This window comes from Juglans regia, chromosome 10 (assembly GCF_001411555.2).
Source record: "Juglans regia cultivar Chandler chromosome 10, Walnut 2.0, whole genome shotgun sequence".
NCBI lineage: Eukaryota > Viridiplantae > Streptophyta > Magnoliopsida > Fagales > Juglandaceae > Juglans > Juglans regia.
In genome coordinates, this window is record NC_049910.1 from 4,133,617 (window position 1) to 4,253,907 (window position 120,291).

Sequence of the window (120,291 nt, forward strand, 5' to 3'; positions counted from 1 at the left end):
TCACAAACTAACGAGTAACGTGACTTCATATGATATATTAATTTATCTTTATAATAAAAATAATTTTACAATCTAACATATCATATAAACTCGTATTAATTTATAATATAAATATAAATAACATTACTTTTTTTAGCTTAGTCGTCCAGGGTGGCAATATAAGAGCATTCCCGGTGCAAGCTGTAAAATGCAATTTTCTTTAAAATATGTAAAAAAAAAAAAATTGTTCAAAAGTGACCTCCAATGGATCTTGTATTTCGTCTTTACTTTACATTTTGCTACAGTACTCCCGCTACATGGGAAGGATAAATGTTCATAACTGCAAACATTTTAAATTAATTTATCTCTCATCTGTTGCCGATTTTTTCCATTTTTTCGAAAGTCCCTATTTTCATTGCAGACCCTCTCTCTCGTTCCCACCCTTTCCTCTGTGTTTGGCGCCAAAGACAAAGTTGTGGCTGAAGGCGCCATCTTTCTTTGACTTCATTGTTGCTCATTGACTCCATCACAGATCAAGGTCGTTCGCGTGCTTCAAGCTCTCCTCTCTACGGTTAAGCATTCCTAGAAACCCACGGCCAAGGTAAACATGGGAAATTTTTTCGGGGAAGTGCTCTCTCCCTCTATCTCTCTCCAAAATGCATGAAATCATTGGCTTTATTCTTCTTCTTTGTTTTTCCTTTGCTCTGCTTCTGGTTTGAAGAAGATAAAATTTTAGAAATTTTTTTCTTCTCAAAATATGGGTCAGGAGTTTGCGTGCCATTTCATTCATCGAATTCTCTATTTCTTCTTTGATTTCCTTAACTTGTATATACATATATACATACAACATAAGCTGCATTCAATTTAGTTACTACAATTGCTTGTATCATGCCAATACGTTTTATGGATTTTTTATGTTTCTTTTCTCTTGTACTTGGATTTTGGACCACTAATTTCAGATTTCCATGTATCAATGATTTGAGTTTTTGGCGATCTATGTTCTGTTGGTTGTGGAAAGTGTCTTGGAGGGGTCGTGTGTAGATTTAAATTAGACTGAAAGTGTTTGTGAATATGTCAAAAAGAATAAGTGGAGAAGAAAAAGTAATTCCAATTTGTGTCTCTGCTATATCTATTTTCGGATAGTGAGGATTTGATGAATATTATGGATGTATGAATATTAAGTGCCATTTATGAATGTTGTGGAATTACTTATATTTTAACATGATTGTGGAAGTATCATATTGTTAATGCTCACACATGCATATTGAAGTGTTTCTTCCCCCTCGAGGATGATCTATTGTTGTGCCCTTTTTTCCTCTTTTATGGCAATAGAAGTGGTTGGTTCAAAACCAAATTTAGCATTCCTCAAAACTCATGGCTCCCTTTAATCAAATTGATACTATTATTTCTTTGCAAAGCCTAGATTACTTTTTTATTTTTTCTGTTATTTATGGATTACTTTGTTGGTTCTAGACTCATATGGTGGAATATATCCTAATTCTACATTTTTAGAGCCTCAACCAAGAAAAATTGCTTTAGGTCTAATGGCTGCTAAAACTTGCTTCTAAGTTCAATATTGTATGAAGGAAAATGATAGCATGTTCATCTATTCTGAAATTTGCTTTTAGTGTATTGGTATTTTTTTTTAGTTTAGCATGTTCATCTATTTTGAAATTTGTTAGTTTAACCTGCTATATGTTTTAGTTTAGCATGTTCATTTATTCTGAAATGTCTCTAAACTAAAGCCTAAGTTTTTCTTGAAACAAGGTTTATATATCCAAGTACTAACACCATTCGTGTAATCAACTTCTTTTTTTTTTTTTTTTTTGTCCACCACTAACTTGCCATGTTACTATCCTCATTTGATAAGATGGGTAACAAAGAATGTTTGATTTTGTTTGAGTTTTTATCAAAACAAGTGATACTTATCAAAATTTAGAATTTCACAAATTTTTTAATTGAGTTTGATTGAGTTCCATGAATGATGGATTCACAACTGCATGGAGTTCATTCCTTCACTACCCTCTTACAAGAGGGAGAAGAAAGTTACAATGACTATCTTCTCACATCTTTGAGTGATTTAGAATCCTAAGTTACTCCTCACAACCCAAAACAAGCGATTGCTAGAAAAATAAAATCTAGACAATGAAACTTTAGTCCAGAAGATGACAACTTACTAGTGTCAGTTTGGCTTAATATTAGTTTGGACCCCATCAATAGAATTGATCAATCTAAACATTCATTTTGGGCTAGAGTACATGAATATTATGAAAAAAATAAAAAATTTATATCTTGTGAACGTAGTTCCAGCTCTCTCACAAATAGATGGTCAACCATCCAACATGCTACAAATAAGTTTTGTGGGGCCTTACCTGAAATCGAATGAAGGTTTCCAAGTGGGATTATTGAGCAAGATAAAGTGCACAAACAATATCTTTTAATTTCATCATTTAAATGAAATTGTATTAGATATATTTCACATCTCATTTACTGATTTTTCAAATTGAGCAAGCAAATGAGCTCTATCGAAGTAATCAGTCTGCAACATTCAACTTTCTTTATTGTTGGACTATTCTAAGGCACCATCCAAAATGGAAACAGACTATGGTTGAGGACACAATAAAAACTAAGAGAAGATCAGTAACCCCAGATGCTCATGTGCCAGAGTTTACATGTCTAAATAAAGACATCCTATCTCCATCTATAGATATGGATCAGGAGAAACCCATTAGAAAAAAAGCTGAAAAGAAGCAAAAGAGGCAAGATAGTATATCTTCCAATCTTACTGATTTGGTGACTAAGATGAGAGATGAGAAGAAGATAGCAAATGTTGAGAATGGAGAATATAGGAAAGAGATTATCCACCTTACAAAAGAGAGGCTTGATTTGGATCAACGGAAAGAAAATAAGTAAATTATGAGGATGGGCACCTCAAGTTTGCCTCTAATGTAGCAAGAGTATTTCCATAGCCTCCAATTAGAAATACTTGAAAAGCAAAGGTCTACAAAACCATGACTATGATTGGTATGGGCTGCAAGTGAAATTTTTTTGAAATGTAACAATGCAACCACTTTTTAAAATGCTCCTTTGATATTTTTTTTTTATAGAACACAGCACAAACCTGAAGCCACAATTGCAGCCACATTTGGAAGTTCTACTTTGATAGTTTTTTGTATAGAATGCAACACAAAATTGAAGCAACAATGCAGCCACATTTGAGAGTTCTACTTTGATAGTTTTTTGTATAGAGCGTAGCACAAACCTGAAGCCACAATGTAGCCAATGGATAGTTATATTTTGATTTTTCTTTTATATAGAACACGGCACAATTCGCACACTAAACTGTCTTAATGGTCTAATGGTTCTCTGTTGGGGAAATTATGATGGTGACACACTAAACTATGAGTTCTTATGGGAACTAAAGCGTTGTTGTGAATGATTTGAGAGTATTATGTGAATGAATGAATTGTTTCGTGTGTTATGTGGATCACAGAATGAATATTATTTGGATGAATGAGTCGCTTTGTGAGTTTCTTAATGGTTGCTTCACTCTGTTCGTGCAGATGTCACTTTAACTTTGATATAATATGGATAGGGTCTATGGAGTCAACTTGCATGCTTATTCTTTGTCTTAATTTACTTAGTTCTTCATATACTCAAGTGTTGGAGTATATGTCATGCTTCTACTCAATTAGAAATGTCATAATGTATAGCATTTTTACAGGATAATGCAAGCTTCTCATTTCTCAGATTTATGGAATAATGTCCTAATGTATAACATTTTTTTGTTTCTACTCGTCTAGACAAATGTCATGGAATGAATACAATCCTCCTATTTTGAAACTTGTGATTTAGTAGATGGAAAAAATAGGATTAGTTGTATGTGATCCACCCAAGTGCTTTAAATAACAAGTTTAAATGTATCCAAAGTGTCTGTTGAATGAGTTCAGCGTTGGTGTTTGTTGAATGAATTCAACGTTGGTTAAATACAAAATGTCTGTTGAATGTATCCAAAGTATTATATATATACCATTTGATATTTTATTGATAAGGATTAGATATTCATCAGGATTGATAAAGATTATTTTAATGGCCAAACTTTTAGTATCTACTGTCTTAGTAGTCTAGATGCAAGTTGGTGCAGGAAGTACCATGTAATAAACAGTGCAAAATTGAAATTGAGTCTCACATATCACTTATTTAAGAAAATGACAAGTGGGCCATAGTTGAAATTAAATAACACAATCATACATGTATATATAGTATTTTGAAGTTAAGGTTACATCTTGTACAAAACAAGAATATAACATTAGGCTAAATATAGTGAAATGTAAAATACAAGTACTTAAGATTGACTATATATTTGCCATAAATGTTTGATAAGATCCGATTGGAGTTGAGAATGAAGTCCTCGATCTTGAATGTGATGATGACGTTGAATGAAGTTTACAAATTCATCTTTATGCTCATGGGACACTGGCTCTTTGGGATATTTCATCGTTTTGTTCATAAACGAAGTCTTCTACTCGAAGAAGAATGCCGCTCATCTTCTACGATCATATTATGCAAAATTAAACATGTCATCATAATTTATTTTAGCGTTTGTCGATTAAAAATTCGTCACGAAATATACCAAAAAATATCTTTAAAATACTATTTTACAATTATCAAGAATGAATATTTTCATAATATACTTTAATTATATTTTCATTATATAATCTATTCTTTTTATTTTTTGAATTAATTTATATTTTAGTTTAGCTTATAAATTTAGATTAATTTAAAATAGAATATAATTATATGACATTGTATATGAGGAGATGTTGCAAATATTAAAAAATATGAGAATATTATTGATAGTTAAAAAAAATATTTGAAATGAATAAAAAATATTTAAAAAATATAATATTTAAATAAAATAAAATAAATAGATAAATTGATATATAGTATGTTATAAAAGTTAATATTTAAAATAAAAAAATATATTTTAAAAGATTAGACGAAAAAGAGGAGCTGCAGCCAATGAGATCCGTTGGCACACATGGCAAATGACGGTTGGACATGCTGAAAGATGCGGTGTTCTTCGATGGGGAAAGTTATTGGATTCTCGCGTATTCCAATGTCGAGTAGAAACTTGCACATACACTTGGCATTCCCAACCAAGTTAATAGTCTAAAGGCCCAATCCAAAATGTGGTCGAATTTTTTTTGCCCTTTTATGTTTTATAAAAATTATTTATTATTTTGGAATGGTCCAAAAGCATCCATATCCCTTTGATCTCAAAATCTCAATTGCATTGACGAAGCGCACGTGGAGGTGGGCGAGTGTCGATGACGTGGCGAAAAAAGCGCAAAGGGGAAAAAGTCCACCTACAACCTTAGCTCACTGTTGATTCCACAAGTCATGGTTTTAGAGGTTGTTGTAGATATTTTTATTTTTATATTTTCAGAAAAAGGGAAATCCTGTGATCACAAAATATCGTTGTCGAAATTATTCGGCTGTCGCTTAGATCCGTTCGTTTCGGATATCTCTGTCGCTGTTAAAATCCAAAATAATTATGGACGGACAAGTCAGCTCCCCCACCTCCGCTTGCTTGCTGCGAGTACTCGCGGATTTATTCGATAGATGTTTGGCCATTATATTTTAAGTTTTATTATTTTTATATTAATATGTCAATATATTATTTATTGTAGAATATGTTATAATTATAAAAATATATATATATATATCAATACTTTCTTATTATTATGAGGCAAACCATTTCAGTCAAAAAAATATATTTATAAACAAATTATTTCTTTATGGTTACCAAAGTCTATATAAGGACTGCTCTCATTTAGGGGTGTAAATTCAAACTGGAAAATCGGTCCGGACTAGATCGAACCGGACCGGTTTTACCGGTTTTGAAGTGGTCCGGTCCGGGACCGGTTTTTAAAATGTAAAACCGGCTGGTTCCGATTCTGGAATTTTTTAGACAGGACCGGATCGGTTGATTAAAAAAATAAAAAATAATATTTTTATATATAAGTTTTATACAAAATATTTTATATATATTAAATATTAATATATATAAGTTTTATATATAATGTATAATTATAAATTTTTATATGAAATTTTATATATAATATATATATTCATATATGAAATAATTTCTTATTATAATTTATAAATTACAACATAAAATATTAATACTAAATCACTAAAAGTTTATAACTAATACTAATACATAACTTATAACTATACTAATAGTCTAATATTAATACTATTATATAGTTTAATATATTAATAAAAGTATAAAACATTTTTTTTAAATCAACTTTTTTTTTATAAACAAATTTTTAATGACAAATTGTGAAACTTACATTTTAAAAAAATCGGAAAACCGGACCGGACATGACCGGAAACCGGTAAAACCGGAAGTACTGGTTTAGGAGGGTAATCGGTGCGTAATCGGTTTTGAAAAATACAAAACCGGTACATATCGGTTCGGTCCTAAATTTTATTCAAAACCGGACCGAACCGGACCGGTTACACCCCTACTCTCATTCATAATTCAATTAGAGAATATTGTGAATACAAGGAGGATAGTCCTCTACAAGAATTTTCTCCTCAAAGAGACCCAAGGCCTTATTTGCCACTACAACGATATTCCTTGAGATATGACATACAGACCAACTTAGAAGACAAGTTAAAATTTTCTTAATATCTCTAACTAGTAGACCCATCAAACTTTAGTTGCCCTCCACTCCTTTGATGGTCTGGACCACACTTAGAGCGTCACCTTCTAGCACGATGTTGGGTAGCTTCAATCCAATGCATAGGATTATAGCTTTCAAAGCTGCAAAGGCTTCACCCAGGAGAGAGTCAGGAAACGGATCACGGGAAGACATCAAGGTAGCAGCTACTTTGTCATTTCAGTCTCTGATTACCATGCCAATGTCCACTTTAGAGCCCTTTAGCTTCCAAATACTATGTCACAGATCAGATTTTGAGGTAGCCCTTGAGGATTGACCAAACTTGCTTTATGAGAGTGATCCTTGAACGTGATAAGCAGATTTCATTGAAAACTTACCATTAGATTAGAAGTGCATCTCCAGGTCAACATATATGGACTTCTACATTGAGATTCTAATTATGGTTTCTGCTTCAGATTCACTAAAGATTCCCTGGACCAAGTTTGAGTTCCACTACAGTGTGTTTTGGTCGTAATATATTAGTTGTATGAAAATGTTGATTAGGGATTTTACTCCTATTTTAACTAAGAAATATTTTCTTTGTACACTGGCTTCCAAAAGAACATTTTTTATGATTTCTATAACTTTATTTTAAATATATCATGATATTGGGGTTTTCACTTTTTAGTCACACTTTGTTACTACCAAAGTTTCTGCTCCATCTTCAAATATTATATATTGACTCGAAAAACTTCAACCAAATTTAATTTTAGGAACAAAGTTTTCCACCTAACTTGCTCAATGATACTAAAGAAAACTATGTTCTGATATTTATATTTCTTCTAGTTTGGATTCAAACTAATATAATACTCTTATAACTGTTTGATATTGTCTTCAAAGTAATGTTCTAGATACAGTTTAAGAGTATGCAAATTTCTCCCAATCTTTTAAATTTTTTTAATCAAAACTGAACCATATTTTTTTTTAGATAAACTACACAAAATTTTCACATTTTGAAACTATGCAAGTTATTTTTCATTATCTCCATTCGTGTCTATAAATGATATTTACCATTCTTTTAATTAATACTCAAGAAAATACTAGAAATTGTGAAATAAGCTAATACATAATTCACTTGTGATATAAAGTAATGCTAGGTACAAGTTTTAAATAAACAAGTTTCATATAAGTCATTTGTAAAAAAAGTCTCGCTAATAAAAAATAATTTTTTTATATTTTTTTAAAATGTGATCCACTTGTTTATAATAACTTGTATGAGATTAGTCTACTTAGATTTTGTACATATGGTCTCATTTGGATTCAGAGATGAGTTGAGATGATTTTAAATAAGTTGAATAAAATATTATTAGAATATTATTTTTTAATATTATTATTTTTTTAAAATATTAAAATATTTATTATATTTTATATAAAAATATAAAATAATTATAATAATAAAATAAAATAAATTTTCAATCCAAATCGGGTCATAATTTCTATGCGGTATATAAGACACGACGCGTGGCCCGCTCAATCAAGAGCGAGTAGAAGGCTCAACTCCACGTCCTGCGAGCATGGAATGTTGTCTCAATTATCCTTTAGCTTTTAAAATTTCCACACGCGAACGAATTAGAAATAGGCAGCGCAATAAAAAGCGGTAGACATGACAAGAAATCGCCACGTGTCGGGACCTTCATGCGACGTGAGCCACAAGATTCCATCGACTTCTCGAGCGTTCTTCTTGAAGAGAAAAATTAGCTTCTGACGTGGCGACCTCTTATTTCTTCTTATCACGATCACAGCCCAAAGTCCCCAAACTGTTCATTCACTTACCCATCTCTCTCTCTCTCTCCATCCATTTTTTTTCATCGAGTGGTTTTCCGGGGACGATTGCACCGAGGAAATGAGGATATTTGGGAGCTCGGGTGATCGGAATACCCTCCTTTTTCTTCTCTAAGACCATTTCGAAAGACAGTTTCTTGGTGTGGTCTTTTTTTTTTTCTTTTTTAATTTTGTGCTAAATTTTCTTCTTTGTCCGTGGCACCGTTTATTCTTGGGTGACCATGTCAGAGGCGATTTTTTTTTTCGCTATCTAGTTTTCTTTCTATAGAACTGTAAATTTCGCGAACTTTGTTTGCTCTCGCTTTGAATTTGTGTTGTTACCAATTCGAATCGGGGTTATTTTGTTTGTAACTAATGGGGCTTGAATGCTTTTGGAATGTGCAATTCTGGGTTTGAGAGCTCCGAGCTCGGAACCAGCTTGAAACTGAAGAGAGAAAGTAGGATTTGGGGTTAATTTATTTGGAGTCTTAAATTTATGAATTTTTTTTGTTCTGCGGGCAAAAGGAGTTAGATAAATCTGTTTTGTGGAGAAGCAAGGCAAAGAGAGTGCTCCGCTCTGTTAAGCCAAGGTAACTTTGGAGGTTGCTGCTGCTATGGCTATTCAGGTATCTATATTGTTTTCAATGAAAAATTCTATTATGAATCTATGATCTTACTGTATTGATATGTGGCGTCAGCAAGTAGAAAGTACATTATTTCTGCAATTTCACTTCTTAGTCTTCAATTACCAATTATACTTAAATTCTGATCATTTAAGTATAACTGCAGTTTCCTTGTCAAGACTTTCTGACTATGATTATTCATTTGGGCTATAAACAAAGACGCTTTGCCTTTTTTTGGAGCTATAACATTATGATCTGAAGAAGTTAATTTAAAAGGAGTCTAATATGTGATGGATGAAAGTTTTTGCTCTCCCTAAAAGTGAACTATCATTGGACGAATTGAGCAGTTTATGTTTGAAATTACTCTCTCTCTCTCTCTCTCTGTTATTTTAAGTGATGAAATGATGTCATTTTCTCATCAATTTATCCATTATGGCTAATGGCAGCTCTCGTGTTTTCAGTTCGGCATTTTTGTTGGGTTCTTCCCTATTTCTTTGTCATGCAGTCTTTCCAATAAAATTTCCTATTTACTGATCAAAAAACTTTTATCAGGGAAAAGTAAAATAAAATAATTATCAATTAAAGTTTCCTACCAATAAAGTAAGTCAGCTCCTTGAACAGTGAAAACATAACTTTTATTTATTTATTTTTGCTTTAATTGTTGGCTTGGGGTAGTAATTGCAAACTGCAGCAGGATCTTCTAGTTTGTTGAATCACTTTTGGGCTTGTTGTCTATTCTGAAATATTCTGCTTTCCTCAAACAGAATTATTTGATTCATTACTCATTAAAAAATTATTAGATTCATTAGCAGTTTATATAATCTTGCTATTAGAATGTGTGTGATTTGGCAGTTCAAAATTTCCAATTGCCATCAGATGGTGGTGTGGGAAGAAGGGATTTTCTTCCCGCCTTTTAAAAATTTGCAAATATTTGTTTATCTGCTGGAAGGAAACAAAGGGAATTCGTTTTGATGCCATTTGTTCCCTCCTTTGGCTATAGGATCAAAGTGTGGGTATTCTATCACATTCTCTTCTTCGGGCAAGCAATGGAATGCCTTTGAGTTCTGGCCTACATTCTGTAACTGGCACCAAACTAAGAGATCAGTTTTCTTGCGGGAATAGTTGTGCTCCCAAGGTTTGTATCTTTTCTACATTCTTCATGCACTTCTTCTGTCCAGGGAATCAATTGATTCGATGACTTTGAGTGCTCACTTTTCTACCTATCCTTTGTTACTTTCTCATAGGTAAGGAAACAATACACAATCACAAAACAAAGAGAAAGATGGTCGGAGGAAGAGCATAAAAAGTTTCTTGATGCTTTAAAGCTGTATGGTCGATCTTGGCCACGGATAGAGGGTATAGTTTGATGCAAATTTCTTATATCTCAATCAAAAAATTTTTACTGTTATTATTTGCTTATATTGTTCAGTTTCTGTAACAGAACATGTGGGCACAAAGACTGCAGTTCAGATTCGAAGTCATGCTCAGAAGTTTTTCTCTAAGGTTTACTGCTCTTATTCCAGTACCCATTCTCTACCATAGTATCTACTTCCTACCTATTAAAGTAAGTTAAATTTTTATGGAGCCCAAGGTTTGCTACCTTTCTAGATGGGTTCACACATTCATCCTTGGTGCCGTTCTGACTCCGTTTTTTTTTCTCGATCTATACAATAGGTTGTTCGTGACTCTAATGGTGGCAACATTAGCTCCGAGCCCATTGAAATTCCTCCTCCTAGACCAAAACGAAAGCCCAAACATCCTTACCCAAGGAAACTTGGAATTAGGCCCAAGAAAGAAACCTCCACCCTGAAACAGCCAATAAGGTCCGCATCTCCAAATATATCAGTTTCAGAAGAAGAAAACCAATCTCCAACCTCTGTATTATCTGCAATCGGTTCATATGTAGCAGGTTCAGATACCCCTAATGACAGCTTCTCCCCTCTTTCATCTGCAGCCAGTGTCCAATCTGGTGGCTTAGTACTACTACCAGAACCTAACCAATCGACTGAGAGAAGTGCATCTCCATCACCAGCTCTAATGACACTCAGTTCAGTTTCTGATGCGCAACTTCCTACGGTACTTGCCTTGTCCAAATCAATAAATTTCAATGAAACCTTGTATATCACTTTTATATTGTTATGATGTTGGTCTCAAATCCCAGAAACGCGAGTTACTTCCAAAAGGAAATGCCTGTGCTAATGAAGGTACGTTGGAGGAATTGTCACCCCAGTATCTGAAGATTTTTGGAAGGACTGTATTAGTTACAAATTCTGGGTCATCTTCTCATGGCATGGGGACTGGCAATTCCATACCAGCCGATATGCAAGACAAAAAATTTGTGCAAGCATTACCAGTGAACAGTCTGCCCGTGGAATCATTAACGGGGAATACGGAATGTGTTTGGAGTCAATTTCCCCATGTCACACATGGTGCCCCCTCTTTCATGCAATGCCAGAAAGAAAGCTCGAATCGTGTAGAAGATAGTACAGCTGCTCATATGCCATGGTGGACCTTTTATGGGGGTTTACCATTTCCTTTTCTACCATTCCATAAGGAGGGCCCATCGAAAGCATATGTGGACTCTGATTTAGGAGAAGTCCAAGATAAAGTTCAGAAGGAAGGGTCCTGTACTGGTTCAAACACTGGATCAGTAAATGATGAGGAAAATGGTGATAAATGTTCAGAAGCTGAGACCCAGAGTCGGCCGATTTTCCTTGGAAATGAGAATCAAGGAGGAGGCCTAGTTTTCCAATTAAGACCAAGTGAAAAATCAGCTTTCTCTAAGCCAAGAAAGAGCCCTGAAAAGTGTGTGAAAGGGTTTGTACCATACAAAAGATGTACGACAGAGAGGGACATCCAGTCCTCAAAAATAACAGGTCAAGAGGGGGACGAGAAACGTATCCGGCTTTGCTTGTAGTGTCCCTCGACGTAGTTTCCCTCTAGCAATTTCCTTCTGCTTGCTGACGGTTTTAACAGGCCGAGGGGCTGATCTGGGTACAGTTTAGTGGGCTAGAGAGAGAGAGAGAGAGAGAGAGAGTAAGTGGTTGGAGCAAATTATCATCGAGTTGTTCTGTTTTTACCTCCAATTGTTAAAAGATATACGGCCATTTCTTGGTGTATGCATGCATGATAGTCTCTCGCCTTACCCTCATTATTAGCTTTTGTTTTCTTTCTAATTCTTCTCCGCTGAAATATGAGTCACTTGGTCGCTCGATCTGTTGTGCATACAAAACGAGTTTCTTATTTAAGAGTTCATTTCTCAGCATGTGCAAACTTTTGAGTATGGTTTCTTAAAGGGATTAATGCAAGTAAGCACAAAAACCAGTAACCAAAGTGGCTGATCAGCGGACAGGGATAGAGTTGTGTCAAAGAGCAAGGGTGGCTCCATCAAAATCACCAATTAGATTTTTTTTTTCTTTTTCTAGAAAAACAAAATGGAAAAGGAATCGTATTTCACGTGTATCGCTTCTGGCAATGGTAGAACAACTGAAGCCTCTGTGGATTCTGCTTGAAATACTCTTGTCAATTCTGGCTGGGGCCGAAGCGGTAATAGATCACGAGAATGGGCGAAGGCGGAAAGAAAGATTTTCGGCGATGGGATATAATCTGTGCATTACATCTACATACATTACTGGAGTGGGGTGGGACTCTGAACGGTTTGATTTACATGCATGGCTGGAGTGGAACGGGACTCCTAATTCCATTGTTTTATTAGAATCATTGTGCCATTGTGGTCCATTATCCGGCCTTTGAACTATACATATGTATATTCTTTAATCAAAATGAAGTTAGATATGAAGAAAATTGCATTTATGTATTGCTGACATGTCTTGATTTGATTTATACTATTAGAAGTAAAAATTTAGATGCGATTTGAACAGTGAGATGAGATGAGATGAAATAATTTTAGATGAAAGTGAAATAAAATATTATTAGAATATTATTTTTTAAAAGTTATGTAAAAATTTAAAAAAGTTATAATGATGAAATGAGATAAAACACTTTCACTTATCCAAACGGGGCATTAACTATCATTCTTTCAATATCCCTATATGTGCCATTAAATTTTGGGTAGAAGTAAAATATAACAAATTATTTTCTAATTATTTAATGCAACATCATTAAATAATAAAAAGATAAATAGAGGATAATAAATAGCATTACAAGTCATTTGGATAGTCAAATGAAATGAGATGATCCATAAATAGTAATAAAATAACTTTAGTTAAAATGTTTTATAACATTTTGAGAAATATGAAAAAAAATTGAATAAAAATATTATAAAGTTAAAATATTGTTAGAATATAATTTTTTAATATATTTTTTGTTTTAAGATTCAAAAAAGTTTTAACTTTTTTTATTTTTATTTGAAAGTTTGAAAAAATTTTAATGATTAGATCAAAAAGTTGAAGATTTGAAACTAAATTTGTATTTGTAATATTTTGATATTGAGATAAGATAAAATGAGATAAAATAAAAATATCTTGTAACACAAACGGGGAAGGCTCATCTCGATGTGACAGCCTACTCCCAACACATGTACTGCTAAGATTATGTCGGGCAATGAACAATATTACAATACAAATCTTGTCACCCCTCCTAGTTTTTCTGCCTAATAATTATTAAAAGAAAAAACTGTTTTTGATATGGGTTTGGGACTTCGGTATTAAACGCTTACATGGAAATACCGCAACCATAAGGCCCAACCTAGGTCCATGTCAAGAGGATTACTTTCCAACCAGCAATGTCGCTTTTCAAGTGGTCAACAGCGCACGCTAGCAAGAAGAATAAAATTTCAGAGCTTTGAAATATATTTTAGAATTTCGCAACCGCTGGAAAGCGAGTTTGTACAAGATAAAAATGAGTCGGACGACTCTTTAACCACTACTGCATGACCAAAACGCCTATCCCCACCATGCACACCACAATTTCTAACCAATTTGAAAGCTCTGCCACGTCTCCCTTTCGCATGGTTTTTGTGTCGGCTCCTTGCAATCCATAAGCAGCTTCAATTGCGGCATATCCAGCTACGACATGTCTCGAAACCTGGCAAGCGCCTTCTTATGTATTAAGGTTTTGTAACTATCCCCAGCCTGCACCTCAAGGCTAGGATCAAGCTTCTTCTGCTGGCTCCCAAGTCCTGCTCTACGTTCTACGGCTTGTGCCTGGACTGGCTCTACCATTCCACTCCCGTCCTTCCCTAATCCCTGCGTACCACACACCAGATCAATACCAACACAAGAAAAGAAGTCCCCAGTATGTATGTGTCAGAATCTGCACCAATTTAATGCTTCAAAGACCAAGTGGCCACTGGTACTATCAGATTTGAGGTGCCTAAAGTTATAAACAAGTACAAGACGCCACTTCTTATAGAAAGCTTGCTGCTTCAAACATAAGGAAAGAGGAAAAAAAAAGATAGTAACCATAATAAAAGATGTTTGAATACACCAAAGAAAAGATGCATCAAACCGCTCACAAATAATAAATGAATCCCTTTTCTAAAAAAGTTACATAAAATCTGTGTTTTACCAAAAACAAGTAAAAGGTTACCGTTCAGAACCATTTCAATCAAATATGAAAGGCACATTTTAGTTGTATATAGCCAATTCTTCAATGGTTCGTAATTATTACAAGTGAAAAGAAGGAATCGATACCAAGCCTTCATGCCAGCCCATGTTGCGGAGCATCCGGTTACCCACATTGCTTTCATCAATTGCTTTGTCTGGAGTAATAACCTCGTAACTATTAACATTACCATCTCCGAATACACGTCCTCCACCAACACCAGGGGGGAAAGGCATTGAATCCATAGAGCCCTTCCTTGATGAAAAATCTCGGTCTTGGATGTTCATCAACAGTAAAGAGACCGGATTTATCAGAAATCAAAACAAATATTACAAGATAAGAAACAATGGATCGTAAACTTTGATAACCAATGTGGGAAACAAAATAATATTTGGCAGACGTCCCAGGGCCAGGGCCAATTGCAAAGACAAATGTCAAAAGGGACGAAGTGTAACATTTCCAAACATATTGGAGCATTTTTCCATGTACTACATTAGCAACCATTTGCAACAACAAACATTTATAACATGAACCATAAGACAGGATCAAAGGCATGCCACTAAAAGATAAATTTCAGAGCAAAGCTTACTTGAATCGCTAAATCCCAGGTCAGGCAGATCCTCCCCAACAGAAGATGAACCATACAAAGTCCTTCGCTCAGCTGCACGATCCCTGTAGGTCGTTTGAGGTTGCTCCTTGTACGTGGAAGCTGCATTAAGTGGCATTTCAGAAAACCTCCTCTTGCCACCCCCAGCAGCTGCAGGTGACGTGTAGGTACCCAATGCAGATGCATCTGTTTTAAATGGAGTAAGACCCGTAGATACATCCACATTTGTTGATAAAGGTAAACCAGCAACATTTGCAGGGACAGTTGAAGTGGAAACTCCAGCAGATGATCCAGAATACAACGTTTCGGATCTCACTGTAGCTCTTCCAGAACCCCTAATAACCCCCATCAGAGTCCCCCCTAAGCTGTTACTCACAGGTCTAGGCTTCACTGGAGAGTCCAAACCAACAGCCTGAGCCACGGAGGAGGTGGTGGTGGTTCCTGAACTGGGCATAGAATTATCTTTTGTAGACAGTACATTGGTTTTAAACTTGCTCTTTGTAGATTGTCCAACAGAAAAGGATCTATCATCAGCTGACCCAGATAGTTGATTATCATCAAGAGCTGCACGAGGTGCTTGCCCTTCATGACTCCTCTGCTTCCAGATAGACAATACATTATTCATTTTCTTTTTATTAGCCAGAAGGCTGCTCTTTGAAGTGAGTTTAATCTCTTTTAGTTTCTCCTTCTCTTTCTTCTCTGCAGCTATTGCTGCTGTTGCTGCAGCCTGTACTGCATCTGGCAATGAGGCAGTCTTCTCAACTGATGTTGTAGCTGGTGCAGAGATGATCACTTTTCTATTACTAGACCCATATGATGCCTTGGGGGGCTCAGATTGGTTACCAGAAATTTTGTTGTCGTTCTGATCAGCACAAGGGATGTACTGATGAGTTTGTTGGTCATATGTATACCAAATTCCATTGTTACCATCATAATAGAGCCCTACATAGAATAAAAAAGGCCGGATTCCAAAAAACAATTTTAGAGAGTGATTAAAACTAAAATTCATACTATTAGCATACACATCAAAACATATTAAAATTCTGCAGATAACAATGATCCAGTGTATCAACAAATTATAAACTACAGGTACTGCAGTTTGCATACATATGCACTCCAAGCAGTAAAACATTGCCTCACTGCATAGCATGGACACTACTAAATTGATTGGCTTGCTGTCAAACCCTAAGTCAAGCAAGATATTCCATCTTGTAAGTTGTGTCGTAGACAGGCCAAAAACTTCTAAATGAAGTCTAATATACAAGACATCTGGTTTGCACCTTGCGGCATCTACACATTTCAGCATGCTCAGCCACAACTTTGATAAAATTGGGCAAACGTACAGATACATCCAAGGATATGATGTAAATATAATTATGTTTGCAACACCAAACGCTTGCATTAAATTGCAGCATGTCAACATGTGCTGGACTTGTAAAGCCCTTTGATATGCACAATATATCGCATCAATGTCCACGCAACCCCTCCCCGCGAACCGACCGAAAAAAAAAAAAAAAACAGAGCTCTCTCTCTCTCTCTCTATATCTATATATATTAACAAGCAATTCCATTATAGAAAGCACTTGAGGGGCCACATTTTAGGTGCAGTTTGGATAGTTCAGATGAAAGTTGAATAAAATATTATTAAAATATTATTATTGTTTTGGGATTTGAAAATGTTGAATTGTATATTATATTTTGTGTGGGAATTAAGAAAAGTTGTAATGATAAGATGAGATGAGATGAAAATTTTAATTTTTAAAAATCTGGACGGCAAACATATAGACATATGCATATACATGCACACAAATATAAGGGGAGAGTAAGGGACCATTCCAGCACACAAGTATAAAAGAGGGAAGTACTTGTATGCTAGAGAGACACTCATATCTTAAGGAAGTAAATGATCATTCTACAGCTTCTCGGTCAGGGGCACCATATTACGCACGCAAAAATAAAATAAAATAAAATAAAATAAAAACAACAAACTACACAACTCTAGCAAGAAGAAAGAAAGAACCGTCGGAAAGTAAGGAATCTAGAGGCCATAGATCTATAGGGCAAAAGGTCACTTTATTTAAGTTAATCCACTAATAACCCTTGAAAATCTAAAGAATAAGGCAGTAACTATGCAGAAAAATAGTGAAGCACCCTCAAAAATGGTTCTTGGAATGCTGTATTATGCGAGCATATCACTGAATGCATGTCCATACAGTGTTTGTGTATGTGCGCGCACAGAGAGAGAGAGAGAGAGAGAGAGTAATTACACTACGATATCAACCCGACATTAGACTGACTTGAAAAATGCATGTAACAGCCATGTAGACCAAATCTATTCAGAGAGAGAATGATACCCAAAAAACAAGAAAGGGAAAGGTCCATCTAAGCATAATCATCTTTTTCCCATTTTTGCCATAATAAGTGCAAAAGGATTCAGATTACTGCTTCAAATTAGAAAATGTATAAACCTGAATTTCCATCATAGTAAAATCCAGAAGCAGCATCATAGTAATATCCAGATGCCTCATCCCACACAAATCCAGATTGTGGAGCCGAACCATTATTTTGATCTGGAAGCTCCCCACCAATTTGTTCCTGCCTGCTGGTTGATTGTTTGTCATCTGGGTTATATTCTTTTGGTGCCCATCCAACAGCATCATACTGAAAGGTCAAAAAGAAAGTAGCATAAGAATGCAATCATATCAAAGCAATTCTATAAGATTACAGAACCAGCACAAGTATTAAGTCCATATGCTACAATATGTCTCAGCCTAATGCTTTAGAAAGATTATGCTAGTTTGCAGGGAAGGGTAGATGACTCCCTTGGTGATTCCTACAGTCTATTAATGATACAAGGGGGAGACTGATGGTGAGCCCCTTCAAGAATGAGTTTTCTCCGTTAACATAGTGGCATTTTGAAAGACTATAATAACATGTGTCACGTCAAACATCATTTGGGAGGGGCAAGGGCAAAATAAACTCAACCCTTAACCTAGGTCTGATTTTATAACTCATTACTATTTCTGAACAGGGCTTTGAGGCAGACAGATACCTCTGCTAAAACTTATATGGAGCTAGCCGAGAATAAATTATTCTCGTATGAAATAAACATAACAGTCAAAACAACAATTAATTTTGATCGAACTGCTTTCGTTTCACTTGTTTGTTGTGGCACATTTATCATATAAAGACTAAAGTTGCATTTGGGTAGTGAGTGGTGATCTCAGATATTCTGTGAATAGTAGTAAAAAAGTAATGATAGAATATTGAATGGTAGTAAATAGTAGTGAAAAGTATGTGAAAAGTAATAATAAAATAATGAATAGTAGTGGACAGAATACTCTACTACCCAAATTAGCCCTAAGAGTTCTTTACTCCTTACTTGTCAAAAAAAAAAAAAAAAGACTAAGAGTTCTAACACAATGAAAAAACGAGATTAAATACCAAAAGATTGTATATGATGGCATAGTTTCACGGTGAGGCCTACTTGGCGCTGTTTTGTAGTATCCTTTAGTTTTAGTAATCAGTGAAAAAAGAAAAGATCAGGGGCAATCTTAAATTTTCCAACTTTTTCCGGAATGAGTTGTAGTTTTCAACTCAGTTTAGGAGTTCTTTTAGATGACTTTTATGTTTCAGTTAGGAATCTTAGTCCATACTGGAAAAATGTTTAGCAATTGCCAAATCTGTCAAAATTCAATGAACAAGTTCCAAAAATTCCATCAGTTTTCTAAAAGCTTGAGGCTGTTATTGCCTTATCCTTCCTAGGTATGATTGCTTAAGAAACCTAGATGTGATTGTCTATACTTTCTCTATTCTTTTTTCTCCTTCAATAATCTGTTTTAATACCAAACAACAATTAAATTCCTAAACATATAACCGTCTCCAACAAGTCTTCAGGAACCATCATGAAACCTAATCTAGTGCTGAATTTCTAGAGATACAAGATAAAAACAAAACAGGAGAAATCAAGTGACAGATTAATGTATGGGTAAATAAATAGATACTGTCAAAGTAAAAGTACAAGTGCGTGCACACTTGTATATAAGCACCTGTTGAGAAAATGTTGCTGCCTCAATTGCGGCAGCAGCGAGGCTACTTGACTGGGAACGTCCGGATGAGCCTGATCCCGGAGCAAGGATGCTTTTTGCATATGCAACCCTCAAGATCTGCCCATTTTTTTCAAGAGTTGTTCCATTTGTTGCTTCAAGAGCTCTGGTCGCATCCTCCACCTACAACAAGTCAAAGCAATGATTCTACCTGAAATTGGTAACCAACCTTCTTTCTTCCCTAAAATCTTTTTTCTTTTTTTCTTTTTTTGGGGGAGGAGGGGGGGGGGGATTGTGAGCACTTCTACAGGCCTTCGAGAAGAAACATTCAGCTAGAGTGCCCATCTGACTTGTCATAGATTTTGGATGAAAAATTCCTATTTCATCCTCCTTCCTATCCAACAAAAAGTTTGCCTTCTTTTTTTGTACAATTTGTAGTCTGATTAACACCTGCCTTGCAAGCAGTACTCATGTTAACTACATGGTTGCATAGAACAATTGCATATTCCATGTACCAAAAGTACTAACATTAGAGGAAAATAAAGGAGAAAAAAAAAAAGCAATTACCAGTCAATCTGAACCACAAACCAAATTAAACAGTGGTTCCATCATTCAATTTAAGGATTTGCAAGGTTCCTTTCCTTTTCCTCCTTTACAACCAAACATCTAAGGCCACCAAGGGTGGTGGCTCAATGGTCCTTGGGCTACTCCCATGTGATTTGGCATGCACTAAATCCTGGGTTCAAATCTGAATAGATTCGCCCTAGACTGTTAGTATTATCTACCTAAAAATTCATTGAATTCTCTAGTTGGGCTAGGGTCTAAGCTATGGCTCAAACCTGACTTGAGGAAGTGCCTGCGGCTTCCCGCCATCTAGGCCCCCCTTGTCCGGTTGCCAACGGGTACAGTACTGCTATGGTCACATCCACGTAAGGAGGCCACCTCTAGTTACCCCCTCTTACTCTTTCTATTCAGCAAAAAAAAAAACTAATATCTAAATAACCATGCGCACCGTCCTAAATTAGAATAAACTCCATCTGACTTGTCATAGATTTTTTTCTCCACCTTAAAATAGGTTCAAAGCCCCTAGTAGATTTAAGAATATATAATCTTATCAAACATTTATTTGAGTTCTCTACTTTTAACAGCACGTGTATGCCATCCCTCATAATATGTTTTAGAAGACCAAAACATCAATCACACTTGGAACATCAATTAAGGGAAAGCACAACATAATTAACCAGATAAGCATACCGAATGAAAATGTACAAATGCAAATCCCCTTGATACATGAGTAAATTTGTCTCTGACAAGACGAAGGTCCTGCAAGTTAAGATAAATAAAACTTATTTGCAAATGCTTAAGAGGACTGAGTTGAGGGGATGGGTGATGCAGCCTTCTAGTTAAAAACTATACAGTAAACAGATATTTTTAGTTATTTGCTCAGCACATGGGCACCTTAATTGGAGAATGTTTGGAAAATTCATAACGGAGCATTTCTTCATCAGCATTTTCATCCAATCCTCGGACAACCAAAACATGAGTAGGACCTGAACACAATTACATCAAGTTATAAATTGAAGTGCCCAAAAAAAAAAAAAAAAAAGTGCCAGCTTAAAGCAGCACAAATACTAACCTGCCTCCAATCCTTTCTTCCCTAAGGGTGCCGGAATTGATAAAGCACCATCCGTCGGGAGAGCATCATCAGTACGAGGCTCATTACACTGCAGCAAACACAAGAAAATGTAACAACCAATATGATCAAAATAAAATTTTAGATATCAAAGATATCTATTACAAGCCTATATTCTACATGTTTTATAATTAATTCATGCCTCACGTATTGGCTCTGAGCACCAGAACTTAAAAGCACCAACTAGGTTTAGTGAACCACCAGGTAGAAGACACGTGAACAGCATCATGATAAAACCGACAAAGTAGTCCTCAACATCCATTTGGGGCATTCGTAAAATAAAACAAAATTAAAATGACATAAAACACCCAAAAGAACGTATCATCGGAGCATAAGAGATTCCTGACTGTCTACTGAAAAATGGTCCCCACATCAATTTAAGTGTGCTCGCCACCTTAATATAGCTAGCATTGGACTGTCACGCTACATAGGCAGATTGTTATAGAACTACAGAATGTAGATTCACAACTGCCATGTGAGTTGACTTTTATATAAAAATGTTCTTTCATCACCCTGAAACAAGAAAAGAAACAGATTGATAAAAACCAATAAAGTGTAAAAACCTGGAAGCAAGACGTTCGCCGAGCAAAATTGACACAGCCACAAAAGTTGCACATCCAATCAGATGGTACTGTAATGCTTCTATGGTTAAAGTGTCCTGATTTCACAGCATTGTCTTGATCAAATGGTCCACCTACCCCACCAGTTGGCTTACTACTGCAACAAAACATGGTTCACCAAGTATAATAGCAACAAAAGATGAACCATAAAATTGGCATGCATTTAAGATGTGCAGTATTACTTTCACCACAACAAAAGTAACACTAGTGGAAAATACATTCAACTGTAACCAAAATCACCACAGTAAAATTAAACTTCATCCAGACTTCTCCCGGCCTGAGCTCCGGACTGAATTTTTGATATGCAATTAAGCATAAACATTTTGTCATAAATAACATCAGATAGAATAATAAGAACCACAAAAACAATACCTATACTCAAAAAAAAGCTTCCTTCCATCCACAACAAGACCATCATCTCCGATCTTGTCCATCATTGCACGTGCTGCTTCCTGTTCCAGAACAATAACTTCCCATGAAAACTATCATTTTGTATGAAAACATTAAAAATTAAAAAGATTACATATTAGAGTACCAAAGAAGGAAAATCAATAAAAGCGAATCCACGGGAGATCCCAGAGTTTCTCTCTTTGATCACACGGACATGACGAAGTGGTCCCCATTCAGCCTGATAGTCACACAAAAGGAGTTTTGATCAGAGAATAGATTGAAAGAAAAATAAAATAATTCAGGACGAAAAATGTCAAACTATTACAAGGATCTGGTACAAATCTTCCTCAGTTGTCTTCTGTGAGAGGCCCTTCACAACAACAGTGGCAGATGGGGCCTACATGACAACAGGATTCTCACTTAAGCGTTCTAGCAGGAAAAAAATCAGAGGTACGCTACATAAAATACAAAATACATGTTGAACAGTTAAAGCATACCGGAGAATATTGCTCACGATAACGCTTCTCTGGACGCTCCCTTTGTCTATCTGACCTTTGATGTCGATCATCATCATAGCTGTCCTCACGATGAGTTTGACCATGGCTTCGTCCTCGAGGGGACCTCGATCTAGGACGGTCATCACGCCCCCTAGACCGGGAGCGCTCATGCCTTCTATGTGGACTTGGATCTCTATCCCGACTCATACATCTCTTATCATGGGATTCACGCCGCCTCCAATTACCATCTCTCCTGCTACCTCTGTCATAATCGGAATCATAACTATGTCGACCATATTCATAGTCCCTCTCATGGCTATCCTCCCTACTTTGATGGGACAAGCGGGACCTACAATCATAGTCATCATAATCATCACGGTCACGTCCCCCAAACCTTGCAAGCCTGTCAGTTGTGTGATCCCGAAAGTTGTCAACACCGCGATACCCATCCCCAAACTTCTCAAATCTCTGAGTGGTATTGATCTCATGATCACGAAAGGTATCCATCTCATGGTATGAATTGTACAGTTTCTCGTGACGCCTAGATTCCTTGTCAAGAGGATATTCTTCTTCATAACTTCTCCGCCTTGATGGTGGCCAAATACCAGTACCAAGAGGTGGTGATGGATAGCTCTCTCTATCCAAAATGTCATGATGGAAGACACTTCTCTGGTTAACATTTTCTCTAGAATATCTTTCTTCTAAAAACCTCCTCTCATCATGGGAAACCCCAACCCTGAAAAACAAAAAATGTAAAATGGGAGGCAGGAGAACAGAAAATGTGATATGATATAATGCGAACAAAAGGAACACAAAAAATGGTAAATATAAGAAACAATGGTAATAAAAATAAAAGTTTGGTTGTAAAATCACACATTAAATACACACCACTAAAAGCATACAATGAACTTCTCATTCACATATTTTAAAGTGAAAACTCCTACCCACGAGTACTAAATTACTTTTGTGAAGATGATAAGAAACAGTCGGCACTCACCGGTAGTTTGGATCATGTACCGCACCATAACCCTCCAAAGCCTGTGAATTCAAGAGAATAACCTATGTCAGCCTATGTCAGCCACAAATAATCAATCATGATACGAGCTTAGGCAAATCCATTCCATATCCTCACTGCCCCCACGACTTTCTCTCATATTTAGGGATGAGATGCCGGAAAAAATGGACAACCACATGTGCCCTTAAAAATTTCTTGTTTTATCATCCCACATAGGTGATTATTAAGGAGGAAACCACAATTACGCTGTTATTATCCCATCCTTGCTGCAGACTATAGCGACCAGGATCCATTTCTCGCATGCAATATCCTTCAGCGTTACGGCCCTGCAAGGCTCTTGAAGGTCGTTCAGAAGATTCGGGAGTAGAATGTATGAAAACCTCTCCTGTAATATACGCACAAACAGAAACAGTTATGCCATGATGAACCAAGTACCAATTAGTCCCATGACTTCACCTCCGCCCCTCCTTCACAACCGAAATCCTCAAAATCAAACCCTTTCGACAAATTCAGTAACACCCATCTTCCAATTCTCTTAAACACAAAACAGGGGAGGATCTTGATTGTAGAAACCATCAGCTAATAAATCTAGAATATTATCCGGAGTGATGCACAGAAGGATACCACTCAAGTTCTAATCCAAATGTTACAGAAACATGCATGACAATCAGAAATCAACATCTGTACCAGAAAGTGGAGAATTCTCTTTCCATCTTTTTTTTTCAACAAAAGATGGGCCATACCAAAAAAACTTGATAACTCCACCGAGCCACTCATTTCTTATTTGACAATGCATCTGCCAATAGCTACAGAACTTTTGATTCGTTATGTTAAGAGACCTTTTCTTTTCAGCAAAGATAACTTTCTCATGCTGCTTTTTCATTCTTTTGGGAGCAAAAATTAAGGCTTATTTCGTTCCTTTTCATTTTTCAAAAATTTCGCATAGAGGTTAAGCTCGCATCTGAATTCATGCGTATTATTACCATGTGTTATTGTCCGTACAAATCAGATCAGAAGGAATTATAATTTGCAAGATAACAAACTATAAGAATGTTACAAAAATTTTCTCATTTGGAAGCAGTTATATATAGACACACAAAACTTAAATGCCTGTGTTTATCTTCTCTTCGAGGAAATCAACTAAAAAGTGCGAAACAGCAACTGCAGGGAAAATAAATAGTAAACCGTGTGAAATCGAATGCCAATCAATTCGAATGAAAGTTGAGCGTTTCAAATGAAGAAACCATTTAAATATTTGATAAAGATTGGGGTATCGGTGGATCTATGGAAAACGGCCAAAAAAATATTAATCTATGATGAATCCCCACGTACATACCAGGAGGAGATGCGGATGTGGGTCGGTTCCGATCCGGTCTTGTCTATCTTATTATCTTCCCTCCATGTTCTTCTTTTTCCCCCTTCCTGATTTCGCAGTTCCTCTAGGGTTTTATTTTCTCAGCCACAGAACTTCGCTGACACGACCGAATATACACAAATTTATCATTTATGTATACGATTCGGGTTTGAGACTTTGGGCAGAAAAACTTTTCGGTGGCTCAGCGGTATATTAGATTATTTTCCCCTTTTTTTAATTTCTTTTTCATAAATTAGAGACGGTTTGGATGATAAGATGAGGTGAGATAAAATAATTTTAAATAAATTAAATAAAGTTATAATAATGAGATGAGATAAATTAATTTAAAAGTATTTCTGTATACAAATGGAACCTCATATTTAAGCGAGATTATTATATATTGCGTTCCCAATTAATTTATAATTACAAAAATCGCTAAGGTTTATATCTTCTCTTTATAAAAATAAAAATAGTCATGTTCCAACAAAATAAAAAGATATTGTCTAATCCTAATAAATCTACACGATATTTTAAGATGAATAAATATAGATAGAAGTCATTATTGGGAACATTCATTTTGTACACATGACGTGACATCATGTAGATCACATATCTCTCAAAATGAGCATTGGAAACAATCAACTAGAAGCAGTCACACAATGAGTGAAAAATATGTACTGTCATAATAGATTCTCTCTAACATTACCCATATGCACGATAGTTTAATGATAGAAGAAATTCATTAAAGTTAATGACATTAAAACTAATTACAACGAATCAATGGAGTAAAGGAAAAAAATTATAAATTCATTCATTGATCGAACTTCTTTCATTCTCCTAGGTCAAGATATACCATCATAGGTATGTTGGAGTCATTTTTTATATTGTTGCAGTAAGGATTAAGGAAATTTCCCTAAAAGCCTGTCCAATAAGTTAGGAGATTTACCACATTTTTGGACATCACCTAACCTAGCCCCCTAGGCCCAAAACAAATAATTCACTATATAAGGTCATAGGCTCACAACAATCTGCCAATCTTACATATTTTAAAATATATCTCTTACATATTCAAAAGAATGCAATACATATTTAACACGGTTAATTTATCTAATTTTGTGAGATTTCTAGAATGTTTGTTCATAATTGAGAGAATATCAACTACAGTATCGAAGAATTAAGAGCTTGTTTGGAGAAAAATATCATTTTAAAATTCACATCTCATTCTCAAATATCAGTCAAATATAAATACTATCAAACAAAAATTAAAAAATAATTGAAAAATTAAACTCATCATCTACACACCATATATCACACATAATTTTTTATTTTTTCTCTTACCAAATACGTGGTGTATGAATGCTGAGTAAAAGAATTCAATTAGTTTAAAAAGAATAAAATCAAAATAAATAAAAATAATTATAGTGTGTGGTGTGTGGATGATGAGTATCAAAACTTAAAACAATTCAATTTTTCAAATCTAAAAAAAATATATATATTATAAAAATATTTTAACTTTATAATATTTTTTTATTCAATTTTATTCTCTCTCCTTTATCAAAACTCCATAAAACAATAATTCTAGATAGAATATTCAACTAAACTCGTGTCAAAAGCTTTGATATAAACTATGGTCACAGTTGTGATGAAGACTGAGGAAGTAAATATTTACTTTAAAAAATGATAAATGCTTATGTGTAGGGGTGTAACCGGTCCGGTCCGGTCCGGTTTTGGATAAAATCTAGGACCGAACCGGTATGTACCGGTTTTATATTTTTCAAAACCGATTACGCACCGGTTACCCTCCTAAACCGGTACTTCCGGTTTTACCGGTTTCCGGTCCGGTTTTCCGGATTTTTAAAAATATAAATTTCACAATTTGTCATTAAAAATTTGTTTATAAAAAAAAAATTGATTTAAAAAAAACTGTTTTATACTTTTATTAATATATTAGACTTTATAATAGTATTAATATTAGACTATTGGTATAGTTATAAGTTATATATTAGTATTAGTTATAAACTTTTAGTGATTTAGTATTAACATTTTATGTAATAATTTATAAATTATAATAAGAAATTATTTCATATATGAATATATATGTTATATATAAAATTTCACATAAAAATTTATAATTATACATTATATATAAAACTTATATATATTAATATTTAATATATATAAAATATTTTGTATAAAATTTATATATAAAAATATTATTTTTTATTTTTTTTAATCAATCGGTCCGGTCCGGTCCAAAAAATTCCGGAACCGGCCGGTTTTTACGTTTTAAAAACCGGTTTCGGACCGGACCGGTTCAAAACCGGTAAAACCGGTCCGGTTCGGTCCGGTCCGGTCTGATTTTTCAATTTGAGTTTACACCCCTACTTATGTGACAAAATTAATTGAAGCTACTTGTTCTGAAAATGATGATTAAGATTCAATTAATGGCCAGCCCAACAAAATTTGGGATGTGGTGGGCTGTGAGACGTCTAGGATGGATTGGGTTTTGTTCTGCAGCCAAGATCCAATTGAATGGATCAGGAGGGTTGATTTGGGTAAAAAAATATATCTCAACTCATTATATAGATATATATTTATATATATATATATATATCAATTCATTTTATATAATTATTATAATTTTTTTAAATTTCTTCATAAAATAAAGATAATAACGCCATTTTGAATATGACTTCCTATAAGAACACTCTCATTAGATTAGTTAAAAGTTAAATCCAATTAATATTTAGTTATTAAAAAGTAAAATATACTCATATTAGATTAGTCAAATTTTAAATATTTAAGATTTAACTACAGTGACTTTTAAAATTTTTTCCAAATTTGAAGATTACTGTACATATATCAAATACATATTTTATTAATTATTTCTCTCTTCCTTTTTTTCTATCACATATTTTATCACAATTAATATATTAATTTGACTTAGTGATATATTAATTAATTTAATAAGAACATGATTATTAATTAACATATAATAAGTATAATAGTAAAATATGATAAAATTAAATAAATTAATAATTAAAAAAATAAATATTTTTGAAATTATTAGTTATTCATTACCATATAATGAATAAATGTATAATTTAATGTGGAGATTGAATGTAAATAACCAAAATAAAATTCATTTTATATTATTTTATTATTATATAATGAAAAAATAGTTATTCCAATGTAGAGATTTATGTGAATGGAATAGTTAAAAGTTAAATTTCTCTTATATTCATCAAAATTATCTTTTAATTTTGAATAATTCAATAAGAGTGCTCTAAAGTACCGCAGAACAAATAGCACTATTTTAAAAAATCACTTATTCTTTTGATTTTCACAACAAAAAAGCTCATGTCCCTCTTTTTTTTTTTCTTTTTTTTTTTTACTGGTTTTGGTGAAGAGGGCCAATACATTTGTGTACGTGCCAATGCTTAGTTATTAGAACAGGAGATATCGTGTTAACAATACACTAGGCTCGGTTTGGATGGCCATATGAGGTAGTTTTATTTCATTTGGTCTTTATTTTATTTCTATTTTATCTATAAATTTTCAAACGCATCTCAAACATTTCTGATAAATGAAACTCACGCATTTATCAAATCCAAAAAAATCAAAACTATCTTATCTCACTATTTAAATGTATATATTTTTTTATAAATATTTCATCTCATCTTATCTTAAAATATCTTATTAATATTTAAAATATCTTATATTAACTCACCTCATTTGAACTGTTATCCAAACTGGACAGTCGCACATCTCAAAATATACGCTCTGTAAAAGCATTTTCATTGGATTGGCCAAATCCATATTCAAAATTTAGTCAATATCATACTTTTTTACATTTGCCTATTCCATTTAAATTCAATCTCCACATTGGATTAGCCATTCACTCTCTATATAATAATAAAATATTATTAAATTAATAATTTTTTTATTCAATTTATTTGTATCACATTTTATAATTCTACTAATTTAATATTAATAATAATTATATTATAATTAAATTAATATTAAAAAAATCATATTTTCAAATGTCATTTAATGTTAATAAAAAAAATTGAGATTAAACTTAATTGAAGTGAAAAATTATTATTTTAATATGTGATGAACTAGTTGTAGTTATCTATATTTGGCTAATCACTATAGTAGAAATTTAAATTATTTTAAAAATAGTCAATTTAATGTAGAGTATTTTTTATATAAATTATCTAAATTTTAATTAATTTTTTCATTTAATCAAGCTAATAAAGATGCTCTAGAGGAGGGTGGCTGTGTTGAGACATTAACTTTGACGACTGTGATGCAATTCGACACGATAGAAATACCCGCGAGGAATCCAGCATCGTAATTCACAAAAGGACATGGATATAATGTTTTGAAAAATGTAACCAGAGCTCCTCAAATTTATTATTTGATTATTTTAATTCATTTATTTATTTAATGGTTAAAGAAATAATTATTAATAAAGTTCTGTATTTTTTAAATTTTTTCTTAATAATTAAATATGTTAAAAAAATATTAAAAAGGAAATAGAAAAAAATAATAATAAATGCACTAACGGTCGGCCCGCTAGCAATGTCGTAATGTTTTTGATGATTTTGGCAGTTCTGTCGGGACAAAGCTTTGTTTGTGATAAGGATATGGACGGCGATATATTTTCGAATAACTTTAGTACAACACGTAATTATAATTTTGTTAAGAATATAATATAAATAAATAATTTTAAAATTTTTGTTAACAATTTAAATTTTTAAGATGAATAGTCGTTTCATATAATACATGTTTGAGACTACATTAGAAAATATAACTTATAGATTTAGAGTTTATAATTTATAACTTAAATAATAAGTTTTATTATTAAAATATTATTTACTGTTTAGTAACTATATATTTAAAACATTTATAAACATTTTACATTTGTTTAAAAGTTGTAATTATCTTAAAGTTGTATAGGTATATTTTATCCATTGATAATACTTTTAAAATTTGAATTACGTTCTACATTATCTAGAAAAGACACTACAAGAATCATGGGCTTTTGCCATGAATTCTTTTCCCAAGACATACAGTGGTGGCAAATAATGGCCAAATCACATGAAATCCGTTCGTGGAAAATAAAAGTATGTTTTTCTAACAACATCTAGCCGGCAATTAAAATTTTGCCGGGGAAAGACGTTATCACGGCGAGACAGGGTTTATTGTGGCGAATTTTTTCCGCCCCAAATAGTTTGATATTAGATAGAAACTGTCGGTGGGTAATAATTTTGTTGCAACGAATTTATTGGCTTTTTGCGGTGACATATTGTGGCCACAAAAAGACGAGCATGGGATGTTTGTTTTTTGCGGCAATATTGTTGTATGTTGCGACGATTAAAAGTCGCCGCAACAGATGATAACATTAATACACCCGCGTTTTCCCCTTTTCACTTTATTCCCCCAATCCCCCCACCCTGCGTCGTTCTCGTCTCTCTTTCTCTCTGCGATTGCGACCCGCAACCTCACGGCCTATCTCTCACTACGACCACGACCCTCTCCCACCCACCATGAGACCTCACCCAGTCACTTGACTCAGTCCCCCCACCCATTGCACTCAATTTGCCGCCAATCCCCCCACCCATTGCGACCTGACCCAGCTTGAGTACTCACCTTCCCCAACCACCTCCGCCTGCCGCAGTCCAGTGGACGCACTACGTTGACACGGTGAGCCTCTCTCTCTTCTCCCTTCCTCTTCTCTCTGTGTAATTTGTAGATTTTCGTAATTGTGTAAATTGTGAATATGTGTAATGTTCATCTGTGTAATTTGTGTTGATTCTATGGTATAATGTGTAATCTATGTAATTTTTGAATCTATGTAATGTGAATCCAATGTATATGATTGTGTAACGTATTGTGTAATTTGCCATCATATGGTTGTGTAAAATCTGTCTATGAAGAGGATGATATATAGTTGTGTAAAACATATTTCCATAAATTTCGAAGACTTAAATGATGTCTTTGTTCTGATTGAAAGGTTATATACTAGGGAAGGACTGAATCTCATATTATTTTCTGTTGGTGGTCTACTCTGTTTTTACACGTTTCTCCTAAAGACATATCCTTAAACCATTTTGCATCATTATTACTTCCTTTAGTTTAGTAGCTTTTGACATCTGCTCCAGCATATCTGCTTCTACTGAACTACTCTTTCAATTCTGACCTATTTACTCCATTGTCCTCTTGCAAGTCTTCACCAACTCAGTGAAGCATCCTGCCCTAAAAACTGAACACAATATTTTGCACCTCCCTTGCCTTAGACCCCTACAATCCTATATATATATATAAGTTTTTTTTATTGAAGAATTCAACATAATTTTGTATGGTATCTTCTGAATGTTCTTGTGCCAGATTTTTTCTTTTTTGTTGCATGTGAATTAATTAGCCTATGCGAAGCCCAAATATTTGGGTCTTTATTTCTATGTCTGTGTGGAGTAGACTATATTTTAGCTACCATATAGGTAATATAATCAATTGCATCACACTTTCTTGGATAAAAGAAAGTAATAGAGCTGGATTTGACCACACCTTGGTTGAATTTGTCTGCTTGTTAGCGATGAGCAACATATAATTTTAGAGTTTTTCATAAGACTGTTCCTTGATATTTTCTAAATTTAGTACTCAACTATAATGCCATGAGCCATAAGATTTGTTTATATAGACTTTATTAAGAGTGTAATTTGTTATACTTTGATAACACAAGTCTAGTACGAAGTTTGCTGTGGTCTGGTCTGTGTGCCTGATGAAAAATTTTGCCATGATGGGTATGTTTTCATAGTGTCTGACGAAGTAGGTTATGGATGGAGAAGGGATTTGTATTCTCTCTGCACCATCTTGGTTTTAATTAAGGAAAATGCTACTTTGACTCTTTTAATTTGACACCTCCTTTATTTTAATTTTCCTTTTAAATTTTTTTTTTTTTTTACTTAATGGTTAAGGAAGTAACTATTAGCGTATTGAGGTGTTTTTTTTTTAAATTTTTTAAAATGATAGAAAAAAAATGTATGAATAAAGAAATTGGAACAAGTTTAAAAAGACCAATATGGCCTAGTGTCAATGTGCTGCTTATGTACCTAACGAGGAATAAGTGTCCTCTTGGAGTTGTGGACGTCTATTTCTGATTATGGGATTCAGAAATAGACGTCCACAACTCCAAGATATTGTTGACTTATTTAAAATGGAATAAATAACATATGCATTCAACTAAATGGATACCATTTTTTATGGTATTCCCACTTTCCCATACATCTGCTGTTGTTTAATTGTGGATCATGGTATTTAAAAAAATGGTCCATTTAATTTCTGGAACACTGTTGACGAGCAAAATGGTAATTTTTCTGATGATAATATACAACAAGACTGGCCTATATATGTAAGGGGAGGGAGATGTGGTAAAGGGCGGGAGGGTAATTTTTTTGAGATGGGAAATGGCGCCATGATGTCAAATCGTAGTGGCTGGTTGGTATTTCCCATGGACAGATGTCCCTCAATCCTCTGTGTTAGACAAACCTTTATTTTGTTCTGGAAAGTGCAATACATCTGATACAGAATGGAAAATCACGAGACACTCTGAAGTGCATCAATATCCAAGGTCTGCCAGAGCTGCTGTTGTTGTTCCAGCATCTACACTATGCTTCCAGCAGTGGCATCAGGTTTGGCAGTAGTTTGGTTTGCATTTTCCAGATTCTTTTCTTCCACTTTGGATCTTTAAACTATCTTCTTCACAAGGAGCTTTTCACTTCGATATTATCTCATTTACAACTATCTTCCTATGCATGTAGCTGCTTCTTTTCTTCCATTTGAGCATTTGCAAAAGTTTAAAACATATTACATAAACTACACATAATAGCTCCTCTCATTCACCTACTGCCACGACAGCCAGACTCTGAAGTCCAGGTACCAACAACTCTTTTGTCTCTCTTGGCTTATTCTGTGTCTGCGTTTGTTCTACTAAGATGTTAGATTAGGTTTACACTTTTACACCTACAACCATTTCATCATACTTTTGAATTTTTTTTTTATCTTCACAAGTTGTTTGTAAATTTAGGTTCCCTAATATTATTTTTGTTATCTACCGCTTGATCTTTAGTTAATAACAATGTGCTGCAAATGTTTTGCATGTCAATGCATGTAAAAAACATGCATCTGCCCTCTTATTTCCTACATGCTAGAATGCATCTTAGTAGGTTTAAACACATACGAGATGTGGCTTTAGTATGCTTACAAGTAGAGTATATTGACATGGTCCCAACAGAATAGTAAAAGGCTGAAATATTACTTTACATGATATTTAGTAGGTTAAATGGCATCTTACTCTATTCTCTCACAAATTGGTTGCATGTTAGAACTGAGTTGGGTTTGAAATTCCAGGAAAGCCACGTATGGTGAAATCTATAAAGTTTCGGGGGGGCCGAGTACGACATGGCAGCACTCTCATTGGTAGTGTCCAAGAAGCAGATGCGTTGCCACGGAGAACCACATTGCGGGATGAGCCAGAGTCAAATGAGAGTACGCAGGATGTAGGAGGTGCGGGCACACAAGAGGCAATGGGTGGAGCACTTGTTGGAGAGAGTCACACTAATACAGGTATGGGTTCCAACTGGTTCCTAAGGAGTCAGTTTATACTATGTGGTGTGGTCAATTCATATCAATCTTTACAAGTCTATAAATTCATGACATGGTTCATGAATGCAAAAAGGTGACTGGGTTACACGATATTGATGTCTTAATGTAGATCCACCTACTAAGAAACGAGGTCGAGGGCAGGCGAAAGGCACGCTATTTGAACGACTTAGGAAGATGGGTAAGATCCCTCTGGTTATACAAGATGGTCATCGAGGGCCTTCGTGCGAAAATGCCTCCATATTCACTGGTCGGCTGACGGGGATTATTAAGGTACATGCCGACATGAGGCATGCTAGTTGGAGTTATGTACCTAACGAGGAAAAGCAAGAGCTCGTTGACCGTGTGCGGGTAGGACCTTACTTTTGTACTAAAAAAATGGATGAAGTTGGTGGCTTACTCATTTCGCCTAATCAGGCATGTTTGATGACAAACCATTCTAATGAAGTGCATATTTGATATTACAGGCAGATTTTGTTCTGGATTGGACAAGGGACAACCATCGTGAGATGGTTGAAAGACATTTGGGCGATAAGTATAATGCATATCATTACGCACTACACAAGGTGTATTTAAAATATGCATCACATGAAGAGGCCCTACGTGGTGGGACGGACATGGTGGAGAAAGCTGTATGGGAAAAGCTATGTGAACGGTGGGCAAGTTTGACATTTAAGGTATATGGTAATTTACTATCATATTAGTATTAAGTGGCATAAATAGTCAAGGTTGATTTTGTTATTGCCTCAAATAGGAGTATATGATGAAGTAAGGGTATTTTCCAATTATGTTAAGCTCGAGAAACACAATATTTGTCAATGAGATTTAATTTTTTAGAAACAAGTGCAGGAGAAGTCCAGAAGAAACACTTCAAATAGACAAAAATTGAAAGTCAAACATACCGGTGGACGAAAATCCTTTATACGGATATTAGAGGAGAAGGTTTGTGATAGGGTATATATAAGTCCTCACCAATATGTTCAATTAGTATAATGTATTTACTGTTACTTGTGTGTTTCAGAGGGAGACGGCGCCAAACATGGTTGAATTTTATAAGGAAACACATTGGTCAACAAGAAAGGGTAAATTCATTAATGCAGCAAGTGAACACAACTATGTAAGATCTAACTTAATTTAATTTACGTTAGACTATAGTAATGATAGGTGTTTAACATGGGATGTTGATTTTCCTTTCATCTACATTTTTCAGAATCTAATGGTGGAGAGGTTAGGTGAAAAAGAATCTGAAGAGGATGTTGAAGAAGCAGCTGACACTATATTCAAAGAAGTGTTGGGACAAAAATCTGGGTACGCAGTAGGGATGGGGCACATGGTTATTCCCGACCCCTCTCCTTCAACGAAGAAGAGTAGAGCATTTATTCGTCTATCGGAGGAGAATGACCGCAACAAGAGTGATGCGGAAATGTACAAGAGCAAACTAGACAAGATGATGGGTGATATTGAAGCGTTGAAGAAGAATTTTTCTGAGCATGAGAAATTCTTATTGAACTATCGGATGACTGAGATTGAGGGAGGTACTGAGTCTCATAGAGAGACTCATCAAGATGCTTAGGCATCTCACTTTCTTGAGTATTTTGTGGAGGGATGTTTTTTGTGGGTCAAGGAAGTGAAATTTTTTGTGGATTGTTCATTGGATATGTAACAATCCAATGGCCATGGACTTTTGTCCCTTGATACAGATTTTGGTAGTTGCATATTATTGTTTGGGTGTATAAGTTTAAACCAGTAGTGAAAAAATCAGATAGTGAGTTGACTTTTGAGTTGTTAGTAGTCATTCACAATGGTTGGGAGAAAAGAGTTGCAATCTTTGGTTGAGTAGCTAGACAGGGACAGATTAGGTTCACATGAAAGGGTAAGTTCTCTTACAATTACATATACTAGTTTAATGTCTGGATTTGAGATTTGCATTTGTCTAAAAACTGAACAAGTAATTCCATTTCACCAGTATTCTCCTCTTACAGGTTGGAGCAAGTATTTTGATTAGTTTTTTGATATCATGGAATGCAAAGCAGGATGTTGGTGGAGATGCAGAGCAGGTTCAGATAAACAAACATATTCACTGGGGCTGTATTTATTCTGTTGCATGTAAGAATTAATACTTGCAGCTGTTTTTTTCCAAGTCATGTATGCATAATTCCAGTTCTAACTATATATCACACACACCCCCAATTGGAGCTCAATAAGCTTCAGGTTTTAAATTCCAATTCTAGCATTTTGGTTAGTTTATATGGTAAGATAACCTCCTAACTAAGTAGCACAAATATGTTAAACTGGACTAAAATAGTTAGGATATATGGAAATCAGAAAACTCCTCATGGTGGCTGGTTTGGGACAATTGTGATTTTATTAATACTTATATACATAAACTTAGAGTTGGTTGCAAATAATGAACACAGTTTATTCTCTGACAACATCGTCCCATTGCTATGATAGATGGGATTAGACAAGTAGAGTATCAACAATTAATTTTCTCTGCACCATGTTTGGTTTCATGAATTCAGATGGGATCTTGGTTTTTAGGGATATATTAGTCCTCATTCTGCAAAATAGCATGGATGAGGCTATTGCAAACTCTATTATGAATAAATATGCAACTGTTGTACTTGAGATGGTATAAAATTAATTCATGTAGGTATTTCATTCTAATTCCACAGGGATATCACTCCCATTGATATAATGTCATTTTCGGAATTCATCTTTAGAGTTAGGATTTTTACTCAAACAATCCTAATATGGTATTATGGGCAAGAAGACATTAATAAAAATTAATGTACAAGGTATGGATGCACAATTCCTATAGCAGCTTACTCTATATATACTGTCATGTAATGCTCCAATTAAGTATCTTAGTTTGACACAGTGCTTGTTGAAAATTTCAGGAACCATGTTAGCACCGATTGTAATTTGTGGAGCAAGATTGGTAAATCTAAATGTCTGGAGAACAAGATGGGGGGGGGGGGGCATCTATGCCCTTAGTACTCTGTCTATATATCAAAAGCACTTCTCATAGATGCTGTTGGAGGAAGAATTTATAATTCCCTAGCTTATGTACTGCCATACACAGTTGCAACTCTTATGTTTGTAAATGGCCTTGAACTATTTGGTTTCAATGAATATTAGCATATTTGTCTATATGATGGTGTAACAACAATGTTGGCAGGTTTGTATATAGCTATGATGGTGATTATATATGTACATTGACAGGTTATTATTCAATTGCTATTTCGTTTGTTTGCTGCATGTTGAGTTGAGGTCTAATGGAAGTTCCTATTTGTTGGATTGTTTGGCTGACTGATGATGTAGTTTAAAAGCTTGAATTCCTGCTAGTTGTCATTGGTCATAAAGACACCTGTGAATCTGTGTCCAGATGGTTGAGGAAATAGATTTGGACATTAATTTATAAATTACTATCTAGTAATTTATCTAGTGGTTTCGTGGGAAAACAACAACTACCCATGTACTAAGGATTAGTGGGGAAATGCAGTTTTGGACGGAATGAGCTGCATGGACTCCAAAAAAACTATAGCCGATGGCAACTTGTAATGGGAAAAAATGTGTTCCCACAAAAGGTTGTCGTGGGTATATATTTTTTTGCTTGTGGGAGTTTTTTTTTCTTTTTTCCCCCACGGACACCAATGATGTTAAATGCAATGGTTGCAATGATCTAAGTTCATTGAGAATAATAGTTTCCCACCAATAAACATCATGGGACTGACTAATTTCCACCACCATTTACATCAAAATAAAGTCTACTTGCATTTAGGCAATTACTTTTTTCACGAACATATGACATGGATAACAAATTTTTGCTAGTAGCTCGTGTCACGGGAAATACATATACTCCAAAATATGTCGTCATGGGTAGTAAGTAGTCCTTTCCGGATGTGTACGTTAGTATTGTACAATTGTGTCCCAAAAGTGTCGTCCAAAAATCAACTATAGTGACAGACTAGTGGATGGGAAGAAACTTAATGCCACTACTCTTTCCACATAAACAATCATGGATAAAGAGTTTTTCCAAGCAGGGCTTCCATGGATAGGTGAATATTTGTCACCAAAGTAGTCTGGTGGGCAACCCAATTTCCCACGGGCAAAACATGGATTTGCCGCAATTTCTGGTCGTGGGAAAAAAATCACCTTTTGCCATGATTTCAGCTGTTGGTGGGTAATGTATTTTTCTCCATGAATTATATTCCACGAGCCAGCCACCAGAACTATTAGTGAGAAAAGTTTTTTCCTGACTGATCCATAACTTATTCCCACCGCTGTCCTCCTTGGCAAAAACTGATGTTTGTTGTAGTGAGAACGTTTGATACTTTTCTTCAAACATGTTTTTTAACTTATTTGAGATTAAAAGAGATTTAATATGTAATATTCAAATAACCTAATTTTTTTATTAAAGAGTTTTTAAGACTATTTCAATAATTTTTAAAACTCCTGCCACAATCTCAAACAGAACCATAATATCTGAATAGAGTCATGAGTTCGAATCTTGACTTTTCAAATAAAAAAGAATTATAAGATTTACTTTAACAAAATATTGACAAAAATCTTAATAATTCAATGTTATTATTACAACATAGTTAGCATTAGAATAATAGAGAGATTTAATTATAATTAAGCTTTTAATTACATATAATACATATTTAAAGATGGAGAAAAAGATAATCAGTCCATCAAATATAAGGATAGAGAGATATACGTAGTTGTATTAAGTACAATCTCAAATAGTAGATAAGAGGATAACATACAAATCCAATCAAATCCTATTCGATTTAATGGAGGTATGACCTAATTCATTCGATCGTCCCCACCACAGCGAACACGAACATGTGAAAGCAAAACTCCAACCATTGGCATAGTGGTGTTTTTTATTTTTTTAAATGAAATGAGAGGTAGAGGTGACTAGCATAGCAATCCTCCCTAGACATGACTATAGAAGCCCATCCTTGTTGTAGACTGTCCAATTTAAACCATAGCTACCGTCTCAAGAGCAAGCCTATCACCATAGCACCACCAAAGTATCAAACTGGTACAAAGTTCACTCCATGTCCAAAAGGTCAGGCTTTACTATCACAAGTGATTTCAACTTATGTCTTGACCTCGAAACCATAAAATATTAGTTCGTACCAACTGAGCTACTACCTTGGTACTATCATGGTGGTGTTTTGAAACACCCTTGGCACTTCCACTTACCAAAGGCTGTAATACGCAACACTAAGAGCTAGTTTGGTTATACAAAACTAAATTATCTTATCTCATATAATTATTATAATTTTTTTAAACTTTCACACAAAATATAATAAACAATTCAACTTCTTTAAATCTCAAAATAAAAATTATATTATAATAATATTTTCTTTAATAACATTAACACGAGCACTTGTAATTTTTTTTTTTAAAATAAAGCTTTTAATTAATTGATCATTATTTTATTTATCACTCTTTTGTTATTTCCTAATGTATAATCAAATAATTATTAGAGAAATAAAAAAATAGTTTTTAATTATTTGATGTTACATCGAATCACGATAGTTAATAAAAAATATAATTATAATACAAACACCAACGATTTGTAAAGGCAAACAAATCGTGTTTACTGTTTATTACTGTTAAAAAATAGTAATATACAGAACATATGTATTTTTTTCCGAATTGGACTACTCTGTTGTCCACCCGCTCCATTTGATCGACTGCATTTTTTAAGGTTTTTTTTTTTAAATATATTTAAATATTAAAAAAAAAGTTTAAATATACTAAAAATTATTTTTTTAATTATTAAATAAAAAAAAATTTATGTGAGCGGTACTTTAAGGGGGCAAAATAGTTTTATTCTTTTTTCACACCCGTTGCAGCTATGCAAAAGTGCAAACAATGCGCGCAGAAAAAAAAAAATGCAAAAGTGCAAACCATGCGCGCAAGGAAAAAAAAATCAATATTTGTTACAACTTACAACCATCTTCTAACTTTCTTCTTCTTCTTTTTATTTTTTTATTTTATGTTGCCAAATGGCTTATATATTTATAAGTTTTTTTTATCAGAGCCACTTTGGACCAGTCGTGTTTAGTTGGAGGAAAAATAGTCCACCAGTAAAAATGCGACACATAAGCTTTTGAGATTGTTTACAATATAATTAATGCAGATGATTATTTCACATCCCCTTCCCCTTCCCTCCCCGTTCAGAACTACCGATTTTTTTTTTTTAGGAACTCAAAAATCACTATAAAATCACTCCTCCAAGATCCCTCCGACAAGGAAATTAGCTATTTTTGTTGCCGTCGCTGCCAACAATCAGCTATGATAGGTAATGTGCAATGGTGAACCATTATAAAAACAATTCCAATACCATTCACTCTTGGTTTCATTCTAAAACAGATATAATACCATGATATTGCAAAACAATAACCATACAAATGATAGTAATGAACAATGGTTGAGATGCACGTATGTAATGTGCAGTGGCCGAAGGGCCTTTGAGACGTTTTTACAAACAGTTGGTATTCATGGAGTAGATGAGTTATCAATCCATATGCCAAGATAATTTCCATAGTCCAAATTACAATTATTTCGAAATGAGATCTGACTCCAATACAAAAACTCCAATACAAGTCTAAATGAAGTTCTGTTAAGATCGAAAATTTCAAAAATCTTTGGAAAATTTCCAATACAATACAAGTCCAAATTACTAGTTTTTTGAAAATCTTTGGCGACGTTAAGGCTGCCGTCGAAAGATAGTTGCGCCAGTTCTCTACCGTCGGAGATGAGTGGTGTGCCATTGAATTTGGGTTGGAATGGAGTGGGTGGAGTCTGTTGGTGAGTTTGAATAGGAAGAAGAGAAGGAAAATGAATAAAGGGGAACGGAGAATTGGACAGGCTGTTTGGTGTAGTGGGATGCATGGTAATGGTAGTAAGAAGTTGACATGTCGCATTCTGATTGGAGGGCTGATTTTATGAGATACTCAGATGGGTTGTTGTCTAGGTTTTCTCTTTTTTATATAATCATATGTGTCAATGTATTAACTATTAAAAATGATTAAAACTTTAAAATTCAAAATTCAAAATTTAAAACTTAAAATAATAAAAATACTGACAAAATGGGCATGGAACTAATTTGTATATATGTATGTATAATGTATGTATGGACAATTGACAAAGTTTTCCTTTAAATTGTTTTGGGAAAATTTCTTTGAACCTAATTTATAAATTAGATAAGTGTCTATTAATATACGACATATATATATATATTTAAAGAGAAATGATATTTGCAGTTATACAGTGCGCAAATATCACGTAATTTAAAAAAAAATAATAAATATGAAACCCATATGAGAAAAATAACATTTTAATAGTGAATTTTATTTTTTTTAAAAAGAGTGCACCCCGACACTTGCACAAAATATAATTGTATTTAGCATTACTCGAATTTTTATAGAAGTACTACATACTTTTCACATTTTTAATAAACACTTCAAAATTATGGATATGATCTTAGGCCTCATTTGGATACAGAAACATTCTCAACCCATTTCATCTCATCTCATCATTACAACTTTATCAAATGCTCATACAAAATATAATAAAAAATTCAAAATTTTCAAATCTCAAAACAATAATAATATTAAAAAATAATATTCTGACAATATTTTATTCAACTCATCTAAAACCATCTCATCTTATTTTACTATCCAAACTTAATAATCTTATATTTTCAACGACCATCCGTACGTTATATTAGACTATTACATAAAAGTACTGCATCACCAATATCTTTTGATAATTTATATGTCCATGACTCTTTTGATAATTGATATGTCCATGAAAATCAATGTAATTGGGTTGTTGGGAGGGAAAATTTTATTCGAGTTAAGTTGCATGTTTCTTTTATCGAATCATAACCTTTTTTTTATAAGCGATGTGGAGTATCAATCGCCTCGTTAAGTGTATTTTTGTAGCATCGTTTTTTATTTTTTATTTTCAAAACCTACATCATCATGAAAAGTCTATTTATAAGTTAAAAAAATTATACGCATCATCTCACACACCACATGATACCACACATCTTTTTATTTATTTTTTTCTATAACAAGTATATGGTGTATGATTGATTAGTAGAACGACTCAAGTAGTTTAGCAAGAATAAAATAAAATAAAATAAATATTTTTTTAAAAACATATAAAATATATAGTGTGAAATGATAAATATCATCATTCATATAATAAGAGTAATGATCCACCCATAACTTATTTAATATTATTTTACAAACCAGTTTAAATCAATCAATATAATTATGGTACTTCATTAAAAACATTCTCAATTTTATATAATTACCATTCATCTTAAGTAGAGTTGTAAAATAGTTATAAACTAAATACAAGTTTATCATTTTTCATAGGTTATAAATAGCCACGGGGGAAAATTTTATAAATATCAAAATTCCTTCTTCAAAATCTTTAATTTATTTTTGGGAGCTAGATAGTTAACTAAAATTTATAAATAACGTTATCGTGCGAAAACAAACCTAATAGTACATGACCAAATCATGTTTTTTTTTTTAAATAACGTTATTCAGTTTATAAATAACGTTATCGTGCGAAAACAAACCTAACATGACACCTAATCAATAGCAAATGCAGACCCAAAAAATATTCATCCCTGCCTTTCTTAAAAAGAATGAGTAAAAAATTATTTTTAGAAATGCTAAATGTACTTACAAAAAATTTAAAAAATGTAATTATTTACGTATCAACTATTAATATGTTAAAAAATATGAAATTTAAAATTCAAAATTTGAATTGAAAATAAAATTAATAAAATGAGTCTTGTAAATAAAAATATAAATAAAATTATAAGTAAATGTAGTCAAAATTAAGTCCCAACTCGGCCAGTCCCAGAATACCCTTTATAGTCTATATATAAATTATCTTCCCACATAACTGTAAAATAACCCTTAACCCCTAGCATCTACTAAAAACCCAAAAAACTCAATTCTTATCTTCAAAAAAAGTTCTGAAAAAAATTATTTAGTCCAAAAAATTAAGAAATAATCCCCTAAGTACTCTAAGGGTCTAACATATATAATTGAAAAACTCACGTACATGTTCCTCAAAAACAATATAATAAAAATATCATGCATAGGCAATATTAATAAAATACAGACCCTAATTTTAAGTTGTAAAGTCTCAAAAGGTTTGACCCAAATAATGCCAAATGCCAATCAATAGTACTGGACCCAACAATCAATTTTATGGGGCGTGGATCCCCATACTGCCAGGAGTACTCGTCATCTCGTCGGGCACTTACGAATAATTGATCTTTAGCGAAGAAAATAGAGTAGAAATTATGTTTAGAATATTCTAACATTATTGTATTTGAACTGAAATGTTATTCTACCGGCTTACTACGTACGTACGTGGCTACAAGCCAACCAACCAAGCGGGTGTTGAGCAAACAGTCAAATACCACCTCGGCCAGTTTGCTCTACTCGCCAACTCCAGCCAGCCATGATCGTGACAACCCCCATGCATGCCCTTACTCTGCACTTGTCTCAAACCCAAGTAAACAGTAGAAAATACCGACACGCGGGTTGAATCTTACTGTAAAGCTTTTCATACTTTTTGGGTTTGACGATCAAAACTAGGGAGACAAAGGACGTCATGTTACAAACAAATAATCACGTGGCAACCCCCTCCCATGTGTAATGTCGTTCCTAATTATCTGATCACGATATCACGATCTGATCTGCTATATACGGGCACACACACATGATATATATATATTATCCTTGCCAGAAGACCAAGACACAAAATCAAAATCCCTGTACGTAGTATATAGTTCTTAATATCTCGGAGCGCGGCCTTCCTTATTTTTTGGTCCGATATTATATATAGATATAGAGAGAGAGGAATCATGGCGGTGAAAGTTTATGGAACAATGAGGTCAGCCTGCACTCAGAGAGTGCTGGCTTGCCTTCTGGAGAAGGGTGTGGACTTTGAGGTTGTTCATGTCGATCTTGGTGCTGGAGAACAAAAGCGACCTGAGTTTCTCGTCCGACAGGTAGTAACTTAATTAGAGACATCTTACTATATATATATATATATATATATCTAGGATTAATATCTATTTATACATTTACATGATATAATGTTCACTAATGAATGAGAGTGTTGACATTCTTTTGTACAGCCGTTTGGGCAAGTTCCAGCCATAGAGGACGACGGTTTCCGGCTTTATGGTAAGAAGCATGCATCGAAGTCATAATAATTATATATATGGATTGAGAAATGCTTGGTTAGAACAAATATTTTATATTAAAAAAATTTATAAAGAGACGCGATTTAATAGAATAGTTAGATTTGTTATACAATAAAAAGAGATTTATAATCATTATAAGAAAACTGCTTATTTGTTGTCAGTTATTTCGTATGAAATTGATTATTTTCTATTAAAATGAGTTTATTTTTGTCTTAAATAATCATTCTCGTCGTAAATAATCTGTTTCAATTCTTTTTTTTTTTTGTAGTAAATATATAGTGGATCACATTAAACAATAAAAAGGATTTTACCGAATTTAAATTGTACTATCACCTATGTACGTATTTTTTCCTCAGTACCCTTACACATTTCATCACTTTATAGAGTCTAGGGCAATTGTAAGGTATTATGCAACAAAGTACAAGGACCAGGGTCCCAACCTATTGGGGAATACTTTGGAAGAGAGAGCTGTGGTGGATCAATGGCTAGAAGTGGAAGCACACAACTTCAATGACTTGGTTTACACTCTTGTGCTTCAGCTCGTGATTCTGCCGCTGATGGGAAAGCCTGGGGACTTAGCTTTGGCTCACACCTGTGAGCAAAAGCTGGAGAAGGTGCTGGACGTATACGAGCAAAGGCTGTCAAAGAGCAGATATCTTGCCGGAGACACCTACACTTTGGCTGATCTTAGCCATCTTCCGGGCATCAGATATCTCATGAATGAAGCTCGGATGGGGCATTTAGTGAGGGAGAGGAAGAATGTGAATTCATGGTGGGAGGACATCTCAAGCCGGCCTGCATGGAAGAAGTTACTCATGCTTGCTGCTGCTCGTTCTTAATCACAGCATATTGATTAATCTGCATGCATGATCATTTCATGCAGTCATTCCTCTTGTTAAACCTAGTTATATATCTATGCTACTTAAATCATGTACTTCTCGTCGTGATCACTTCATGTCTTCTGCTTAATATTTGATTTCTTTCGTCTTAATTTTCATGTACTTGATGGTTTTCCTTTCCTCCCACCTTCTGATCTCTTCGGAGTGAATCATGATGTGTGACAGAAGGTGGGAATAAAAGATCATGTATGACTAAAATCATGTACTGTGGGTGTTTAATTTTAAGTTTGAGTTTGAAAATTTTGTCTTTCGAATTCTAATTTAATTGGGAAATTTTTAAAAAGGGACCACAACCAATTAAGGGAAGTGTTGGGGATATATATATGTATATATATTATAAAATATCATATTATCCATAAGATTTTCATAATTATTAAATTAAATTTGATTAGAATACTTATTTATTTTACTTGGCCTCTTATCTTATAAATAGGGGGTCTATGCCTTATATTTATGAACAACTGATTAGAATAGTAAAAATATAGCCCTCAAGATCTAATCTCTGTGTCTCTCATGCCTATCTCATTTTCTATTTTATTTTATTTTATATTTTCATCAGGAAGATTAATGAAGGATTCTCATCCACGGCCATGCAATTAAAAATGGTCCTAGAAGATTTTTAAATGCTAGTTGAGCGCAATCTGCCACGACTTTGGAGCATCTTCTGTTTTCTTTTTTTTTTTCCCTTACTTTAGAGCATCTTCTTCATGCTTGGACGTACGCTCGAATTCAATTCCCGGCCCCATGGATAAACCCGCCTAGTGTTGGCAAAGTCATGGCCGCACGCCTTGCGGTAAACCCTGTCAGTACCTCTTACAGGAAGATCGTCCCATATATCAAGGCAATATTGTTACCAAGTTGGCTGATGTATATGGACGGTGCTACGTGTTCACCGCTATCAGCTCACACTGGGAGCTACTTCTCAGTACCCCTGACATATATCAAGACAATATCGTTACCAAGTTGGCTAATGTATATTGACGGTGTTCCGTCTATTGCTCTAGTGAGAGACTGTTAGGTATATATAGTTGATCTTCTCTTTTTTTATATTATTTTTTTTAGAGCAATGCTAGGTACAGTCTCTACTTGAAGATTGCAATACAAGCTTAGGTTATTTTAACTTTAAAATTTTTTAAAATTACAAAATTATCCCTCCTAAAATGATGTTTTCTCTCATTTAATAATGTGATTGCACATACAGTCCCCACTTGAAGACTGTAAATAGAATTTCTATTTTTTTATATGTATTTTTTTATATTTTTTAATATTTAAAAAATAAATAAAAAAATATTATTATTAAAAAAAAAACTTCTTTAATCATTAAATAAAAAAATAAAAAAAAATCTTACAATAACACGGAACTGTAAGAATTAATTGTGAGGGTATCATTTTTTTTAATTTTTAAGACGACACTACAGTCATTGTAGTTCACGTTAATCATTTTAACTTTTTTTTTTAGTATTTTATGAAATCTTTTTAACATTTTAAAATATATATTTTTTAAAATTTTTTAATAATATATTTTTTAAAAAATTTATAAAATTATTAAAAAATACATTCTTAATCGAAGTGTAAAAAAAAATAAATAAATAAATACCAGCAGTAGGAACAGTGACTAGTATTATTTATTGAGCAATGCTACACAACTTGATCCCCAACCTCCACATACCACATTTTTTTTAAATCTTTATATTTTTTAATATTTTTTTTTTAATTTTTTTGAGTTTATTCTTTTTAAAATAATTTTATTTTTCTATTCATTATTCATATATTAAAAATTTGATAAAAGAAAAAAAAAATTAAAAATTAAAAAATTAAAAAATATGTGATGTGTGGAGGATGAGAGGTTGTGTAGATTTTTTCTTATTTATTATAAGGTGCGGCTACTATGCCGCCTCATTTTGACCACTGGGTATTTTTTTTTCATAATTTTTAACATATTTAAATATATTTTAAAAATAAAATAAAAGATATCAATAAACTTAAAATTACTTTTTTTATTACTGAATAAAAAAAATTTAACCAAATGTCAACTTGAAGAGACAAAATAGACTTTCTCTTCGTTATATATTAGCCCCAGTAGTGCTAGATACCCCCGGCTTCGTATCCCCTTTGCGGCCTCGCGGCTGATGTGGCACATAATATTAAAAAAAAGAAAAAAAAGAAAAGAACCCAGAAACATAAAGCGGGAGAGTGGGAGAAATGTCGATTTTGAAGAAGAAATTTAGCCCCAAACCAGATCTTTTATGTGCCAATCTTCCGAGCCCCAAACCAGAGAGATTATCTTCTCTTGCAGTCTTCGATCCCTGTGTTATTTCTCATCTTTGGCGCCTAAGTGCATTTTCTCATCTGAGTTTTAAGTGTAGTGTGTCCTTTTCACTGCCGATTTCTTGCCGTTCACATGCGATCGCTGCCGCCAGGTTCCCGGTCCCCCTGCTTGCAATTTATCTGTTTTTACACTGACTCTTTTAGATTTGAATTTATTTACTATTTTGTTGGTGATTGGTTTGACTCCAATGCTTAATGATGCCTGTCTAAATGTTGAAGAATGCTATATCAAATAAAGTTTGTTTTGTTTTTTCTTATCGGTATGTAGGCTACGTTACATAGTTATGTTTTTTCCATCTTTCATAGCATTACTCTTGAAAGAACTAGGAAGATGAGCATGTGAATAGCTATCAGAAACAGTGTGTGAAGCTGTACGATCATTCCTACTAGGCGACTCGGATCAGCTAGTATTGATAACTGATCATGCTGTGCTAAGACTCGGTCTTTATGGCTTTCCCCCATTCTACTACCATACCTTTGGGAGTAATGCCTCCATTCATAGGGAAATATGGTTATGTTCTTATGAGTTATGACCATTCTTCTTAGCCTTCTAGTGCTTCGATTTCAAATTCCGTTAATTGAGAAAATAAAAAATATTGCAGTGGGATTTTTTTTTTGCCTAATTAATTGCCTGTTTTCGACCATTTCCTTAGCATAAAATCAGACTGGAGTGACAGGTAATTCCTTTATGCCTTTAATATCTACATAAGAATTGGTATAGTGGTTCCTATCCTGATATTTTGGTGTTGTATCTTGATAAAAGATTCTAGTTAAGATTGGTTTAATCTTTCTTAGTGTTGGACATGGATGATGGTTTACTGGAATGCTAATTGAAGAGGGACGTGTCAAAGTAACCTTTCAACAACCTTTTTTCAACTGATGTTTTTGTCATTGCCATGGGAGAGGAACAAGTGTGGGTCCTTATTGTCATTGATACGAAAGCACTGAGATGGTAGAGCATCTCAAAATATTTGATGATGGCTTATAGCTTTGTCACTATAGCCTTGAGGTTTATCCCCTCAAGTCAATTTTATATATGCTTTAGAATAAAGATCGATGCCTACAACTATTTTTTTCTTTCAATATTTTGTCGTAAACATACTGATAACAAATTATACACTTGCTTGATATAGACACTGATTACTTGGCTGTTACAATTTACAGCTTAATTAGCACTTCGAATTCTGGATGCATGGATGTTAGGAAGTGTATGAATGAAGTTTGAGAATCGCTGATCAATGTAACAGGGGTTGCCCCGTAGTGAAGAACCAGCTAGAAAGTTAATGTATACGATGATTTTACTGCACTGAATTAGTTTTTCTGCAGTAATTAAGTTGGGAATTCTAGCAAATGTGTCTACTATACCTCTTTGCCTGTTGATTGATTCAGTTTGCCTCGCTTATGCTTTCTCTAGGTTGTTGTTAGGTCACAAAATTTAACTGGGTTGTTGCTCTAGGTTGCTTTTGTCTTTTTTGTTAGTATGTGGAAAATGGCTTTGTTTGTTAGTGTTATGAACCCTCTTGAAATCTAGTTACGGTAATATGTTGCAATGTAATGAAAGTTGGGCTTTCTTTGTAATGAGATGAAGCTGCTGTAGAAAAATAAAGTAATTGTGGTAGAATAAAATTGCAGGAAATGTGTTTGTTTGGGGTGTATTTTTTAAGCTTAATGTTGGTGAGTCAAAGGCTGAGGGTATCAAATCTTGAGAGGAATTTTTAAGAAACTATCATTTAATAATTGGTTAATATATGAATTAACCATCAAATCTGTTTGAAGTTTAGCAGCTGTTTCTTTTGTTCTAATTGAAATGTGGTAGTGAGGAAGTTTTGAGTTGCTGGCTGTTTCCTATAAGTTTTGAGTTACACATGAAGTTTTGTTCTACTTGAAATTGCTTGCCTACCTATAATGTTGATATAGGAAGTTTCCTATAACTTTTGAGTTGTTTGAGTTGCCGGCTGTTTTGAGGGTTGGTTGCTCATGAATGCCTACCTATAATGGTCATTTTTCATCTACAATATAATTCATATTATCTCCCCCTTATCAATCATAAATCCTGATTTTTAAGGGAAAAAAGTTAGTGGAATATATATATAATGGTCATTGCAGGATTTCCTGTTAGTGGAATATATATATTGCTGCCACCAATGTTTTGAGTTGATGATTGTGGAAGTTTTGTTGCTGATGATTGATATATATATATATATCATAAGCCAGCAACCAATGTTTTCAATTAGAATATATATGTGGAAGGTCTGTTAGTGGAATTAAGGAATTTTAGCCACTGCCACAATATATATATAACACGGCATATAACACGGCCTTCTTATTAGTGGAAGGTCTAGCTAAGACTGAATTTTGGGGAAATTGATAAGACTGAATTTCTCCACATAAACTTTCTAAAATTTGTGTACTTGGAGAATTTGATAAGACTGAATTTTGGTTATTCTCTAAGTGAACTTTACAATTGCTTGGATCTTGTTTTATTGTCATTGATTTTTACTTGTTATTGTTAATGTTTTCAGAATGGGAAACGGGAAAGAACAGCCAACTACGCAGACATTATCTAACTCAAATCCCCCATCCGAGGTATGTATATAATATGATTTAATATATCAATAATATTGGTATTTTTTAGTCGATGTTTATTTCCAAAATACATCAATAACTTTATCTAATAACATGTTAGGCCATACCATCAACTAGTCCAAACATCCCAAATTACATGCCTGGTTACTTTGGACCAGTGCCTACGTGGTCACCGACTTTTCTACCATATTCGGTTGGCAACCAATATCCAATCAACATACAGGTGGTGATAACTAATAATGATTTATTCTTAATAAGTTGGCTTCTTTGTAGGAGTTTAATTGCGGACTTTTTGTGTTTACTGTAGAATGCTGGTTACCCATTTCAACATATCATCGAACCTCCGACTCCTATCAGCAATACAAGCTCTGCCACAAGCAGAATAGTTGGTTCAGAGGATAATAGACCTGATGGTGGGGAAACTGAAGCGCCATGTACAAGTCCACAAGCTGAAGAATGTACTGAGGATAGGCCAAGTCCTATGGAACCTGGTGATGGCAGTGCTGAGAAATCTCAGAATGTCCAAGTGGATCATGATGATACAATTGAGGAGCCAAAATCAGGAATGGAGTTTAATTCTTTTGAAGATTTATTAAGTTATTATAAGGAATATGGTAAGAGGAGCGGGTTTGGGGTGATGACGAAGCGGGCCGAGAGGGGAGAAGATGAGTCTGTTAGATATGTCACCCTCGCTTGTGCCCGCAGTGGGAAGGCCCGGAATAGGACGTTGAATGTTGCCAACCCACGTCCGACAGGGAAAACTGAATGTAAGGCAAAGATTAATGCCTTAAGGCAAGATTGTGTGCTTCGGTTGACGACAGTACATAATATCCATAATCACGGCCTCAGTCCAAAGAAATCTCGTTTCTTCCGATGTAATAGAGAAGTTAGTGATGCCGTAAAAAGGGTCCTCGGTACAAATGATTTGGCTGGCATCTGAATAAGAGTTACGGATCTCTTGTTGTTGGCGCGGGTGGATTCGAGAACCTCCCATTTTTGGAAAAGGATTGTCGTAATTATATCGACAAGGCCAGACATTTACGACTTGGAGCAGGTGGTGCTGGAGCGCTCCGAGATTACTTTTTACGGATGCAGTACAAAAATCCTGGGTTCTTTTATATGATGGATATAGATGATGAGGGGAGGTTAAAGAACGTCTTCTGGGCAGACCCCCGTAGTAGAGCAGCGTACCAAGATTTTGGTGACGTGGTCACATTCGACACCACATACCTAACGAATCGATATGGGATGCCCTTTGCACCATTTGTTGGTGTAAAGCACCATAGACAGTCAATTTTGTTGGGGGCAGGCCTGATTTCCAGTGAGGATACCGAGACCTTTGTGTGGTTATTCGAGACATGGTTGCAATGCATGGATGGTATTGCTCCGAAGGCTATTATCACTGATCAGGATAGAGCGATGAAAAATGCGATCGCAATTGTTTTCCCAAAAACCCAGCATAGATTTTGTCTTTAGCATATACTAAAGAAAGTCCCCGAGAAGCTTGGCTCATATAGTTCGTACAAAACTGGGATGAAGAATGCATTGATGAAATGTGTCTACGACACCCAACTTGTTGATGAGTTTGAGAAATGTTGGGATCAGTTGATTAACACTTACAACTTACATGAGAATGCGTGGTTGCAAAGCCTATATGTTGAGCGTGAACATTGGGTACCGGCATTTCTGAAGGAGTGTTTTTGGGCTGGAATGAGTACAACGCAGCGAAGCGAGAGCATGAATGCATTTTTTGATGGTTATGTTCATGCTAGGACAAACTTGAAGGAATTTGTAGACCAATTTGATAATGCGTTGAAAAAAAAGATTGAGAATGAAAATCTTGCGGACTTCCAGTCATTTAATGCCACAATCCCCTGCATATCTAGATCTCCAATTGAAAAGAGGTTTCAAGAGTTGTACACGAATGCTAAATTTAAGGAAGTTCAGCAACAAGTCCACTGCATCATTGACTTGAATCCAAAGTTACATAAAAGTGATGGTGCAGTAAAAACATATATGGTAGAGGATGAAGTTTGTTTAGAAGAGTTCACTAAGCTGGTTACCCATTTTGTGGACTTTAGTGACAAAGATGCAGTTGCAAAGTGCTCTTGTGGATTATTTGAGATGAGGGGGATATTATGTCGGCATATTTTGGCCGTATTCAGATGTAACGATATTAAATTTTTGCCAGAAATCTACATTTTAGATCGATGGAGGAAGGATATTAAAAGGCGATACACATTAATTCACAGTAGCTACGATGGAGGGGAACAACGGGCAGATGCTAGTAGATATTTAAATCTTTTAAATATCTGTTATCAGATGATTACTCACGCAGCGGGTTCGCAAGAGCATACTGAGGATGCGAGAACTAAGTTATATGCAATGATTGATTTGTATCGTGCCAATCAAGAACCCCCATCGATGACTCAAATTGGTTCCAATGTTGATAGTACGGTAAAGGACACTACGGTCGATGGTTCTAGGGAAGTACGTAGTCCGCGTGTTGTGCGAGGCAAAGGCAGACCTCAATCTCTAAGGAGAGCATCCAGGATGGAGATAGACATGCGGAAAGCTAAAGCAAAGACTAAGAAAGCACCAGCAAAGGGGAAGCGTAAATAGGTGATGATATTTTAATATCCGCTTTTTATATATATTTTGTTGGCGAATAAAATTATTTAATTTTAATTTTAATTTTAATTTTTTTTGTTAAATCAATCATTAGAGGGATGGAGGACATACCGAAGTCGTGGATAGAGGAGATACACCGATCGTAGAAGTATGCAGGAATTTATTTGGCTCTTCTGAGATGGTATATTCGATCCTATTTAAATATAAACTTATTACTAATTTCTATTATTTGGCTATATATTTACGTTTGATTTCCATCAGGTTATTCCAGAAAGAGAAAGCGTGGCTGTAGACGTTATTGGAACCGAACCCCGAGAAACAGTGATGCAGAGTCAAGAAAGCGTAAGTGGTTCATAGCTTTTTTTTTCAAGTAATATAATATACTAATATATATTACTTGAATAATATTTTTTGTTGTTTATTCTTTACAGATGCAATTTGGATTTGATGGATCACAACCGTTACAATGATGGGTTCTAGGATAAACTTCACTTGTATTGAATGTATTGCACGGCATTTCTTTATACTTGTTGTAATGGTTGGATTTGATAATTTAGTTGTGGATTGGATATATTTTGTGTGTTTGAGGGAGGGACTTTGTTGAAATGGTTGGATTTGATAATTTAGTTGTGGATTGGATGAAACTTGACCATATCATAGTAAGATTTTGGCCGTGAAGCCCCCACATAGTTGCTCATTTACAATGGATTATTTGATTGTCTTTTGCAATTTGGTATATTGTATCTATGTTCAATCATTGGCATTTGCCCACCCAAACTTATCAGATTTAGAACTAATAGCAGTTCTCTTCGGTCATGGCCAAACTTGTTCAGCTGTGAACTAATAGCAGTTCTCTTCGGTCATGGCCAAACTTCGTGGGTCTCAATCTTTATTAAATTGTGAGAAATTTGATTGTGCTTAGGTCATACCACGTAATGCAAGAAAAGAAAACAAACAAAGAAAGAAAAAGAAAGAATATCATGGGTAAAGCCATGCCATGAGGCATGAAGATTTGTTTCAACATGTTGCACAGTTACGGGCATCACAATTGATGATAAAAGCAGGATAGGATCCATTTTAATTGCTCCTTATATTAGCTTCAAGCAAAAGAGTAGAAAGAATAAATGGAAACAAATTCAAATCAGTAAAACAAAACCAGTAAAACAAAACCTGATTTCATGACATAAATGGAAACAAATTCAAATCAGTAAAACAAAACCAGAGTTTATAATGCCATACTACTACTTGATACAACCATTCTCTAGCAACCAAGTTCAACATTTTCAATATTTTAACTCACAACCATTCTCTAGCAACCATAATCTGTTTCTCTAGCAAAGATAAACTTAAGACAAACTGAAAACAAATGTATAAGTCCAATACAAATTTAAAACAAATGTACAAGTCCAATACCTAAACATAGAACTAACAACAATCCCAAATTACTTATATAACACTAGGTAAAATACATGTACAAATGCAAAACAGCAATAAATCCGAAGTAGCGTGCCTACACGCCTTATTTTAGCTTCTTGTGCATTAAGCAGCGACTCCTTTTGCATAACTTCGTCGCTTTTAGTGGATAGTACCATCTGCACCCTCTCGAGGCGATCCACTATCTTACGCAGCTCAATCTCCCTCTTTTCAAGAAGTTCGAGTATTTTCTCGACCTCTTTCTCTTTCTTTAACACTTCATTCATTTTTTCTTCAACTTGTAGCTCAATCACTTCATTACCATCCAACCACTTGAAAAACTTACAGTATGGTAAGCCCTGCTCATTTCATGCATATATTGTATTGTATTAGAAATGAATGTTTCGTACTATATATGAAATTAATATATATAAAAAATGTTTCAGACAACAAATAATGTAGTTACCTGGGTATTATACTTTGAACACCCTAAGAAGGGTCGTCTAGGATTTTTTGCAGTAGTTGACCATTTCAATGTGACTTCGAGCTCGCAAAAGCACAATGGTTTTCCCAAAGTACGTTTGGGAAAAGATGAAGAAGATATTGATGAAGATGATGATGACATTCTAAGATGAACCCCCATAAAACAATCGAATAACAGTTTTATAATGATGGAATAAAATTAGTAGGCAAGAAGTTTTAATTAAGTAACTACGAGCCATCATTCAAGTTGTATAAGTATGCTGAGAAAGTTAACTATGAAGTTAACTATTTTCCCTTACACTGCAACCTTTGCAGCTTTTGAACTCCTTTAACCCCCAAATTGTTACACTTGCTGAGAAAGTTAAAGCAAAACCCAAAAGTCTGATTTTTTTTCCTTTCATACACTCAAGTTGCTTATTCACATATTCTCCAGGATCCTAACTTGTTTCTCTTTTGGACCCAGGATAACTGCACTGCCTTTTGTGGAGTAAAGATGGCTATTTGATTCATACCCATTTATGGGATCCTCACAACCAAATGGGTGTAGAGATTAAAATTCTAGCGGCACATAATTCAACCAGTTTTTTTTTTTTTTTTGTCACAACTTCAGGAGATGGAGAAAGCAAAGGTGAATTTATAACATAGAAAGGCAATGGTACGTTTGTTAAGTTCCCAAACAAAACATCTAATTTCCTATAATTGCAATGTTTGGAACTAGAAGAAAAAAGCTTCTCCAGAACAATGGACTGCTTCTCATGTGGTCCAGCTGATACCATCACCACTATTTATATAAGAGTTGTAATCAGACAGGAATCTACTCCAAATGTGCACCACTAAAACCTTTCTACTTCCTAGCTTAATTGGCTCCATTAAGCAAAGTTCTCCCCTCCATGTTCTAAGGCTCCGAAAGAGATTATTTGTTATATACATTTAGATACAGCAATGCCAACTTCCCTTTTTCCTATTTGTTTTTTTTTTTTTCTCAAGCCCTCAAGAATCGTTTACAGTACACACACAGAAGCCCTACAAACCCACACACCCAAATATATTTCTAGCTATTCAAATGACATTTTCGTTTGTACATTGTTTCTCCTCGTAGTTATCTCTTGCACTGCAAAAAATATATTGCAAACTACCCCATTGAATTCAAATGTAAGGTACAAAGATAAATAAAAAAGCAAAAAATTCAAATTGCAAGGTATATAGCACTACTGATAAATAAACAGAATCCAAATAAACAAAATGTGAAAATCACAAGCACAAATTTGATTCATTAAAGTAAAAGAAAAAATCCAAATAAAACCTTGGGGATTAATCGAGCAGAGGGAGGACCGTCTCCAGTCGCGACCTCAGGGGTGAAGACGACGGGGATGGAGGTTCGGGGGAGAGGGAGGACGACGGGGATTTAACCATGCGGGTTCGTGGAGAATCCGTTTCGGCTCGCGGGTTCATGTGGGTTAGGGTTCGTGCGAAACAGAGGGATGCGGGCTATGGGTTAGGGTTCGTGCGTGGGGGAAGAAGAGAGGGGCGGGATGCGGGGGAAGGGTAGATTAGGGTTAGGGTTCGTGCGAAACGGAAGGGATTGGGTGCTATGGGTTAGGGTAGTTTCGGCTCGCGGGTTCGTGTGGGTTAGGGTTTGTGCGAAAATGAGATGATGCGGGCTCTGGGTTAGGGTTCGTGCGAGAATGAGATGATGCGGGCTCTGGGGTTAGGGTTCGGGGGGAAGAAGAGAGGAATTCACCTTTGCGGGGGAAGGGAAGATAGGGATGCCACGAAGCTTTGCGGAGGAAGGGAAGCAAAGCATTTTCAAATTAATCGATACGTCGTCGCATTAATGCCACGTAGGCGCCGAGGCCGCAACGGGGAAGATGCGCGGTTGCGTTTAGCATTTTCGATATTAGCCCTAATGAAGAGTCAAGACATATAATGAATGCAGTGCCGCCAAGTACCTTTGGTAGTACGTACGTAGTTACGTATTGACAGGATGTTGGAATCATTAATTCCCATTGAAGATTGTTAGAGCGATAATGGATTATAAAAGTAATATAAAAAATTAGAAAAAATTTATATAATCTCTAACTATTTATACGACCTCTATACATTATATTTTTTTTATCGAATATTTAATATTTAAATAATAAATAGAATAATTAAATTAATTTAAAAAGAATAAACTCAAAGTAAACTTTTGAAAAAATATTAAAATTTTTTTAAAATATGTGTAAAGGTTAAGAGGTTGTATAGCATTACTTAAAAAATTAATGTGGTTTTATAATATTCTTTAGATTTATTATAAAATAAAAATAATTTTATAATTTAATGAACCATATCAAATAACGTCAATTTTTTTGATTATTTTGTATAATTCGTTTATGACTAAAGTATTTTTCATTCATATTATGCAAATTCTGCCCCATCCATAGCTTTTGTAATGATCCAACGCCCTCCATCATCTTTCTTCTATTACTCATAAAATATAACGACGCAGCTAGGGTTACCAAAAAAGATGTCCCTAACTAGTAACTATACCAATAAGTGTATTTGTATTATTTTTAAAAGCATGTGTATGTATTTTTTTTTTAATATGATTCGGACAACTAAGCATTATCCAAAATAAAAGGTTTTGGAATTATTGATGTCGTGTTTCGCGAGCCTGGGCAACTCAACGTAGACAATGCTTGAACTGTCACCTACGCAATGAGAAAGGGAGGAAGGGACCTCGGGATTCGCTATAACTCTGATGTTTAAGTTAGTTGTGATGTAGAAGATAAAGAGAAATAATAATGAAGATGGGAGTGTAAGTTAACCTTCTTGTTTTTTGCAGATAATGTTTATTTATACTTGTCGACCTGGTCTGCATGGTAGTGGAATGTTGTATGGCATGAGATAATATATCTGTCTACTCATCGAGCTATTTTTGTGCCATCTGCTTGCCGAGCTATAAAGTGTTTAGGTTCGCTATTTGTAGCCAAGGTCCTAGGTCGCATTAAATGTGGCACACCTTCTATCTTGCGCCGCATTGAATGCGGTGTGTTTTCTGCCATAGGTTCATCCTATCTCATTAATGCTTGTTGTGAACTGCTTTATACTTTATTGGCTTGCATTGAATGTGATATTCATTCTTCCTTAAGCTTCTCTTGTATCTTCTGACTAGGTTCCTGACGTAAGCATGGTCCGACCCGGGTCTCATACCCAAGTTTCGACCCAAGACTTCCTAATCTGTGTCGACCCAGCCCAGACCATGTATCTAGGCTCTAACCTGAACCTTGCCTATAGCCTGACCCAAATGATTTACTCCATTCACATGAATATAATTAAGAATAAATATATATGAAACATTGAAATCTTTCAATGACATTATCTTTTTAGAAGATGTATGAAAAGAAAAGAAATCGTTCCATTTTATTCCTTCTAAAATAAAAGGCTTTATGATATATTAAAAGAAAATGTAGTAATTATCTGTTCTAGAATTTTACGTCCAAGATCCAATTCATGATAGAGAATACCTGGTGGCCGGTCCATCCGACCTTCTTCAATAAACAGCCCACTAATACTTGACTGCCACGTATACAATTTATTTCACTTAAGCTGCATCTGCCTACACCCGAATGGACGCATATCTGCTATTCCCATGTGCTTCGTATACATTCTCCAGTTCGTCGTCTACCCTCCATCCCCCATCCTATGAATCTCATTCCCAAACAGAGCTCGACACAGACAGTATTCTCATACCTGTTCCATCGTCGTCTTCTCCTCCATCTCTGTGTAGCCGCTCCATCCCATTCCCAAACGGACCTCGACCTAGACGGTATTTCTCATACCTGAGGTATTTCTACCCCACGACGGAGCTCGACCCAGCGACAACTCGACCCCCAACGGAGCTCGACCCGTACGGTGGCATGGAGGAAACTCCATTTCCAGAGAAAACGGTAAGATCTCTGGTTTTAATTTTGGTTTGCCCCTTTCACATTTTAAATAGAAAACGATAATGATGATTTGTCAATGAGCTTTGTTGTGTGAGATGATTGATTCTTTTAAGTGTGAATTTGGTGCTTGCTTGTAAGTGTTAATGTAAACGGGTGAAGAAGAAAGGGGAAAAACCGATTGGAAGCTCAGAAAACATGATGCACAGAAAGTGTTTGATAAAAGTTCTAAGAAAAAAAATTATCATTAAAGTGGATCAAATTCTCGGTTTGACATTGTATTAGCGTTGGCATGGGCCTATTAACAGTCTAGGTGTCAATATTAACGTGTTAATGTAGCACTAAGTGTAGCACTTATATATAGGTGTTAATGTAACAATTGTTTTTGTATAGCATTGTACATGTAACGATGATGGTTAGTCTTATGAAGTGCAATATGCTTCTATCCATGTGAGCTGCTTGGTATTAATAAATCTCATGTTTGAATTGGTAAGATGATGTTCGGCTTTTGAAAAGGAGGCATACGAGCAATAGGCTTCAATGTTGTTTGTTGTAATAAAGCCATTAATAAAGCTTCAAACAGCTCAGATTCCAGCTTGAATTAAGAAAATTAAAGTAGTACATGCATCTTAGGTCACCCAGTTGAAATCTGGAAATTATATTTTTGACTTTCAGAGTACGTAGTACTATAATTAGATAAATGGAAGGGTTGAGGTCATTGTGGTTAGCACTGAATTAAGAGGCTGAGCATGGGATTTTCAACTAATTCATGCATTCATGTCCTCATGAAGAAATGCACCACATTTTTATACCTACTTTCGAAAGTGGGCATCTTTGCAACAAAGAAAATCCAGCTTCAATAAGCTTCAAGATTCCAGCTTAAATACGAGTAATAGTTAATGACATTTCACTAACAGTTTTTGTGCCATATGATTTGCGAGAAACAATATTGAATTGATGACCATGGTGATGGCCATCTTCTAATCAAAACTGCACAGATCTGAAGTAGAACATAACTTTTTTTGCACCAACATGATAGTTTCTTTTATGCACCATCTGTTAGCATTGTTAAAATTAATGACTTTTCAATATGATGACAGTCAAGGAGAAGTTCGAGCTCTCATTCTAGTTCAAGTTCTTGGACTGCAAGAGGGGAAGATAAAGGTAGCTTTGAGAGACCACTTTGCTACTGTGGCTGCCAAGCGAAGCTACGTATTTCTGAAAAATCTAATAGTTTTGGTAGAAGATTTTTCAATTGCCCAAACTATAAGATGGGTAAACAATGTGGATTTTTTGAGTGGATTGATCTCCAAAAAGAGCAAAACAACTGTTGTAAGACGGCCTTGGAGTTAGCTGAACGGAGGAACGACAGGGTACTTAATGAGCGGCTACGCATCGAAGAATCCAAATTTAAAGCAATGGAGAAGAAGTACAAGGGAGTCTTGAAAGTGTTAATGTTGTCATGGTTATTTTTTATAGTAGTTTGTGGTGTAATTGTTATGTATCCAAAAAATTACAATGGATCTCAGTCAGTGCTACAACTCATGTAATGTGGTGTACTTTAATGTAATGACTACTTTTATTAATGTAATGACTACTTTTATTAACAGTTGAATATTGCACATCACAATATTTTCTCAAACCGAAATATTCAATTCCAAATAAATAGAAGATGGTTCCAATAGAAGTGTAAAAATATGTCTAGAAATAAATACAATATAGTTCAATTTCTCTAATAAATACAATACAAACCAATATAAATACAAGAAATACAATATGGTTCCAAAAGCTTTCTTCAGTTGCCTTCAATACATAATTCGGCACCGTGTCCCACTTATAACCAAAACCAAAAAACAGCTTCTCCTCGCCGTTCTTACATCGCTGCTGGTACACTAAGATTTGCAAACTCTCCCAAACTCTGCAACGCAATCTGCAAATGATTTAAATCAAAATTAGCTTACCCCAAAGCTTTTTATGCCTTAACACGTGCACACACACTCAAAATATACGAAGCCTTATGCAATAAGGTAACTATAGAAGCTTTTGCTCATTTAAATATGAGAAATTCTAAGATTCTACAAGAATACAAGTGTTGTCTTTTAATACAGAAACCAAAGAGGGATGAATTCCATTTCCTTCCCAAGTAGAGCAGAGTTTCGAAATTAGAGACAAACTCAATTAAATGTCCAGTTTTAAAAATTGCACTAAAGTATAGAAGATATAGAAGATGAAACTATAATGCTGAAATGAAAAAGAAACATGTAAGAGTGCTGTAGATTAAAGCTCAACAATAGATATAGCTAAGCTAAAGAGAGGGAATATTTCACATACAATATATATTCAAAATGCAACTATGAATCCAAGTGTTCTGATATGTTGTCAGTTGTTGGCCCAAAATCCCTACAAAAATAACAACAAACTTTATTAGTTTCGTTAATTAAAAACCAACAAAATACAAATAAGTACAAGGCTACTATACCTCACTGAAGGACAATTATTTTTAGCATGTCCCTCATTCTTGCAAATGTTACAACGTCTTTTCTTTGTTGTTTGTGTTTCCTTTGGGTTCTTCGCTCTCAAAGACTTTGGGCGCCCTTTTGTGGGCACCCGTGGAGGATCCTGCACCGTTTGTGAGAAGTTTGATATAACTTGACTTCTAGATGGTATACATTCATTGATGGGCATCGTTTGTGAACATTCTACATGATCTTCCATTGCAAGTAACTCTTTGTGAACCTTTTCCAAAGCAAGTGTAAAGTGATTGTGTTTTTTAGTTGACTGTGATGCAAGTTCAACAATGTCATAAAGTTGTATCATTGACTTGCTTTTTCTCATCGTAGCCTCATCTTGTACTTGCCACACTTGGTCATCAGAACATGGTATGTCGGGAATGGGTCGACTCTTAGCATTAATAGTCCATCTGTCTAGAACATAATGTTGTGGCAATATATTTAACTTCGCTTTCTTGCCAAAAACACATAAAATGTGTCTACAAAGAATCTCCATAAACTCTCACTTATGGCATGTACATGTAGCATGTCCTTCATCACCCTCCAAAGTCACGTGATAAATAGGTGTTTCTTTACCATGAGCTGTCACTCCATATGTCTTGGCCTCACCACTCACATACAATTTTCTTGCTTGGTACCGTAGACTATTGAACAGCTCATCTTGGAAGATCGTGAAAGACTTTCTTGTATAAACAATCGCCGCCTCCTCTTCAATTTTAAAAGGTGTCTTCATTATCGCCCGCGTAGATTTTGTCCGCACATCCTTCTCTTTCTCTTTAAAGTAACGTGCATCTATAGCTTTCTCATACTGATGCACAAAGTCACTAACCATAGTGCTTGAACGAACATAATCTTTGAAAAATTTGTTCATGCTCTCACTCCTCTGAGTTGTTGACATACCAGCACAAAATGTCGAACGCAAGTAGGCTGGTACCCACTTATCCCGTCGGCTGTACAGATTTTGCAGCCAAGTATTTTCTCCTAAGTCATACTTCACCATAATCAAAGCTCATTCTTGCTCGAACTCATCAGTAGTAATTGTCTCATGTATGCAATGACGAAAATCTTTCTGAAAGTCCGGAAACTTGTTGTATACATGGGCCAAGTGTTCGGGAAATTTTTGTAAAATGTGCCACAAGCACAACCTATGAGTTGTATTCGGGAGTACCTCTACAATTGCCTTAGCCATCGCCTTGTCATCATCGGTAATTATCGTTGATGGGGCACGCCCAAGCATTGCTTCTTGCCATGTTCTCAATAACCATGTATATGATTCTCCCGTTTCATTAACCAACAAAGCACAACCGAACATTATGGTCTGGTGATGATGATTAACTCCAGAAAATGGCACAAATGGCATTTTATAAATATTGGTAAGGTAAGTGGCATCAAATGTAACAACATCCCCAAAATATTGATATGCAGCTCTTGATCTCGCATCAGCCCAAAAACAGCTTCCCATACTCCCATCCTTGTCAACTTGCATGGAGAAAACAAACCCAGGTTCTTTGAGTTGTCGATCAAGAAAGTATGAATATAACCTTTGTGCATCCCCTTCTTGAAATATTTTCCTCCTTTTGCTTCCCAAGTAATTTTCTACATCCATGCCAATACAACCGACATTAAATTCACCACCTGAATCTTTACTCAACACCGACATTATTTTTCTTGTCGGTACACCGGATTCATTCAAAGTCATAATAAGTTTTTTTTGGACTTTAGTAACTCTCCTATGCCCACGAAGGAAGCTAGTACTTCTCGGTGTAAGTAGAATATGATTATGTCCAACTACAAACTTGTTGACTATCCACTTTTCACCATTTTTCTTTATTCCCATCATTGCCTTACATCCAATCTTTGTCTCAGCGGGTTCAGGGAGTTGTCGATCTGTGTCTTTCTGACTTACTCGCCGAAATCCTTCCCTTGTGCAAACATGGTCTACTGCACAAAGAGTTTTATCATCTTTCAACAATCGAGTATGATTCGTCCGGATTGCGAATCCTTGTCGCCTTGCATATGCCTTGTAAAATGTTTGGGCGTCTTCGACCTCCTCAAATATCATACCAATGAATGGCTCTAACGGACCACTACTTGAAGAGGGAATCACATTCACTCCATCTTCGACATTGACACTATCTTCAACATTCACATCACATTGAATGTTTTCACTTTCAGCCTCAAGTTCATCACTATCAATATTATAAATTGGTTCCTTCAATACAAAACGACATGATTATATATCCATTAGTTATGGAAAATCAACAAAACTAAAAATAAATAAAGAAGAGCATGATTATAACTCCATAATGAAAAATCAACAAAGCTATCAGGGTACTTTTTAGCTCTTATTTTCATATATATCTCTTTCTCTCCCTCTCTCTAGCTATATCTTATATCTATCCGGGAAACCAAAACGTAAAAAAGGAATTAAGAAAATTTACAAGCAAGCTGAAAATACAACTCTTGCTGCATGTCATAATTAATATACACTAAAAATATCTTTACACTCTTAAAGTGTAAAAATCAACAAAACTATGAAAGATATGGTTGCATAAGCACCGAGAAAAAATATTCTCATGTAAATATTTCATAAGAATCATTGCATCATTATCTATTCATTCAAAGGCCAGTATTTGAAAGATGAACATATCATCAACATGAGTTTTTGATTCCAGGCCGGCTATGAAAACAAGCAAGCACAATCCATTTTTTGACCAACTTGTTCCAATATTATCATTTGTCAATTTCAAAACCCACCTTCAATTTTAACTGAGATAAAATCCTTCTTATGGCTATCACACGTGAGTTATACAAAATGGGACAGTTTTGTGAACATTCAACACTGAAAAAATACAATCTTGCTCGAACTCCATATTTTTTTTTCTTCAAATAAATCAACAATATCTCAGCCAGTTGTGTAAATATTAATAATATAAAATCTCTCAATCTTTAAACTGAAAGCCAAGCTAGATCCTCAAAATATAATGTGAAGTGAACTCTTTCAAGCATTTTGTCAAACACTAGTAGTGTAAAGATTTATAATGTTAAAAAAAAAAAAAAAAAAATACCTCTGGATGACCAAGGTCACTGGAGTCAGCCATGAACAACTCCACCGAATTTTCGAGCAACTATGGTGGGCGACGGACTTCCCAACCGCAGCGTAGTGGGCAACGAATTTCCAATTATTGGACTGGTTTTTTATGAAGTCAGTGTTTGCTCACGGACCAAGGAGGACAACGACGGCTTTCAAGTGGTGGACTAGTGGCGGTGGATTCTGGCGGCAGATTTTGGCGATGGTGAGTTGCTGGTCGATGGACGCACGCGGGAGTGAAGATGAATTCTGTATTTCTGTGTAAGCCGCTGGTAAGTTTCAAATGTTTTACAACTTTATTCTGTGCGGAAGAGTGTAGGTAGCTTATCATGTTATTTCTGATGTGGCGCCCAGCCATTGGTGGGCTGTTAATGTGCATAAAGCGGATGGACCGCTTAGCAGCTGCTCTGTTCATCATATACCTTCAACAGAGATGAGCCTGTTGGTAGGGACCCTACCGTAGAGTTAGATCAGCTCGATCTTGTCTTTATACAATATGCAAAGCAAGAAGCTTCTGGGCTTCGATTCAAAGCCCAATGTCAACTAGATCAAGTAAGCTTATAAGCTTTCAGCCCGCAAAGCCCAAAATCTTCGTTGGAAGACATCAAGATGAGGAAATAATCCATTCGATTATTAATGAAATATTTAAAACTTTTTTCAATATTGGATTAAAAAAAGAAATGCACATCGCGTCTGTATTTTTTTAAAATATTAAAAAAAATAGAAATTCATTTTCTCGATCGACTTGTCATTTTCCTTTCAATTGCTTGGTTTGATAGAATTTCATATAATTATTATTATTATTTTTTTCATATAAGTATAATAAATAATTTATTTTTTTATTTTTAAATTAAAAATAATATTAAAAATAATATTTTATTCAATTTATTCGTAACCAAACGAATACTGTACGATAAAGAATTATAAAAAAAAATAATTTTATATATAATTATAAAGTACGTAAATACGTGTAATCGTTTTAAAAAAGATTAAAATTTATTATTAAAAAATTAATTTTTTCATTCGAATTTTATTATTTATTTATTTTTTAAAACGATTATAGTATAATTATAACAATTATAAATATATTTTTTCTATTAAAAATAACAACTCTTTAATTTAAGATTAAAAAAAAAAACTCTTATTTAAGAGTATTCTCATTGGATTAGTTAAAAACTAAATTTAATGAGAATTTAGCTATTAAATCATAAAATAACTCACATTGAAATAGTTATATTCCAAATATTTAGAATATAGCTACAGTAATATTTAAAGTAATTTCTAAATTTGAAAAGAACTATTCATTCATTAAATCTATTTTATATTTTTTTTTCTCTCATTTTAATATCAATTATTTATCTCTATATTTTAAATGACAATTGAAAAAATATAATTAGAATACAATTACTAATTAATATATAATATTATGAATAGTAAAATATGATAAAATAAAATAAATTTATAATTAAAAAAATTAAAAAAATTTTAAAATTATTAATTATTCATTATTATATAATGAATAAATAGATAATTTAATGTAGAGATTTGATGTGAATAGTTAAAATTAAATTCATTTTATATTATTTTATTATCATATAATGAAAAAATAATTATTCTAATATAGAAATTTATGTGAATGTAACTAAATGTTAAATTTATCTTATATTCATTAAAAATATGCTTTAATTTTTGGTAATCCAATGAGAGTTGTCTGAGTCGGAAGTCTGAAGTGTGTGGAACGAAAACTAGAGTCGGAAAGAACAAGAGTAGGCGTAGCTGCGCAGGAAGGGGACGACCAAAGAGAGAGACATGGAGCAAGAACAAGACGTTAGACTGGAAAGCTTCCTGAAGTGGGCATCTGACCTTGGAATCTCAGACTCTTCAGGATCCTTCCCTTGTGTCTGTCTGGGACATTCTGTCTCCCTCGCTTACTTTCCTCTCGCTGGCGGGTACGTGCGATTTCATTCTCATCTCCTTTCTTCTACTTAGCCAATCTTCCATCTCTGTTAGGTTTCCGAAAATTTCCGCAATCTTATGTTCATGTTGCATTCTTCGTGTTCCAATGAATGAAATGCCCAACCCAACTTAACCCATGCAGTTGTATCAGGCGCCGCTGGTGGAGTTAGGTTTATTTGTTGGTTTGTCTGTTTTTCTATTTTTAAACTTTACAGTTTACCAAATAAATTAATTTAGGATTATGAGCTCATTTTATTTCCCTGTGTATTTATGGGTAACCATACACGGGGTAGGGCAATGGAAAGTTATTAGTATTATTGGTAGAAGTTATTGATCCTCAAAGGTTCTGTCTTATCTTGTCTTCATTTGTTAATGGGAATGCTGCAGTAGAGGTCTGGGTGCTGTGCGTGATCTTAGGAAGGGAGAGCTAATTCTCAGAGTTCCTAAATCCGCTTTGATGACGAGGGAAAACCTACTGAAGGATGAAAAGCTCTCTGTTGCTGTCAGTAGGCACCATTCTCTGTCCTCGACCCAGGTTTTTTTATATGAATGGGTTCTCATTGGTTTTCAAATACGTAGACCTAGTCAGATACTGATAATTTATATACTTAATTGTATCTTTAATTTTTAATGCAGATATTGACTGTTTGTTTGCTATATGAAATGGGTAAAGGAAAGAATTCATGGTGGCTCCCTTATCTGATGCACTTACCCCGCAGCTATGACATATTAGCAACTTTTGGTGAATTCGAGAAGCAAGCTCTGCAAGTTCAGTTTCTGATTGTAGAAATTTAGTTTGTTCATTACTCATTAGGTTAGGTTCCTTTTTCTTTTTTCCTTTACTAATAAAATAAAATCTTCATTAGGTTAGGTTTCATTATCTCTATTTAGGAACTATATCAGATGTTATTGTTCTGTGGTTAAAATTGTTCTGAAGTATCTTAAATTGTTGCCAGGTATCTGATGCTATCTGGGCTGCAGAAAGGGCCATATCAAAGGCAAGATCAGAACGGAATGAAGCTAATCAATTGATGGCAGAACTTAATCTTAAGCCTCAACTTCTGACCTTTAGGGCATGGTGTTGGGCTGCTGCAACAGTGAGATACTTGGCCCTCTGTTAGACCTGATGCATTCTAGAGTATGTTGTGCATTTTTTAATAAGTAAATGAAAATCTCATTCAATCTTAAGAAGTACTGAAATCCAAGTAAACAGGGAGTATAAAATAGATACACTTAAAACATTAGAAGGAAAAAAGAAAAGAAAATCCTGATAGCGGCTCTTGAGGAAATAAACTTCAAGCTCATCCACAGATTTCTCACAACCTTCAAAGCACCAATCATTTTGTTCCTCCACACACACCTAAGCATTAAAACACATTGCTCATTGATATGTTATTATTTTTTCCTCTTTCTTTCTCTTATATGGGACATTTTTTCCTTAGAAAATAATACCATCTTTGTGGCAACAACTCATGTGAGAACATCCGTAAGTTGGTTAAATTGATTTGGAATAGAACTTCCATTCTATTTACCAAAGAGCTGATGATCCTTTACTGCAACCCTAGAAAATTCATGAGCCATACTGTCAGCCGTTCTTGCTATCCATCTGGTTAACCATTTTGGGTAGTGCTGCCCTTTTGCTCTGATGTTTTGAAAGATGCCGACAATGGGATCGTCCCTAGAGCATAGAGGTGTCCAACTTCGCTATGGCTAGGCAGATGTGTAGAGCATAGTTGGTCTTGTACTCATGCACCCCAATGAACCTTTGAATCTGAATGAGATAGTTCCCCTGCAAAGGAGAATCGAGCAGCCTGGTCCATAAGATAGTTTTACACTGAGTTTCCAATTCCTATTATGAACCCAGGTGACATAGTCTTAGTCTCTGTGGCAATGGAATACTAAGGTTTGCCTCTGGGCCTTAAGGATGGCAGTTGGGGTACCCAGGGATCATCCCAAATCATTTTCCTACCAGTCTCAACTGCAAAACCTATCAAGTCAGTCATTTTAGAGATGCCATGCCATAACCAAGAAGGATTCCGAGAGCCAGGAGCAACCAGTAACGATGATCATTGAGATACTTTTCCCTCAGGGCTTGAGACCATAGTTTATCAGTTAACTCATAGATTATCCAGCCTAACTTTTTGATCAAGGTCCTGTCCAAATCATGTAATCTGTGGAACCCCAAAACCCCAAGAGCATTTGGTTTACAAACTGATTCCCACGATTTGGGAGAGAAATATTGCTTTTACAAAACCCGTCCAGAAATCCCTTAGGCTACTGTCGATCACTGTACAAACTCCTTTGGCAGTAAAAAGGTTGAAATTGAGTATATCAGAATGGATGTTTTTACAGCTTTGAGTGACTAAACATAGTCTGACAATTTATATGCTTTATTTTTTGCGCATGTAAGATATATTTTTGAGTCAATAAGCATATCCTAACTGCAGTTGGCCAGTATATTGCTTGATTGTGTTATATCTGTGGTAATGTTCAACGATTCAATTGTCCCCATCTGTTAATTAATGCATTCATGGGGTGTCTTAGGTTTTTACTTTTGGGCCGGCCTTATTTTGAATTTCATGTGTAGTTTCACGTTTTCCTTGTTTATGTTTGTCAGTAATCTAAATATTTTATATCTGACCGTGTTGAAAGATATCCTCAAGGACGTTGCATATACCATGGGATGAAGCTGGATGTTTATGTCCTGTGGGAGACTTATTTAATTATGCTGCACCAGGAGAGGAGACATTTTGTTCCGAAGAAGTAGACAGTTTGCTGTGTGCCTCATCCTTTCAGGTCACTTCTCTGTTAAATGGGGACTGTGCACATAAGTTAAATGTGGAGGAATTGGATGCCCATGATCTGAGGTTGACTGATGGTGGGTATGAGGAAGATGTTGCTGCATATTGCTTCTATGCTCGACAAAATTATTTTAAAGGAGAGCAGGTACTACAAAAACTCTACAACACAAATTCAATGTAAAATTTTTTGTTTTATAGCAGTTATTTGCTGGCCTTTATATCATACATTTTCATGAATTTTTACCTTTGGGTTGCTTCTTGCTTCATTTTCCATATCTAAGAACCTAAATTTTGAAGTAACACAGTTTTGTTAGGAAAATTTTATTAAATACTTTGCCTGGGTGGTACAGATCAAGCACACAAGTGATATACTTGAGAGGGCCACCATAGATTCAAACAAAAATGAATTAAGAATCTAACTTAAATAAATTCTGAAAGGGAAGGAGAAATGGTAAGATCAGCCATCCATGCTTATGGAAGCTTTAAGCTCTAGAAATGGATGTCTACACGTTTGCAATGACTAGCAAATTGCTCTCCAACCAAAAGCTCGAGAACCTCAAAGAGGGCTAACTCTATTCCATGTGAGTAGTCCAATTTCCAAATCTACAACGTTAGCTAAAGAGCGCATCAGAAACACATTCTGGCAAAACCAGGACACTGAACAGCTTGAAAGCCCCAAAGATCCCAACCTGCGTGGTTCTCGCCAATAGGTGCTGGTAGCTTGCTTCCAAGCCTTGCCTTTCATTAGAGTTGCAGCCATGACCAAAAGGAGCCTTAAACCACGAAGCTTAAGCCTTTAATTTGTTTCCCTAGATTCTTCAAGAAGCATGAAGAGCTGCTTCATTAGTTTTAGTTTTTGAACCTCTAGGGGTTGGCTCAATTGGTAAAGGCCTTAGGCTTGGGAGTATGTTCCCCCCAGGTCTAAGGTTCAAATCTCCTTGGGTGCAAACTATCTCTAGGGGCCATCGGATTGGGGGATTTTCCTCGACCTGAGCGCATTTGTGGAAAACTCCTTGCCAAGGGCCTGTGCACTCCTGAAATTAGTCAGGATGCTGTTCCCGGACATTCGGTGCCAATAAAAAAAAAAGTTTTAGTTTTTGTAACCCGTCATGTCCTCATCCATTTAGAAAAACTGCCAATTGTATGAGCCTCTCCTGTAGAAGCTGTGACTCCAGCCCCATCACAACATTGCCTATACAATTAAAATGCATTATGAAAGTTAGGGGTGTAAGTTAACCAGCCCGACTGGACCAATAATACTAATGGTCTGGTCTTGGTCCATTAGTTTGCAAAAGTTCAGTTTTCGGTCTGGTCCCAAGTTATGGTTTTTTTTTTTTTTGGACCGGACCGGACTGGACCAACTGAAATACATACATATATATATTTTTAATTATTTTTATATAGTATTTTATATAGTAGTTGTATAACTTAATTATGTAATTTTTATCTAAACTATGATCATTGACCATAAATGTTAAATATAATATTAAATACTAACTGATATGCTGTTGACAATTAACTAATATATATATATATTTTATAAGTAAGAGTAATAACAATTAACTAATATATTATATGATACATACTCTAGTTTCCTAGTATCTACACCTAGTTAAAATATTTTGGTACATTTTTTGTAAGATACCTAAGTTACAAGTATGAAATATTCATGGACCAATTATTCATTAACCATATATAAAATACTAAAATTTTAATATAGGCCATTATGTATTAACTATAACAATTCATATACATACTGTTGAGTATTGAGTACTAAGTTAGTAACACATTTAACATAATTATACTTAAGTTTATTAATGAGTTAATTAGATAATCCACATTAAAGAGCTCATTTAATTTTAATTTATTATTTTATATAATTTTCATCATTTAATTTATTTGCTTAGAAAAGAAAATGGAAGAAAAATGTTGGCCTATTTTGTATGTTTGCCTATTTTGCACAGGCATGGACCGAGATGGACCGATAGATAACGGTCTGCTCTATAGGTGTAATTGGTCCAATCTCGGGGTGGAAAATTGGTGGATTGAAATTTTCGATCCAATCTAAAAATCCCCCTATGGACGGACTGGACTGGATAGATTACAACCCTAACATTGAACGTGGGATATAGTAGATGACATAAGTTGTGGGTTATGATATTTTCTTTATTTTGTTATAAAGTAATGAAACCAGTTATAATTTCTCTCTTTTCTCTCCATTATTACGGTGAAGATTTCTTAGGCCAAGATCCATGCACCTGTTATGCATATCAACTCTTTTTTTAGGTGCATGAGATAAGAGGGAATTGAAATAGTATTTTATCCTCTGCAGGTTCTTCTATGCTATGGGACTTACACGAATTTGGAGCTTCTTGAACACTACGGGTTTCTTCTAAATGAAAATCCAAATGACAAAGTTTTTATTCCCTTGGAACCTGAAATTTATTCCTCCTGTTCATGGCCGAAGGAGTTGCTGTATATTCATCATAATGGAAAGCCATCTTTTTCCCTGTTGTCTGCTTTGCGATTATGGACAACCCCACCAAGCAAGCGGAGATCTCTGGGACAACTTGCTTATTCTGGTTCTCCACTATCTACAGACAATGAGATACATGTCATGAAATGGATAGCAAATAAATGCAATGTGGTATTGAAGAATTTGCCAACATCAATTGAAGATGACAGTTTTGTACTAAGTTCCATCAACGAAATTCAAGATCTCCATACTCTTGTGGAGTTAGAGAAGGCAATATCGGCTTCTAGGGGCGAGATCCGGTCATTCTTAGAAGCCAATAAGTTGCAAAATGTAGCAAGTGGTAATAACTTACTTCTATCCAGCAAAGCTAGAAGGTCTATGGACAGGTTGAAATTGGCTGTCCAGTGGAGGGCCAGGTACAAGAAAATCCTGCTTGAGTGCATTTCTAATTGCACGGAAACAGTTGATTCTCTAACTTGTGGAAATTATTTTCCATTGAAATTGAGCAAGGCCTAGTTTGACGTTCTTGGTTCTTTTTTCTTGCGCATTTGGAGTTTGATAGATATCAAAACTGGTTAAAGGTTTAACTGTGTTTAGTAACTTATTTTAACGAATGAATTATATTAATCCGATTGTTTATTTTTAGAACAATGTATCATGCTTAGTAGCTGAGCTCCTGAGGTTCGAGCAAAATTAAACAATGCAAATTTATATGATTAGTCCTCTACTCAATGTTAGCATCTTCAGTCTCTGGTTGCATATGATAAACTAACCCAACATATAGTTTTAGAGTTCGTTCTTACAAACTTTTGCTATGATAAATAATAAATTACCAGATTCATATTTTTCATAGATTAAAGTTTTGAATAATATATCCCAATAATCAAGTTTAGCTTCGTTACACATCTCCTGCTACGAAAATTTAAAATTTTGTGGTTCTTCAACTATCTTGTATTTTTAAAAAAATAAAAAATTAATAGTCAACTCCAGTTCTTAATTAGATGAATAAAAGATAAATAGTTCTTATGAAATACTTCATAATCCAAGCACCCCCGTGCTTGAACATGGAGGAAGCCAAAACAAAATAATTCCGAACAAGTTAAATTATTAGATTTTGGTTAATATCTCATGTGAAATGGTTTAAGCAATATTCTATTGAATTTTGAAAGATGAACAAAAAAACTGATTATAAATATTATAAAGTTTAAATTTAAAATAATTTATTTATTTTTGCAGTTTGATTGGCAGTTTAAAAAAATCACATCAGAATTTAATTAGATGAAAAAATTAACAATTTGAATTATTATTATTATTTTTATATATGAATGATGTTTGAAAAAAAAAAATTGAAGATATTGAGTATCCAAACTAGCCCAGTTAAATATTCTTAAAAGATTTATTTCAAAACATAATTTGTTTTAATTTTTTTAAAAGCAATTTTAATTAAAAATAAATAATTCTATTAAATTGAATAAGAGTATTTAGTTAGTTTTTAAACGTTTTAAGTAAAAATATTATCTTGTAAAGGGGAATAGAGGATATATTGCAAATTTTATTGATCGTTTTGAGTGAAAAATTAATAATTAAGGACGATAATAACAATCGCATTTTCTTTTCTCCGTTCTTTCCCCATGTCATCACAGAACACAGTCCCCAATCTCCATAAAAACGCAGAGTGATGGCAAGGCAGATCTTGAAGTGTAAATTTCTACCCAAACCTTCGAACTAGCAGATGAATATAAATTGCACGAGCAACCCCACCAATGTTAGAAAGTTTTAACAGAAGGAAGCATTCGATCCCACAACCATAATTTCAGCCCCTAAAATACAAATTTTAATACGCAACCATAGCATTAACACAGACAAATCTTTTACTCTATGAAATTCATTCGATACTGCTTGGAAAATCAACTAAAAAACCATAAACAAGTTCATCGGAAAGTTTTTCATTCGCTTTATCGGAGATATGACAGAGATGGATCAGAACATCTGGCTTGGTTTCTCAAAAGAGAAACGAAAAATCGCTCAGTTTCATCAGCGTCGATCATCTGGGGAAATAATCATCACTTCCATCTCTCTCATAAATCACAAAAATAGACCAAATCAATTGAACATAAAAACATATAATTTTTTTTTATCGGTAAAGAAGAAAAAAAAACAATTGAACACAAACAAATAAACAAAGATGAAAACGAAGAATGGATCAGAAGACTGGCTTGGATTCTCATAGAATGAGAATTCAGAAAAATAGCACAGTATAATCAGCTTCGATCATTTGGGGAAATAATCATCACCTCCATCTTCACCTATATTTCGATTTCTTTACCCTTGTAAATAAAGTAAGAAGTAAAACATAATTGCATAAAAAAAGAAACCAAATTTATCCAAATCTGCAAGAAAGATTGAGCCACATGAATTTTAAACTCTATCTCCAAGATTTGCAGAGACGGAGAACAACTATGGGCGTCGACTCATACGCAAGCACCCACTGAGGTTGCAGAGCGCCGGTAATCAGTATATGACGCCATAGATGTTACTTCAAAGAAGAAATACAAGAAATTATACCCATAACCCTAACCCTAGCGCTCTAACCATCTACTGCAAGCATGGACTCAGAGTCACGCCGATTTGGTTGTGTTCGAGAAAGGGTTGTCGAGGTCTTTATTTATAGCCGGTCTTCTTCTCTGAAACCCTAATTTCCCATCCGGTTTACAGGATTGAAGGCTGCTGCCCTCACACGTGGACGGTAGATGATCTACTCTTCTGCTCTCGTTTTTTCTTTTTTCTTAGGAAAAATCAAAGCTAAATTCTTTTTTAAAAAATAGAGTTTCTTGGGATGTGAAATTTTTTGTAACCAATACGAAGATTTTTTTAAAGATAATTTATTTATAAAAGAGGACTGCTGCACCCACCGAAGATTTCTACCGAAATCTTCTACCGAAAGGCAAATGTTTGTTTTTTTTTTCAATCATTTTTTTAAACACTTTAAATATTTTTAAAAATTATAAAAAAATCATAAATTCATTTAAAAACATTCCTTAATCATTAAGTAAAAATAAAAAAATAAAAAATAAATAAAATACAATTTCGGTAGAAATTTTCGGTAAAATATTTCTGTGGAAATAGTATTTTCCTTTATAAAATTTTGTGAATGTGATGGGTTTCAAACTATTTTATAATTTATTTATTTAAACTTAAACTAAAGTGGGGGAAGTCTGTTTATTGATTACGACTTTACCACAAAAAAATTTATTTATAAGTCTGTTTATTGATTTATTAAACATATTAATTATGTAAAAAATTATCAAATTAACTAACGTAAATAAATACTGGTGTTTTGATTTTTTTTTTTTATATAACTATAATGAGTCCATAATAATCGTATGTTTGGATACAAACTTGTTATCAACGTTCTTTTTAAAAATATATTGTGTTTATTGAGACTTTCAACAGTTAAAATTTATTATTTCTTGAGCATTGCTATTCATAAGCCCATACACCACACACCAAACATTTTTTAAAATTTTTTTTGGTTTTATTATTTTTAAAATAATTGAATTATTCTACTCATAATTCATATACCACATATTTGATAAGAGAATAAAATTAAAAAAATTATAAAAAAGTTAGTATGTGGTGTATGAGGCTTAGAAATATAATTTTTCTAATTTCTTTAATACATTGAGATTAAGTAAGGTGTTGCCATGGAGGCAATCTAAATGGCCGATTGACATCTTCTCTTTTTCAAGACAACTCTTTTTAGTTTGTATAAAAAATATCTTTAATCTTTTAGCTGTTCTTAAAATTATTGAAGAAGACCAGCACTCCTTTCAACTTTTTGCCATCATAGCTATGTATAGCCTTTGGTTTCTTAGAAACAAAAAAGTCCACAACCAGATCCCTTCATCCCCACCATCATTGTCCTTTGTAGAGTCTGTTCTCGCCATTTTCCAACATCACACAGCAGCTTGGGTTAATGTTAATAATCATGTAATAAAAATAACACCTAGACATCCAGTTGGCTATTTCTTGATCATATTTGATGTGGCCATAAAGGATCAAGGGTCAATAATAGTAGCTCTATGTTGGAATGACTCAAGAAAAGTTATCTATGCTATTACTGACTTCATATGCAGTGTAAGTCCAAATTTATGAGAAGTAAAAGCAACCTTGATGGCACTTACTGAAGCAAAGAGATTGGGTCTGCAAAAAATATTACTTGAAGGAGACTCAAGTTTCGTTATAGAGGCAATATCCATTTTCACTTTTGTTTAAGATTGGACTATGGCTCCAACCATCAATGATACAAAATATCATTTCCTATCTTTTAAGGAATGGAAAGTTAAGAAAATTCATGGTTTTATGAATCGATGAGCGCACAATTTGGCGCAATGGGCAGCAGCGACGCAAGCCTATGGCAATATCTCATTAATCCAAATTCTATATTCTCTATTGAATTTTTATAGTGAAAAAGATCCACCTCTTTTGTATGGATAATTAAGTTCCTTTCTTAAAACACTTATTGATGTATTGGTTTTTAATTATATACGAAAAGTAGTCAACTTGCTCAAAAAAAAAAAAAACAAAAAAACAAAAAAACAAAAAAAAATTAAGGTGTTACCATGGAGATGTATCTTTCCATGCTCTTTCTTATGGTCACAACTTACAACTAGCAGCACGTAAGACATAAAAGAAGGAAAGAATGATACAAGTTCTCCCATTTGAGAAGCAGTGTCTATTTTGTCAATGCTTTTTAACTAGGAATCTCCCGCGTACTAGTAGTGGACTCAACAAAATTATATTTTGGTCAAACTTTAATTAGATTGCATAAAAACTCACTGTAGTAGACTTAACAAAGTTACAATACTTTTGACTTCATTTTCACTAGTCAATTCTGTTGAGTCCAAATTGCTAGCTAAATATTATTTTGGCATAAAAAATTCTCTCACTAGCGTACTATTTGTTTAGCGCGAGTTTACAATTCTAGAAAATTCCTCTTCGTTTCAAAAGTATAAAGCGTCCGAATCCCAAATTCAATCACAGGAGGCAGCCAATCTCCATTAGTCATCATTTCAATGACATCACATCATCTTGTTGGAGTGTTTCAAGTTCTAGTACTGCAATATTATTATTAGTTGATGCCATTTTTTTTTAAAAAATCTAATATCAACGTTAGAAAATTAATATGTACTTTTTTTAATAATGAATAAATATTCAAATTACAATTAAAATTAAAATAAATAAAAATGTCAAAATGAATATTTTAATAGAATAGTGATAGATTTAAAGAGTCTGTTATTTGGTATTGTTGAAAAGTAACTAGCTAAATTTATAAAAGTGAATTATCTAACTAAATTTTGATCAAACTTTGTTGAGTCCAGCAATGCACTCTCCACAGGTTCATTTTGTGGTTAGAATCCCAAACATTGACAAAACCCAAAGCAAGCTCCCAAGATGAAAAAAAAAAAAAGTTAGCCATGCATCGAAATTTTAGTAACCTTTGTAGCTCTATAAATGCAGAACTCCTAGACACCAAGCTTTCAACAAGTTCAGAAACCTAAAGTCTGACTTCTGAAACTTGTTTTCAAATGGCTTCTGCAGCAACGTTGAAGTGCTCAGAGTCGATAGCCGATAACATGCTAGGTGCCTTGAGGCAGAGTAGATACCATATGAAGAAGTGCTTTGCTAAGTACGTTGGAAAGGGAAGAAGGATAATGAGAATTGACCATTTAATGGACGAAATGGCTCAAGTCATAGATGACAAAATGGAAATAACTATGGTCTTGGAGAGCTTGATTGGCTACATACTGAGTTCCACGCAGGTTAATCTTATTTTTCATTAACATTTAGATTCCGTTGCTAACATTACGTGAGACCAAAAATATGATGGATTTGTTGATGTTATATGCCATACATTTGAGATATGCAGGAAGCTGTTGTCATACCACCGCATGTTGCCTTTGCCATAAGACCAAATCCTGGATTTTCAGAATTTGTCAAAGTCAGCTCTGATGATTTATCCGTTAAGGCCATCACTGCTTCAGACTATTTAAAGCTTAAAGAAATGATCTATGATGAAGAATGGTATGTCCTTTCTCTTCTTCTGGTTCTAATGGTTTGCTTGAATTAAGCACCAGCTGAATTCTATGCTAACAAAAATATTTTAAACAAGTTGGTTGTTATTCTTCTCTTCATAATGCCACAAGCTGAATTTTGGATTGAGTTTGCAAAACCAAATGCAAGGAGTTTGTTATTCATCCCCATAATCTTGTTGATCTATATCACATAAGTTTTTCTAACTTAACCAGTATTACATCTCAAATTGTGGCTCAAAGTTTGTATCATAACTTTGTTTTTCATTGCAGGGCAAAGGATGAAAATGCTCTAGAACTAGATTTTGCAGCACTTGACTTCACTATTCCTCACTTAACCCTGTCTTCTTCAATTGGAAATGGGCACAATTTTGTTGCAAAGTTCATGACTTCAAAGCTTAGCGGAAGAGTGGAGAATGCACAACCTCTTGTGGACTACTTACTAACACTCGATCATCAAGGAGAAGTAAGCAAAAAAGGCTGGATTTGATTCACTTAAAAAAAAAGGGCTGGTTCTAAATGCTTATACTAATTCTAAATTTGCAGAAACTTATGATAAATGACAAACTCAATACTGCTTCAAAGCTTCAGATGGTGCTAATAGCAGCTGAAGTGTTCGTGTCAGCACTTCCCAAGGACACTCCATTTGAAAATTTTGACCTAAGGTTATCCATCTAATGCTATATTTTGTTAGCAGAATCTGGAAAAACGATACTTGATAATAAACTCTCACAGATTTAAGGAATGGGGCTTCGAGAAAGGGTGGGGAAATACTGCACAAAGAGTAAAGGAGACAATGAGAACATTCTCAGAAGTACTCCAAGCACCCGATCCATTACATATGGAGAAGTTATTCAACAAAATTCCAACGACATTCAATATTGTTATTTTTTCTCCTCAAGGATACTTTGGCCAAGCAGATGTCCTAGGGCTGCCGGACACAGGAGGGCAGGTACAAGGTTTTGATTTGACATTAAAGAAAACCAGTCTTCATGTAGTAATTCACACTAATTAGCAAGTTGGTATTTTCCTAAACAAGTAGTTTACATTCTGGATCAAGTGAAAGCTCTCGAAGAAGAATTACTCCTTAGAATTAAGCAGCAGGGGCTTAGTGTGAAGCCTCAAATTCTTGTGGTGAGTTTCATGAACAGCAGGAACAATTTCCCAACAACGAAGGTTTTAGTTTGGAAGTAAATATTATGTAACGATGTAATTGATGATGACAGGTTACACGACTCATACCCGAGGCACAAGGAACCAAGTGTAACCAGGAACTCGAAGCAGTCATTGGCACCAGGCATTCCAACATTCTTCGGGTGCCTTTTCAGACAGGAGACACGGTCTTCCCCTATTGGGTTTCTCGTTTTGACATTTATCCATATCTTGAGAAGTTCACTCAGGCAGGTATTCCATCTCTCTTTGAATCCATGATTCTAGACTTACTACAATGACTTTTTTCTCTTTTTTTTTTTTTTTTTTTTGTCCTAACCAATTGGTTGAGGTCTCTTTAATATCAAAGGGATGCTACAGTCAAGATCCTTGACTTCATGGAAGGGAAGCCAGATCTTATCATTGGAAATTACACTGATGGGAATTTAGTTGCATCTAATGGCTAGTAAACTTGGGATAACACAGGTGTTTTTCCATCACCAGTTAATGCTGCTATAGAGTTTATATGTTCATATTTACTAATTTGTCAATTGAAAATCAGGGTACTATTGCGCATGCTTTAGAGAAGACCAAATACGAAAATTCTGATGTCAAATGGAAGGAATTAGACCCGAGGTATCACTTCTCATGCCAATTCATTGCTGATACAATTGCAATGAATGCATCGGATTTCATCATAGCTAGCACAGGAAATTGCAGGAAGGTTAGACAATTAGCCAACAAAGATGCACATATTCAATATATATAACTTGGAACCTAAAATATAGGCTTCTGAAAAATCTAAGATTTGAATGGCTTTATCTAAGAGCACGAGTTTTGAGAATGACGTGAGATAATTTTTCAGATGTTTCTTATGAATTTGGTTGACTTCTTGCAGTAAAGACAGACCTGGGCAGTATGAAAGCCATGCTGCATTTACGCTCCCAGGGCTTTGTAGAGTTGTTTCAGGCATCAACATCTTTGATCCAAAATTCAACATTGTTGCACCAGGGGCTGATCAATCTCTCTACTTTCCTCACACAGAGAAACAAAGACGGCTCACGATATTTCACCCTGCCATTGAAGAATTACTGTACAGCAAAGAGGAAAACAATGAACACATGTGAGTATTGAAGTTGCGAATTATTCGTGTATATTTATACAACAAATGTGAATAATATATTTGCCTAAATTATCTAACTTCTTTCTTCTTCTTCTTTTTAAACTTCATTTGGAAATAGGGGATATCTAGAAGACAGGATGAAACCTATCATCTTCTCGATGGCAAGGTTCGATGTTGTGAAGAACCTAACTGGATTAACAGAGTGGTATGGGATGAACAAGCGGCTTAGAAATTTGGTTAACCTTGTTGTGGTCGGGGCATTCTTTGATTCTTCAAAATCAAAGGATAGAGAAGAAATATCTGAAATAAAAAAGATGCACTCATTGATAGAAAAATACGAACTGAAGGGTCAGATGAGATGGATTGCAGCACAAACTGATAGGCAACGCAATGGAGAACTCTATCGCTGTGTTGCTGACACGAATGGAGCATTTGTCCAACCTGCATTGTATGAAGCATTTGGCCTAACAGTCATCGAAGCAATGAACTGTGGATTGCCCACCTTTGCAACCAATCAAGGAGGCCCTGCAGAAATCATCGTTGATGGGGTCTCAGGGTTCCATATCAATCCCACCAACGGGGATGAGTCAAGTAACAAAATTGCTGATTTCTTTGAAAAGTGCAATGTGGATGAAACATATTGGAGCAAGTTTTCTGCAGCAGGTTTTCAGCGCATAAATGAATGGTAACCAAAGTACTTTTCACTATTTTCATTCATATGTATCATTTTCAGTCATCCACTTGCAGAATTGGGCACCATTTTTCATATATTGACTTTGAAATTGATCTCTCTATAGCTATACCTGGAAGATATATGCAAACAAGGTGTTGAATATGGCGAGCATTTATAGTTTCTGGAGACATTTGAACAAAGAGCAGAAACAGGCAAAGCAAAGATACATCCAAATGTTGTACAATCTCCAATTCAGCAATTTGGTATGTTTTTTATGCTGCTGATACCTTATATTGCTTAGCTATTTCACGTGATAAGTTTCAGGATTTGGTTCATATTCCTTACTTGGCATTAATTTTTACAGGCGAAGAAGGTGCCTATAAAGATTTGGAAGCAGAGCCAAAGCCAAATGTCAAACTACATCCCTCAAAAAGGCAAGTTACACAACAAAATTTTAGTGAAAGCTTTGTCAATTTGATTTATAAGAGGTCATATCCACAATACAGTCATTCTTCCAATAGAAGGTGTACCGTCTTGATTCTCTTATTGTTCATTCACAATTGAGATATTTTTACAATAAATGATATTTACAATTTTAGAGTTTGTAAATCTTGCGTACTTTTAAAAAAAAAAGAAAAGATAAATCTAAAATTTACATGATATTTGCAGTCGTGACGTGCGCAAACGCCACTCAATTTTTTTGAAAAAATTGATTAAGTAAGTGATCCACATGAAAAAAATTAATTTTTTAATAATAAATTTCACTATTTTTTAAAATGATTGCGCTGTAATTATACATTTTACGACTGTATATAGCATCAAACGGACACAATGCTGACTGCAAAGGTAAATGCTGCGTACTCCCACTCGTTATTATCGATTTTGTGTTAAGCCATTTATATAATAATTCAAGTTAATTATTAACTTGTTTTCAGGTTGTTCGGAGCCTAAAGTTCTAATGATGGTGTTCGACTGTTCCCTCTCATGTCTTCCGGAAGTTCCACTAATTAATGTTTCGTTCACATTTTTGCATAATAAGTTATTGTGTACTGATTTTTTTTAAACAGTTATTGTGTACGGATTGATAAATGGAGAAACGGATTTCGTGTGTTAAAATATATTGGGATCAATTTCCATACCTATGAAACGAAGTTAATTATTATTTATAAAATGAATTATACTTCTTATTTTGATTTTACCATTTTTAATTAAAAGTATATACTTCAATTAGTTTTAGAAAAATAGAAAATTACTAATTTTTCTAGTTTTACAGACTAAAAGTATATATTTTTAAGTAGTTTTCATATTAATAATTTAAATATAGTCACTTAAAATTTATCATACTGTGACCAAATCTATATTTTTCACAACTTGTGTCTAAGTTATCGGTAGAAAATGGAAAAAATAGTAATTATACATGAAGCTAGGTTGAAAGAGGGTTGCATTTGAAAATGTAATTTTTTTGGGGTATTCCGAGGTGGGTGCAGATGAAAACTATTGATAAAAGATATGATTTGCAAGTTAATCCTAAAAGAATAATACTAGATATAGTTATAGAGTGCGTAAGTGTTGTTTAATCTTTTTAAAAAAAGTAGAGTACATTATTAAAAAATTAGTTTCTTTTAATGTGAGTCTCGTATTTATTTACTTTTTTCAAGAGGATTGAGTAGCGCTTGCGTACTTCACGACTGTAAATATCATTTCTCATCCTAAAATGAAATCAAAACCTATTTAGTCATCCCAAATGAACATCTGACCACTAATCATGCTAGGGTAAGAGCCAGGGGTGCTAGTCTCCCTCGCCGTCCTGAGCCACAAATGGGCAGACTTTTCAACTCACCACCTGCCCTTTGCCCAACTAAAATCTCCTACCCACTTTCTATAGAAATGGGAAGAGGTAGAGATGAGAGGTACCGTGGGCCATGACCAAGCCATGGTTGTGGGCTGTTGTAATCCACGTCCATGGCTTGGCTGTGGGCCTCTAAAGGCCCATAATGCCACCCACGACCAAGTCGATGTCGTGGGTTGTAGTCTGTAGAGACTGACAGCTATGGCCATAGATCTCTCAGTCACAAACAGCTCGAGTGACCTAGGATCATGGGTTTATAAGACGAAATTTGGAAAGAATGTGAGGAAGAGGAGGAGGAGAAGGAGATAAGGAGATGAATAAGAAAGGAAGACTTGGTCGGAAATGAAAAGAAGAAGAAGAGGAAGTCAGTGGCAAGTAGGGGAGTAAGACAATTGGTCCGAACTGGTAAAATCAATCAGATCGATAGTCTTATTGGTCAGTCTCGAAGTGTGATTTTTTTGGACTGGATCGGATCGAGACTGACAGAATGTATGTATATATATATTTAAATATTAAATACTATATATAATATATTATTTTATATAGTAGTTGTATAAATTAATTGTATAATTTTTATCCAAGGGATCACAATTAACCATATATATAATGAAATTACTTTATATTCATTAACCATATACAAAATATTAAAAAGATCACTTAATTTTAATTTTAATATTAATTTTTGTATTAATTTTTTTGTCAAAAAAAAAAAGAGGATACAAAAATGTTCATGAACCAAATAGATCGACTGGACTAATAGCTAACGATTCGGTTCGACAAAAATGATAGATTGAAATTTTTGATCCATGATCTCCCCAAACTGAACTGATTATATTTATAGCTGAAAGAGACTCGGGAAGGAAAAAAAAAAAAAAAGGATAAAATTAAGATTCTTTGAAATTTTGAAGAAAAACGTCTTTTTTATTATTTTATATTTTAATAAGAGATTTCATTCATTTTTTTACCAATACTTTAATAGAAATCCTGCGAAAAAAGAGAGAATGAAAGAAACAATAAAAAAAAAAAAATCTGAAGAACGGCAATTTATTTTATCCAACATAAATAATTATTTTTGCATTTTTTTTTCAAAACGAAGAATGATAAAAAAAGAGAATGGATAAGCATTTTAGGGTGTGATTAGTTATAATTTTAAGAAGCTAGAAATGTAATAATTTAACATTTTGAAGTGGAATTAGTCAAAGAGAATTAACCCACAAAATTTAATATCTTCCCTTTTTTTTCTGTTTAAAGAAAAAAAATTAAGGATCATGTTAGTCGGTTTTTCAGCTCTTATCGCTTGACGAGATCGCTAGTTCATTCCTCATTGTTTTTTATTTTTCTAAAATTATTTTTTAAATATCTAAAATAAATTAAAATGCATTAGTGATTAAACTTGCCGGACAAATTAGCATTTTCCAACAATTAAACCTATTTATTACACGTAACAAATCCCAAAAGCATATTTCTTGGATTTTTTATAAGATATATTTCTTGGATTTTAAATCCGACGGATAAAAATAAAATAATAACTACGTGGGAAATGCTACTTGCCCCGCTGGGGCTCCCGCTGGGCCTGTAGCATTTTTTATTTAGTTTATTTAATTTTTTTTATATAGATATTTTTAATAATTTAAAATATTTTAAAAAATAAAATAAAGACTATAATATTATTAAAAAATATTTTCTTAATCATAAAATAGAATAAAAAATAATCTTTATTCTATTTCGTGATTAAGGAAGTATTTTTTAATAATTTTTTTTTACTTTATGATTAAGGTGGTGTTTTTTAATGATATTTTTAATTTATTTTATTTTTTAAAAAGATTTAAAAGTGTAAAAAAATTAATATAAAAAATAAATTAAAAAAATACACATAAAAAAGTACATGTTAAACCCAACCGGAGACTCCAATAAAACTGTAAGCATGTCCATTTTAAATAATTTAAAATATTTTAAAAAATAAAATAAATTTAAAATATCATTAAAACATACTTCCTTAATCAGAAAGTAAAAAAAAATTATTAAAAAATACTTCTTTAATCACGAAATAGAATAAATATAATTTTTTATTCTATTTTATGATTAAAAAAATATTTTTTAATAATATTATAATTTTTATTTTATTTTTTAAAATATTTTAAATTATTAAAAATATTTATATAAAAAAAAATTAAATAAAAAAATGCTACAGCCAACGGGAGCTCCCAGCGCAGCGGGGCAAGTAGCATTTTCCTAACTACATAGACCTACATATTTTTTTTTCCCATATAAAACAGCCTTTAACCGTTCTTTTCTCCTTGCATAATTTTTATTAAATATGTAATTTATAGATAATAATTAGAATAACTCGATTAATTTAACATAAAAAATAAATAAATACTGTGTGATGATATACGTATCGTTGATTCTTAAAGAAAATTAAAACAACCATTTAACTACCTTTGATATCTTCAAAAAAAAAAAAAAAACTACCTTTGATATCTCATCTTTTCGAAGAAAATCACCGTGTTTTAAAAACTTTTCCATTATTTCTACGCCACCTTTCCTTCTTCTCCTCTCTTCTATCTTTGTTTTGGTGGAGATGGCTGCCAAAGGAGCAACGAGCTCGGGAGGGGCCAAAGATGGGACGTCCGATTCATCCTCCTCTTCCAAGAAGAATTCCAAGAAACCCAAATGTGAGTAATGGCTTTTCTTCTTTTCTATTTCATTCTAAAATTTTCCTCCTGTTTTCTTTCATTAGAATGCATGTCGTCCTTCAATGTGATTTTGGGTGTTCATATTTTACAAGTTTCAAATTTTCTATGGCTCCATTGGCATTTCTTTAAGCACATTTGTCTTTATGGGTTTTTATACGCGTTCATTTGTCTGTTTCTTGACTATGTACTGAAATCCACCTTTCTTCATTAACCTAATCAAGAATGTGACCGCTGTATATTCTATATTTGCCTTTGTAGCTATTCTAACGTACTAATGGATGGCACAAATCATGTGACCTATATTTTAAAAAAACTAGTCAATGATACAATTGAAATCTCGTTGGAGGCTTATAAAGAATAATGATTTTTTCTTCCCAAGCAGTGTGGGATCTCATATACCACCTATCCTAATTTATCAGAATGAGGTATCACAATCTCTTCCCTTATATTCTCGACGTTTTAGTTGGGCTAGTCCGTCTGAGGTCCCACAGTTCAAGTCCCATATTTCTGTATGGAATAGACTCTGATATCATTTATAACGCTCAAATTTAAGGCCAAAACCACATGACCTATATTTCAAAAAGACTAATCAATGACACAATTGAAGTCTCATTGGAACATTATAAAGAGCAACAACTTCTCCTTCCTAAGCAATATGGGATCCCGTACACTGCCTTTTTTTTTTTTTTTGGAGAAGAGGATAAAACCCCAAATTTATTAAAAAAACCTTCATTTTTAATGGAGGAATACCGTGATTACAATCTAACACCGGAAGTTACAAATTCATATAAAAATCACATCCAAGCATCAAACTATAAACTATAAACATAGAAAAAACACCCCACTTATTAACCAAACTGACAAAGAAGAAAAAACAAAACTAAAAACCGTGTAAACCTGCATCTACTTTCTCCTCATATACTGCAAACCTCCTTTATCCAATCTTATAAAGCCTCTAGTCTCCCTTGGAAGGTCCGAAGTGGAGTAAGATATGATTGTTCTACCTTTAGCACCAAGCTTCGCCAGGCTATCGGCAGCAGCGTTACACTCTCTGTAATTGTGGTTACATGTAATCCGGATATCATCAAGAGAGCTCATAATCTCCTCCCAGAAATCCTCCAGATACCACAAACCGCATCTCCTATTACTAACCGAATCAGTAATCAATTTGGACTCCATTTCAATCTCAATGGCATCAAAACCCATATTTCGGGCATACCTCAATCCATGATACAAACCCATTGCCTCTGCATAGTTGTTAGTACAATGTCCAACAGGAAAAGAGAAACCCAATCTCATATCTCCAGCATGATCCCTTATGACCCCCCCTGCACCTAACGCACCAGGGCTTCCCAAAGAACAACCATCTACATTTAGTTTATACCATCCCCTTTGTGGTCTCTCCCACTTCACAATTTTCCCTGTTTTCTTTGTAGCCCGTGGAATAGGAAGATTTAAAGCCTGCAATATCTCCTCATCCCTTTTACTGAACTTTTCCTGGCCTTTCGTTTTTGAACCCACCCAAGACAACCAATACTTAATAGAGAGCCATACCGTTTCAATTGATTCCTGAGTGCCCTCATTCGAGCCTTGCATCTCCTCCACCATAATCGCCAAGTAATAATAATTGGAACGATACCAAGGAGCTGCCCTCTGCAAGAGGACATTTTTGCACGTCGAAACCAGCATTCTACCTTTTCTTTCCACAATCTTCCTAACAAAGACGGCATTCCTAACTGAGAACAACACCGTCTCCAAATTTGTGTAGCAAAGTCACCCATAACAAGAATATGGTTATGATCTTCATAAGCACCCAAAGAACAACAGTCACACTTTGAGACAAGATTAATATCAACTTGACGAAGTCTGTCATCCACAGTTAAGCAGCCATGCAAGGCTTTCCGCTTCAGAACCGACATTTGTTTTGGAAGGGAAGGGTGCCAAATCCATTCCGTCCATTGCACGCAAAGTGCATGAATTCGCAGGCAATCCCAGGCACTTCGAGTTGTAAACTTTCCATCCACTTTCGATGTCCAGATTAGAACATCATCTCCCATTTTTAAGCGCCCTAATTTCTCAAGCAGCACATCTGTTTTCTCCATACCAACCAACCGCTGGAAAAGCTCAACATTCCACCCCTCCCCTGTTTTGCACTCCACCAACGTAAGATAAGGGAGCTTTGTAATCTCTTGTTGATCACACAGCGGTTCCTCTCCCACCCAATGATCCCTCCAAAAAGACAAGTTTCCATTCTTTACACCTACCCTCACTTATCAAAATGGGGTATCACATCCATGCACCGTCAAAATTTCAGATGCTACATTTTGCAGAGAATTGCATTTCAATGGAAATTTAATCATGCATTTTCAAAGCTAAAACTTTTAAACATCGGTCGAATTGCAAGCCAAAAAAATTTATTTTTACGATATCACTATAGACAAGGATGTTCTCCTATGGCAATAAATCTATTCTTTTCTCTATTGCAGATTCTAGGTTTACGCAGCAAGAGCTTCCTGCGTGCAAACCAATTTTAACACCAGGATGGGTATATCAACTTGTGTTTTACTTACACATGTAATTATAATATACTGGAGATTTTATATTCGACTTCAGATTCTACTGCACTTGGTCATTATCTTCTCTTATCAGCTTTTTCCTTTAAAGTAATTTTTGGTTTCAGGTCATTACAACTTTTATTGTTGTTGGCATTATCTTCATTCCCATTGGCTTTGCTTCCTTATTTGCATCAGAATGGGTAAAGCATTTTTGCCCTTTTAACTTCTCATGACCATATTGTTAGTAATGGATTGATATTGAAAGGGAAAACTACACTTTCTTTGAAATGCAGGTTGTGGAAATTGTGGATCGCTATGATGAGGATTGCGTCCCTCATAATTATACGTACAATAAGCTTGCATATATTCAAAATAGTGAAACTAACAAGACATGCATGAAGAGATTGATTGTCAGTCCCAATTCCATCGGCTCTGATGTGTTTGATGTCGCTTAGGCTTTGGTTTTACTTTACATATTACATCCTTTTGCTTTCCAGTTTGATAATATCTACTTCTAAAATTGGCATTAATTTGAAAATTTTCAGGTTCCAAAGCAAATGAAAAGTCCTGTCTATATCTATTATCAACTTGATAACTTCTATCAGAATCATCGTAGGTATGTTAAAAGTACTTGTAAATCTAGAAAAGAAAGTTATCCCCTTGGTTTTTCATTTTGGTAAGAATGCGGAGGGATGGAGTGGATATACCTAGTTCTTTCTTATTTATTGAAGATGTCTGGCTACTGCATTGTTAATCTGTTAGCAAATTGCAAGGTTCATAATACCTTGGGACATCAAGATCTGATGATTGCAATCTGTCAGTTTTTTTCCACAAAATTATCATCATGCACCCATACTTTGTTGGCATTTTTTTTCTGAAATATTTTGGAATTTATCGCGGTGTGCTGTATTATTTTCAGATATGTTAAGAGTAGAAGCGATAAACAATTGCGGAGCAGGGCTAGTGAGCGTGATACAAGTTCCTGCAAACCTGAAGCCGTCAGGGGAAATAATTATCCCATTGTTCCTTGTGGCCTCATTGCTTGGAGTTTATTTAATGACACATATGGATTTTCAGTAAAAAACAAGGCGCTGGAGGTCAGCAAAAAGAACATAGCATGGAAAAGTGACCGGGAGCATAAATTTGGCTCTGATGTTTATCCAAAAAATTTTCAGAGTGGAGGTTTGATTGGGGGTGCCAAACTAAATGCGAGCATACCTGTAATATATCTCTCTCTACTCCATAGCTTGTTGCATCTTTACATGCCCCTTCCTCCTTTGTCCCTTCTTTTTATATGCCTTTTTTGTTTTGAAGAAGTAGTTTTTTTAATGGTTTTGCATTTACCAGTTGAGTGAACAAGAGGATCTTATTGTTTGGATGCGAACTGCGGCCCTGCCAACTTTCAGAAAACTATATGGGAAAATAGAGACAGATCTTGAAGCTAATGATGAAATAACTGTAGTAATACAGAACAATTACAACATCTACAGTTTTGGTGGCAAGAAGAGTCTGGTTCTTTCAACCACAAGCTGGATTGGCGGCAAAAATGATTTCCTGGGTGTAGCATATCTTACTGTTGGTGGACTGTGCTTGTTCTTAGCAATTAGCTTCATATTTTTGTACGTGATCATGCCAAGGTGAGTGACTTTTTCTCTTGCTATAATTAGTTCACCTTTTTTGCTAGGAACATTCTGATTTAGTTTTGTACAATTGAGTTATCTGTAGTTAGAACTGGCGTTTAGATTTCTGTAGGCTGTTGTTCACATGGTTAAATTCCTCCTCCCAAATGTTGCCATTGTCCACTCAGTGTTGATGAACTTTTGATATTTCTCAATCCATATTGACACTCTGTGCCTCTGCACTTCACTGGACTTGGAGGGGTGGCATAGATATTGGAATCATCAATTTCTTTAAACACGTGATGGTTCCCACCAAGATCTAGGTTCCAACACGCGATGGGTCCCACAAACAAGATAACAAGTCTTAAAATTCAGATGGTTCTCACTTCTCATAAAGTGTTCATCCCGCCATTTTTTTATTTTTGAATGCTTGACAGTCCTTATTTAGGTTGGATTTGAACCAATCTTTTCCAAGACCATAACTTGAATATGGCTACTTGCTCTTTGCAATTCATAATCTAGTCAATGTCAAGACCATAACTTGAATATGGCTACTTGCTCTTTGCAATTCATAGTCTAGTCAATGTCAAACTCATATTTCTTCAATTAAAAATTCAAATTGCGGTACCGGTTCAGATACTGATAATTGTATGAAAGGTAACCGAAGTTGAAGTCTTGGCCATTCGTAAGATAGACCTTACATTGCTAATGATTTCCATGCAGGCCTCTTGGGGATCCATCCTATTTGTCTTGGAACAGAGGACAGGTGAATTAAACCTTTTAAGATATGCCCTGCCTCTCATGTGCAAATTTTTGTGTCACATTCTTATCAGGCTGAGCCTTATTTATGTTCTGAAGCATTATAACTTAAATGTATAGTACATAGAGCTCTGCTGCTATCAATAATCTTCTTTTCTAAGAAGCAGGGGCCATTGTTCAAATTTGGTGCTCGGTTCATTTTGGTTGTAACCCCTTATATTTTTCACAGAACAAGTGAGACTTACAGGCTCTCCTGCAATGCATATAGTTTGTGGATGATTGATAGACATTCTTCAGCTCTTTAATTTGCTAAAATATGTTGTTGTGTAATTTCCTGTATGAAATAAAGCTTCCATAAGATCTGCTAATACCTATTGATGTTGAGAGACCGTGAAGATGGGGTTCGAAAGGAAAAATTTATATACAAATACGTGAGGGAAACAAATAAACTTCTCAAGTTTTGCAGTCAGTCGAGAAAAAGAAGAATGGCATTGGGAAAGTACTTGCCAAGAGTTGAGTTGTGAATTCTTATATTGCATGATCTCCATAAGCTTTGGTTTGTGAGAAAAGCAGAATAAGAGCGATCTTCAAAACAAGGGTCATGCATGCATGCATGGTAGCGCGCTGTTGAACTTGATTTTACTTACTTTATCTAATCTCTTTTAATAATGGCTGGATCGAATGGTTGACGTCCGTCACGTCCCTAAGATCTACTGCCTGTTCTCAGCAATAAAAGTACTCATAATTTTTCTCCATTGCAGGTCAACATTTGGTCAAAGACTGTCAGGCACTCATTCGTTCTAATGAAGGAAATCATATTTGGAAAAAAAGCAGGAAATCATATGTTGGCTAGCTAGTCTATATCTCTCTATATATCGTGTATGTGTAAACGGACACATAAATACATATGTGATTGTAGAGATTTATTAATACATTTGAAAATCAATTATATTAAAAACAAATAATAATAATAATAATACTAATAATTATCATTATTATCATCAAATTAATCATTTTGAGTCAATAATATATAAAGTACAAGTATAATGAGACGTACGTCATGCCTACAATATGTGGAGAAGGCTGACTTATGCCCACTCAAATAATTAATTAGAAACTATCGTTAGAAAATGAAAGTAAAGTAGAAAAAAGGAAAGAAAAAGAGGAAATCAAGTGTTGGCATATATAATGCGGTTGGCCCACACGGTACAAACAGCCAAAGAAACGGTGAGGAAAATCTTTGTACTCTTGGAAAAAGCACTCAAACTATTCCCACCTTCCGACGTTTTAATCACCACTGAAACCTCATGTTCATTCTTCCTATGATCATGATCCGCCTCAATTGATCTTGCAGGTGATCTTTTTCTGACATTTCTGTATTTCATGTAGTTAGAGCAACCTTTCAGCACTTTCCCAGTTGCAGAAAAGCCATCCACTATCAATTTCTCTTCCTCCATATATCCTCCAACATGATATATGTGCACCAAAGAAAGTGCGACCATACAGATGACAGCCTTGAACTTTCCAAAGAAAGAGTCTTTATTATCTGATCCTATATGGGAATTATCTGCCTTTTCAATTGAGAACTTGCTCATCATCACTGGGTTTAGGTGGATCTTAACTGTCTGCGAAGGCACTGTTTGGTGAAAGAATGTTTTGGCCACCTGGCGAGTTGAAATGAACATTCCGTGATTGAATCTTACTTCCTCAATGACCTCGAAGCTTGGAGAACTTGAATAATCTTCACGATACGTGTTAATTCCATCATCAAGTTGCAAGTTCTCATTTGGTGCATCCTCGTTGATGAATTCAAGTGGCTGGAGACTGATCATGTTTATCTCTGTGTCATTGAATTCCTTACAGCGTTTGTTGTCCCCGCTTTCTCCTGGAGTTGAAAAAGAAAAAAATGTTTTGTTCAGACTATAAAAGACTATCGAAGATCAGAAGCAACATCAATGATTTCGATACCTTGAAACTCATCACTCTCTTCTCTTCTTCGGAAGCTGCTTGAAATATCTTCTATTGGAACAATCTTGTGTTCTTCCATAACATGACTCTGTCCATAATTTTTTTTTTCAAAAAATAAACACAAAATACAGTTGTATATGTACGTAAATGCATGGCTTAATGTATATTGGCTAAGATTAAAAAAAAAATGGCTTCTATGTTTAGCACCTTTTAATGGGTCTAATGGTGGCAAAGAACTAGTAAATATTTCAGTTACAAAACAATGGTTCAAAATGATTTTGGATTCTAGTGCAAAAGCAGGGCTATTATATTCTGTTTGCTTTTGATCAATAGTCAGCAAATTATTACTAATTGCTAGCCAGTCGTACTTTTTTATGTTGTTTTTTTTTGTGATAAGTTTATCAATTTGCTAAAGGAAAAGGTTCATTAAAAAATAATAAGAAAGAAAAAAATAAGAATGTATTTTGGCTATGATTTTGGGTTATGACCAACTGATTGTGAATTATAAGCTGCCTCCATATATCTATCTAGGGGTGTAACCGGTCCGGTCCAGTTCAGTTTTAGACAAAATCTAAGATCGAACCAGTATATACCGGTTTTGTATTTTTCAAAACCGATTATGCACCGGTTACCCTCCTAAACCGGTACTTCCGAATTTACCGGTTTCCGGTCCGGTCCGGTTTTCTGATTTTTTTAAGACTATTGGTATAGTTATAAGTTATATATTAGTATTAGTTATAAATTATATATTTAATATTAGTATTAGTTATAAACTTTTAGTAAAAATTTTTAGTATTAATTATAAGTATAACTGTAGTCTATAGTCTATATTAGACTATTAGTATTATTTATAAACTTATATATTGTATTAACATTTAATGTAATAATTTATAAATTATAATATGAAATTATTTCATATATAAATATATATATGAAATTATAAATTAACATTTAATGTATAAATTTATAATTATACATTATATATAAAACTTATATATATTAATATTTAATATTATAATATTTTATATAAAACTTATATGTAAAAATATTTTTTTTTATATTTTTTTTATCAATCGGTCAGGTTCCAAAAATCTCTAAACCGGAACCGGATCGAAATTGGCCGGTTTTCACATTCTAAGAACCGGTCCCGGACCGGACTGGACCGGTTCAAAACCGGTTCGGTGTAATCTAGTCCGGACCGATTTTCCTGTTTACCGATTTGAATTCACACCCTTATTTCTATCAAATAAAATATAAAGGTACCTTCTCCATATCTTTGTTTGACATTCCCACCCATCTTAAGTTCTCTGTAGCCAGCCTCTCTGTCTGATGATCTTCATGATCCAGATCTCCATTAATCTGTATTGTCCTAATTGTACTTGAATCTTCCCAGGACTTGTCAATGTATCTCTCATATAAACTCAAGTCACCAGCTTGATTGTGGGTATCTCTGTCAATCAGAAAAGAAAAATCATCATCAGGGGCATAATTTCCACCCCATGTGTCCGGAAGGTTGGATTGATTTATCAGTTCCTGCGAAGCTTGAGCTACAGAAAGGATTTCCTGCAAAATATCAGTTTCATGTGCAGTACTTTCGTGTAAGGGGATTGACTGTGACATTCTGAAGTCACTGAATTCAGCTTGAGAGAAGTGATCATGATCCTTAACCTCCAATGGAGGAAGTGAGAATCGATGCTGCAACCTCGCGCACTCTAATGCTATATCAACCTGCAAAGTGAGATGCGGTGCGGGATTTTATGATGATAGGTAGTAATTCATTATAAGGATATATCATATATATGGGCAAAATGCATGTCTTATATTAGAAATGTTTACCTTTGATGGAGGGTATGAAACGGTTTCATAATTTGGAAGTGGTGGAGGTGTGAAGTTAAATGCATCTTCGGATAAGAACTGCATCCATTTGCCATCTGTTCTTGTTCCAGTAGTGATATCAAGCTGCGATGACCCAGTTAGCATGCTGGACGAGCAGGAATCATATTGCATTGGATAATTGGAGCTCTCCAAATCTTCACATCTTCCCTCGGAATATAGATCAATGCTTGATGAGTGTTCGCTAGTCATGAGTTGATTGGTAGTTATGGGAGGATAATGCTGCTCTCCAATCTTGGGACCAGTTGTACTCTTCTTGAACACACGACAAAGCGCATATGCGTCCTGGAAATAAATATTATGAACAAAAAGGATCGAATTCGGTCAGCAGCTCGATGTCATTGATGTTAAAGTACTTGATGGGAGCATATGAAATAAAAAAAGACAGAAAAAAGGAGGAAATACATTATATACAAGCTACTGGCTAGAGCTAGCTAGGTTTTGTACCTGCAAGCCTGAAGCAGTTTCACATTCTCTCTCGTCCAGACGGTATTCATGCATAACCCAACCTGTTCGAGCACCGTGAGGTGCTCTCCCTCGGTAGTAAACTAGGGTTTTCTTCATTCCCACAGCACGCGTCTGAGAGTTCACTTTTCGATCCTTCCCTGTGGCTTTCCAATAGCCAGCTTTTGTTGCACGATTAGTCCTTGATCCATTGGGATACTTGCGATCCCGTGGACTAAAGAAATACCACTCCAGATCTTTGCTCGGCAATAATGACTTCCCTGCAGTAACGTTTTCAAATATATGTAGAGAGAGCTAGAGATCAGAAAGAGCAATTATAACGTCGGAAGTCATTCGATCGGCTTAAAAATATTTTCCAGTTTAGTGAAAATTAAAATTAATTTACACGGAAGAAAATAAAAAACTATTCTATATTTAATCCCATGCATTCGATCTACTCATGATGATGATCTAATGACTTGGTGAAAACTTAAAGCTAGCTAGTTACACATAAAAATATCTTATCTTTTACGACGTTCTGTAAACTAGAGGCCGCCGGATCGGATCAGTCCCGATCGAATTATATACATGTCATTCATCTCAAGTTAGTCAAAGTATGCTGCTTGAAACTCTATCTTTCTTGCAGACATGAATGCATTCCTTCCTTTTTCCTATTCTTTTTGGACTTGGGTCGCTCGCAATTTCTCACTACAAATCTTCAAGTACACAACAACTCTAAAGGTGGGGGGACCAATTAATATGCGTGCTTTAGCTTCTCAATTAGTACTTCCTTTTCTAGCTATTTGACATGGATACGTAAATAAATCAAGGACGTTGAATGAGATTTATATGTTAAAGTATTATAAGATCTTTGACATGATCGATGTTAATTATAAAGCACTTTAATGAGTTTCAAGTCTTCTTTTAATAAACAAAAACATGAACCAAAAAGAAATTAATCAAATCCTGTCTGAGGGAAGAGTTCATGTGCACATTATGATTATATATCATGTTAACGCTCAATTAAACCAAGGTGGCCGGATCATAGCGAAAATATCTTACAAGTACTTGGCATGGGAAAACCTGGAAGCTGCATGGGAAATATATCACTTTGTGGAATGGCATATATATATATGAACTACATCGTGAATAATGATATCAAGATGTTCATGATGAAATAGAAAATCAAAGTGAGAAAATTAGAAACTAAACAAGATCAATTACTGGACTGGCTTGACAGTACAGCTAGCTAGGTCGACATGCAAAAGAATATATACCCGGCAAGTCCCATGGTTCACATTTGTAGAGATCAACTTCAGGGATGACCTCCAATTCAATCTCACGGCCATTAATCTTTCTTTTGAGGTAGTAAGCAACGAGTTCCTCGTCGGTGGGGTGGAACCTAAAACCAGGAGGAAATGAAACTGGAGCCATTTATTGTTTCTACGTACGATGATCACCTGACCTTCTCGAATTACTCCTTCTAGCTAGCAGCTTGTACCGGCTTTATATTCTATAAACTGAAAAAGGATGACCAGCCTCGTATTCAAAAACAAGGAGACCAGCCCTTGAAAATCAACAACTCTACGTACTACAACCCCAGTACTGTCACATGTACATACACACAAAAAAAAAAAACCCCGTAATATTAGTCGTGGAAAATAAAACTTAATGAATTCTGCATGCATATATATTAATATAACTAATAAACACGCACACCAATCGAGATCATGAACAGAGAGAGCTAGACCTTCGATCGGCAGAATAAGAAGAAGAAGAAGAAGGCCGAGGAGATCCCAAAGTTGATGAGAGAGAAAACAAAAGGAGCTAACGAGGCCTAGAGAGAGCAGAGATGAGAGAAGTAGTGGAATCTGGGTGTTGCTTGGGGTTGATAAGAGGACAAAAAGAAAGAGGAAAAAGCAAATGGGGGAGGCTGCCATCCCCCCCTCCCAACTTGCTTTTGAATTTTTTTGTTTTTTTTTTACAAATAAAAAATAATTAACTCGATTCTTGTTATCGTTTTTCTGAAGCTTAATTAATTAATAGCTTATATATATCTCTCTCTCTCTCTGATCAGTTGTTTTTTATTAAAAGAACTCTTTCTTTCTCTCCTCTTCGATCTTGACTCCCTCTGTCTCTCTCCGCGGATTATTCCATGCTTCGTTCTTGTCCTTTCTTGGATCCACGTGACGTGATGACCCTTAGTTAATATATTAATTATTAATACAGATGAATAAATATATATAGTCATATAACACAAAATAAAATAAAACGAATTTTGACGACGTTTCTAACTCAATCTAAAGAATGTACCTTTCACATATATAGTCACAGAGACATGCCATTAATTCTAGCTTGATCGAGTAAAAAGTTGGACATAGAGAGGTAAATTGACTCTTATAATATTCACTACAAGAAAATAAGTCTTTTGCGACGTTTTCATTTAGCCTCAAAAGAAATTGTTGCGAATGGACTTTAATTGCGACGTTTGTCATTTTGTTGTTGAATTCCTGCGTCAAGTTCGGAGATGATGACGAGAAATTCATTGTGTAATCTTTTACGGAGACTTTATACCTATTGTGACTGTTTTTGTCGTCGCAGAAACATATTTATTGATAGTATACTAGCAACAACAATACATTGTGTAGAAATTATTTTATATGTCTATTTTTCTCACACTTATCTTAAAATTCAGACAAAAATTTATAAATTTAAAGAATCTTGATCTGTAGTAAAAATTATTAAAATAACGGAGACACATTGCCTTAATTGAACTCGTAACAAATCACGAGTTGACAAGATAATTACCAAGACTTAGAGGACCATTAACATAGTTGGATCAAATTCTCTTTAGATTTTTATTCGATTTAAAAATTTTAAGTGAGATAGATATAAATTAAGTAGGCCTTATAATATTTGTTAAGTATGTAATGTTATTTAAAAGTTTTGCACGGATTAACTTATTTTATATGTTTATTTTTTTTATTTAAGATTTAATTTAAAAAAATCTCAATCTTTAAAATAGAAGTTTGAAGTTCGAAATCCTATCTTTTAATTAAAAAAAAATTGAGAATTATTTTTCTAGATAGTCAAAATAGTTTTGTAATATTTTATATTTTTTTGTTAAAATAATATGGAATGATGAGATGATGAAGAAAAATAGATGATGAATAAATTTTTTATTTATATTTTTCTCTTTGTTTTTTTTAGAATGATTTGTTTAGCTTTAATTGGCCGTGGTAATGGTCGTAGGTATCGGGGCCCACCGGCCTTGCATGTGGGGCCAGGTTTAGCCACGTGAAGTAAAGTTCCTACGTGGCAGAGCAGGATCGCTTGGTATGTTTTCTCATCCTTTTTTCCCCCGTTGATGCCAAACACAAACTCTCTCGCATACTTTTCCTTTCCATCAATCCAGCTTTTGGTGCTTTTCTGGTCTCTGGGTTTAATGCTTTTTGAAGGAATTGATGCTATGTAGTATGTACATGCTTATTATTATTATTATTTCATTATACGACGTTCTAAAGACTATTATATGCATTTGAGTCTTTCCCATACTACGTACTACTCTCTCTTGCCCATTGAATTTGTCGACGTTTGCCATCCTAATTTTGTATGATTATCGAATCAGGAACTCATTTGTGTTGTGACAAGATTTCCCTCCTTTTCGTATCTGATAAAAAGAATGGAATAACCAGTCATAGCAGGAAATCTGGATAACAAGAATGATTTAGCAATAAATATGATCAATCTGATCAGATCACTGAAAGTGAAGCCTCCATGCACCCCGTTCATGTAGGTTTACCCATTACTTTGGGTTATTGAAACATTTACCCAAACACTTGATCTTCATTTGTCTTTCGTTGGTCCTATATATATATATATATATATCTAGTAATCCTGGTTTGTTGGGCCCCTCTATTGCATCAGTCTTAGGCCCAAGCCTTAACACTCTCACGAGTTATTATCAGATAAGGATGGTGACCCGCTTCTATCGAGAACAACCAAAAGATTGTCATTCCCCAAGTTAAATTAACTATGTTTGCAGTCTCCTTTTGTTTTTTCAAAAGCTTATCATATATAACAAAGGAAAGGAAAACAAAAAAAAAAAAAAAAAGGAAAAGAAAAAGAAAAAGAAAAGCGCATACTTTGTAATTTGGCTGAGACTTGGATGTGTGTTAAAAATCCTATACTATTGCAATATCACTGAGACATGGTGCATGCGGTACTTCTCGGACTGATCATCGAGACACCACTATATATATATATATATATATATATATATGTAGTATAGTACTAGAAGTAAAGTGATGGAAAAAATTAATTGAAACTTGCATGCATATATAACAAGCCTCATTTTCCCTTTGGATCTTATTTAGTATATCACAAACATGCAGCAACAGAGAATCAAGGAAAATGATGATTTTCCCTTATTTATAATCGGCCTCCATATATATTCAAGGAGAACTGGAGGACCTGATTAAGAACAACACTACTGAAGGTCAAAAACAACATATGCCAAAGGAGAAAAAGCCAAGGAGTACTCGGATATAAGCACCAGCATGCATATAGCAGTTTGATTTTTCATGATCACTAGCTATTCAATGCCGTGCATTTTCTTCAGCATCAGAACAAATTCATAGATCTTTTCTGGGTCCGGGAGAACTTTGGCCACTGTCTCTCGTTGCATGCACCTCATCATCCAGGCCGAGAATTTGGGACAGTATTCCTCAACCTTGAAGCCCCCAAATGTCTCAAACGCTGAGAACCAACTTGTTAGAGCAATTGCTGTGATATCAAGAAACCCAAAGGAATCACCACCGAAGTAATCCTTCTCCCCAAGGGCTCCCTCTAGCTGCTTCACAACCTCTATGAACTCCTTCTTGGCCACCTCTTGCGCCTCTCCTTTGTTTCTCCATATTTTGCCGCCCGCATCAAATAGCTAATGATTCCCATTCCCAATATATATAGGATCAAATGATCACCATAATGAAGTTACATTTATATGCATATTTACTTAAAAATAAATAAAATAAACAAAACATATACAATGCAATATTAGTGAGAAACCCAGCTATATCTATACCTTTTTGTCGATAAAGTCGGCCCAGAACCTTGCATGAGCTCTTTCATATGGACAAGTTGGGAGCAGTGGTTGTGAAGTCGGCCAGACCTCATCGATGTAGGTGACAATGTTGGTGGACTCACATATGGGCTTTCCATCATGCAACAAAACTGGCACCTTCTGGTGAGGGTTTGATTTGAGCAACAGCTCACTCTTTCCCCCAAATAAATCCTCCGCTCTATCTTCACGTTCCACACCTTTCTCCTCCAATGCAATCTTCACCCGCATGCTGAACGGACTGGCCCAGCAGTCCAAAAGAACAACATCTCCTTTAATTGACATCTTTATAAGCTAGCTAGCAGTAGTACTGTGGTCTCTCCCTAAGATCTTGATCCTCCTTCTCTTCGATCCTCTTTGTCTGGTGTAGGTAGCAGAATGAGCCTCGAGTTTAAATTTATAGAGAGTGAGAATGTGATCTACATGACCTTCAATGGGGTATTCTTGTTTGGCTCCTCAAGGGAAACAATGCTGTTATAACCTGACATCATGTGTGATGTGAAGCTTAGAATGCTTCAACAATTTTTGGAATATCCGCACCAAATCAACAAGAAGCAACAGTTGTCTTTAAGTGCACGGATATACCGATGGGAGCCGGCACATTGGGAGTAGCTCAAGTTAGCTAGGTTTATGTTCATTTGGAAGAATTAACTGATACAATTGATGAATTAGACAAAGTACGTAGGGTTGAAACTATATGATCAAGTATTTCACAAGATATATATCTCCAATGTTTTAATACTCAAATATGGTAAATTTGGGAGGATTAAGCTAGTTCTGATCTATAATATTTTATTTAAATACTTTCTATAATTTGAAGAGTGATTAATTGACACTACATTCTATAGACTACACGAGTATTAAATATATATTAATGTTACATGTAGGAAGTGTACGAAGTATGTAGCGTGATGTTGCAGCTCCTGGCTAGCACATTTGATGCTCTGTGACTTTGTGGATAGGACGAAGAGAAAAGACCTAAAACCATCGTGGGTTCGGCTCTGACGTGGAGAAGACGGAGAGAGAAAGAAGATGGAGAAAATGGGGGGAATAAAGACGAAGAGAGGTCTGTGGCTTTCTCAAATTCGAAACGTAATTGTGGGAATAGAAGAAAAAGAAGGTGAAGAAAATGTGGATTGGAAATGGGGATGGAGACCACTTAGACTAGAGCCCTTTTTGTTTTCCATTTTTGCAAAATGACGTCGTTTTCATTTTAGTCACATTTGACGTGACGTCGCAGTGGGGATATGGCAGGTTGTCCCTAGCATTTTTGTTTCCCATATGTTAACACACCTGTACTAGAATTAATATAATAATATATATAGTCATTAATGCTGCGGCAAGGTTAAGCATAATTAATTACAAACTGAGAAACAAAATTAAGAACAAGATCGATCGATCATAACCTGGTGAAATTAACTGTCGTGTACTTATGGGCCTATGGCGCCATTATATATATGCATAAATAGTTTAATTATTTATGCGGAATCCTTAATTGGTACTTTATGTGGTTGAGTTTACGGTATCAATAAAATAAGAGTTGTTAGACAAAACTATTTTTCAAATTTTACACAATTTTTTAATAAAATTTAATTATTATTTATAAAAAATAGTTTGACAATCTAACGTACACTATTAATTCATGTCAGTTTATAAATTTACTTTTATAGAATTACTTTGTGGCTAAAATATTTATTTTATTTTTTAAATTTTATTTGAATTATGTTTGATTTTGATGAGTTTAAATTCTGAAAATAATAAACTGGATAAATTGTGAAATAGTTAGATTTATATTTCTTTTAATTGGCCACCCTCAATTTTTATACGCTCCGCATATTGTTGACCTGAAAGCTAATTTACATATTAATTAATTATATTAAAAAATAATTAATATTTTTTTTAAATTATAATAATCCCACCATAAGTGATGTATATATTAACAAGAGCTAGCAAAATTCATGTAAATCATATATATATATATATATATATATATATATATATATAAGCAGGCTAGCGCTTAATTAATTTGATCCCTTCATCATGAGTTTTGATGAGTAGTACTGATCTGGTCTGCCTAGTCAGCCTCGATCCACTGCCTTTCTATTAAGGAAAATGACAGAATTACTACTCTCTTACTATTTATTTATTACTTTTTTATATTTAATTTTTTTTTATAATTTTTTATTTTACTTAATAGTTAAGGAAGTGATAATTAGTAAATTTATATATTTTTTTAATTTTTTCTTAATGATTAAGGATGTTAAAAAAATATTAAAAATAAAATAATAAAAAAATAAATACACTACAAATAATAGATGGGTAGTAGATAGATAGTAAGCTTATCACTACCCATTAAGGAGTAATCAAAGAATCGTTGCGTTTCAAAGGTTGTAGGTTGACACAATTAATGCAAGGGCAAATTAATAAACTAATCCTAATTAAAAGTAGACGTTAGCCATAAAACGTGTGAAGCCACGTGCACACGTATTACATGCATATACTACTGATTCGACGTTGTTGAAAAATAATTTCACATTGACTGTAGATAAGGTCTTGAATATGTTTATAAACAATGAGTAATCAGAGCCTGCCACAGCACGAATGGAGGCTCACATTACTTATTCTATGACAAAGATTAGAAAAAATACTGACTTATATGTGAGAGAGGGTGTTGAAAAATAATCTCACATTAACTGTGGATAAAGTCTTGAGTATGTTTATAAGCAATGAGTAATCTTCTCTTATAGAATCGGTTTTATGAGATGAATTAGGTTCATTAATTTCTTCAGATGCAACTAATTAATTGCATGCGCATTCGTTGACATGAATACGCCTAGCTAGCTTCATTAATATATAAATCATGTGATCACAGAAAAACCTATATATATATTACTATTAAATATTAGTAAATTAGGAAGACATGATCACTTGTAAATCTAGCGAGAGTATACATGCAGAACCCATGTGGTTTGGTTATCATATTCAGAAGGATTCTTGGACGTACTCTGGAACCTGTTCTGGCTAGAACTTCTCAGGCTATAGACTTTTTTTTGTTTTTACTCTTCGTCGTCAATTAAAGGCAATGAGTGACTTCGCATTCACATTCATGGTGCATATAGGCAGCCGATCATTATGAACTGGTTACTCTTTTGTTACATTTCGTTCTTTGTTTGTATATAGGCAGAGGTCTCAGCCTTTTCGACTTTGTCTCCTTACTAATCCGACATTGGATTTTAATTAGAAGCTTATAAATTCATAAAAAACTGGCTACGTAAATTTGGATTAATATATTGTTACTCTTTTCATAAAAATAAATCAAATATAGAAGAAAGCAAATACCAGCTTAATTATTAATCTCTGGAGCTCTTCATCTATTTGGTATTTTTTGTATTAATTCAGGTATTGCGTGTGATTAGTTGAATCTCAGCACTGGTACAAGCGTTTTGGGTTGAGTAATTAACTTCACCGATCGATGGATCGATCGAGATCAAAAGATTCAAAGCCTCTTTTTACTTCGATCGAAGCCCCGTGACTTGAAAGTACTGGGCTCGTGGTCCAGTACATATATACCACAGTACTGTTTCTTGCGAAGCAGCTTTCTTCTGTTCTTTTGCAATTGGTGTACTTCATCGACGAGTCATGTCACAATCATGAGTCCTCAGATTTTCTTTTTCTAATTCAGTACATCCACATAAAAAGGAAAAATATTTCTTTCCCCTTCTAGTCTCATTATATTTGTTATTATCTCAAAAATAAAAAATTTCAAATTTAATATCATAGCATATATGTCACAAAAAAATAAATCTCCACATCTCACATAAAATTAATATTAACATTTTCAGACTTCAAACATTTCAGAATTTGATTTTGAATATGTCACAAAAGGTTTAAGACAATAGACATATGTGTCACAAATAAATAGATCTCTAACAAAAAAATAATATTAACATCTCATAGAAATTTTAACATAGAAATTTTAACTATAAATGGACAAATTTATGTCTATATTTTTAGATTTTTTTTATTGTTTACAATACATATTATACATATGATCTATACAATGTTTATAACTATAATACAATAACTTACAAGAACTAAATCACAACTTTGAGATGTATACAGCTGACTTTTATAATCGTCAAGCATCCCAACTTAGGTATCAAAGCAGCTGAATGAGTTTTGCCCCTTGTTTTTGCCATGCCTATTCACACCAAAGTTCAACAGGTTGACTGAATGAATAGTTATATAGCTATATCATACAGTTCAAAATACACTTTACATCTAAAATGTATGTGGCTATTCATTCAACCAACATGTCGAACTCTGGTGTGAATAGGCACGGCGAAGATCAGGAACAAAACACATTCAACTACTTTGATAGTTAGGTTGGGATGCTCGACAATTATAAAAGTCGGCTGCATACATCTCAAAGTTGTGACTTGGTTCTTGTAAGTCGTATTATAGTTATAAATATTATGCAGATCATGTGTATAATATGTATTGTAAATAATAAAAAAATTCTAAAAATATAGACATAAATCTGTCCATTTATAGTTGCAAAAAGAAAAACAGAAGAAAAAGAAAAAAGAGTGGTTTAAAAATAAGATAAGAAATATTATTTTTATAAGAAATTAAAGTTCATGATGCATACACCCAAAGTTTTATGTCATGCATACATGTCCATACATTTATTTGTGTTTACTTTTATATGCCTATGATATCTATGGTATGTTGCTTGTCTACTTATTAAGATTTTTCGAAATCTCACTGTGGTAGTTTTTACTACTATTCCCCATCTGAAATGGTAAAAGTTGTAACAGAATTAGAAAATCTCGATGGAAAATTACAAAATAATAGCAAGTCCAACAGAAATGATTGTGCCTAAAATAATTATAAGCTCGTCCAAGCCTCCTATCTTGGAATGTCTTGAGACAATTGACCAAGGTATCACAAAGATACTTGACGATATAGAGAATTTCAAACGTCGTCACAACCGAGATAAATATTGGAATCTAGAGAAAAGATTGAAGCCCAAAACTTAAGATATTTTGTCGTATCTACTTTTTGAAGAACAATATTTTGATAAATCTGGTGTTTGTGTTTTAGATTTTAGACTGTGCATATACTTAAATTTTATTACATCAACTATTTTATTACATGCAATGTAAAATTTGCAACAAAACAACTGAATATGGAAAAAATGAGAATGTTTTATGTTATAGTTGCAAAAAAATAGAGACTTCACAATCAAAGCAAACATTTTTTTTCATATTCTGGAGTTCAAAATTTTTACATTATAATTATAATATATTAATTGTTAATATCAATAAATAATAATTTATTTACTATTATTAGATATCAAGTTTATTTAAAAACGTATGATAATAGCACATCAACTCTAATAGTCGCTTTTGAATTTGTAGTCATGAATATTCTGTAGATAGCATATGTGATATTTTTTATGATCAATGAAAAAATCTTAAAATATAGATAAAATTATTACATTTCATAATTATATATATTAATCTATTTTTTATTATTACATATTTTTACAAAAAAATTCTTATTTTTAAGAATATTTTTTATATTATGCAATTGGGCACACGTGCAATGCACGTGTTTGCCCTTTACTAGTATATATATATATATACCTTTTTTTTTTTTTGTAATAAACCTCTGTATTTCATTAATATGTCAAGTAAAATAATTGTCTCTATTAAGGCATCCCACAATAAATCCTGGGAAGTCCTCTAACCATACTTTCTTTCCTTCTATAAACAAAGCTTTTTTTGCTAAGGTATGAGCTACCATGTTTTTCTCTCTATGAGTAAAATGTATTGACCAGTGTGTATTGTTCTTAAAATGAAACCTAACATCATCTACTAAAGAACCATACGAAGTCCGCAACTCTTCTTCACTAGAAATTGACAAGATGACCTCCCTTGCATCTCCTTCGAATTCTACTTTCTGAAGCTGTAGATCACTGCACAACTCCACTGCTGTCCTCAATGCTTGACATTTTGCAATGGTTGCCTCTTCTACAAATCCTTTTTTATCACACACAGCAGCTAAAACCTTCCCAGCCTCATCTCTAATTATAATCCCTACTCCCATTTTCTTTCGTTTTTGATCCAATGAAGCATCCAAATTAATTTTGACATATCCACAATTTGGTTTTTTCCAACTCAAAGTATCTACACCTCTTACCTGCTTGGTTTTTTTCCAATGTATTGCCCAAAGTCTACACTGCTTAGTAGTCCTTTACAATAGTCTTAGCAGATAGCATAAGTCTATTGGGGCATTCCATTCTATTTTCAAAGACCACACCATTCCTTCGAAACTAAACATTCCTAAGGGTTGCCGACATCTCCTCCAACTGGCCCTTGTTTAGAGACTTATGCATTTATCCCACAATAGCAGAAAATCATTTTCAAATCTGCCCCACTTTTGAACACTGCTTTTATCACTACCCCAGATGTCATTTGCAGCATGACACTCCCATAACGCATGCATCATAGTTTCTTCTTCAGTTTCACACATAAGACATTTTTTATCCTTCACCACTCATCTTTTAAACAAGTTCACTTTGGTAGACAGTAAATTATTTCCTGCTTTCCATAAAAACATTCTAATTACAGCAGGTACTTCTAGCTCTCATATGTTCCTCCAGCTTTCATATTCTTTTATACCTCTTGAACACTCTCATTTCATCCTCTCCCTTCTGTCCATAAGTAAATAGTAAGCACTTCTCACCGAGAAGGTGCCCTTTTTTGAAGGTCCCCAATACGTCCTATCTTTTGCTCTACCTCTACTCATTGGGATGGTAAGAATTTTTTCTGCCTCGTCAATATTAAAAATGGATCTAACCACTCCTTCATCCCATTCACCCTTGTGTTTATCAAATAAGGCTTCTTTTTTGAGTTTTCCGACAACACAACTACATGTGATTGGACCATGAAAGAGGAAGGGCTGGGAAGCCACTTTTATCCCCATATCTTGATGTCCCTCCTATCTCCTACCCTTAATCTGATTCCTTCTTTCAAAAGATCCCTGGCAGAGCAGATGCTTCTCCATATTAGAGATGGTTGTGAGGACAATTTTACTTCCAAGAAGCTGGATTTTCTGTAGTATTTCTCCTTATAAACCGTTGCAGCCAAAGAGTTAGAAAAATTAAGGAGCCTTCATCCTTGTTTTGCAAGAAGAGATGTGTTAAAGCTCTCCAAATCCTTAAAGGCCAAACCTCCCCTATCTGCAGTCCCAATTTTTTCCATTTCCTCCAAACAATCCCCTTACCTTCCTGCTGTCTTCCCCACCAGAATTTTGTAAACAGTCCATTGATCTCTTGACACAATTTCTTTGGAAGTTTGAATATACACATGGTGTATGTTCGTATGGCCTGTAAGACAGCCTTGATTAGGATCTCTTTACCAGCTTGTGAAATGAACTTGTTCTCCCAGCTACTCATTTTCTGCCATATTATTTCTTTGAGGTTTCTAAAAGTGTTAAACTTTGATCTTCCTACCATAGCAGGAAGACCAAGATACTTCTCATATATTCCACATACAACAGAATTCCCAGCCTTCAAGATAGCCTTTTTGACCTCTGCTTTGGTATTACTGTTGAAAAAAATAGCAGTCTTCTCTTTATTAAGGAACTGGCCTGAGGCATTTTCATAATTTTTTAGCACCTCTTGTATCTTTTCTCCACTCCTCTATCCTTGTTCTCCCAAATAAGATACAATCGTCTGTAAAGACCAGATGATTGATACTTGTACCACCTCTATTCACTTGCACTCCTCTAGTGAATTGCCTTTTCTCATAATAGTTAAGAATGAAACTTAAGCCTTATCACATATTAAAAACAGGTAGGATGACAGGGGATCCCCTTGTCTCAATCCTTTTGAAGGCTTAAACTTATACCCAGGGGCACCATTAATTAACATTGAATATGAGACTGATTTAACACACTTCATTACAAGGTTCACCCACTTCTCACACGATTTAGACATATCTAACTTCATAATTATACTCTCCAGTTTTCCCTTTTTCCTAGTTTTCATGGAATGCAGTAGCTCATAAGCCACCATTGTGTTATCATGTATCAATCTCTGAGGAAGGAAAGCACTCTACTGTAGCCTAATTCCATATATAGGCAGGCTATATAGCGCTTATAATTTGATCCCGGCCTTCATGAGTTTTGATGAGTACTGATCTGGTCTGCCTAGTCAGCCTCGATCCACTGCCTTTCTATTAATGCCTGCATAAGCCGATCAAAGAATCGTTGCGTTTCAAAGGTTGTAGGTTGACACAATTAATGCAAGGGCAAATTAATAAACTAATCCTAATTAAAAGTAGACGTTAGCCATAAAACGTGTGAAGCCACGTATTACACGCATGTACTACTGATTCGATGCAACTAATTGCATGCGCATTCGTTGACAATACTCCTAGCTAGCTTCATTAATATATAAATTAAATCATGTGATCACAGAAAAACGACCTATATATATATATATATCTCAAGTAGTAAATTAGGATCGACATGATCACTTGAATAATATTGAAGAAGCGATGGCATCTTGTCACAACCACCATAATTTTGGACTCTTATATATGTATGTGAAAACGACATGATCATCATCATGTGTATGAATTAAAGATCAACAACAGTACTAGTACTATATATAGCTATAGATCTATCATCATGTGAAATCAACTATATATATATATTACGATCGGTCTCTTGACCCAATTAACTAATTAATTAACCATATAATTAATGAAGTCATCATATATTATATATATTGTACTTCCTTGAATTTATATATATATATATATATGTTTGCATTATATTAAGTAGTCATTAATGAAGTACTGATCGAGTTAATTGTATAAAATCATGCATGCTGATCATGATTGATCAATATCCCAGCAGCTTGCAATGCCTCGTCCTAATTATAACACAATGCCTTTCCAGAAGAGAAAGAACAGCCATTCCAGAAGCTAATCCTTGCTTTCTACATATCCAGGGATGAGCATTATTGAACACTACTCACCATTTCCTAACACTGCAAGGCGATGGTGGCACTGATCCGTACGTACAAAGGCAGAACAGATCAAGAGAAGAGCATGCATACATGCATGGCTTTTTAACTTTTCCGAATTATTGAAGAAAAATGCTACTCACTTACAGTTTGATCTCGATTGGGTCTCAATAAATTTTATTTTTTATTTAATAATTAAGAAAGTAATTTTTAATAATATTATGAATTTAAAAATAAAAAATATTTGAAGGTATAAAAAATGAATATATATATATATATATATTTTTTAACCCTTATCTGTACCCTCTCGTGCTAGCACTGCTCAAAACAGATTTTACTAATTGGGGATAATGATCATGATGACAAGCTGCATCCCATTGGTTTTGAGCCGTTCTACACTCACCGAGTGTGTAGCACAAGAAATGAGAATGACTCGACCAATGGGTCTTTTTTTTTCATTCATTTTTTTATATCTTTAAATATTTTTTGGATTAGCTTTAAAAAATAATCCATCGGTAGGATTACCTTTTCTCATTGGGATTTTTATCTAGTGGGCCCGTGAAGGTTCCAGCTCATTACCTAACGAAGAAAAAGAAGAAAGCTTTCGCTTTCTTTGGATTTGGATAGCTAGCTTAAATTGGTTAATTATTTTCAACTGAGATTGGATCGAACCGGATGATCGGATTGATTTGTTCATACAATTCAGATGAAATGAGATATTTTATTAAAAATTAAATAAAATATTATTTTTATTTTAAAATTAAAAAAATTAAATTATTTATTATATTTTATATAAAAATTTAAAAATATTATAATAATAAGATAATTTTATATATCTAAACCGAACCTTAATTTATCACTTTTTGCTTGCGGGGGATTTTTCTACATATATACAGATATGCAGATTGCAGGGGTCCTCTCTCTCTCTCTCTCTGTTTTTTTTTTTGGTTTTGGGTGCCCTTTTCACGGATTCCACACGTTTAGTCAAGAATACACACTCGCCTAATTATAATCAGACAACACGTTATAATCGCTCAAGAAAGTACATTAATGTTCAAATTAATGTACAGAGCATGCACGCGTGTTTGTTTTATATAATATTAATTATTTTCAAAATATTGTCGTATAATCTAAAGCAGATGTAAAAAACATAGATATTATAATCAGTCGACGTTTGAGGTGACCTGATCCATGTACTCGTTTTGTAGCATTTTTCAACCGTTTTACATGTTTCTAATGAGCGGTACATTTCATTAATATGATATAAATTATTAAGCAATGATGCTTTTTCAAGGTGATCTAGCATGCATTAAGAGTCTTCTAGATCTATCACATTATGTTTATAAAGATCGTCAGGTTATTCACGTGGAAGAGTCGTCTTAATTAACATCTCATCTGTCACATCACATTATGATATACATCTGTTTAAGCTCAAAGTATAAAAAAATTATATTTATAAATAAGTGTAGACTGTTATAAAAAAATTAATATCTTTACGTGTCGTTTGGATTTAAAAATAAATTGAAATAAATTATAAATAATAAAGAGATATGTTATAAATAGTAGTAAAATTTATAAGTTAAAATTATTAAATAATAATAAATAATAATAAAATAAAGAGAGATATTTACATGTACGGTACAATCGCCAGGATATCATTTTGCTTCACGCCTATATAATTAATCACGTGCATTTCGTGTGCCGTTAATTACACAAATAAAAAAATGCGTCCGGTAGAGTAACGCTTTTCAGTAAAAAACAAAATAAAAATAGAATAAAGTTAGGTAGCAGTTTTAAACGTATATATTTTTTGTAAAAATATAACTCTTGTTAAAAATGAGTTTTTTTTTTATAATTTTTTATAATAAAATTGATTTTATAATAAAAAATTTGAATGAAACTTACTTATTTAAGTACTTTAACACTTGGTTTCGTAACCAACGAATCAATTGTCGGAGTTCATGGTCCTAGATCGGGAAAAGGGTGCCATCGCTAGGAGATCTCGTTGGGGATCTGTTAGTGTATATTTAATTACTATATAAAAAAATAAAAATAAAAATTCCCAACTAGAGCCCAAGTACAAGAAGAGCATCATTTTCCGTCGTAAGGTGTTGGATTGTCATATGTACATGTCACGTCACATGGTTTGGTACGTCGATATTTTTAACTTATGTTCCTATTTTTTTAAGGGTCTTACTAATAATATTAGAAATAATAACAAAAATTATTTGCAAGTAATTTAGATATTGACGCACCAAATTGTGTTGATAATCATGTAAAATCAACTTGCCACCTAACTGATCATGTTTACACCAAACGATACAAAATTGTATCTCATGACTATTAGATACGTGAAATGTTACTTATCATCTCTTGTATTATTATATTCTCATCATTTTATAATATAATATTAAATAGTTAAAGATTATTATTATATTTTATGTATGAGTCTATCATTTTAATATTATATCAAGATATGTTGAGATGATTATAATAAAAAATAATAATAAATAGATCTTCTTATTAGATATTAAAGACGTGTATGCATCGGGGTCGATCAAGATATTTTAAGGTCGTATTCTTTAAAAAAATTTGTTTGGTCGATCCATTCAAAACAAGGATGATTTTTAGCCAGCTTCAAACAAAGTTACTTCTCGGAAATTACAAGATTACACCTCTATTAATAATTTAATTTTTTTTAAATCTTAATTTAATAATAATATTAAAAAATAATATTTTTTTAACTTTTAAAGTCGTTTGGATTCGAAGATGACTTGAGATGAGTTGAGATGAATTGAGATGGATTGTAAATAGTAATGAGATTAGTTGTGAATAGTAATAAGATTTGTGAGTTAAAGTTACTGAATAATAATGAATAGTAGTGAAATAAATTAAGATGAATTAAAATGAGCTGAAATGACTTGCGAATCCAAACGCCTCCTAAAACCATCTCTCTCTTCCCATTCTTAAATCCAAACCGATCTTAATATTTGTGCGTTGACTTTTAATTGCTTTTAAATTCCCTGCGCATCTATCAACAGTCGATGTTGGTGAAAGCTAGCTGTAGTACTAGTGGTTTGAAACCTATTTTTATGGGAAGAATCTCACATATGTGAGGACATGACTTGCGAGATTGCTTAACCAAATTAATTAGTTCATGAGACGTAAAATGTGATTCATGCATCTTTTTTTTTTTCTTTTTCTTTTTTTTTTTAAAATTATCATCCCTCATTTTATATCATCTTTTAAAGTAATGTGATATGACAATTATTAATTTATATATATCATATTTTGTGTTGAGAAACGATTGATAATTAAGAATATGACAAATAATATTAATTGTTTTCAACTCCGGAGTTTAATGTTGATGATCATGTTTGCTTACAAATTAGAACGATATTTTTGTTTCAGTAATTAGCGAGAGTTAATATTAATGAATTAATAGGCAAAATTGACATTGGATATATAAGACATGCATCGATCATGCATACATGATTTTGATCAGGAAATTCCAGGTCCTTTCAAAAGTATTCTGGCCTAGTACTTCTAATTTAATTACGTACGTACATTGATCTCCAAGAAAGACCAAGACAATAAAACTATATATAATGACTAATATTAATTTACAACAAATATTGCATGTGGGATATTTTCACATTATAACTGCAATCACCTTGTCGCGACTAAGCTGTACGTCTGTTTTCTTGTTTTAGTGTAATGGCCATTCATTCATTACATGATCCTCAGGCGCCATGCATGCGGTGATTTTCGATCGTCATGTTTGTGATCATCGCCCTTTGGGATGTCGTTTTTACCTTACCAATTAAAGAGACGATCTGTTCACTAATATATATATATATATGCATGCTGGAATAATATTCTTGCAAGGCGTACTGATCGTGACGTACTCAAACAATTATTTATAAATAAATAAAATACCCATTTATAATTGCATGTGTGAGCTAGCCGAACGCAAATACCAGTAAATTATATATGCTCAGAAAAATCAGAAAAAAAAAAGAAGCCATGCATGCCGAAAAAGAAAAATATAGTGCGATATTGGTGAAGTACTGCATGGGTCCGGGGGAAGGAGTACTCACGCATGCAGCAAGCGCGCTCAACACAATGTGTAAACCAACTAACTTACAGGAATTGAAAGCTGGGGGTCAACTTTTTCGAAATTAAAAAAGACAAGAAGAGGTCAATAGTCAGGCGTATGTTCAACTTAAGCTAATTCCATTGCAAGTTCCTCGTTCATTTCCTTGAAAGCTTCAAGCATTTTTCCTAATTTCCCTTTACTCTCCCTCCCAACAATAATAACTGGCCCTACCTCTTGGCTCTTGCGCGCCTTTATTGGTGCTATATGCACTTGAGTGCACACTAATTTCACGCTATATATTCCCCCTCATATTTTGCGATCTTGCACGTCCATCACAACAACCCATCTCTCTCTCTCTCTCTCTCTCTCTCTCTCGCCTTCGAGAGTACTAGCAGTTAAGCACCCAAGCGTTAACTTCGATGGATCAGTTGCCGAAATGTGGAGCTAATTATACCCCTCTCACCCCTTTAACTTTCTTGAACAGAGCCTCTAAGTTTTATGCCAATCGTACCTCTGTGATATATGAGCGTACCCGCTTCACATGGCGGCAAACCTACGAGCGTTGCTGCCGCCTTGCTTCCTCTCTTCGTGCCCTTAACATACTCAAGAACAATGTTGTAAGTTTCGCCTTCCTAGTACTTAATGATTCACTTTTACATCAGCAAGGACATATGCTGCATATATGTTTATATATTATAATTCGATGTTCAAAGGAGCTGATCTGTTTTTCCCTTAATCTGTGTACAGGTATCTGTGTTGGCTCCTAACATTCCAGCCATGTACGAGATGCATTTTGCAGTGCCTATGGCTGGGGCTGTGCTCAACACCATCAATACCCGGCTTGATGCTAAAACCATAGCCACCATTCTCGGACACTCTGAAGCCAAGGTCTTCTTTGTGGATTGCCAATTCGTGCCGCTGGCACGCGAGGCTCTCCGCTTACTTATGGCTGATTCCAAGCATTCTCTGGGAGCCGAGTCGTCCATCCCCTTGGTGATTGTCATCGATGATATTGACTCACCCACTGGCGTCCGGCTAGGCGAGTTGGAGTACGAGCAACTGGTCCAAAAGGGCAATCCAAGGTACCTTCCCGGCGAGCTTGAGGATGAGTGGGATCCAATTGCTCTGAATTATACGTCAGGAACAACATCTGAACCTAAAGGAGTGGTGTACAGCCACAGAGGTGCCTACCTTAGCACGCTCAGCCTAGTTCTGGGATGGGAAATGGGAAGTGAGCCTGTCTACCTGTGGACACTTCCCATGTTCCATTGCAATGGGTGGACCTTCACTTGGGGCATTGCGGCGCGCGGCGGCACCAACGTGTGCCTGCGCAACGCCACAGCATCGGACATCTACCGTAGCATTGCCATGCACAAGGTTACACACATGTGTTGCGCGCCCATCATTTTCAACATCCTCCTCCAGGCAGAACCGAAGGAGCAAGGCCAGCAGATCATCACCTCCCCTGTCCAAATACTCACCGGAGGAGCACCCCCGCCGGCAGCTCTGCTTGAAAAAGTAGAGCCACTCGGGTTCCACGTCACGCATGCTTATGGCCTGACGGAGGCAACCGGACCGGCCCTGGTGTGCGAGTGGCAGGAAAAATGGAATCAACTGCCGCGCGACGATCAGGCCAAACTCAAGGCACGTCAAGGTATTAGCATACTGACGCTGGCCGATGTGGACGTGAAGGATTTGAAAACAATGGCCAGTGTGCCCTATGATGGGAAAACTTTGGGGGAGATAGTCCTGCGTGGAAGCAGCATCATGAAGGGCTACTTCAAGGACCGAAAGGCCACGTTCAAAGCGTTCAAGGATGGCTGGTTCTTAACAGGTGATGTTGGGGTCGTACATCCAGATGGGTATTTGGAAATCAAGGACAGATCCAAGGACGTGATCATATCTGGAGGCGAAAACATTAGCAGCGTAGAAGTGGAGTCGGTGCTGTATAAGCACCCAAGGGTGCTGGAAGCCGCCGTGGTGGCAATGCCGCACCCTCACTGGGGAGAGAGCCCCTGCGCTTTTGTCGCCCTGAAGAAGAATTCGGCAGGCAGAACCGACGACGTGAGCGAGGCAGAGATCATCTCCTTTTGCAGGAAGAATCTTCCCCATTTCACGGTTCCAAAGAAAGTGGGGTTCTTGGCCGAGCTGCCAAAGAACTCAACAGGAAAGATTCTGAAAAATGAACTGAGGGCTCAAGCAAAGCACCTTGTTGTCTCCGAGAATCATTCAAACGAGTCCAGGCCAGACCATTCTCAAGTACGGGTTCCTCGGTATGGCGACCAGATTCTGCAGGCCTTGTCCCGCCTCTGAAAAATTTAATAAACTCCCAATAAATTAAAGCTGTACAGTGTTCTTAATTGCTAATATCTGTATATTAGTTGGTTTTAAGTTAATGGGGGGAGACTTTCCGAGATATCTTGAACGAGCACATATAAATAACAAAAAGTACTGTAGTATTGATTTTCAGTTTATTTGTCTACCAAGTTTTTATTCTCTTATTTATGTCTTGGCTTGTACTTTGGAGGAACACGATGAACTCGATTGAGAGTCTTAAATAAAAGATTAAAAAAAAAATGCATGAAATAAACTAGATCTATATTATTTCTCGTCCGCATATATATTTTAAATGATATTAAATAAATTATATAAAATGCACTTTATATATTTTTCTTTTTCTCTACTATCTTTTATGAGATCTCTACTAAAACAATATTTCTCTTTTATGAATTTCCGCCGATGGAATCTTTTGTAGATAAAGCAATTATATATCAAGAAATAATAATAAAATAATTTTGCTACGTATCAACCACTATTCACTTACATACCCTACACCTAACAACTTTTTCTTTATTATTTTATAAGCTATGGTGTGTGTGCAGTGATAATAGTTGATGAAAATAATTTTTTATAATAAAAATGATCGATTGCCATCTATTCTATATATCGTATAAGAGAAATACTTTAGTTACAAAAAGATTATACAAAAATAATTTTACAAATTGATATAATTTAATGTGCTTTATCAGATTATAAAAAGTAAAAATTATTTTTATTATAAAGTAGATCTGACAGATCACTATAAAATCACATCAATTTGTATAATTACTTTGATATAATGATGTGTGACATCGTATAATAATTGGAGTGGGGGTAATCTGGCTAGTATTACTGCTGCATACTACCAGATCAAAGACTATGATATTATTAGAGTAATAATGATACCTACACAACACATTTCACAATATATTTCACAACATATATTGTAAAAAAGAAATATTTTTGTAAAATGATGTTAGTTTTATAAGGTATTTTACAAAAACATCCATCCTTTTAAAATATTGTTATGTAAAGTGTTGTGAAAAATTATGTTTATTAATCATTTTTCACGATATTAATGGCCTATCCTAAGCTGATCGATCGCAATGTCGACATAGTACTACGGTAGCTAGGTTTTTGTGGTTGTGAGTGAAGGAACTTCTGTTTCTCAATTGACGTACACTAATATTGAATGAAAGTGCACGATATCGTTCAAGATTTCAATAATGCCAAGAGACAAGCTGTCACTTTAATTTGATAGGCCAATTATAATGGCGAAGCCTGTTAAGGTGTTGAAGATGAGCAAAGATTTCAACAAAACATATAGCATGACCAAGTACTCATTATTGGTCGAATAGATATCATGCATGCTTTTTCTTTCCACGGTTCAATAATTTTTTTTTCAACAAGACTTGAAAAACTATTGAATTCAGATGCATTCATATTGGTTTGATTAAAAAAAAAAAAACTGAATCTATACAAAAAATAATTTGGTAAGACAGAGAACAAATTAAAGGAGACTTTGGACATGAGAACATGAAAGATATCAGGGCTGCTTCTTCTTCTTCTTCTTCTTCTTCTTCTCCTCTTTGACCCCTTCTTTTTTGGCTTGTATCTTACACATTTCATGGCAAATATTTATCTGATCTACGACAAACTGTAGGCCACAACATCAACAGAGTGATGCACAACGGCCCCCTTAATCCTAATATTATTGGTAAGGGAAAAGCTTCGTCGACCTTTGGGTGGTGGGAACAGACAAAAGCATGCATGCTCATCAACACCCAACTCACCCCATCAGAAGCAACAAAAATAAAAAGATAGGTTTTGCAAAACGGCTTTACTACTGATCATCATCTCTATATATTATATATTATATTTATATTTTTTTTATTTTTTTAAAATTAATTGAATTATTTTATTTATTATCTATACATCACATATTTAATAAGAGAAAAAAAATTAAAAAAATTGTGTATTATAAAAATAATGAATAAAATTTTTGACGTGCTCTTAATATAAATTCCCTCCATTTAAGAAGCAAGATTTCGTTGATTTAACAGCAATTATTTGTGTTGAGGCAAAGACAAGACTTGCTAGGCGACCCCACCGTTGAACTATTTATTTTGATTTTGAGCCACTTCCGGGGCGGAAATTATGTCGGTCAAGTTCTCAACCCTGTAGGGATACTCAAGTCATTCCATCCTCTCATAATATGTTCTATATTTTAAATTCATGATATGAGCATCAATTTTTAATTGGTGTGGGATATATGAAAAGAAAATTTTTTTTTATTAGTCACTATTTTATATTTTCAAACTCTATGAAAAATATCCTCACATTTTATAAAAATAAAATTATAAATATAGAATATGATAATGAATAGTAGCTGATGTATATCATTCTTCGTATAAAAATACTATGCGTTGATATTTCCAGACTTAATAATTAATCAATACAAAACATATATAATATATATATATATATTCCAAACTGTGGGTATCTAAAGATTTGATTTATTAGAGAATTTTAACACCTTGCTAAGGGTGTAGTGACCAACATCATGAGCTTTTGTTATTTAGCACAATGTCTTCATATTTGCAAGACAATATGAAAATGAGCTTTACTACACGTACACGTGTTAACACATCACTTTGTTGTGGAGCCCATTCATCTTAAAAAAAAAAAAAAAATCAAAATACCAACTATTTTTAAAATATTAATGTGGAATGTTTTCACATTAATCTTGTGTTAGGTGTGTAAGAAGTGAGACTTATATATATATATAAACACTCCAAAACTATGACATTTCAAGATTTGATAATTTATAGAAAGATTTTACTATCATGTCAACAATATATATAAAACTTAGGGTGCTGCTACACCCACTGAGAAGGCCAATTGTTTTTGTGATTTATTTTCAAACATTTTTTTAAAATTCTGAAATATTTTTAAAAATAAAATAAAAATTAAAAATTCATTAAAAAAATAATTCCTTAATTATTAAAAAAATGGGTGAGGGTCCTCGATAAACCAAGCATGCATTCTCGTACAACTTAAAAGATAATAAAACTCTTATATCTATAATATTAAGACAATGTGAAAGACATATCCTCCGCATTCATTTCATATAAAAGAATTCTCTTATAAATAATTCTTTTTTAATATATAAATAAATAAAATATTATCGTTGAGAGCACCGATAATGCAAACTTCTTCGTACCACGTACGATTGGACATTGGTTCCAAGCCTATACGAGAGATATATAAGGATTAATTAAGTTTATTTATTTATTTATTTTCTCTCAACCGAGCATAAAGTTGTTCATTAATAATACTGACTACCGAACCTTTCCCCAATTCCCCAACTGCATGCTAGCTAAAATATCTAAAAAAGTAGTTAAATGTGCAATAAAAATCTTGCTCATGTGATCGACAGTGAGGCTTTAAGAGTGACTTGGAACTACGTACTGCGGCAATGAAGCCCCGAGCCCCGACAACCTAAAGTGGACCTCAGTTTTTAGTGGCGCATATGTCTTGTTTGGTTGTTTTCCACATACATCAATTTCCTTTTTTTTTTTTTGGTTCTATTAATGGACCATATTCATCTTTAAAAAAAAAAAAAAAAAAAAAAACCACCAATCACAAGGACTCAGGTGATATCCATTATCTACTCGTCTGGCTACGAAGATTGTTAATCTAGATTCTGAATGATAGACACCTCGAGCATGAGTCACTTTCTTTCTTTCTTTTTTTTTTTTTTTTTTTAATAACAAGTTAACTGCTTATATATATATATATATATATATATATATGATAAAACCAAAGTAGACAAGAAGTAAGGAGACAGTAGTAGGCCTGTGCATAAAAGGGCTTGGCCCGCTCAAACTGAAAGGCCGGACATGGGCCCACCCGACTAAAGTCAGGTTCAACGGGTCAAAATCCATAACGGGTTCATTTAATCTAATATCGATCGAAACCGATCATCCCGAAGAAATAACTAGCTGTGTTGAAGAAGAAATTGGGGCAGTTCATATTGGGGGATATCGACCTCGATCAGCTTGATGTGCAGCTCTACGAGGGCACGATTCAGCTTAGCGATCTTGCGCTTAATGTTGATTGCCTCTCTCTCTCTCTCTCTCTCTCTCTCTCTCTCACACGCTCTTACTGAAGAGACACCGCAGTCATTGTGTATTCCACCAAGACTCTGTAGAAGAGATGTAGTCGAAGTCTTAAGAAACATAAGGATCCATGGTCTCCAAATATCTTCACCGCGAGCCAGAAAATAGCACGCGGAAAGGCCTCGCTCCGGCAGAGTGTCAAAGCAAGTATGTTTGCAATGGAGAAGAGCGATGGCTTGCGTCTTGCATATGGGAAATGCCTTGTGGTAGCAAGAACCAAGCCTGTCATATTCAAAACCAAGCAAACTGCAAAGAGTTGCTTGTACACTAAAATGTCATTCTTTTGGTTCTATTAGTCACCGTTTGTTTGCCCAGAAAATAAAAGGTATAATGCCATTTTTTTGGTTCTTTTTTGGTAATTTTAGTGATTCTTGTGCATATTCATTTGGGTTTGGAAATTATAGGATAAATTGTAGATTAATTTCATCAAATCAATAGTATGTTGATTGTGATGTTGATGAAGTTTTTGAGTGTAATGAGAGTTTGGTGGCTGCAATATTGGTGTTTGCTGAGTGTAATGTTGATGAAACACCAACGCCAACACCAACGCCAAGCGGCTCCAGCCTCTGCCAGAGCCACCGTGGCTTAGACTTGAACCTATCGACCTTGCCCGAGTTCTGGCTCTATAGGAAAAGTAGTCAGCTTTGGGCGGAGCAAGAGGTGGAGTCTCCTCAGCCAACAAAGAAGCTGCGTTTGTTCTTGGTGAGTCCGGACGACATGGTTTCCTCCCAAGATTGATTTCTAGATATTCCAATCGTATAGTTATCCAAAAAGGAGAAGAATGTTTTCGAAAAAAAAACTGATTCATTTTACCCGACCCCGAATGATTTGAGTCTCGTCATTTTTTTTCTATGGGCATGGGCACGGGCCAGAACTGTTGTTGGGAGGGCCAATGTGCAGGCCTAGACAGTAATGATTAATTATACATATAGAGAAGGTGAGTCTTTCCTATTATGAAAATTCAACGAAGAAAGTGGTATTTGGATTTGAGGAATGTTGCCAAAGGCTTACATTGTCACTGCCCATTACGCCAAATTGTGCGTGCATCGATTATTTGAACGATAAACTTTCCTAGCCTTCCATTTTTTGAAAGAGAGTAGGTGACGTTTGATATCACTGATGATAGGGCTCATGGCCCAATCCTATGCAATGGATGAGTTTGATATTTGCTTCTATGGTGGTACTTGAGTCCCTTTCAAGAATTATTTTTTACAAACACAATCTCTTTTTGCTTCAATGATGGCCATTAAAGCTACTGTAGCTTCCCCAAGGTTTGGGCTCACACTGCTAATGAAATCAGTAATTGCAAAGATGATTTCTCTTGAGTCATTCCAGCATATGGATGCTAAGCTGTTGCCTTGATCTTTGACTGCAACATCGAAGTTGATGAGGTAATAGCCACCTGGGTGCCTTTCTTCATTTATTTCAATGTGGTTATTTTTTATTAACCAAGCTCCTGAATGTTGTTGGAAGGTTGAGAGTATCGACTCGACAAAAACAGAGGGGGATGGGGAGGTAGCAATCTGATTATGCACCTTTTTGTTTATGAGGAACCAAAGATTGTCCATTGCAATGGTAGCAACGATTTGGAAAGAATGGTGTTCTTCCTCTAGGATTTTGTGGAACTTAGAAGGATTGAGAATGTTTTTGATCCAAATAAAGAATGGTTGTCTTGCAAAAAAAGTGGTATCAATTGGCCATTTTGAATGTCTTCACAGTACTCTAGAGTAAATGCGATTGAGAAAGAGATGAGAGATATCTTCTGATTCAGTATTACAATGGGGACAAA

General features: G+C 34.4%; 10 protein-coding genes, 2 non-coding genes and 1 pseudogene across 18 annotated transcripts; 6 read left to right on the forward strand and 7 right to left on the reverse strand.

Moving 5' to 3' along the window:
* Nucleotides 1-8,449: 8,449 nt before the first annotated feature.
* LOC108984073 (protein REVEILLE 1-like) lies at nt 8,450-12,329 on the forward strand. Of its 2 annotated transcripts, XM_018955901.2 has the most exons (6): nt 8,450-9,100; nt 10,098-10,232; nt 10,342-10,453; nt 10,539-10,600; nt 10,772-11,173; nt 11,259-12,329. In XM_018955901.2, exons 1-6 carry the CDS (start codon nt 9,089-9,091, stop codon nt 12,012-12,014), a joined length of 1,479 nt encoding a protein of 492 aa, XP_018811446.1. In that variant the 5' UTR covers nt 8,450-9,088; the 3' UTR covers nt 12,015-12,329. The 2 variants fall into 2 exon arrangements, with proteins under 2 accessions (XP_018811446.1, XP_018811447.1); XM_018955902.2 differs by lacking the exons at nt 8,450-9,100; nt 10,098-10,232 and having other exon boundaries at nt 10,539-10,661.
* Nucleotides 12,330-13,581: 1,252 nt separating this feature from the next.
* On the reverse strand, nt 13,582-25,040 carry LOC108983098 (SUPPRESSOR OF ABI3-5-like). 3 transcript variants are annotated; one of them, XM_035694753.1, is made up of 16 exons: nt 24,867-25,036; nt 23,776-23,915; nt 23,513-23,553; nt 22,516-23,251; nt 22,344-22,415; nt 22,164-22,256; nt 22,001-22,080; nt 21,572-21,722; nt 20,952-21,039; nt 20,774-20,865; nt 20,570-20,638; nt 19,319-19,498; nt 17,738-17,930; nt 15,252-16,211; nt 14,752-14,936; nt 13,582-14,304 (listed from the first exon to the last, which is right to left on the reverse strand). In XM_035694753.1, the coding sequence occupies exons 2-16, from the start codon at nt 23,830-23,832 to the stop codon at nt 14,125-14,127; spliced, it is 3,177 nt and encodes a 1,058-aa protein (XP_035550646.1). In that variant the 5' UTR covers nt 23,833-23,915; nt 24,867-25,036; the 3' UTR covers nt 13,582-14,124. The 3 variants fall into 3 exon arrangements, with proteins under 3 accessions (XP_035550646.1, XP_035550645.1, XP_035550647.1); XM_035694752.1 differs by having other exon boundaries at nt 21,572-21,725; nt 24,867-25,035; XM_035694754.1 differs by lacking the exon at nt 14,752-14,936 and having other exon boundaries at nt 14,122-14,304; nt 21,572-21,725; nt 24,867-25,040.
* Nucleotides 25,041-43,353: 18,313 nt separating this feature from the next.
* On the forward strand, nt 43,354-44,815 carry LOC108983086 (glutathione S-transferase F11-like). The gene is made up of 3 exons (XM_018954616.2): nt 43,354-43,626; nt 43,756-43,804; nt 44,209-44,815. The coding sequence occupies exons 1-3, from the start codon at nt 43,480-43,482 to the stop codon at nt 44,661-44,663; spliced, it is 651 nt and encodes a 216-aa protein (XP_018810161.1). The 5' UTR covers nt 43,354-43,479; the 3' UTR covers nt 44,664-44,815.
* Nucleotides 44,816-61,099: 16,284 nt separating this feature from the next.
* On the reverse strand, nt 61,100-61,597 carry LOC118349588 (protein FAR1-RELATED SEQUENCE 5-like). Its single transcript, XM_035694793.1, has one exon. It carries the CDS (start codon nt 61,595-61,597, stop codon nt 61,100-61,102), a length of 498 nt encoding a protein of 165 aa, XP_035550686.1.
* A 9-nt stretch (nt 61,598-61,606) lies between these two features.
* LOC109010084 (protein FAR1-RELATED SEQUENCE 5-like) lies at nt 61,607-63,698 on the reverse strand. Its single transcript, XM_018990798.2, has 2 exons — nt 63,666-63,698; nt 61,607-62,809 (listed from the first exon to the last, which is right to left on the reverse strand). The coding sequence occupies exons 1-2, from the start codon at nt 63,696-63,698 to the stop codon at nt 61,607-61,609; spliced, it is 1,236 nt and encodes a 411-aa protein (XP_018846343.2).
* Nucleotides 63,699-65,383: 1,685 nt separating this feature from the next.
* On the forward strand, nt 65,384-71,638 carry LOC109010088 (protein SET DOMAIN GROUP 40). Of its 2 annotated transcripts, none has more exons than XM_018990804.2 (6): nt 65,384-65,637; nt 66,032-66,150; nt 66,281-66,412; nt 66,601-66,741; nt 68,297-68,590; nt 70,778-71,638. In XM_018990804.2, the coding sequence occupies exons 2-6, from the start codon at nt 66,127-66,129 to the stop codon at nt 71,435-71,437; spliced, it is 1,251 nt and encodes a 416-aa protein (XP_018846349.1). In that variant the 5' UTR covers nt 65,384-65,637; nt 66,032-66,126; the 3' UTR covers nt 71,438-71,638. The 2 variants fall into 2 exon arrangements, with proteins under 2 accessions (XP_018846349.1, XP_018846347.1); XM_018990802.2 differs by having other exon boundaries at nt 65,406-65,637; nt 66,032-66,179.
* A 1,258-nt stretch (nt 71,639-72,896) lies between these two features.
* LOC118349815 lies at nt 72,897-72,994 on the reverse strand. Its single transcript, XR_004802728.1, has one exon. It is a non-coding gene; the product is annotated as a small nucleolar RNA Z103 (small nucleolar RNA).
* Nucleotides 72,995-73,119: 125 nt separating this feature from the next.
* LOC118349817 lies at nt 73,120-73,221 on the reverse strand. The gene has a single exon (XR_004802730.1). It is a non-coding gene; the product is annotated as a small nucleolar RNA Z103 (small nucleolar RNA).
* Nucleotides 73,222-76,509: 3,288 nt separating this feature from the next.
* Nucleotides 76,510-80,436, forward strand: LOC109010085 (annotated as a pseudogene).
* A 3,892-nt stretch (nt 80,437-84,328) lies between these two features.
* Nucleotides 84,329-90,398, forward strand: LOC109010089 (ALA-interacting subunit 1-like). 2 transcript variants are annotated; one of them, XR_004802564.1, is made up of 9 exons: nt 84,329-84,482; nt 86,990-87,048; nt 87,184-87,258; nt 87,352-87,468; nt 87,604-87,674; nt 87,978-88,278; nt 88,406-88,695; nt 89,401-90,052; nt 90,198-90,251. XR_004802564.1 is itself a non-coding variant. In XM_018990805.2 (9 exons), the coding sequence occupies exons 1-9, from the start codon at nt 84,389-84,391 to the stop codon at nt 90,291-90,293; spliced, it is 1,146 nt and encodes a 381-aa protein (XP_018846350.1). In that variant the 5' UTR covers nt 84,329-84,388; the 3' UTR covers nt 90,294-90,398. The 2 variants fall into 2 exon arrangements, 1 of the variants encoding a protein (XP_018846350.1); XM_018990805.2 differs by having other exon boundaries at nt 89,401-89,443; nt 90,198-90,398.
* Nucleotides 90,399-90,458: 60 nt separating this feature from the next.
* Nucleotides 90,459-95,529, reverse strand: LOC109010090 (NAC domain-containing protein 45-like). Of its 2 annotated transcripts, XM_018990808.2 has the most exons (8): nt 95,492-95,529; nt 95,019-95,346; nt 93,745-94,022; nt 93,241-93,582; nt 93,073-93,132; nt 92,668-92,967; nt 91,405-91,492; nt 90,459-91,321 (listed from the first exon to the last, which is right to left on the reverse strand). In XM_018990808.2, exons 2-8 carry the CDS (start codon nt 95,173-95,175, stop codon nt 90,606-90,608), a joined length of 1,941 nt encoding a protein of 646 aa, XP_018846353.1. In that variant the 5' UTR covers nt 95,176-95,346; nt 95,492-95,529; the 3' UTR covers nt 90,459-90,605. The 2 variants fall into 2 exon arrangements, with proteins under 2 accessions (XP_018846353.1, XP_018846352.1); XM_018990807.2 differs by having other exon boundaries at nt 92,668-93,132.
* Nucleotides 95,530-98,107: 2,578 nt separating this feature from the next.
* On the reverse strand, nt 98,108-99,211 carry LOC109010101 (probable glutathione S-transferase). The gene is made up of 2 exons (XM_018990817.2): nt 98,825-99,211; nt 98,108-98,680 (listed from the first exon to the last, which is right to left on the reverse strand). Exons 1-2 carry the CDS (start codon nt 99,143-99,145, stop codon nt 98,336-98,338), a joined length of 666 nt encoding a protein of 221 aa, XP_018846362.1. The 5' UTR covers nt 99,146-99,211; the 3' UTR covers nt 98,108-98,335.
* A 13,114-nt stretch (nt 99,212-112,325) lies between these two features.
* LOC109010091 (butyrate--CoA ligase AAE11, peroxisomal-like) lies at nt 112,326-114,592 on the forward strand. The gene is made up of 2 exons (XM_035694755.1): nt 112,326-112,619; nt 112,750-114,592. Exons 1-2 carry the CDS (start codon nt 112,422-112,424, stop codon nt 114,313-114,315), a joined length of 1,764 nt encoding a protein of 587 aa, XP_035550648.1. The 5' UTR covers nt 112,326-112,421; the 3' UTR covers nt 114,316-114,592.
* Nucleotides 114,593-120,291: the final 5,699 nt, after the last annotated feature.

Excerpts from the sequence above, each read along its gene's own strand:
- LOC109010101 (XM_018990817.2), bottom strand. The coding sequence starts at position 99,145 with ATGTCAATTAAAGGAGATGTTGTTCTTTTGGACTGCTGGGCCAGTCCG. Across the intron at positions 98,681-98,824 it reads CCGACTTTATCGACAAAAAG|CTATTTGATGCGGGCGGCAA; the intron begins GTATAGATATAG and ends GGGAATCATTAG.
- LOC109010089 (XM_018990805.2), top strand. The coding sequence starts at position 84,389 with ATGGCTGCCAAAGGAGCAACGAGCTCGGGAGGGGCCAAAGATGGGACG. Across the intron at positions 87,049-87,183 it reads CAATTTTAACACCAGGATGG|GTCATTACAACTTTTATTGT; the intron begins GTATATCAACTT and ends TTTTGGTTTCAG. Across the intron at positions 88,696-89,400 it reads TTGTACGTGATCATGCCAAG|GCCTCTTGGGGATCCATCCT; the intron begins GTGAGTGACTTT and ends ATTTCCATGCAG.
- LOC109010088 (XM_018990802.2), top strand. The coding sequence starts at position 65,498 with ATGGAGCAAGAACAAGACGTTAGACTGGAAAGCTTCCTGAAGTGGGCA. Across the intron at positions 65,638-66,031 it reads TACTTTCCTCTCGCTGGCGG|TAGAGGTCTGGGTGCTGTGC; the intron begins GTACGTGCGATT and ends GGAATGCTGCAG. Across the intron at positions 66,180-66,280 it reads ATTCTCTGTCCTCGACCCAG|ATATTGACTGTTTGTTTGCT; the intron begins GTTTTTTTATAT and ends TTTTTAATGCAG.
- LOC109010084 (XM_018990798.2), bottom strand. The coding sequence starts at position 63,698 with ATGGCTGACTCCAGTGACCTTGGTCATCCAGAG. Across the intron at positions 62,810-63,665 it reads GTGACCTTGGTCATCCAGAG|GAACCAATTTATAATATTGA; the intron begins GTATTTTTTTTT and ends TTTGTATTGAAG.
- LOC108983086 (XM_018954616.2), top strand. The coding sequence starts at position 43,480 with ATGGCGGTGAAAGTTTATGGAACAATGAGGTCAGCCTGCACTCAGAGA. Across the intron at positions 43,627-43,755 it reads CTGAGTTTCTCGTCCGACAG|CCGTTTGGGCAAGTTCCAGC; the intron begins GTAGTAACTTAA and ends TCTTTTGTACAG. Across the intron at positions 43,805-44,208 it reads CGACGGTTTCCGGCTTTATG|AGTCTAGGGCAATTGTAAGG; the intron begins GTAAGAAGCATG and ends ATCACTTTATAG.
- LOC118349588 (XM_035694793.1), bottom strand. The coding sequence starts at position 61,597 with ATGGTGAAGTATGACTTAGGAGAAAATACTTGGCTGCAAAATCTGTAC.
- LOC108984073 (XM_018955901.2), top strand. Across the intron at positions 10,454-10,538 it reads ATCTTGGCCACGGATAGAGG|AACATGTGGGCACAAAGACT; the intron begins GTATAGTTTGAT and ends TTTCTGTAACAG. Across the intron at positions 11,174-11,258 it reads CTGATGCGCAACTTCCTACG|AAACGCGAGTTACTTCCAAA; the intron begins GTACTTGCCTTG and ends CTCAAATCCCAG.
- LOC109010090 (XM_018990807.2), bottom strand. The coding sequence starts at position 95,175 with ATGGCTCCAGTTTCATTTCCTCCTGGTTTTAGGTTCCACCCCACCGAC. Across the intron at positions 94,023-95,018 it reads TGAACCATGGGACTTGCCGG|GGAAGTCATTATTGCCGAGC; the intron begins GTATATATTCTT and ends ACGTTACTGCAG. Across the intron at positions 91,493-92,667 it reads CAAACAAAGATATGGAGAAG|AGTCATGTTATGGAAGAACA; the intron begins GTACCTTTATAT and ends AATTATGGACAG.
- LOC108983098 (XM_035694752.1), bottom strand. The coding sequence starts at position 23,832 with ATGCGAGAAATGGATCCTGGTCGCTATAGTCTGCAGCAAGGATGGGAT. Across the intron at positions 23,554-23,775 it reads AAGGATGGGATAATAACAGC|GCTTTGGAGGGTTATGGTGC; the intron begins GTAATTGTGGTT and ends TTGAATTCACAG. Across the intron at positions 16,212-17,737 it reads TTACTATGATGGAAATTCAG|GGCTCTATTATGATGGTAAC; the intron begins GTTTATACATTT and ends TATTCTATGTAG.
- LOC109010091 (XM_035694755.1), top strand. The coding sequence starts at position 112,422 with ATGGATCAGTTGCCGAAATGTGGAGCTAATTATACCCCTCTCACCCCT. Across the intron at positions 112,620-112,749 it reads ACATACTCAAGAACAATGTT|GTATCTGTGTTGGCTCCTAA; the intron begins GTAAGTTTCGCC and ends ATCTGTGTACAG.